At 37.6% G+C, this 120,649-nt stretch overlaps 4 protein-coding genes across 4 annotated transcripts; 3 read left to right on the top strand and 1 right to left on the bottom strand.

The window, feature by feature from the left end:
• The first annotated feature begins 3,879 nt into the window (after positions 1-3,879).
• LOC129453488 (uncharacterized) lies at positions 3,880-7,952 on the top strand. The gene is made up of 4 exons (XM_055217751.2): positions 3,880-4,648; positions 5,072-5,204; positions 5,497-5,631; positions 6,508-7,952. The coding sequence occupies exons 1-4, from the start codon at positions 4,081-4,083 to the stop codon at positions 7,175-7,177; spliced, it is 1,506 nt and encodes a 501-aa protein (XP_055073726.2). The 5' UTR covers positions 3,880-4,080; the 3' UTR covers positions 7,178-7,952.
• Positions 7,953-13,203: 5,251 nt separating this feature from the next.
• LOC129453399 (probable E3 ubiquitin-protein ligase HECTD4) lies at positions 13,204-86,330 on the top strand. The gene is made up of 76 exons (XM_073859600.1): positions 13,204-13,392; positions 23,882-24,471; positions 27,102-27,191; positions 27,463-27,590; positions 31,608-31,716; positions 32,434-32,572; positions 32,688-32,858; positions 34,937-35,129; positions 36,001-36,162; positions 36,333-36,446; positions 36,548-36,688; positions 36,868-37,097; positions 37,488-37,630; positions 39,631-39,701; positions 39,787-39,892; positions 40,040-40,160; positions 40,978-41,106; positions 43,740-43,864; positions 43,952-44,105; positions 44,224-44,312; positions 44,441-44,645; positions 44,739-44,858; positions 46,817-46,921; positions 47,440-47,603; positions 47,809-48,054; positions 48,148-48,340; positions 48,432-48,536; positions 48,680-48,768; positions 50,008-50,174; positions 50,256-50,391; positions 50,560-50,704; positions 50,808-50,974; positions 51,065-51,211; positions 52,928-53,112; positions 53,203-53,356; positions 53,433-53,713; positions 53,918-54,107; positions 54,197-54,278; positions 56,172-56,385; positions 56,477-56,607; positions 58,165-58,347; positions 58,457-58,621; positions 58,879-59,048; positions 59,301-59,416; positions 60,356-60,459; positions 60,970-61,131; positions 61,273-61,421; positions 61,513-61,592; positions 61,702-61,865; positions 63,893-64,130; positions 64,338-64,474; positions 64,743-64,869; positions 64,951-65,088; positions 66,281-66,414; positions 66,614-66,774; positions 66,910-67,091; positions 68,780-68,985; positions 69,197-69,327; positions 70,765-70,970; positions 71,058-71,237; positions 71,344-72,644; positions 72,789-72,996; positions 76,145-76,368; positions 76,638-76,783; positions 77,752-77,855; positions 77,942-78,065; positions 78,496-78,686; positions 78,769-78,915; positions 79,203-79,322; positions 81,751-81,906; positions 81,986-82,089; positions 82,312-82,533; positions 84,852-85,018; positions 85,123-85,318; positions 85,400-85,622; positions 85,716-86,330. The coding sequence occupies exons 1-76, from the start codon at positions 13,246-13,248 to the stop codon at positions 85,850-85,852; spliced, it is 13,281 nt and encodes a 4,426-aa protein (XP_073715701.1). The 5' UTR covers positions 13,204-13,245; the 3' UTR covers positions 85,853-86,330.
• A 2,966-nt stretch (positions 86,331-89,296) lies between these two features.
• On the top strand, positions 89,297-93,388 carry mrpl21 (mitochondrial ribosomal protein L21). The gene is made up of 7 exons (XM_055217805.2): positions 89,297-89,489; positions 89,890-89,950; positions 90,153-90,238; positions 90,466-90,629; positions 92,644-92,696; positions 92,955-93,058; positions 93,153-93,388. The coding sequence occupies exons 1-7, from the start codon at positions 89,396-89,398 to the stop codon at positions 93,215-93,217; spliced, it is 627 nt and encodes a 208-aa protein (XP_055073780.1). The 5' UTR covers positions 89,297-89,395; the 3' UTR covers positions 93,218-93,388.
• A 1,549-nt stretch (positions 93,389-94,937) lies between these two features.
• Positions 94,938-112,756, bottom strand: mapk8ip1b (mitogen-activated protein kinase 8 interacting protein 1b). The gene is made up of 12 exons (XM_055217691.2): positions 112,277-112,756; positions 111,588-111,699; positions 108,648-108,854; positions 108,139-108,220; positions 104,095-104,922; positions 101,159-101,234; positions 99,331-99,506; positions 99,016-99,119; positions 98,510-98,617; positions 96,043-96,113; positions 95,876-95,974; positions 94,938-95,786 (listed from the first exon to the last, which is right to left on the bottom strand). The coding sequence occupies exons 1-12, from the start codon at positions 112,330-112,332 to the stop codon at positions 95,714-95,716; spliced, it is 1,992 nt and encodes a 663-aa protein (XP_055073666.2). The 5' UTR covers positions 112,333-112,756; the 3' UTR covers positions 94,938-95,713.
• Positions 112,757-120,649: the final 7,893 nt, after the last annotated feature.

Here is a 120,649-nt window from a genome sequence, read left to right as displayed (position 1 = left end):
ATGAGAGTCAGATGAAATGACCATTTAAATTCACTATCAAGATCCTCTGTAGGGCCTTAAGGAGTGCTGGAGGGGGGCTATCCTAAATTCATAGCCCTGTAAAAACATGAAAAATGGGTTTTGGAATCAGCAGCATTTGGGTAAAGTCACAGGACACAGTCACACATAATAAAATCACTATAATAAAATATAAATGTATTAGGTCTAGATGTAATTATTTATATCAAATCAGCTCAGAATCATATTTGGGTTTTTTTTTTAAGAATGATGTCATTTTACTCTTACCTCCTTAGAATTAGCCGAAAGTTTGTTTTTAGTTTCATTATTAAAGTTTCATACTCATAGACCTACTGGGCCATTCCACCGAACCGTTGCCATTTCCCAGGACATTATCCCCCGGATATCCCCCTAGACAAGGCTTAAGGCTAGTCCTAGACTAAAACACATTTGGCAATCTCAACAGAAACTAACTTGTACTGGCAGATCTTAAAAAAAGGCATGCAGTACCATTGATTTGTCTCAGCTAGATAATCCTTGTCTGTGAAACCAGGCCTACATGTATAAAAATGCAAGAAAACTCTAAAATATATTTTATTATTAAGCAAAGTGTCCTGCATGTTAATCTAACACCAAATTGAAACTATATCATTTAAAACATTAATACAAACTACACAGAACACTCTCAGAAATAAAGGTACAAAAGTTGTCACTGGGACAGTACCCTTTCAAAAAGGTATACTTTGGTACCCAAAGAGTGCATATTAGAACGTCAAATATACATATTGGTAGTTCAAAGATACAGAATGGTACATATTGGGTACTGTCCCAGTGACAGCTTTGTACCTTTATTTTTGACAGTGAACACTGAAAACAGCATCTCTATACCTGTACTTTACCTTTAAATATAAAGCATACAATTCTTCAAATATCTTTATTCTTATTTATTTGTTTATTTATTTCATTTTTGTGTGGGTCTATGTCCCAACTTTGGTTTAAATATTTTTTACCATTGAAAAAGTCATATTATTTTAGATAAAATGCACATTTTCAAGAGAAAGCAACATCATTTTCTTTTCTGTATATTTTATGATATTCATGCTATGACTGTGATTGTCAATGTTTAGTCCTATTATCTATGCTATATTATTTCTTTGATGTTATCTGTTGTTTTCGTTATTTAAAGGTAAATCACTACAATTTACTCAGTATCTTCATGCTATAGCACATATTTAATGCAGCTATTTCATGTATATCCTCCAATAAAAAACACGTTTTACTAACTAGTTACTTGAGATTGACCAATACTCATTTTGAAAAGTAAAATATGTGTAGATTAAGTGTTTAAAAAAATGCACTTTAATTTTGATGAGTTACAACATGCAAATGGCACCGATTCAGTGGAATGGCCCTATTTATATGTTTTCGTAGCACTTGTGATCAGTCGGGGGCGCTGTGCCCTCATCTCTTCTTCTGCTTAGTTCAAGTTTCAAATTAAGATGCATTGTTAACTTTTAATAAGACCTAACAGCAGACATGTATGTAAGTATAATTATAATATAGTTGAGGTATTGTGAGTTTTTCAAATAGGTTTTAGGTCCAAACACCAAAGTTGATAATTTTTCCTCAGAAATCATAAATTGTTAAAATGAGAAGGGACTTTAAAACACTAATATAGTCCTATAACTAATTACATGGAGAAACTACTATGACAAGAAAAACCTTTACATGCTATTACACCATGGAATGGTTTCCCGGACAGGGTTTAGATTAAGCCAGGACTAGGTCTTAATTATTTTAAGATAATTAAGTGGTTTTTACAAACATACCTTAAAAAATACATTGCTGCTGTTCATCTTGTAACAAAACATTGGCACTGATATATTTAAAAATAGGTCAGTACAAGCTGTTTTTAGTTGAGACCGCTCAAACATGCATTTTAGTCTTAAGTCTGGGAAACTGAACCTATAAAAAGTGAAAGTTGGATTAACTTAAAAAAATACTGGTAACACCTTAAAAAAATGTCTTACTTTGAATGAAAAAAATGTGTTACATTTCTTTTTTTTTATTGGTGCTACCAATCAACATGATCTCATGAGAATGCGTGTGTATTTTGTGTGTGTATAGTTTCACGTGCGCACGCGATAGTTTCACTAAAAAAGTTTAGTTTTGCGTGTGCACGTGAAACTATCGCGTGCGCAGGCAAAACTAAACTTTTCTTTAAAATTCTGCATATGAAAGTTTTACCTGAGCATGCGAAAGTTTCACGTGAGCACATGAAATTAAACTTAGTTTTACCTGAACCATTTTCGCTTCGGTTTAGGGTTAGATTTGGTGTTTGCATTATTATGTCACTTTAAGTATTGGTTTATACTATTTTTTCTGATTTATTCTTTTATATTTTCTAAACTTTAAACAATTGTCGCCTGGCGTTGGGGTTAGAGTTGGGTTTGGGTAGGGATGTCATTTCATGTAAATCTAACCCTAAACCGAAGTGAAAATGGTAAGAAAATAGGACAAAACAGTTGAGTAACCAATCCGTGAGAATGCCACGGAAAAAGACAGTCCGTAGCAGGGCCACGGAAAAATGCGGAGATCCGTGAGAATGCCACGGAAAAATGAGCACAAAATTCCGTGACTATGCCTATGTCACCTTAGGGGCTCGGTACTTTTCGGTCATATTTTCTGACTTATTTATTTAAAACCTTAAGATGAATAACCTTTCTGTAATCATTTAACCATAACACACCAAATGTTTTTCTCTTATGCAACAATAATTACACCAAAACACAACATAAATTTACAAAGATGTTAACTTTATTCATTTGTTAAAATTCACATCTTTAAAATTCATTAGATTGCGAGGAACAGATTCAAATTTAGCCCTTTTCTTGATCCCAGGTCTCATCAGCAACCGCAAACATCAAATTTTGCCATGGAGATTCAAATATTGCACCTTAAGAAGTTTTACTGCAGTGATATCAAACGCTCATTGGCTCTTGCGTACTACATCACAGATTTGTGACATTGCCGTCTTTCAGTTGGTGTATTGAAATTTGTGACTTGACAGAGAGAAGCCTGTATGCTATATTCTTACTATCGTTACAAAAGATTTCCTACACATTTCTGTTCATTATGTTGCATAATATAAAAAGATTAAATTACGGGTTTTTTTATAGGTTTGGGTTCAGGATGAATTTTTACTTAGTGAAAAAATGTAATTTGAAAAAAAAACTTTTAAATGTGTTGCCAATTAATGTAATTTTTCAAAAGTAGATTAAACTTTCACTTTTTACAGTGTATGATGCTCATAGATGAGTTTTAAGTGATCAACTGCGGGACTTTAAAAGAAATCTGGCAGCAGCTTTTAGATGAAGGAGAGCAATTTGAGTTTTGGAGATCCCACAATGTATAATCAATTGTATTAAGATGAGAGGTAATAGAGCATGAAATGTTTGATTTTTGATAAACAGTGACATTTTTTTAATATCTTTAAAGGGGCCATGGCACAAGACTTTTTAAAGATGTCAAATTTTTGGTGTGCCCAGGGCACATACGTGAAGTTTTAGCTCAAAATACCATATAAATAATTTATTATAGCATGTTAAAATTGCCACTTTGTAGGTGTGTTCAAAAACTGATCACAATGATGGTGGTTTGATGTAATTTTTTACATTTTCTAGGTTGATAGAAGCACTAGGGACTCAATTATAGCACTTAAACATGGAAAAAGTCATGCCATGGCCCCTTTAAAGACTTCATGGGCATATATGCATTTTGGCAGACGCTTATCCAAAGCGAATCACGTGACTCGTGTCGTTGAAACTCAATCAGTTACAAGTTTTAACATGTTACCCAATAGTCGGTGACATCAGTGAAAGAGCAGATTCATATGGAGTACCACTGCTAGTGCTACGCAATAGTATGGACACGCGTAACGGTAGACTATTATGGATGAGATGTTGGGCAACGCAATTGATTCATCGATCATGACCCTTTAGTTTATATAGCCTGAACTGAAACAGATGGATGCTTTTTGCAAATAATGCTTTTTATTTCCATCGACCCATATGACAGCTTTTAATGTTTCCAAACGCCTCGAACAGCGCAACAATGTCACCACATCTCCAACATATGAGAATCTGGACTTTATTTTATGCTGTCGAGATTTTAACAGTCGCGTGCTGTTGCAGTGCCGTAATAACGCGAGACGGCTATGATAAAACGCCATTTTGCCAACTTATACAAGCGGACCGCGGGCGTTTCGAGGTGAGTTTTCTGAGCCATCAGCCGGACTCCTCAGCATCACTGCGCTTTTACTGGAGCAGGTGGACATCGGAGCAAAGCGTTGAGAATTGTTTCACGAGTACTGACGAGACTTTAATCGCGCGTTATTTGTACACGTGCGAACACCGGGAGCGCGCACAGGACGCAGCGGAGAGGTTGCTTCACTTCAACTTAAGCGTGATACTGGAAGATGACAGCTTGTGTGAATTTAAAATCAATCCGCTTAGCAGGTTTCCTTTTGGGCAAGCAAATGTAAATCAAAACCAAAGGAGCATTAAAATACGCCAGAAACGCGCACTTTTTGTTTTACCGGGAACCCTTTGGTGCGGCAGAGGCACGAGCGCCAACAACTATGAGCAGCTGGGTAGGTTTGCATTCAGTAAATCATACAATGGACTTCTGCTTAGTGCACTACTACATTATATAGCCTACACTACATAAAGTTATGGTCACATTCTACACGTTGAAAGTCATCAAACTATTATCCTCACAATTAATTTAAATGAATAATGACTGACAAAGCATGAAAACATTGTTTATAGGAGATCATGTTACAACAAGCATTATTATAAACTTTAGAGACACAGGTGAAAAAGTAGTAGCATACACTTCCACAGTGCTCTTTTTGTGCACTAATTTTGTACTTACTATACTAAATATTTTTTTTTACTTCTTGAGATAATCCTACTACTACTTTTTCATCTGGGCTGCATTGTCAATACGGCCGAATGTTGGTATTTGTTTAACATTACATGATGGTTTATAATTTTCACATGTTTTTATTTAGGAATGTTTGAGCATGCAGACAGATGTTGTAGGGAACATGATCATTGTGAGCACATTATTCGAGCCTTCTCTGTGAACTATGGTGTCTTTAATTCCAAGCTCTTCACCATCTCTCACTGTGACTGCGACCACAGGTAAGCACACAGAAAGCTTGTGGGGTCTTTCACATTCCACCAGCCAGAAATATTTTCACATCCTCAGGCGAGACTCGTAAAAGTCATAACTCAACCTGTATGTTTGCATCTTCTGTGATGTCTATCTTGTCATGGTTTATAGGCAGATGATACTGCATGTTTTAAAAGAAAGTCTAAGTGGAGAAAGTTATAGTCGACATTCCTCGGATAGGCACAAAGCTGATTCAATGTTTGCTAAATTGCTTTGTAAAATAAGAGAATACAATGTTGTTGTTTTTTTTATCTGTTATAGATTTAAACAGTGTCTTCTGGCTGGTAATGACACCATCTCCAACATGGTGGGCTACAGTTTCTTCAACGTTCTTAAAATCCACTGTTTCGAGTTGTCCCAAAGGAAACGATGCACCCAGTTTAACTGGTTTGGAGCGTAAGTGTGAAAATACAAAATCTACATTTATAACATTAACTCTTTTAAAGGTTTTCATAACAAAAACAATATTAAAGTATCATGCAGCATATTTGATTTAGCTGACGCCAAAGTTATCTGTAAAGAAACTAAATTTGGGTTTGTCCCTCTCATCGCATGGCTTTGAATGTCTTGCACGAGGTGAACTGACCACTTTTTCACATGCAGTTCTGGACTTTATCATCTGTTTGCACATTGATTGTAATGATGGTTACATATAACTGAGTTACTCAAAGTCATAAGCAAGTAGGTCTTTATCTGTCATGTCTTCTCAACTTTCAGTTCACCAAATTAAACAAGACAAGTCAAGACTGTGGCTCACCTCAAGCAAATCAAGTCGAGTCCTGCTCGAGAAGTCAAACCACAATACTATAGGCAAATGGCTATTTTGGCATTTTTCTCTATACAATTTACCAACATGATCTCACAAATTTTCATGGGATAGTCACTGAATTTTTAGCTCATTTTTCCGTGGCATTCTCACGGATCTCCGCATTTTTCCATGGCCCTACCACGGACTTTCTTTTCCGTGACATTCTCACTGATTGGTTACTCAACTGCTTTTCCAAACCATAGTTGCTTCGGTTTAGGGTTAGAATTGGTGTTTGCGTTAGTATGTCACTTTAAGTATTGGTTTATACTATTTTTTTCTGATTTATTCTTTTATATTTTCAAAACTTTAAACAAATAAAATTGAGTCTCAAGAGTCCCATAATTTTGCGTTATTTAAATGAATGCACATTAAAAGAGCATGATTTGAAGTCAATGGCAAATTGGTGGTTTGTTTGTCTGTTGGCTCATATCTAAAGCTGTGTTTTTTAATCTTTTTTTCTGCAGATGCACATCGGTTCAGGTAGCACCTGTGGCAGTAATGAAAGACCCCACACCTTACAATTCAACCGATCTTAATAATGAAAGCAGTGACATCACTGACCTGTCATGCAATAAAGAGCCAATCAAATCATTGCATAATGGCAAACGAAGAACCTCTAAATCTAAACAAATGAGGTTGCATAAGGAACATAAAGCCTGCGATTCAGTAAATCATGCAAAGAAAGACGCTTTCCAACATCAAAGGTTTGTGAAAAAATATGGCAAAAAGAAGAAAATTCAGAAGACTTCAACTCGAAAAAGAAAGAAAGCTGTGCTGTCAAACTCGCACATAACCTTGACCCCATCACCCCGAACGCATGCATCTGTGATGAATCAGCGGATATCTCTGAAGAACAAACTGGAAATTGTTCTTCAAAACATTGAGAGAGCATTGAAGGCAAGAGTCACTCCTTCACCATCATCAGTATCTGTAACAAAATCACTCCTGATTCAAAAGACATCAAACGCTCCATCAAAACGAACATTGATAACTAAATCGAGTCTTCAAAGTAAGAAAAACAAGGGAAAATCTGTAAAATACAGAAAGCCAAAGAAGTTTAAACCTTATGCTCCCTTTAATCCATCAAGAGGAGATCATTTCCAGCAAAAACATCCCAGAGGAAAAAATACTTGAGATCTTCATTCAGTCTATCCCTGTGTGGCACATTGTGTTTTATCAGTATCAGCAGAAGAGATTGTGGGCCTTCTTTAAAAAAATCTTGTTATAGTAAAATAACTAAAAGGGTCATTGATATACAGTTAGACTGTTTACCAGAGGCCAAATAATAAAAATATACAATCTGATTCATTTACAAACATTACATTTTAAATGTACCGTCAGCCGGAAATGTGACGCTCCTTACCATGTTTGGAGTATTAGCTCACGATGCAATACTGACAGGAGTTAATATTGTCTTTACTACCTTTTCAATACGAGCCAAATTTGATCCAGAAAATGAGGAAGTAAACTGTTGCCTACAATCTGTGGTTTGCTGTAGTCCAAGAAAAGAGATTTATCTTGTTGAAATTGTTTAACTTAATTTTATAAATAAATGTTGCTTAATATATGCTGATTTGACAAAACAATATTTTTTTACAGTGCAGATACAATCAGATATATATACATAATGTACAAAAAAAATCATATTTTTATCTAAAAACAAATTTTTGGTATTTTCTTATTGTATTTTTCATTCATACAGTATTTATTTTCTTAAAATATTTTTTTCCAGGTAACGTATTATAATCCACATGCTTCTTGCACATTTATGTTGCTTCAGTCGTGGTGTCCAATGGACATGAAAAAAATCTATGAAAAAATCTATGAAATTTTTTTTAATTGGAGGATAATTAAAATGATAAAAAATGCACCCTGGAAAAAATCAGGTCTGCAGTGGTTAAAACATGTAAACTGAGAATGAGTATGTTAGTTACATATCATATAAAAGCAAGAAAACAACAAACTGTGTGTGAGTGACTTTGATGTGTTTAGCTCTTTTCTCTAAAGATCAAGAGCGGAGGTAACAGCCAAGATCCCTGAACCAATTTCCTGCTGCTATTGTGTTTGTCTATATGATCTATCTGACAGAAACTTGGCCCAAGCTAGTTTTTTTGTAAGTATAACGTTTATGTGAAATGAAGGTGTCACTACAGGATTAACACTTACTGTAAGTGCCTTCACTGAGATTTTGCTTTAGGACTTGAATTTCACATCAGACTTTCAAAGGCAACATAGCACACAAAGTGGCGGTTTCTCGGACAGGGATTAGACTAGTCCTATACTAAAATAAATGTAAGAGCTGTCCAAACTGAAAACAACTTGCACTGGATACATCAGTGCCCTTATTTTACCTCAGAATGCACACAAGTCATGTTTTTAGTAAGGCATGTTTGTTAAAAATAGTTATATTTTCTAATTAAACTAAGGCCTACGGCTTAAGCTAATCCCTGTCCGGGAAACCACCCCAGAATGTTTATGCTTGCTCTATTTTAACCTAAATTAAATTTCAGATTGACTTTTACTTAGGGCAGTTTTGTATATGGTTTTTCGAAGATGTAATATTTACATCTAGTTTTGGCTATACATCTACAGAGTTTGCACCAAAATACCATCAAGTTCTGTTGAATGCATGACTTTCCTACTGTGCATGACAATATGGTTCGCTTAATGTTATGATTATTTAGTTTTATTTTCTGTTATTAAGCCTATAACATCAGACCTGTAGCCCAACAGTCAAGAATCATCATCATGGCTGAAGCAGTCCTCATACTGACATCTGTGAGCGTACCTGTCATATTTCTGCTACTTTGCATCTTGAAGCACTGTCTGACTTCAGGCAAGTAATGCAAGGAATGCCAGAAGATTTAGGTCATAGAAAGTTCTTGATTGTTGTCTGTACATGCTCCAACTAGAGGATATTAATATTGGAAACTAGTGGGATTGACTGTCATTTATGTTCTGACACAAGACCTAATGCAAAAGTTCAGCAGTGTGTTATAAAGTCTGAATGAAAAGAATTTGACAAAACAGTATCAATTATTAGATGAAAGTTGACTTATGCTATATCCTGTATATTTTTAGGTGGTTGTGTTGTTTGCTAGAGATGGGCTCAGTGTGAGATCTGTATTTTGCCCATTATTTAACTTAAAATTACTTAAAATCATACTTATTTATCAGACTGTTACTATATTAACTCTTTAAAGCAACACTATGTAGTTTTTTTTACCTTTAAATAATGTCTCTAAAAATTATTTCAGTGATAGAACAACTTTTAACTGGACATATTGTACTGTCGTTGCAACCTGAGCAGCCTCCTAGCTGCTACAAGCACACTCTGAAAGTGGCGGTGGAGGGTAGAAAACACAGCCCCGCCCCTCCCCCTGCCTGCAGAACAGTGTCTGATACCAGGCACTGTTGCGCTTTTCAACCACATGGGGGAGCTGTAAGTCATTTTTACATGGAAACTACATAGTGTTGCTTTAATGTTGATAAATTGTGATATACAGTCTATTGACATGTATGCTTTTGACATGTATCCTAGTCCTAATGTCGTAATGAGTCAATAGCATGATGTTTTAGTAATATAATGGACTGAAGCAGTTGAAGAAAGGTTTTATGGTTTAATGGTTAAGTTTAATATCATAATGATCCACCAGATGTCAGTGTGTTGTTATATCAGATAAAGATAAGCTCTGGTTAATTTTATTTTATAAATTATTTGAATCATTTTGCCGGATCTTGATATCCGTTACACTCGATAAAATTAGGCAGTTTAGTTCAAAAACAGCGATATTTTGTGAAAATATTGTCGTAAACCTTTAATGAACATTACCACCAGTATAGACAGTTTCAGCAGTAACAACATAAACAAATGGCTTTCGTGGAACAAACTTAACTTTCGGTAAACTTTCGTAAAGAATCAATAAAAACTGATTCTGTTTGGAGTAGTTTATTTCTGATAACAAGCTAGATAAACAACACGTATATTACGTTAGTTCAAAGCTAAACGTTTCAAAAACCACACTTAGGTAACATTACTGTGTAAAATGTGAACTATATAATGTTAACTACAGATCGACTGCCAAACCTTCCTTACATAGTGCTGATCCATGATCACCGTCGCCCCTCATCTTTAGGAAATCATACTTTTTTTTGACAAGGTATTTGCTCCAGAGTTCAATTTAGCCACCAGTCAGACCATTAAACAAACAGAGACCAGAAGTAAAGTTCAGTCCAGATGCGTAACCACGACAACGCAAGTGCGTCCAATGAAATCGTCTATAAATCATCAACATTAGCAGTAGCCTACCAAAAATCATTTACTATGAACCCCATACGGCAAAAAAATATATTTTCAAATATAATTTTAATTGTATTTCACAATATATTTTAAGCCAATTTTAAATGTTAAAAAAATGCAAAAATATATTTTAAAGCATTTATATTCACGTCGCATTGGAAAAAAACTTGAGAGTTACAAACTAAAATGTTATACATTTTTACTGCAAAAATATATTTATAATTTTATATTTTTACATACAGTTGTATACTTACACTTTTTCATATTTTGGCCAGGATATATTTTTTGCTGTATGGGTTGCAGTGGCGGCCGGTGACTTCTTCGAGGACATGTATTTAGCCATCTAAAGGGTATAAAAGGTTTATGATAAAAGAGATGCTCAGGTTTGCCAGATACTCTCTTAATCTCATGTGTAATCCGAGTTTTGTGAATGTCTTTTTTTATCATAAACTCTCTTGACGCGTTTGCAGCAGGCACTAGGGCTGTCAAAAGATTAATCGCGATTAATCGCATACAAAATAAACGTTTGTTTTTGCATAATATATGTATGTGCGCTGTGTGTAATTATTTTGTATTTATAAATACACACAAATGCATGTATGTATTTAAGAAACTTTTAATGTGTGTGTGTGTGTGTGTGTGTGTGTGTGTGTATATATATATATTTGTACAACAGTTCTTTCTGGTTCTCGAGTCTGGTTGGCTAAGAGCTATACGATATTGTACTGATAACGGCACTGTAACCGCTTCACCTTTCGTATTATTCCTCCACCTAGTGAATGGAGGTCCTAAGCAGGCTCATCTCTGAATGGAAAAACACAGACGCGCTGTGTGAATCACTCTCCGTGTGTGTGTCTCATTAGTTTACTAGCTCATAAATCAGTCTGTGAATCCCCAATCAGAAGTATTATTCCGTCAAAGATCAGCGATCTTGGATGTTACGTTAAAGTTAATGGGAGAAATGTCTTGTCACATCGTGTGGACGATTAACACTTGGAAAGAGGAATATAAACACTCGTTTTTTTCTGGAGCTATATCTTTTATCAGAATGCGAAAACACCGTGAAACTGCAGGTAAGCACCGCAGCTTTTAAATGTGGACATTGATCATTTACTTTATCGTGACCTGACTATTAAAACATGTTATGAGATATCGCCACTGATATATTTATAAGCAGCATGCAAAAACATATCTCTGACACTTATAAAACACCGTTTTGTATAGTACTGACAAGAACAAAGTTTAATAATAATAATAATCGAGTGCTCGTATCGCGTTAAGAATAAATGAGAAAGCAACAGTAACGTTTCACAAGTATAGTTTTATTAACTTTTACCTCGCGCCAAAACAATAACAAACACAAAAGACACTAAATATGAATAAAAAAACAAGTACAAGTTTGATCATGACACCAAATACTGCTGATTTGATCTCATTTTGACGATCATAAACAAACAAGGCCAACAGGAGAGCCAGGGAATACCTTTCAGAAATGTAGCCCAGAGAGGGCGGTGGTCAGCGGGGCGAGTGAACACTGATGTCCGCTCATGCTTTGGTTCTCATTTGTACCGAATCTCACTAAGCAAACGTTCAAACAGGCGCTATCTTTACTAATCGACTGCAGATTTAAATATAATACAGATACAATCTCGACTGAACTAATCTTAAAACTACACTTTGTGACCAAGAAACGGTAATATAAAGAAACGGCTTTTCCGTCCATTGAGTTGTTATGAGCTTCAAAGCAGCCGAAAGTTTTACCTGTCATTCTGGCCGCCCTCAAATCCGTGGCGGAAGAAGTAGTTCTCAAACAAAGAGGCTTTTAAAATAACTCCGTTGTTGTTTTCTAGTTTTCGTTTTTCAAACGTGTGCCGTCGAACTGTTGTATAAAAGCAATATCGCTCTCGGAGTCGTGCGATATAGCTCTATATCATCACGGCTGTGATTGCCTCCGGCACTCGGCCTGCGGCCTCGTGCCTCTGGCCTAATCACAGCCGTGATGATATAGAGCTATATCACACTCCTACTCGAGCGATATTGCTTAAATATTTGATATTTTATATTATATATAGATAAAAAATATATACATAAAAAAATATATATACATACATACATTACATGTATCATCATGTATGTATGTATTTATATTTACAAAATAATTACACACAGTGCGCACACACATATATTATGCAAAAACGAACTTTTTTGTATGCGATTAATCTTTTGACAGCCCTTATTTTGACGTGACGCATGATGCACATGGTTCACATGACTCAACGAACACATATTTTGCCATGATGAGCAACACACGACACTCCAAACACATATTTTAAATTTGCGCCCCTCGGAGAAGTCACCAGCCGTCACTGATGGGTTGTAAAATTAGAAATGTATTTGTTGCCACTGAAATACATTTTGAAAAAAAAATGTTTATTTATGAAGGTTAAAACTAAATATACAAAGTCAAAAATATATTTAATTAAGCTTTACTTTCTACAGAATGTATTTAGCATGTATTAGCCAGAGAAATGTTTGTTGTAGGTACAGTAGTACATAAATAATTAACCATGAACATTACCAGTGCCAAAAACATTTATTATAAATAATACCAATACTATAAACTATTATTTAATAAAAAATACAACAACGTTAATGTATTATGTTAATATTGAAGCGTTAGCATTAATGCAGAATGAGAGGTGTGATTAGGAGGAGGGGGTCGAGACTCTAAAGGGTTAACGTGGCGCGGCCTCGCATGGGCGTCGTTCATCTGACGCGCACTGATGATGCGTTGTGCTGGCAGCTGAATGTCTGTCGCCGGCTCGGACTCAGATCGGATCGTAACCTACAGTGAATTTGATGTTTGAGGAGTTTGCTGTTGTTGTTGTCGGAGGAGAGAGACATGGGCTCGTGCGCCGTGGATTCCTCTCAGTGGCTGTCAGTGAAGGAGGAGACGATCTTCCTCCACGATGGACTCATTCGGGTCACGGACCTTGCGGAGCTGCCCAGTGAGATTGGAGTGTCTGAGCAAGCAGAATGTGAACAGGAGGTTTGTGTTTATTGTTTATATACCATACTCGTTCATTTAGTGTATTCGTCTGCGTCGTGGTCAGTGACATTAACTATAAACTTCAATTAATCGTCTGTGCTGTCAAGCTAACTGGACTGTGGTACTGAATCATGCTCGGTCAGGAGAGTAACTTAACGTTATTTCAGATTACGGCTCTTTTATTGACATGTTTTAGTTGTAGATCTTTAAATAAAGCAGATGTTAAGTTGTTTTAGCGGTGTTAAATCGTGCAGTGTGCTCGTGACGTTTACGTCAGTTTGTTTACTAGCTCGCGCAGTGTTGTCAAGCCCGTTATCAGATTATTGTCGAGCAGAAAACTGTTAACCGATTTGCCTCGGGGATGTTATTTGTAAAGAGGCTTATTTGCATAACAGGCTGTTATAAACTGTTTTTGAAAGCTTTCAGGTTTGTGTCTCTCTGGATATTTGACGTGTTAGCATAGCAGCTAGCAAGAGAGTTGAAGCAAGGTTCATAGCGTTTGTTTTTACGTGCTTGTGTGCCTTTTACAGATTACATGCTGTTAAAGGTGCAATGTATAATTTTCATAAGGATCTCTTGACCAAAATGCAATATAATATACATAACTATATTTTCAGTTGTGTATAAAGACCTTAAATAATGAACTATATTGTTTTTATTTACCTTAGAATAAGTCGTTTCATCCACATACACCGCAGGTCCCCTTACATGGAAGTAGCCATTTTGTGCCACCATGTTTTTAAAGTAGCCCTAAATGGATAAAGTACTCCACAGAGTCAGTTTTGTCACTACATTAGGTGTTTTCGGCTTCATGCGGCGCCGTGCAGACCGTTTGGCGAGGTTTGCCGCTTGCAGTCGATGGATGAGTTAAAGACGGAGCCGTCGAGTCGCACACCTGCTGCTTGCCGTAGTGACGTGTGCGTTAGTGTTGGGTGATATGCCCCATTTTGAGATCGTTCTATCGTCAGCCTGTGAGATCAACAATAGACCTTTTACGCACTTCCGCATTTTTCGACTGGAAATACGTCATCAAAGTGTATGACAACTTCCTGTTATCGTAGCGGCAGATACGAAAAATAGCAGAGTCAAAGAGTCGCCGTTTCTGTAGTGTTCAAGGCTGTTCGTCTTCCAACCAGAAACAGGCCTACCTTTATAATAGTTTATAATAGTATATAATAGTAACAGTAAGTGAAGAAAGGGCCGCAGCAAGAAGAGTGAACACGCAAGAACGGGAAATTTTTGCCAACCGCCATTCTGTCTATATTAAAACCTCCAGTTTGTGAGGCTCCTCGTTCTCTCTCATTGACCTGAACCATCTACTTCTCAGTACTACCTGTACCTGTAGTATATTTGTTACTTAAACCGCATGTAACAAGGAAACATTGCATGTTATCTCATATAGAAATACACAACTTTGCAGCAGACTGCTAGTAACATTTACCTAGCACAGCAGCTACACCAAATGACTGGTTGTTATGTTAACCTCATGTCATCTCACTTAAACATAACTTACACACGACATATTCACTGCGATGTGTTAAATCTTATATTACAAATTCACAACCCCTAGATTTACAATTAACGTAAACGGAGTTATAGCCGGTTTTGTAGCTAAAGCTTACCTTGATAATTGTGGATAAACTCCGCGCGGAAGAATTTATATCCCTTATCCAGTTTGTTCCCTTTAGTGGACGAATGTATACCCACACTCTTCACCACATCGGTGCTGGTGAACTTCGGTAGACAAGTTAGGAAAGTCGGAAACACTCTAGCTGCCATTTCTCCACCAACAACAAAGCTTATACCGGAATTGCGTTTACACGTTGTTGACGTATTTCCGGTTTTTGCGTAAATGGTCTATACACTGTAGTATCGGGGGGCAGTCCCGGCGCCATGGGCGGGCTTTAGGGGGCCGGGCCCGCCCTGTGAGTCACTAGTGCCCGCCCTGGACGAACCTGCGGTCTCCCTTCACCTGTTCACCAGGGGCCGGTTGCACCAGCTGTGCGTAAGTTACCACGTAGCTTAGTTACGACGTAAATGGGCACTAAGTTACAACTTACGCATTAGTAAATGTTTTTGCGTTGCACCATAAAACTTAGTTTAAACGTAACAATACGTTGTAACTAAATATTTACGGAAGCCTCTGTCCATGAATAACGCTTGGAATAAGATGTCAGAGAGATTATATTACATCGATGAGCTCGTATAAATTATAAAGAGCCGCAAGTTCGTCAACGAGTTTTCAAGAACTGTTTAATTTTCTGTGTATCCATCAATTAAAATAAGATTTAAAATTTCTTCCTGTTTATTTTCTCCTCCATGTGTGGGATAGATATTTTAATTAAAAGTGTAATGTTTTGAATTCGATAACGTTTGCTTTAACGTCTTTTTTAACTTTCATTTTAGGCGAGACAAAAATGAGTTTGAAATTACGTACTGTTCAGACTATTTTTCTGTTTACCCATTATAAGGCTTGTGATTGGGTTAAGAAAAATAGACGTCATTCTATGCGACAACGCAATACTTTACGGAGAGCTTACGACCTACTAGCTACGTTCTGCCTTAAGAACAAATGGTGCAACCGAATTAAGTAAAGAGTTAGTTATAAACTAGCTAGTAGTTACTAAGCCTCTAGTTTGGACTTTACGTCCCAGTTTAAGTAAGAACTTACGAACGACTGGTGCAACCCTACCCAGCTCCATGTTTTTATCAATAGGCCACTGTTATTAATTAAAAGTTATTGTTTTGTACACATATAACTCATGAATAAAAATAAAAATGTGTTTGGTCTGATTTAAAAAATATATATTTTAAACGAATTTGATTGGTTTGTCAGTAGTGAACGCGGAAATGTTTGGTTGTTTGCTAAGCGCGCCACGGCTTAATGTTAAGACATGATGGAGTGCTGCCTGCAGTGAGACTGACACGTTATGGTTCTGCTGTTATCTTTCACTATTTTCGCTGCTGAAACAACAAAAACAGTCAACATTGCGTCTAAAATGTAAGTGGCTTAATATTAATTACTTGTAGTGAACTGTCATTAAATCTGTCACATTTTCAACCGTGATATGATGCTGCTTAACTGTATCATGTTGTTATTAAAAAATCCACATTTTTACCGCAGTATGTTTAACCCACTTTGTTAACACACTTTGTGTTTGCTGTGGTTATTTGTTTAACTTTGCGTTTTTACATTATGCACTTTCGGTCGCCATTGATTAAAGGATGCAGAATCATTATCCTGTTTTGGTGATTGTTATTGGCGTTTTTAATCATACTAGGCTACTTGTTCGGTCGAGCAAGTAAAATTCTCTTTCACTTGGCCTTTTAAAAAATACACTTGTATCTGATATTAACCGGACAAGCGTTGATGTCGAGCCCTGCGACGTGTTTTATTTGCATTTAGATTGCTTCAGTAAGCTAGGTCCAATCTTTACGACTTCTCCGTATTGCGTTAATGAAGAGGTATGTTAGTTCTTCCTCGCTTTTTTGTCCACTTAATGCATAACTAATGATATTATGCATTGCAGTGACGTTGCTCTCATTTGTGCCCCCCCCCTAAAAAATGAAATGCCCGTCCGTGAATTTGTGTCTGGCGCCGGGTCTGTCGGGGGGCGGGGCAGTAGTTTACTCATTTATTTATTTGTTTATTTTTTATTTATTTATGACAAGTCATTTGACTAGTGGACAAAAAAAGCAAGGGCAACACTGTCATGACCGCAACCTTATTAAAACTGATGCCATTAATCCAAGTGCATCATTAAAGCACAGGCGCTTAGACATTTCCTGCGTGCCTGGGAGTGGGAACAACAAACTCGCTGATTTTAACCCCCCTGCGCTCCTAACAACCTCTTTAGTGCAAGGAAATGTTAGAGCCGCATAGGGATGGGCGATATGGCCTAAAATCCATATTGCGTTATACATTGCAGCCTCTTGCGATAGCGATATGTATTGCGATATAATAATTTAAATAGACTCGTTTCAGAACAGGTTATATAGACCGTTACAAAAGCCAAACTGCTAAAAAAAGTAAGTAAAAGAAAACCGTTATGGCCAGATTAGTCTTGTTACTTCTCTTAGCTGGAACTTTTGCCTGACACACTCTACAGCAGGGGTGTCCAGACTTTTTTGTCTGGTGATCTACTTTTAAAATGATAAAGCCGACATGATCTATCTGCTAAAAAACACAGTTAATTATTTTTAGAACACTAAACACTTTAAATGCTTGTGGGGACTATACTGCATATATATACAATTACTAGACCATAATGCCAATTTCGCGCGTGGAGCAGCAGTTAACTTATGTAACTTATGGCTTAAATCCAAAAAATAGATGTTGCATCTGTCTTTTTCACGAGTTCCTCTGTTTCGCTGACGCTTTCATCCATGTTTATTTGGCTGCAACTTGTGGCTCTAAAGTTCGCGGGTAGATTGTGTCATCAACACGCATTATCGCGATAGTGCAATAGATTTAAAATCTCTATCGTATGCCAATTTTCTATCGTTTATATTGCATATAGTTTATATTGCCCATCCCTAGAGCCGCACATGAGCTTGTAATGAAGAGTCAGAATCATGCGCATTACATGTTCAGGTGCTAGAAGGAGTCCATGGCGCGCATAAGTCCAGATGTGTGCGAGAAGGAATCCGTACACCTTAGGTTTGTTTTAGGGATGCACCGATAGGATTTTTTTGGGCCGATACTGATTTAAACAGACAACTTCTGGACGATACCAATGCCGATACCGATATTAAACACTTGTATACAACAGTTGGTCTATTAGCTAGTATATTTCTGCATCAAATTATTTTTACTGAACATGGATTGGATCTAATTAACATTCAACTGACCAACATAATAAAATAAGCTAAAACAAATATAAGACAGCATGACAACCTTCAAAGGTGGTTTTTGCTATTTAGCATTTATTTTATTAACAACATCAACTCATTTTTTACATATAATGGATTTCTTGATGCAGTTAATTAATAAACAATCGGTATCGGCCTTTCTTGTGCTATTGCCGATATGCCGATGGTTTCAAATTCATCAAAAATCGGCAGATAAATATCAGTGGCCGATACATTGGTGGCCGATACATCAGTGCATCACTAGTTTGTTTATACTCATGCTTTGGTCCTCAACAAACGTCCCACAAGTAGGGCCCTATAATTTCCGCGATCACGGAATCGCGGACGGAATCACGGAATTGGCTAATTAACACGGAATCTAGTATTAACGCGGAATTTTGCGGAATTTTAAATTTTTTGAATAAAATTATGTATTTTTGTGGGAGACGAACGTATATCTGGGGGAAATGCAGACCGCAGGAAGTAAATCTGGGCGACACGCCCCCTCCCGTCGTTTAAGACCCCCTCCAAAACACTGAAACCATGGCGAAGCGGCTCTCCACGACTCTGCTTTCGTCAGCAAAAAAATTAAGAAATTCGACGCTAAGCACTTAGTTCCGAGCAGGTCTCACATGACTTTTATGTGACCGGAGAACTGTTATTTTGGAAGTTTTGTCAACACTCTGTTCACGGTGAGCGCAAAGATACATGCACTCTCTCATCCACGTCTGTCTCACTGTACCTCTCTCACATGCACGCGCTCACGGATCTGTCCGAAGTGCGAACACAAATCCTCATGTATTTGTTCAGTTTTATGCATTTCAAGCGAGCTGAGGCAAACTAACTATCCCTCGCATCGCATTTAAAATATAATCATCTGCATCATGGCGCCGCTCTCTGTCTCTCTTTCGCTCGCACGTGCACGAGCTGCGTGCTCATGCTGTCCGAAGTCAGATCACTATTCTGTGTATGTTTGTAAAGTTATATGCAGCATTTCAAGCGATTGTGTATAAAATATGGATCGCGTTCCGCTGGATTGATGTGTTTAAGGCACTTCTGAAGGCACCACTGCTTTGACACTTGTTGTAGCCTCCTGCAACAACACTAAACAATGCATTGAATTGAGTTGTGTGTGCACGCGCGCGCGTGTATGTGCGTAAATGCATCTTTAAGCCTAGTTTATAGTCGCCGCGTCCGCAAGAGCGCGTTGGTGCGCGCGGCAAAAATGACGTCAACGCGGAGTGGGCGGTCGCGCGCGTTGGGTGCGCGAGACCCCATTTCGCGTGGCGCTGTGCACGGCATTTTTTGTAACTTTCCGCGCGGCTCCGCATCCGAAAATGACCGAACTCGAGGCGATTCTGTCCGAGCAGGCAAGCCTGTGACGTATCTCTTTGATAAATCCAAGCAAAACAATGTATATATTTATCTGACACTCTGGAAGTAAAGTATGGAAACTTTGCAGTTTAAAACACGAATTATTTTACATGAATCAGAATGTTTGGCTTATATTTGTATTGAATGAACCACTGGATGAGGAATAAAATATAAACCTTAAGATGTCTGTACTGTTTGTTTAGTAACGTTAATGAAATGATAATGTTTAATAAAGACATATTTAAAAGATTGTTGTTTTATTCATGTTCTCATATTTATATATATCAAACTCTAATGTTAAAAGCACTAGGGTTGTTCCAGCGGACGACTTCTTCTATCCTCTTCTTTGTGTTTGTTTTTGACTTTATTGCTCGCGTCGCCGCCTGGTGGTTAAAAAAATAGTGCAACGGCGAGCGCGTTAACTATAAACGCCTCGTCCGTTTGGTGAGACGCGCGCGCGATCCGCGGAGGCTTGCGTTGCGGACCAAAGCGCGAGTATAACCAGCCCTTTAGTCATAGTCATCATTAAGTAATCCTGTTATCCAGTTTTTCCCCAAATCATTTACATTTTAATCATTAACATTAAAGGCACACTCTTTTTATGACTAAAATAACAGTAAAGGGTAAAAAATATAATTGCCAAAAATTAAAATGGAATTTGCAAAAATTAAAACGGAGAAAACGGAATTTGGGAAAAAATAAAACGGATTTTATAGGGCCCTACACAAGCCCACAAACCCTCTCATGCGAGGAAAAGCACGCAATGCGCATGTTAATGTGAAACTATGATGCTTATAATAATAACCATAGGCAATTATCATTTATCAAACACAACCCTGGTGTGTCGTGTTTTTTTTAGCAAGCATGAAGTCAATTAGATGGTGAATTTGTTAAAAACAAACCTCAAAAAAGTTGCAATCTAACTTTTTAATTGCTGCTATACTGTATGCCTGAAAACAACAGGAAACATAAGCCTATATTATTAAAATACCGATAGAGTTTGGTCTTTCACTTAACCTGTTATAAAAACATGATTTTATAATGTTTATTAGTGTAACATGAAGCACACGTGATTGTTGTCATCAGTGAGGTGACCAATCACAAAGAGCTGTATCCTCATCAGAACTCTGGTTTTGAAGGACAATTTATTGAGGTTAAACTGAACACACATCTGAACAGGTTTGTAGTAGAGTACACTGGTGCATGATCCCTCAGAAGTATGCAATTTCTGACATGTTTGCTCATGAGTACTTTGTTCTGCAGCCTTCCTTCACTTGAGCCATAAATGTCATCTAACCAATCACTGTAGCCACAGGAAGAAATACTGATATCACTGAATAGACTACAACCTATAAAACACACCTATAATAATGCAGTATCTATCACCGTAACATAATGATCTACAGTGTTATTATAATTATTATTATTGCATTTCTCTAAGGTTTCTTTGCATTCATTTGTATATAGATATTTCCCGAAAGCCCCTCTCCATAGAAAGCTGTTGTTGTAGTCACTTTTGTGTTATTGCCTGACAGATGTGTGTTTATCAGTAGCAGGTGTTTTTCACTACAGAGAAGTCCACACTCTTCCCCTGAACGTGTGAGATTTTCATTGGGTTTGTTATAGGGCTGGGCGATTTTCCAGATTTTTTCAATTAATTACAATTTACGTTTTGACACAATTTTAATTTTATTTAAGTAGAGAAATCAAGATTTTGAATTTATGTTTGTTACAGTCCAAGTTAAACAGTGCAGACATCATCTGATTACAGCAGGTAATTCTGTTATATTTGCCACCCAGGCAAAATTTCGGAACTCCAAAACCAATTAGGCTATATTTTTTATGCGCTTTTGTTCTGTGTACGCTGTGGGAGTAATAGAGACCACGTCTCTAAAAAAGAAATAATAGTTGAATTATTTTGTTTAACGTGAGGTGAGATTATGTCTGTGAACTTAAACTACAATCAAATACAACAAAACATTATAAAAATGCCTGAACATGCAGTATCTGTAGGTTTTAGATCTAGTTTTAACATTTAGGCTACCATTATATTTCGAAACAATGCCTAATTTCTGCAGATATTTTAAAAAAGTAAATTTATTTTATATTTATGCCATGTTGATATTTAGTGCACTTGAATAAGAACTTTAGTTTCTTTAACCAGATGTTCTTGCATTTATATAAAGAATGTTACCGGAAAGAGAAATGTTACTGCAGTATTGTTGTAGTTGTGTTTTAAGTTGACTAGTAAAAAAAGCGAAAATCGAATCTTGAATCGGTCAAATGTTCTAAAAAAATCTAGATTAAAGTTTTTGCCAAATCGCCCAGCCCTAGTTTTATTTGCTCTGTATTGAAAGAATTCTCACTTACTTACAAATAAGAGATTTACACATTTGATCCATCTTGGTCATGCAGATACTATATTTTGTTATTTTTAAAGCTCACCAGACAACACATTTCATTCATACTGATGTAAAAAGCAAAGCATCTGATAATACACATTTTACATGTCAGATATCAATGAAAACACGGCCAATGGAAATTTACGTGTTTGCATTGGTCGTTTTTTAATTCGTAATGTCAATTTGCGCAATTTGAATGGTAATGGAAATGCAGCTAGTGTTACAGTAAAGAGTGTGCATACTTATACTGAAAGATTTCTATTTTAAGCTCTGGGATGTCTATTTGAGATGAAATGATTGCAATTTTCTTGTCCGATTCCGATTTCTCTGTAGGTGTGAACAGCCGATACCAATTTTCGCCAATTCCTATTTTCTTTCTAAAAAAAACTATAATTGACAGCATAAAAAAAAATCCACTTTTCTTTAATAAAAAACTTTATTTTCATCATAAAATAAATTATTAAACATTGCACTTTCACCTAAACTGCATTAAATTACAGGATCTTCTTTCATTTAAACAGATCTCAAAATAAAGGGCTCTCAGACTCAGTCAGGGACGGAAATAAATTAAAGGGGACATATCATGAAAATCTGACTTTTTCCATGTTTAAGTGCTATAATTGGGTCCCCAGTGCTTCTATCAAACTAGAAAATATGAAAAAGATCAAGCCAAGTAACTTAGTTTTGGTAAACCATTCTCTGCAAGCATGTAAAGAAATTGCTCATTGAGATTTGGTTCCCCTTGTGATGTCAGAAGGGGTTTGTATTATAATACTACCGCCCCTTAATCTGCACTATCCAACCACGGTCCTTTTTTGCAACAGTAGTTCTGCCCAAAATGTACACTGAGGTCAGACGTAAGATGTCCAACCAGCTTACATGTTGTGCAGTTGTATATTTTCAAACAGGGAGGAATTTTCTTTAAATTTCTTAGAATTTTGAGTTATTAATAAAGGTGATCATGATGTCTCACATGAGACTTTGACTTGAATGTAAACATTTCTTCCGCTTTGTAGAAAATACAAAGATATTTAGCATATACCGACATTCATCCCAAAATTATGTGAATTGTGAGATGTGAATTTGGGTCAATATCGAAATATTGCTCAGTTGGTAGCTCATTGTGCCAGCAGCTTAAATTTCATTGGTTTGATTTTTCAGTGCGCAGTTTAAATGCACTGTAGGCCGCTTTGTATAAAAGCGTCTGCAAATCTAGATAAATGTGAAAGTAATGTTATACAGTAGTTTGCCAGTCATTGACCGTGTGATGGCTTCACTGGAGTATAGGTGAACTGTAGTTTGATCGCAGCTTGCAGGCTGCAGCATTTGCAATCTGAGCTTCTTGGATGCGGTTTGTAACCCAATCAGAACTCTGTTTTATCGCTATATAAACCAGTAGTGATATATGGATGCCTAAAGAAAACAACAACAAATACAGGCACTTGTATAGACCCTACTTACAGTTAGGCCTACTAGTTTAACAGGTTTATATTTTATAAGTGACATACAAAGCAGGAATGCTATATAGATGCATAAATTAATAATGCCAAATACACAAAGACTCAGCAGCTCAGTAAATATCACGAATTAGAAATAAAGTCAGACAATAATCATAAAAACTTTCCTTAAATCAAGTTGTGAGCACCGTTAAGGTTATGGGTTCAATATCCAGATAATGCTCATAATCTTGATCGTCCTGTGAGTAGTTCTGATCGATGCTAATGCAGTTTGTAGTTTTGCAGAAATGAGCTTTTTTTTGTCATATCTTGCCTGTTTTGGTATGTTCGCTTTTATGGTATGTTTAAAATGGTAATGGAATGTTATTTAAATCATGTTACTCACTCCTACAATGTGTTACTCAGATCTTGACCTTCGAGACGAAGAATCCAGCAGAGCTGTCCGAGCGCCTGCGAGCGATCTGCGGAAACCAAAGCAATGCCTACGCGAGACTGTTGGAGTACCGCCTCAATGCGCTGCGAGGACTCTGGGGCGCACAGCGACAGCTCGCCTTGGAGGAACAACAGGAGCACGAGGGGGCATCAGGAAGTCACGGAGGAGCCGATGACGAGACTGTGAACCTCCTGAAGAGACAGGGCTTCTTACAGCATCACCACCATCCTCACCACTCGTCTATACCCAGCGGCAGCGATCAGGCGCCCTTCACCTCGCGAGTCGGCCTCCTTTTGGTCTTTCCGCTACTGCAGTCGCAAACCCGACACGACCCGTCGCTCTGCGGCGTCACGGCGGAGGTCCTGCTCGCTTGCCTGCGCGACTGCCAGCCGCTCAGCCTCGGCAAGGAGCCTGTGGACTGTCTGAACGGTCTGGAGAGGTTACTGTGCTCCTGGCTGGAGGGGGGGAACGATCTGGAGGGTTCGATACAGGGACGCCCACTGCTCACCCAGCAGCAGAGACAGAACGCGGCCGCTGCGCTGGTGGCTTTAGCATGTGCCCGGTGAGTACGGCAGACCGTTATAGTATTTAATTGATGAAACAAGCTGGTGAATGACATATTTGTTACTTCGGACACATTTGCATTACAACTGTTGTAATAAAAATTGAAAAGTTTTTTATTTGTAAAAACATTTACGTACACCAATGTTGTCAAAACACATGAATTATGTATGCCAATCTAGTAGTTGTTGATGTTACTTATAATATACACATTATTTGACGGCGTGATAAATACAAACACAATCAAGATTGAGCAGTTTTGTTTGGACAAACAATAAGGTAGGTTTATCTTTACAAGTGACCCAATCTTGAGTAGTAGTTGTCTGATAAAACATGAGCGAGGAGGTTAAGTCATCCTGCAGCCAGCCCCCGCCGGCTGCTCAGTGGCTGCAGCCAGCCGCCGCCAGCTGCTCATTGGCTGCAGCCAGCCGCCGCCGGCTGCTCATTGGCTGCAGCATCTTGCTTTTATACTGTAGGCTCTCATTTTGCTGGCAGCAGTTAAAACCTCCGCGAAATATGCTGACGTTGTATTGTTTCTATTAATTTATCTAATTCATCTATATGCACAAAGACAATAGGACCTTTTTGTTTTATAGAGTTGACTAAGAGAGCGAAAGTTACAGCAGCCGCGAGGACAGTTGAAAGTGCAGGCAGTGACAGTCAGTCGCATGAAGGAGTCAGATTGGTCGAGGGCACGCAAAGCACTTTGTTAAAAAAAATACTTCTATACGTATTATATAAATTTATACGCATATGTACTTATATTAATAAAAGTATGATTAGTTCAGTAACTTCAGTTTGAAATTCCTTATTTTTATTATTAAGTAAAATAAAGAAAACTATTATTGTATGAACTATTATTGTATAAAGTATAAAATACTATACGTATTATATCAATTTATTTATAAGCATATGTACTTATATTAATATGATTGATTCAGTTTGAAATTCATTGTCTTTTATTATTAAATAAAATTAATAAATAAAACTATTATTGGATGAACCCCCCCCCCCCCCCCGTCCCGAATTTCAGCCAATATCATCTGGTCACCCTAGGTGTAACGATTAATCGTGCAAATGCGTGTTTTCTCAATGAATGAATTTTAATGAACATCCAAAAGCCAGGGGGCGCTCTCGTGCAGAAACTTTCTTTGTGCCACAGAATAAGTAGCATTACAAACGCTATTCCAGGAAATGTCTACAGGAATATTTATATTGCTGTGCTTCAAATAGTTTCAGGTATTTTCATGATAATAAAGAATATTTTGAATGATTTTGTTTTACGAGTGTTGCTTTTTTAAATGCAGCCTTGCGATTCAGAATTGATTTCAGACAGGCATTTTTAATGGGACACACGATTAATCGTTACAGCCCTATTCAGTAGCATAATACAACAGCACGTCACACGCGGTTTATGATCAAATCAGTAAAACCTGTATGCGCCTGGTTTCACGAGAGAGAAATTGTGATTACAAGCAAACTTTATGCATACAAAATCCACGAAGTGCACGATTACAAAAACAATACACATTGTTTTACGTCACTGTGGGATGTGTGTAAACGCCTGCACAGATTAAGGAAAATCTTAAATTAACCCAAAATTAAATGATCTTCAGAAAATTCCTGGACAAATTTTCTGTATATTTACTGTAATCTGTCTGTGAAAAGGGCTTTGGAAAAGCGTTAAAGGTCCCGTTTCTCCTGATCCCTTTTTCAAACTTTAGTTAGTGTGAAATGTTGCTGTTAGAGCATAAATAATAACTCATAATAATAATTATAATAAAAAAAGTTTAATAAATAATAAAGCTTGTTACGTATTTATGAACACTGCTTTTTTACACACCAAACATAAGCACATATTATATTTCACATCATAAACACAATCATAGCATCAAAAACAGGAAAAAGGGGACCTATAATAAACTCTGTAGTATCAGCACAAATATGGTCCTGTAGGCTGACGTTGTTATGGTTGTGAAACGAACGATAAATCATTTCATTTTTAGTGAATAATAGTATGTATGAAAAGTTCCAATCACACTTTGGTGTCACACTTTGAAACCTGTTTTCGACAGTCTGCATTTTCAGGACCCCAAACATCATCGTTGTGTTAAATGAACAGCCAAAACGCATACAAGTTTCCTGGTTTTGGTTGAAAATGTCATGTAAATGGCCCTTTAAAGGAAAACACCACCGTTTTTCAATATTTTACTATGTTCTTACCTCAACTTAGACAAATTAATACATGCCTATCTTTATTCAATGCATGCACTTAATCTTTGTACAGCACATTTGTGAATGTGTTAGCATTTAGCCTAGCGTCATTCATTCCTATGGCTCCAAACAAGGATGAATTTAGAAGCCACCAAACACATTCATAACGCGCTGTACAAAGATTAAGTGCACGCATTGAATAAAGATAGGTATGTATTAATTAGTCCCAGTTGAGGTAAGAACATTGTAAAATATATTGAAAAACTGCGGTGTTTTTTTCTAAACTGAGTGATGAGATAAACTAGCAGGTTTATCCTAATCAATGAAAAGGCTGTGATAATATGGGTGTGCAGTGTGTTTCCAGGCAGTGTAGTGTTTATGGCGTATTGTAAAGGTTTTGATTGTGTCTGATTTTAGGGGATCTCTCAAAACGTTCATCCATACGGTCCACCTGCTGCAAAAACAGACAGACCTCGGTCAACTTCCTGTAGCTGATGTTCTCTATAGGTGAGATGTAATGACTATAACCTTTCATGTTTATAGGGTGTAAAGAAGATTATTAATTTGTATTAATGATTCATATAAAATGTAACCCCTGTATCAGCACTAGTATCAAACATTTGTCTTATGCTTCAAAAAGATTTGTCATTTTGGACAAGTGACAGATGATGTTGTGTTATTTTTTTAAGAACAAAGAGTGGTCAATATATGTATGATATAAATATATACTGTAATGAAGTTTCAGGCATAAATTACAGTTTGAGTTGTGTCCTTACAGACTGTTGCTGCTTGAGGGAGGTCCAGGCTCACCCTCCTGTTTATTAGGAGGTAAACACAGTGTGTCATGGGGTTTTGAGGACATGTTGCCCACCCCAGAGAGCAGTCCTGCAGGAGCCGACAGCAAAGGTAAGGCAGAGATGATGCGGAGGTCATTGAGGTGATTCGGGAAGAGGATTGTGAGTCTGTACAATAACAATGTGGCTGTATCAGTTTTCGTGTTAAAGTAATTACTAGGACTTTATACCGCAGTAAACCGTATTATCACTGTGTATTGGTTTAACTCTTTATTGTTGTTCCTAATTGTTATAAAATAATAAAAAACTAAATGAACATTTAATGTAATTTATAATTAAATGTTAATTTACTTTATAAACAGCTAAATTTTCAGCCTATAGGCAAGGGTTGTGTTCTTAATCTTGACTTATTGATGGAAATTAAGCTACTAAGATTTTAGAGGAATGAAAACAATTATGCTAATAATAATAATAATAATAATAGTAATATTGTGCTAATTAACTAATCATCATGAAGAATCTGGCACAACTCTACTGTACAGTAGTGATGCTCCGATCGATCGGCCGCCGATCGTAATCGGCCGATAACGGCATTAAATGACGCGATCGGCACTCGCTAAATTTGCCGATCTGATGAGCCGATTTTTCTGTTTACTTTTGTCATTATAGTGTTCCTGATGCGGCTGCAATTAGAGACCATTTTACACAGTGCGAGCATTTTGTAACCCATTGCTCATGTGTGACGTGATTTCCCTCTCTGCCTTTACAGAGATATGCGTATTTTCTATGAGGACACGCAACACACACATCTCTGCTACAAATGAACATCGTATACAACACATATCTATCGCGGACAATTGCATCCTCGTGCCGAAAGTTTATTACTTGCATTCGTTTTAAAGTTTTGAAGGTTTAAACTTCCATTTTCTTCACAGCTGCTCTTGCGGACACCCGCCGCACGCATACAAAGCAGCCAGTCATCAGTGCATGTGAAGAGAACGATCTCTCCCACGTCTTAAAGCTGCAGTATCCTAATTCATCTCTCAATAAAATTACTCTCTGCTCATCATTGAAGAATGTTGTACTTCATACGAATGCGTGTATATTTAATTCATACAGTAAAGACTGTGAAGTGTTTTATTTTAATGACTTTTAACAGACATAAACCTTTTTAAAGGCATATTACATTTCTCTTTGCAAGAAGAAATATTTGTTGTGCTTATTTTTTTGATTCTCTATTAAAACAACAATAATATACCTTATTTATATAGTTAGTTTCATTTCTACAAATGGTGCAAACACTGCTAAATTATAGATAAAAGATTCCCATTCCACTGCCATTCTGTGATCGGCACTGATCGGCGATCGGCAGATCATGATCTTGGTGATCGGTAATCGGTGATCGGCCCCAAAAATGCTGATCGGAGCATCTCTAGTGTTAAAGGAATAGTCTACTCATTTTCAATATTAAAATATGTTATTACCTTAACAAAGAACTGTTGAATCATCCCTCTATCATCTGTGTGTGTGCACGTAAGCGCTGGAGCGCGCTGCGACGCTACGATAGCATTTAGCTTAGCCCCATTCATTCAATGGTACCATTTAGAGATAAAGTTAGAAGTGACCAAACACATCAACGTTTTTCCTATTTAAGACGAGTAGTTATACGAGCAAGTTTGGTGGTAGAAAATAAAACGTAGCGGATTTAAAAGAGGAACTATATTTTATGGCGTAATAACACTTTTGGGAGTACTTCGACTCTGCGCAGTAACACCCTCCCTCTCCCATTATGAGAGTGAGAAGGGGAGCGGACTTTTCAGGCGAGTCGAAGTACTCCCAAAAGTGCTATTACGCCATAAAATATAGTTACTTTTTTAAATCCGCTTAGAAAAGCACTACGTTTTATTTTGTACCACCAAACTTGCTCGTATAACTACTCGTCTTAAATAGGAAAAACGTTGATGTGTTTGGTCACTTCTAACTTTATCTCTAAATGGTACCATTGAATGAATGGGGCTAAGCTAAATGCTATCGTAGCGTCGCAGCGCGCTCCAGCGCTTACGTGCACACACGTATTTTTTGCGTCGACGTCGTCGATTACGTCGACGCGTTGTCCCAGCCCATGTATGTATGTATGTATGTATGTATGTATGTATGTATGTATGTATGTATGTATGTATGTATGTATGTATGTATGTATGTATGTATGTATGTATGTATGTATGTATGTATGTATGTATGTATGTATGTATGTATAGGCCGATAAATATTCATATATTTTCACAATGAAAAACTCCCAGACCGCGGACATCTTTTCTTTGCGCTAGACTAGCATACTCTTCTTAAGCCCGCAACACGTGTCATCTTCGTGCTATGTCACAGAAAGCACCAATCAAAACTCCACATGGCCAGCAATGAGCAAGTGAAGTGGTTCAACAAACCAAAATAATCCATCATTTATCGCTTTCATTTATCGGCTTAATTTTGCTATCAGACCGATAACTGATAATATTAAAAATAAGCAGTTATCGGCCGATAACGATATGTCGGCCGATATATCGTGCATCCCTAATTATAACGATAACTTGTTAGAAAATCGTTTTATATTAAAAACAATATAACTATAACAATGAAGATACAATGAACGATATCGTTGTGATTACTTTCTAAACGATCGTTTTTTTTTTCAATAAACCATTGACAGCCAATTAAATCTATTTGAACTTCAAGTGCACGTGTAGTTGAAATGACAGTAGAGAAGCTCATTGCTGAGGTCTGACTGTAACATAAAATGACCTCAGGTATTTAGCGCTAATGGAGTTGCTGTAAAATTTACTTCATAATGTTTTTTTCCTACTACATTGACTACGCAAAAAGTTAAGATATTAGATTACACAAACTACTTGATTTACTGTTTAGAGTTACACAAAACGCGTACATCTGCTGGTTACCCGCTGTGCTACCAAAACAACATATTTACATATTCAGTGATATGTAAACATTGCAAAAGTTTTTATTACAAGATATATCCAATATGAGTTCATGCTATTATAGGCAAGTGCTTTGCGTGAGTGAGCGAATGAGCATAAAGTTAACGTTATGACGTGGACACTAATATAGTTATAGTTCAGGGTTTCCCGCAGAACTTTTCAGTTCAGGGCGGCCCGCCTAAGCTGGGAAAACCCTACCGCCTTAACTAGGTCGTTCAAAAAAATAAAAATAATAATAATAATAATTTGCTGCAAAAAAGTGCAACTCGGAAAATAGCGCGGACGCTCTTCACACAGCGAGCGTGCGTGCACGCGCGCCACACCGCCGAAATGAGATAAAGATGTGGTCCGCCATGTCTGGAGGATAGCCAGTTGGTAAAATGCGTGTTCGTGAGAACTGTAAGTGGACTTATGTTTTAGGGTTATTTAAGCCTGTTATTGTATAAGTCTATAGTTCTTGCAAATTTAAAGTAAGTTAGCTGGTGATTTTGTTGTTTGAGCAACCTGCTAGCCAGGTTTCACGTGCCTGTTGATTAGATATAATGATTGAGCGCTCTTGCTCATGTTATTTATGTCCATTATTTACATGCTACAGTTACACTCCTTTAAGATAATGTCAGTTTTTACCATTTTTGCGCCATCTATCATCGTTCGCCAGACGTTTTACAACATCTGCTTCAGTTTGTGTTTATTAACCCTTTAATTTCACTTCATCACGCAGCTATTCCCATTATAGGTAAAACATTTAATTAATTAATAATCTAGTATGTGTTCATTTTCTGTCATAGTTTCTTCAAAATTAAGTTATTTTTGAGTGTTTTAAATAAAAATATTTTAATTTTCATCATTGATTGCCACGCCGCCCTGCCCTGCCCATCCGCCCAACCCTACCACCTTAACTAACAAAATTTCTGCGGGAAACCCTGTAGTTATTGTTATCGTTATAATGTGAACGGTCCTTTAGTCTTACTTAATAATGTTTGTTGATAAATAACATTACATTAACATCAGTTAGTGCATGATCAATCTGTCAATCTCTGCTTTTTTACTCTTGACTAATAATATTTTTCCTTTCTCAGTTCAGCTGTCTTGGTTAATTTTGAACCCCTGTTTGTCTTTTCTCTCATTGGCTGTCTCAGATGCAGACCTGGGCCGCAGTCTGGCTACAGATGGTTTCTATCTGTACACAACAAACTCTTTTGGGAAGGGTTTAAGCAAGCTGGGCTCTGGGCTGCATGGGACATTGAGGTAACAATGGAGTGATGTACATAACCCGACTGATCTTACTATACTGACTGCATCTCTCAGGTCTCTTACATTTATACTCTTTGATTGATTATCTATCATCACTATCAGTTACACTATCAGTCATCCCTCTATGTTTGTTTCATTCTTTATTCATGAACAAATGATATTTTGTTGAAGTCTGTATGGTGCTTCCCTGTACTTGCTTCATTAAATGATGCCTACATTTGTTATTGTGTTTTCTTTTAAAGGTGCAGTGTGTAATTTTTAGAAGGATCTCTTGAAAGAAATGCAAAATAATATACAAAACTATATTATCAGTGGTGTATAAAAACCTTTTAAAATTAACCGTTATGTTTTTATAACCTTAGAATGAGACGTTTTTATCTACATACACGGAGGGTCCCCTTACATGTAAGTCGCCATTTTGTGCCGCCATGTTTCTACAGAAGCCCTTAACGGACAAACTTTTTTACTAAGGTGTCTCCGATGATGAAATGTTTGTCCGGTGGTGGCTATCGTAGCTTCTTTATGCATTTCAAAAGCGAGGGTTGGGCAGTGGACTGAGCCGTTGGTTGCAATTCGCAACCTCACCACTAGATGCCGTTAAGATTTACACACTGCACCTTTAAGTGTGTACTTATATATATACACACAGTACAGAGTATTGTACACTGAAACAACAGCACATTCATCTGATTTTTATCCTCATTCTCACAGGGGTTTCGTGTACTGTCGGAATGAGGAGTTGGAGGCCGGCTGGGTCGCGTACAGCAGTGGTTATTTACTCCATCGTCCTGCATCCTTTGACACTAAACCTCATCAGCTGTGTCAGATCATCGACCCCTTCACACTGCAGGTACATTCAGCTCTATACCCATAATACCACTGAAGAAGAAGAAACTGAACAAAATCTCAGTCTTTGTGTTAATATCTTAAGGTCTATATGTGAAGGTTTATTGTTTCTGTTGTAGGTTTCACAGATAGTAGCGATGCCCCCTCATCACTTCCCAGCGGGCAGCAGTCTTACCACACTGCGTCTGTGTTCAGATGGCACGTATCTCTACTGGGTGTGGTCACCTGTCAGTCTTAATGAGAAGACTCAGAAAGGGCACTCGGTTTTTATGGACGTCTTCCTGCTGGTGGTATGAACCAGGCTTGAATGCACTTATGTGTTTATCTGTATGCTTATATGTGTTCATTTATTATATTACAATGAATCAGCAGGTCCGGTGGACTCATTTGTGCACTGCTTATATGTCGAACTGACTGTATGATGTACATGATGAAAAACAGTGACCCTGGTTGATTTAAAATATAAACCAGAGTCATCTTTAAAGAGCCAGTAAGATGCAAATTTTAAGCGTCCCATCACTGTTTATAAGTCCCGGACAACAGGTTTAAATGCATGCAAGGTCAAGAAAACACTGTAATTTTCTCAAAATATACATTTAAAATTACCCCATCTCTCAGAGATCCCTAAACGATTCGTGTGAAGCCGTTCGACGACTCAGTCTGCCATTTTACACTAATTTAAGCATTTATGTAAGCTAACCGGACCCTAGCAAAACCGTACGTGCACATGCGTTGGCCGCTTGCTAACGTTACTCCCTGACAGTATATTAAGAGTTTAAACACCGACATCAATACACATCATTCATCATTAATCCAAGCAATAAAAACGATGACAGAAACTAACGTTTTTACACTCATTTAAGCATTATGTAAGCTAACCGGACCATATCAAAACCATAAGTGCATATGCGTTAGCCACCTGCTAACGTGACTCCCTCAGTATACTAAGAGTTTAAACACCGACATTATTTATCATTAATCCAATTAATAAACACGACGAGAGACATTAACATTTTTATACTCATTTTAGCAAGTATGTAGCTAACCAGGCCATAGCCAAAATGTAAACACAAGTGCACATGCGTTAGCCACTTGCTAACGTGACTCTCTGACAGTATATTAAGAGTTTAAACACCAACATCAATACACATCATTCATCATTAGTCCAAGTTATAAAAACGACGACAGACATTAACATTTTTACACTTATTTAAGCAAGTGTAACTTAAGCTGATCGGGACACAGTTTACCTGCAGCATGCGTTGCTAGCGCAGCTTACTGATAAAACATTGCAGTAAACTATTCATTTTAGAACACTCGGGGGAAAATAATCACATAATGTAATAATCATACTTACAGGTTGTGGTTAGGAGATACATGTTGTTCCAAATAAAGTCCCTCCTTGAAAAAGTAATTTTAACCACTGATTCTTCATATATCTTCATCCTTTGGTAGAGAAAATAACACAAACTGAAAGCACAGTGTGATATGATGTTTACACACTAATTAGCTGTGGGCAGGTCATAGTTTTTGTTTCTCCCGCGGGCAAGGCTGTAGGCGGAGATTATTATGCAAAGTGTTCGTATTACGTGTATAAAGTCAGGCAGGAGATTCAATCCATACGACGACTTGTTTCAGCGATTCAGAGTCGGCTCCCTACTTTAACTTTACTTTATTAATCGTGCACTTTTTGGTTCAACTACTTTACACGTTGTTTACATTGATGGACAGCTACATGACACACTGCAATACAGGTCGTTTTCGATTTTGGATCTGTGTGGCTCTTTAACTCTTTCTTGTACAGTTACTATTAATAGTATCTGGTATCTATAACTCCATTAAAGGCGGAGTCCACGATGTTTGAAAAACGCTGTGGAAAAGGAGATGGGCCGACTACCAAAACACACTTATAGCCAATCAGCAGTAAGGAGCGTGTCTACTAACCGACATCCTTGCCGGGTTGCGTATGTGTGGGGCGGGTCTATCAACCGAAGGTCCAGATTCTATTGGGGTAGGGGTGTGTTTGTTTAGGTGATTTCAAATATCAACATTGGCTTTCAAACATCGTGGACTCCGCCTTTAACACAGCATGTTGATCCCAGAACAGTCCCATAAAATTACCAGTGTGCTGTCTCTGTGAAGGCAAACATGTCCCTTAATTGATCCTGGGATTGCATTGCCGTAACATTTCCGGAGTGCATCCTGGAAGACGACAAAAAGTTATGGTTCAGTTCTCTGAAACGGAAGCTTTTCACTATCCGCGCTGAAGCTGAAATTGTTGGCCAACATTTAACAGCACGTCATGAGCTAATTTATGATTCAATCTGAACAATAAAGTTAGTATTAACTTCAGCTTGTTTTTTTTCAGACTGAGGCTGCTGTGTGTGTGGCCAGTCCGATACAAGATCGAGTGATTCTGTCACGGAAGGAAGGCGAATCATCAAAGTGTTTGAATGAATTACTTTTGAGTCGCATGTCTCGCTTTCGAGCATCTCACTCGTCTACACTGGCAGCGCTCACCGGCTCGGCCATCACAAACCCTGTCAAAGAGGAGCAGTCTGGTAATGATGCTGGATGTTGTTTGTGCCCAAGCTGAATTTAATATTGTTTTATTTATTTTTTACAGTAGTTTAATGTTTGTGCTTATTTTTCCTGTTATCGTTATAATTTTTTTGAAGTAGGGCTGCATAACAACTGATCGCAACTAATCGTTTGCAGAATAAAGGTTTTTGTTTACATCATGTAAATGTGTGTATTGTGTATAATAATTATGTATATATAAATACACACAAATGCAAGTATATAATGAGAAAATATTTATGTTTGTATATACATTTTTATATTTATATATAATTTGTATAACCTAATTCTGTGTAACTGGGACCTGTTGTACACAAACGTGAACAATAACACTACTTCGTGTTCAAGGAAAAATATTTGGTTATTATATTTATTGATTCTTCCAAACCCCAAATAGCTGGAAGAAATCTGAAATCCAAGCCAAACTAAAGTTCGGGTCTTAGGAGGTTAATATAAACATAAATTTTTTTTCTAAAAATAATACATGTATGTGTGTGTGTTATTATTATACACAATACACACACGTATATGATATAAACAAAAACTTTTATTCTGCAAATAATTAGTTGCGATTAGTTGTTATGCAACCCTACTTCAGTTTGTTTACTTACGTGCCGTTTTTAAAGAGCATTCGAGCCAATACATGTTAAAGATTGGACTAATAAAATAATGGAACTTTAAATTGTGTTGCTGAATAAATGACAATTTTTAAAGAAAAATCAGAATTGCGTGACCCAAGAACTCAGAGAAAATTAGTTTTATTTTGTGCTCATGGGTTCAAAAGTTAGAACTGGAGAAAATGACAAATTAAAGTAAATCTTTAGGCAGTTAAAAGTGTTATCTTTACTTCAGTGGTGAACACCAGCTGTGGTCTGCCTATAAAAACGCTGAGGAAAAGTCCGATGTATGTGTGTGGAAGTTACCTGGTGATCCTAGCACCGGCTCCGGGTGTAGCTGGTGGTTCTGCCACCCGTTCGCTGTTCGGGGGCTCCAGTGGTCTTTCATCTTTGAAGAGTAAGTTATGTCAGACCTTCAGACTCATTAAGTAGTGTGTTTATGCCAGACAATTTCACATTCAGTTTGTTGACCTCTTCGATGGATCAAGTGAAGGATTTATTGTGTAGCTGTACACCTCACTACTAATCTAATCAGTTTTTAACCTCTCCCTCTCTGTGTTTCACTAGTCTTGGCATCTAGTTTAGTCTTTAACCTTGCTGATGGTCAGTTCAGCAATCGTGCAGACCTGATCGATGCTCCAGGAAGTTCTTTGGGCCGTGGGGCTCAGGTGGCAGGACTGGGTAAGAACCTTAAACAGTGTGACCGTATTTCACTTGTAACCAATCTAGAATTATTTATTGTGATGTTTAATAATTTGTCTTATACATCACGGTTGCTTTAGGAGCGTGTTACGATGCTCTTAACAATTTAATCTGGACTTGCTCTGGTGACTACATGGACCAGTGGTGTAATCCTGGCAATCAGGCCTTCCATCACGTGTGCCAGCGACTCGGTGTCAGTCACGTCATCAGACAGCCTAAAGGTTTGATATGAGCGAGTGTTAATGTTTCTCTACACCATTGATAGTCTTGTGCATATGCATGTGTATTTAAGTAGTTATGTATGCAATAAGTGGGATAATGTATTCATTTTATCATCATCATATCTAGCTAATTTTACATGTGTGGTCCTAATGTGTTTTTAAAACCTCATGTGTGACAGAGGAAATGATTGACACGTCTGAAGTGATAAACCAGCTCCTTCATCACGTCGGTGCGATGTGCATCCATCAGCTGAACGCGCTGGCGGCCAGCAGCGCTTTACACCTCAACACCTTTATAGGAAAACAGCCCATGGAGGCGTGTCACTTCAGCGCTATCTGCGACATCATGGAAAGGGCCATGGTGAAGGGAGACACCGGCATCATACGCTGCATTCTGGTCGTCTTCCAGGTAAAGCATCTGAAAGCATCTAATGTTTCTTTATCATTAACACGTTGCATTAGCAGGGCAAAGGTCATGGCGCGTTCGATCCACAGGGCACACACACACTGATAAAATGTACCTTGAATATATTGTTTTGAAAAAGTTGTTTTAGAAGAAAGTGTCCGCCAAAATTAGTGCAGGAACATTCATTTATGTGTCAAGTCAAGTGCTATAATACTTTCTTATTTACAGATGTGGCTAAGGCAGAGGATAATCCTCAAATTTCTGAATTGCTTTACATGTAATGATGATGATAAATAAATTGTGTGTTTATATGTCTTTGTCATGTGTTTATGAGCCGTGTTGGGTCATGAACATGATCATATTGGTCAACACCTGGTGATTTTTTTCCTGCAGGTGGTGTTTCAGTTCTTCAATCCAAACTGTGAACAGAATCGTGAGAGCATCAGACGTTCGGGACTCTTGCTTTGGCAATTACTGATGGCACCTCTGGATCAGATCAAATCAGAAATCCAGAGAGAAGTGTGTCTCGCTATCAGGTTAGGCTTTTTAGTTCACATTTTACTATTTACAATGTCTATTTTACAAATTGTTAATGAGATCTTACCAAAAGTGCAAATTAAGAGTTTAACTGAAGCATATCATAAATCATATGTTTGAGTGTTTTGTACCTCACTAGCTACGTTTACATGGACACATTTTGCCTCCATCGGATTAAAATTCTTCCGATTAATAAATCCTATCATAGCATTTACATGAACACTTAATAATGTGATCGGATTGATGTGCGTGTTTATGACACAAGATTTACATCAGATTTGATCATTTGACATGCTCACAATGCACAAATATAGTTTAACGCTGTTTCAAGATTTGCTTTGTGCCTCACTGATTATAAAGGAGCAGCAAAAACACCCATTCACGTGTGCTCAAAAAGCGCATTTTACTTCACACGGTGCTGCAGGGACCGTTCGCGAGAGCGAGTCCAAACACACGCGTTTGTGGATCAGAGAATAAATCATGGACTGACCGGACAACGCTGTCTTGTATCACTTTATGGGGAATTGGAAGGATAATAGGAACAAGATTAACAAGACAATCATTCTTGTGACTTCCTTCAACAAAACAAACTCAAGTTATTTGCGTCACATGTCATTACGGCAATTCTACGTCATTGCACGTGTGCATATGCTCCACACTCCCGTCCTGTAGGTGGCGGAAATGCACCTTTCAGTGGGTTTGCCAACCGCCATTAAAAAAAGAAAAGATGGCACATGCGCAGAGCATCCCAGTTTCGGTTATCCATCCGATCAAGTGTATACATTTCATTTTGAGCGGATTACAAACGGTATAAACCACCCCTAACAAGCGGATTAGATTTTTAATCAGATTGGCACTTTTTAGTCCGATTGAGGTGTTTATATGGAGCATTTTTATTCAGATTGATCATTTAAACGGATTACAAATGTCCATGTAAACGCAGCTACTGTTTCTAGTACTGATGCTGTAGTGATGTTAGTTTTAAAAATCACTACAACTATAACGATTAAGATACGAGCACCAATATAGCTTTTTGTACCAACCAATGACTGATACAACATTGATAGCCAATCAAATTGTTGATGTGTAATATCTCATGTCATTTTAAATGCTTTTACCCACTTAGGTCTATTTTTATTACAAAAAAAAAACCCTGATTACTTAATCATCATCAATTACCAAAATAATTGTTAGTGAAAACCCTAGATTGGTTAAAACTACATCTTGTTTTTTGTTATGAAAGATAAAGGTCTTAAACACATGGACGCATGCGCACTTTACTACAAAACTGGATTTCATTGTTGTGATATAGGTCTTCAATTTCATTCATAAAGCTCCCCTAGAGTTAAACATTAGATTTTTTACCGTTTTGGAATCCATTCAGCTGATCTCCGGGGTCTGGCAGTACCACTTTTAGCATAGCTTAGCATTATCCATTGAATCTGATTAGACCATTAGTATTGCGCTCAAAAATAACCAAGAGTTGTGATTTTTTTTCTATTTAAAACTTGACTCTTCTTTTGTTACTGACAGAAAAATAAAAGTTGTGATTTTCGGGCACTGCGTAATATCATTGCGCCTGCTGCTGCCATGTTACGGCAGCAAAGTCCTGATAATTACGCCGATTATTATTATTATTATGTCTAATCAGATTAAATGGATTATGCTAAACTATGCTAAAAGTGGTAGCGCCAGACCCGGAGATCGGCTGAATGGATTCCAAAATGGTAAAAATCAAATGTTTTACTCTAGGGGAGCTAGAAAATTAGCCTAATTTCAAAAAAAGTGGAGTGTCCCTTTAAATTTGACAGGTGAAACACTGGATAACAGACAATTGCGCTTTTCAGCCACACAAGGTGCTGTGATCTTACATAGTGGCTTTAAGTAGTGGGGTACACTAACATAAGAATGTAGTGTGTATGAGGTGTCAACATGCTCTTTAAACACTTGTCTTGAATAACTTTAAACTTAATGTGAGTTTTCTCATGTTTCTTATTAGCTCGGGTTTGAGTACCTTGTACCAGAGTGAGACAGAACTGAACAATTTGCTGAAATTAGTTTTCACTGAAGGTAAGATTTTCAAATACTCTCATACAGAACAGAACAGATAGTAAAAGGCGGTGCAGGTAGTAACCAGCCATTATTTACTTCACAGGTGAACGTAACACAGGTTTGTCTCAGTTACGTGATGTTATATTAAACAACCTCGCTAACCAGCTACAGAAGAACCGCTTTGGTAGTGAAGATGAAGATCACTACAGGTAATGTGTTCAGGTGTCTGGATCGGATTAAACTATGCTTTAGTATCCTCAAATCAGCACAAACATCTACTGTAAGCAGCGTGTGCTCTGTGTTATTCGTCTCTGATGGTTTGTCATGTAAAACGCTTTCCTTCGTCTCTTCTGTAGGCTGAAAGATGAACTGTTGCAGTGTATACTGAAGACTGTAGTACGCGAGTCATGTCTCCTCATCACCAAATGTCAAACTGTTTCTAAAGAAGACCTCCAGACGCTTCTATCAACAGTGCCTGTATGTCACTTCCACATGAGAGCATTTAAAGGAATAACTGCCCTAAAAATAAGTGTAGGCATGGGCCGGTATGAGATTTTGCTGGTATGATAACCTTAAGCAAAAATACCATGTTTCACGGTGTTGCGGTATTAACATTGCAAAACTAAAATGTTTTATTTTCATGTCTGCGTATACAAACAACAACTGAACATAGTAAAAAATTTTAAACAATGCCAGGTAAAAATAAAGCATTATATATAAAAACATTTTCCTGCCAATGACACTTTTCTGACGAGTTTTTAAAAACTGAAGCAAAATCTAATTTAATTAGTTTTAAACTCTGTGTATGTTTTGATCATCGTTCTGAATCTGATCTCTAACAAAATTCCTTTCCAAGAATGCAATAGTCTTTATGCCCAGCTGCACTACTTCCTAAACTTCAGCCAGCTCCTTATTTGCTGTCTGCCATTATTGGACAAACTGATTAATCCAGGTGTGTCTGATTATTGTTGTTGTGACTACTGAGGTCAGGCACACCTGGATTAATCAGTGTTTTTGCTTAAAGTTTTGTATTTTTGAAGAAACCTACTCATATTTTAGAGGTTATAAAAAAGAGAACAAATAAGGATAGAATGAAGTTTTTTTTCTTGTTTTGTTTGTTTGAAAGCAGAGGGTCTGTTCTTTCATTTAATATATTTGTATGTTTATTTATAGAAGAAATTTTTCTTTTTTACTTTGGTAAAATTTTATCTTGGAACCGGTAACCGGCCCATGCCTAAATAAGTGCTTTTCAAATAATGATAAGATGATATTTATTGTGTTCCTCACTAAACAGGTGGCGTCTCCGAGCTTACGTTATTTAATGGCTGTTCAGAATCATTTACTCAGTAACACCGTCCTGCTCCACCCTGATGATGGTGATGACAGTGACAGTTCTTTACAGGGTGAAACAATGAAGGTACAGGTAAACATGCCCTTTAAAACAACTCCTGTCCTCCCGTCCACTCAGATACTGAAGAGTCTTTTACATTAAAGCTCATGGTGATGTGTCTGCTCTCTCCGGCATCCAGCGACAAAAGTGTGTCTCAACTTTTTATATTGCTACATAGGTTTTTGTTTAAAACATGTTTTTACACATTTGTCTATTGTAATACATTGTAAGGGGCCATTTACACGACAACGGTTTAAAAAATTAATGGGAACGTTTTTATGTGGTTCAGTTGTTTGTTTATGCGATGATGGCGTTTTGGGTCCTGAAAAATGCTAACTTTTGATATCCTGTTTTTAAATTTTTTGAAGATAACGTTTTATTTGTAAACCATGTAAACACAAATGGTTGATTCTCACGAAATTAGACTTATGAGGTGTCATGAAACATTTTGATAAAAAAGTAAATGCAAAGTAAGAGTATCAAAATACTCTTAGCATACAGTTACAAACATCTCTTCACGTACTATTTTGCACATGATTTCAAATGACATCATACAAACCAAATTTGTTGTTTTTTCCACATTTAAGGAAAAATTTCATTACTGCAATGTGTCCATGACTGGATTTGGGTTTTTTGACATGGAAATATTTATAATTAAAAAAATCTAAAAAATAAAGAGCTTCAGTGCATGTTATACACTATAAACATGTACAGTAAAGAAACATGTGGTGTTTGGTGATCATTGGTAAATGTAGAGACAATAATAAGGAATATAAATGTGTCCAAGACCAATTTTCTCATCCTCCACAACAATTTTAAATATTGTTTAAGCCCTCAAGGAACTAAAATTTTTTTTAAAAATTGTTGGAAAGGACATAATTGACTGTGACACTCAAGATGGCTACCAGGTAAGCAGTTCTTATTTTTTCTCTCCAGATAAAAGTTAAAATTTTGTTTGTCATAGTACCTAGACAACTTTTTAGTTTACTGAAACATGAGTTGTAAATGCATATATTTAATGTAATATCATGTTGCAGTAATGATAATTTTTATATTCATAATCTAAAAAAGTAAATAATTTTATAGGAAATATGTTTTAAATCCTCTAAAAATAATGGTGATAGTAAGTTCAGACCTTAATCTTACATGTGCAAAAAAATGGCTTCAGTTTTTTTTTATTCTGATGCTGGACACGTATTTCGTGAGAATCACCTGAATGTGTGATAACGGTGACTTCAAATGCATGTATTAAATCAGTCTATAGGCATGCGCTAGTGTGTTTATTAATGCTTCAACAAAGTTTGCAAAATTTTGGCGCTTAATAGCCCAGGGTCACTTTTAGTAATAAACCAACCTCACTGTCCATCTTAACTAAACTGCTCTATGCTTTCGCCGTCTTGATTGTTTGTATTTATCGCTCTGTAAAAGAATGCATATGTGCGTAGGCGTCTAGTGTTTCTTTACAAGGTAAGATCACCATCTACTGGCCTGGCACACATAATACAACGGATTTAGTTGTCTTCGCAGATCCATGAAAGCGTGTTTTTTTTAGCGTTGCTGTGTGCACGAGAATTTTTTTCTTATGTGCAAAGGAAAAACGTATGTGTTTCACTACATCGTTGTCATGTAAACATAGCCTAATAGTCCTTAAATAATTCAGTCGTGTACAGTGGCTTTAAACCAGGTTTCAACATTTAAAGATCCATGAACAGAATCTGTATCACAAAAGAAAGTTATAATGTATCTATGTTTATATTTGTCATTTTTATTTATAAATGGACCTATTTTGACATCAATCAGAACTAGGGTTGCAAAGGGACGGAAACTTTCCATGGGAACTTAATCTGGAGAATTTTGGAAATATTTTAAATTGGAAACTTTGGGAATGGGAATTTACGTTAATTATTAAAAAATTTAGTGAACTATATCATATACAATCATAAATACACATTTGTCTTAAGAAACATGCATGCAAGGTAATACATTTTTTTAAGGGTGGCTCATCAAGCCTTGATTTTTGAATAAATAAATGCAAGTGTTCAAACTTTTGGATGGTACAGTATTCTGTATGATAACAGAAAACTGGCTAGCAGAATGTCGAAGAAGAAACATGATAGCGTGCCTCATACATTTTCAATGAAATAGTGCTAGCTTACATTAAGATATGAAGAGTTTTGTTGCATTTTAACATTTTTGTCAAAACATGTTTATTATTATGTTATCATGTTATTATTTTGTTTTATGGTGCTACTTGGAGCTGTATTTTTTAAGTTATGAAGGTTTAAATCAAAACAAACCAACTGCAGTTGAATTTATATTAATTGGAAAGTTAACTTGTTTTGCAACGAAACTCTTTATATCTGATTTACTGGCTAGCTAGCTACTGTATAAACACATTTTGATATTTGCTAGTTAAACTATAATACCATAGATAAAATATTTATCATCAAACTTTCTTGCCTTGACGTAGTCCGTGGGGTTAAATGCAGCAAGAGTGTTTTTTTTCAGTTTCCCAGTTTATTCCCATATATTCCCGGTAATTCCCATGGAAAGTTTCCAGCCTTAAAAGTTCCTGGAATTTTGCAACCCTATTCAGAATTGAGAGAATCATCTGTGATCTGCTGTAGCAGCATCACATTGTGCGTTGAATGTGTTTGTTTTGTCAGGACCTGCAGACGAGTATCCTCTCTCTGGCTTCAAAAGTTCTGGTTGGATGCGATGAGGTCCTGGAGACTCTTCAGCAGGTCACAAACGCGCTGATCAACAGCACCGTCAGCGATCGTGAGGCCAGGTGTGCATCAGTATCACTTAAACATGTTTGCTATGGCTTCGCTTGTGTGCTTTTTTCCTCATGTACATCTTCTCATTGTGTGTTCAGACTGAGAGGACTTGAGCAGGTGACAAAGGCCACGATGTTGGGCCACCTGCTGCCGGTTCTGTTGACCTCACTGATGCATCCAAACCTTCAGACGCTCACGCTGGCCGACGCGCTGATGCCTCAGCTGGTTCAGCTGGTTCTCTACACCAGTCAGGTGTCACTGATATTTTTATTTATTTATAAAAATATAAAACTATTTGTAATAAACAGCACTATTGACTTTCATATATGATGATAGTTACTCGTGTAAAAGCTGTAATTTAATCCCACAGACGGCTTTACTGTTGAAGACACATTCACCAGTGTTTGTGGATGATTCGCCCGTTAACCAGAGCTCCAAACTACCACCGTCACATGACAGGTACAGTCCTATAAAAGTGAAAATGAGATATTATGCATCATTTACAGACAAAACAGTTTGTCTATTCACAATTTTTTTCTTGGAAAACATTAAAACATAAATCAAATCAGGTCGTGTTTTAAATTCAGTTACCAGATCCTGGATGAAAGGGAGGAGCCAGGCTTTCTTACCGGTCTCAAGATTCCTGCCCCATGGGCTGCTGGGAAAACGGTGGAAACTCTTCATCCAGTGAGAGATAACTACAAATTTAAAGACACGGTGCACATCCCTGGAGCTCGCTGTCTATATCTGCGCTTTGACCCACGCTGCTCCTCTCAATACGACTATGACAAGGTTTCAAAATCACATTAAAAGTCAAATACACAAAACTTCTGCTGACATCATGCAATGAGATGTTATATTGAATAATTCACTCGGTTTATTCAGCTGGTGATTTACGCCGGACCCAACACAAACAGTCGTAAAGTTAGCGAGTACGGAGGGAACACTATGGGTTATGGAAGCCGCAGTGTTTTGGGAACTGGTTGGCCTAAAGATCTTGTGAAGGTGAGAAACATCATGATAGTCAACAGATATATGCATGCCCATCTATTAAGCATTGTATTTGTGTTGGTGTTTAATAACGTTATGACCAGGGCCAAACGGAATCCGTGCCCGCAGATTTTCGCAGAGAACTAATGCCCATGATTGACAAGCACACATACCCCGCACTTGAGCGTTTTTGGGACCAGTAACCGTCATTGACAACAAGCACACATACATAGCCTTGCGCGTTTGTGAGCGGCATTGACAAGTACATAATCCCTGCGCATGCTGTTTGCTGTGATTGTTTTTAATGATAGAGAGAATATACCATTTGATATTTGAGATGAAATAAAACTTACCGCTGAGTTAAGCAGATCTCACTTGTCTCTGTCGTCTATGTGACGCGACAGTCATCACTCAGCACATCATCATTTCAAATCTGTTTACAAGACGAATGCTCTTGTTATGTTTAATATAAAGTTTACATTGAGTTGTTAAATTGTAATTTAAAATGTAAAAAGTAATTATTTTAGATGCAATTTTGTAATATTTATAGCTTAAATTCTCTAATATCTTCTAAAAACATTTAAAATCATTCCACAGATTTTTCCAAAATATTTCCACAGAAAAAGCAAAAAAAAAAAATCCACAGATTCCGTCTGGCCCTGGTTATGACTTAGTTACAGAAGTAATTTTAGACTTAACAAATGAAAAATATGTATGTAACAAAAATAATCGTAATTAAAAAATTAATAATTAACATTTTGTTTAATGGTAATGTGATGCACTATTATAATTAATAATAATATCTAAATATACATTGCTTTAGATATATTAAATATTTTTATATATGGGTGATTCTCACGAAAACTTGGTTTTAAAAATGTCAAGCATGAAAATGTAAAAATTGCTTAAATTTACTTTTTTTCCCACCAGACATTGAAAAACAAAGTAAATGGGAACATTAATTTAAAAACTTTTACTTATCATTTAACACTTTTTGTAACATAATTTAAAAAATTAGTCCTAAAAAACCTCATTACCGCAACAGTCAGAAAACATCAACACTGACATATTTTCAAAATGACATGACAAACCTGAAAGAACATAATTTGGAGATTCTGCACATGCATTTAAAATCAAAGTATTATGCTTCTATTAATTAAATTAACATTTAATAAGCATCTGTTGCGGTAATGATAATCAAAATGTCGTGTAAGCATTCTGACAAGATAATATTTCAAATTAACTGTAAAAAAATGATCTTACCTGGTAGCCATCTTGAAGTAACTGGTCCATGTGCTTGGTCACTCAAAATCAAACTTTATTAAAATTCTGTATGTGTGCTTAAACTGTTCTCAAAAAGTGTTGCGGAGGATGAGAACATCAGGCATGGACACATCATTTTCCTAATTTTTCTTCATTATTATTATACATGAATATTCAGTAAATATTTTTCTGTAATCTAAAGTAGTCTAGCAAAACATCCATTTATTTTTTTCTTAATATTTTTGTGTTAATTTGATTAAATTACAACATAACGCATGTTCAAACACAGCCGGACACATTGCGGTAATGAGAATTTCAGCAGAAAATGAGATAAAATTTACAATTATAAATTCTTATGTTGAAATCACACATTGTGCAAGGTAGAACACAGTATTGTGTTAATTCTGATGCTTTTTAATGTTACTATATTACACATTTTAAAGCTAAAATCACTTGTGCCGTGGTGTTTCAATGGTTTCGTGAGAATCACCCATATAAGTAATATTTATTAGTTAATATTAGGTCTTTTATATTATATTAAAAGTCTGTGTTTGCATAATATATTTTTGTGTGTATTGTGTGTAATTATTATGTATAAATATATTACGCAAAAAAAAACTTTTATTTTGTATGCGATTAATCTTTTGACAGCCCTAGTGTGTATATCAGTAAAAGCTACTTTAATTTTGTTATATGTGATGATGCTTCAGGTTGAAGGAGATACTGTGACGTTTTCTTTCGAGATGAGAAGCGGCCGTGAACACAATACTCCAGATAAAGCTATGTGGGGTTTCTCCTGTACGGTACGAGCACAGGTACGTCTCTTCAAACCTCTGTGTATTACTGCTGGTAATTACTGTTGGTTTCACATCAAATTACCATATAATTACCGGAATAACTTTACCAGTAAATACAAAAATGTGCTGTTCACACAGTAAGATATCAGTAAAATATTTTTTTGTAACTCATCAGTTTAAATTCTATTAAGCCTTAAAGTTCTGCCTAATTAAGGGCGTGGTCGCTTGAGTGACAGGTGAACTGCCACAGATGTTGCTGACGTCATTTATGCTCATACCCGCAATCCTTTTCTCTGTTCACACTTTTACTGTTAACCTTACAACTTCTGTTACTGGTAAATTGGCAGGATTGATTGATGATCTCTTAAGTGTAATTTACCAGTAAAGACTGTATGTGTGGAAGCTATTATGATGAACTCTGATGCATGTACAGCTTGTGGAAAAGTGTGATTTTTAGAGTTTACTGTTATATTATTTGACTTTTCTCCACTGAACATGCTGTCTATTGTAATGGCTGCATTATAAATGTGTTGTAGGAGTCATCAGAAGATGTTTCTGGCGGTCTTCCATTCCTGGCTGACCTCGCTCTGGGTTTATCCGTGCTGGCCTGTGCCATGTTGCGTATCCTCTACAACGGTCCTGAGATCACAAGAGAGGAGGAGGCCTGTCATGATCTACTGTGCTCGAAACTTCTGCAGAGGTCATTTCCATCATATCCTCAATTCACTTTGTCTTGTGCTGCTGAATGAAATCTGTCTCTCTTAACTGGATATTTATGGTCCAATCTGGATCTGAAGAACTATAAGCCAGTTTTCTCTCTTGATTTTAAAATGTTATCAGACCGCATATTAGTCTCATTAGTATTCACGTACAGTAAAATCTGATTGTGCTCTTTGATCTTTTAGGTGTCAGTGGCAGGTTGAAGCAAATGGTGCCATATCTCCTGCCCTCACGCCCTCCCCGTCTCCACTCCCCTTAACCATCGACGAGGAGAGAGAGTTCACCTATCCATCAGACATCCTCGTACCTCCGCCCGGCCTCGCGCCAGGGACCAGCTGTGAACTGCCCCGCATACACTTGCCGCCGGGCATTATGGGTCGTCTCAGGGAGCTATCCGGCAGGGCCCGTCCTCAGTTCCGGCCCAGCATCAAGTAAGCACAAGACAGATTCTACACATTAATGATAAGCCAACAAAGGTTTTGTGTATGAGTGTAAAGTTGTGTGTCTGTATCTGTTGCTATCAGGGAAGTGATCCGTCCTGATGTCATGGAGGAAGTCATCGTGTCATGTGTCATCAAGCATTTGGGTCTGGTAGATGCCCTCCAGTCGCTGATGAACTTCCAGTACAGAGAAATGCACAGAGAGGAGCACAACCTGCTATGCAAGATCATGGCCGAGACCTTCAAGAAGATCAATGCCATGGAGAGACAGTTACAGGTATGATTTGTGTGTGTGTGTGTGTGTGTGTGTTTATCAATGTGTGTGTATTAGTGTTCATCACACATGTGTGTATTTATGTGTGTATCAGACTGTTGCTGAGCTGGAGCAGAAGTGGCAGAATGAGGTGGATGAAGCTCATCAGGGGAAACTTGAGAACAACGCGCCTTTCTTTCATGACTACCACTTCTATGAGGCAAGAACTGATCAATATCTAATAAAAGCTTTTGCTGTGATTGTTGGTAATGTCATGCTCTGGATTTGGTTTTAAAAGACTCGCTTGTTGCCGTAGATTGTTTCTTGTGTAAATAATTGATTTTGTGTGTTTTTTTACAACAGAACAAAATAAAGGAGCTGGAGCTTCTGTGTTCTCTGAAGGAGGTGCCGCTGGACTGCACAGACCCGGAGAACGGCGTGACGGCTTTGAGGTTTGTTGTGAATCCGTAAACTACACTCACCTAAAGGATTATTAGGAACAGTTGTTCAATTTCTCATTAATGCAATTATCTAATCAACCAATCACATGGCAGTTGCTTCAATGCATTTAGGGGTGTGGTCCTGGTCAAGACAATCTCCTGAACTCCAAACTGAATGTCAGAATGGGAAAGAAAGATAATTTAAGCAATTTTGGGCGTGGCATGGTTGTTGGTTTGAGTATTTTACAATCTGCTCAGTTACTGGGATTTTCACGCACAACCATTTCAAGGGTTTACAAAGAATAGTGTGTGAAAAGGGAAAAACATCCAGTATGTGGCAGTCCTGTGAGCGAAAATGCCTTGTTGATGCTAGAGGTCAGAGGAGAATGAGCCGACTGATTCAAGCTAATAGAAGAGCAACTTTGACTGAAATAACCACTCGTTACAACCGAGGTATGCAGCAAAGCATTTGTGAAGCCACAACACGCACAACCTTGAGGCGGATGGGCTACAACAGCAGAAGACCCCACCGGGTATCACTCATCTCCACTACAAATAGGAAAAAAAGGCTACAATTTGCACGAGCTCACCAAAATTGGACAGTTGAAGACTGGAAAAATGTTGCCTGGTCTGATGAGTATCGATTTCTGTTGAGACATTCAGATGGTAGAGTCAGAATTTGGCGTAAACAGAATGAGAACATGGATCCATCATGCCTTGTTAGCACTGTGGAGGCTGCTGCTGGTGGCGTAATGGTGTGGGGGATGTTTTCTTGGCCCCTTAGTGCCAACTGGGCATTGTTTAAATGCCACGGCCTACCTGAGCATTGTTTCTGACCATGTCCATCCCTTTATGACCACCATGTACTAATCCTCACAAAGCTCGAATCATTTCAAACTGGTTTCTTGAACATGACAATGAGTTCACTGTACTAAAATGGTCCCCACAGTCACCAGATCTCAACCCAATAGAGCATCTTTGGGATGTGGTGGAACGGGAGCTTCATGCCCTGGATGTGCATCCCACAAATCTCCATCAACTGCAAGATGTTATCCTATCAATATTAGCCAACATTTCTAAAGAATGCTTTCAGCACCTTGTTGAATCAATGCCATGTATAATTAAGGCAGTTCTGAAGGTGAAAGGGGGTCAAACACAGTATTAGTATGGTGTTCCTAATAATCCTTTAGGTGAGTGTAAATGGTTAAAGCTGTGTTGAACGGAAACTGAAGTCATGTTTCATTTGTACAGAGAGAAGTTCTTCCACGAGGCGAACACCACACAACAGAAAACATCCGTTCCGCTGGCTAAAACTAAAGCGCTTATAAAAAGCTTGAACAACCGATCGGAGCTGCTGTTACATGTGACCATAGCACCACAGTGCAAAAGTCTGTCTTCCACACCAACATGTGCTCCAGGTGACTCACCTGCACGTTTACACCTGCACACACCTGCGCAGACGTACACTTGTGATTAATGCCATGTGCTTTCCCTTACAGCCTCCAAATCTGTATCAGACGCTAAATCGATACTTCCTGTGACGAAGCAGCCTGTGTTCCTGCGCAGCATGTCTGCACCCTCAGATCTGGAGATGATCGCTAACAGTGACGTGGAGTTCACACACGGAGCTCAGAGGTGAACACTCAGTGTTATCAAGTAACAATAGTTTGGAAGTCTACATTTTAATAGGATGATTCATTTGTTAAGCTGATATAAAAGAATCATGTGACAGCACATCAGATACGGTATCACTTGTACATGCAGCTTTGTACATCGGCTCTGTTGTTTTTTTCTTTTTGTAAGGAGGCGTCTTCATCCCTCCAGCCACAGGAGTAGTTCCTTCACACTTCTTCAGAGTCTGGCCATTGAAGATGGCAAAGATAAGACCACATACAGCGTTCTGTTGGGTCAACTCTTCGCTTTCATCGGGACTTCTCCAGATCAGGCCGTGAGATCCCTGCATGCAATTTTGTTGTGTCATATTATCTGAATTACCGACTGATCTTTCTGTACTGTGCACGTGTGTTAATGTTGAGCATCACTGATCGCAGGTGTCCAGCAGCAGCTTCCTGTCGGCCGCTCAGACGCGCTGGCGCAGGGGTCGCACACGCAAACAGGCTCTGGTTCACATGAGAGAGCTCCTCACTGCTGCCGTCCGTGTGGGAGGAGTCACACACCTGGTTGGGCCTGTTACCATGGTGCTGCAGGGCGGGCCCAGGTACATTAAAATCAGAGCATTACACCTCATTACTATAGTTACACTAAAGATGCATAAATACACAAAGTTTAAATGTTTGTGTGTTTGTAGAATCGAGGAATTGACCTGCGGGGGTATGATGGAGCAGGTTCAAGAGGCTTTTGGAGAAACCATGACATCAGTTGTGTCTCTGTGTGCCCGCTATCCCATCGCCTGTGCCAACAGCATCGGCTTGCTCTGCACCATCCCATATACCAGGCAAGTGCTTTACTTCAGATCTCACAGCATGTAATCAAAATAGATGTATAGTGGCTTTTACATCAGGTCTGTTAGCTTTACGCTTATGTTCTCCTTAAAGGCAATCATATACATTTTTAGAAAATGTATAGATAATTATTTTTCTTTTGTAAAAAAATCTTTAAACAAGATTACAAAACGTGCATGTGTGCAAACAACGCAAACAGCTTTTACATGAGTAACAATAAAAAAAAAAACGCAAAGCTCAATGGTGGAGAATGTAATAAGTGTACAGATGTGCAAGACTTTAAAGGCGGAGCAAGTTTTTGTTGAAGGTTTTGAAACATTTGTGTTTATGGTAAACTGTAAATCAGAGGGTATTATTAAATTAATCCCTTTAATAATAATAAATTATGAAATTTGTCAACAAATTTAATTATTGATTACATGCTCCCGCACCACCGTCGATAATTAAGTGATTAATTGGGCGATTGTTTTTTTTCCTGATTAATTGACTATGACAATTTATACTAGTTGGAGCCCTACCTGTCAGACCACATAACGATGTAATTTTTGACAGTAAAACTAATTAAAGATGCATGCATATAATTAAAGTCAGGTGTTTCTTTATAGAGTTGCATGTTTATTAGGCGCTTCTTTTTCTCACCGCACGAGGCAAGGCATTGTTGCCAGGTCCGCGCCCTTTTAGTGGAGTTCTCAATTAGGTTACTGTCAAACTGTTTCTGCGGGTTAGAGATGGCAGGATTTGGTTCATTAGTTGTTGGTATTTTGGCTGTGAATAGTCATTGGAATGCTTTTGGATTCATTTTGAATGGCCATTGGGCTGGTTTTGTTACGCGGATCTGGCAACCCTGACAGGACAATGACGGAAGCAAAAGCACAAATGAACCCTGGTAAATAAAGGTTTCATTTCATCCTTTAATATACGTGAGTTTGTATTTGTTTAATTGTTTTTGGGTTTTCATAAAACAGTAGTGAATCACAAACTAAGCATCTGTTTTAAAGTAAGGGAGAAATCCAGGTTTTTATTACTGTAACAACGCATGTATATCATTTTCATATCATATGGATTTTTTTATTAATGTTAATTCTAAATTAAAATTAAATTTGAAGGCGGAGTGCACAATTTCTGAAAAACGCTTTGGAAAAGGGAGTCGGGCCAACTACCAAAACACACTTGTAGCCAATCAGCAGTAAGGGGCGTGTCTTCTAACCGACATCGTTGCCTGTGTTGCACATGTGTGGAGGGGGGGGTATCAAAAGAAGGTCCATATTCTATTGGGGTAGGGGCGTGATTGTTTAGGAGATTTCAAATGTCAACACTGGCTTTCAAACATTTGAAATTTGCTTTGTGCACTCCGCCTTTAAGGCTTAAAATATCAAAAGTACACGTGCGTACACGTAAATAACCTAATTTAGTGCCTCATTTAGCTATAATAAGTGAAAAACTCTAATTATATAGTAAATATTTCAGTTTTTCTTCGATTAGTCGATTAATCGAAAAACAATCGATTTTGAAATAATAATCTTTAGTTGGAGCCCAACTTGTCAGACCACATAACGCTGATTTTTTTTTTTGACAATAAAACAAATGAAAGATATACTAAACATAAATGCATTTAAATAATATTTTAATAACAATTGTCTGATGAAGAACTGATAATGCTACCTCAGATGATGAGTGGAGTGTTTAAATGAGAGTGGTTTTGTCTGCAGGAGTGAGGAGCAGTGTCTCGTCCGCAGCGGTTTGGTTCAGCTGATGGACAGATTGTGTAGTCTGAGCAGTCAAAGAGACTGCAGCTCCAATGAAAAACAAACCAAAAAACAGAAAGTAGCTGCTATGGCTTGGGCCGCATTTCAGGTGCTCGCCAACCGCTGCATTGAGTGGGAGAAAGTGGAAGGTGAGGAAAATTGCATACTTGACAAGCTTGTCACTTTCAAATGTTTGTTTATGCTTACTGCAATAAAAGTCTTATGGTGCTGTTAAACAGGAGGCTCAACAGACGCAGTGCATTCTGGACTGGCACGTCAGGTGTCTAGCTTATTAACAAATCACCTGGCTCGAGCGACGGACTGCTGTGGGAACCAGGCGGCGGGAAATGACGCCCTGCAGGATGTCCTTAGTTTACTCAACGATCTGTCCAGGTAATGCTGCTATTACGCAGTGAACATCTAAATGTATTTTATTAACTTCATCGCTTTAATATCTTCTTCTTCCAAGGAGTCACATCGGCAAGACTATTCTAAGTCAACCTGCCTGCGTGTCCAAGCTTCTCTCACTGCTCCTGGATCAGCGGCCGTCGCCCAAGCTGGTTCTGATAATCCTGCAGCTGTGTCGCGCCGCCCTGCCGCTCATGAGTGTGGAGGATTGTGGGAATGTTGCACTTCCCTCCTGGAGCTACTCCACAAATGCCCTGGATGCCGAACAGCAAGATGCCAGCGATCCAGCTTTCCGCATCGCCTCTCTGCTGCTGGCCAAACTGGCAGACTACGTGGTGCCTGGTAAAAGCAAAAGTGGATTTTTAAGATCACTTAAGAGTCTCTTTTGGGTGCATTAAACTGAGTTATTGACCTTGACTCGTAAAAAAATCACATCATCATGCAAACAAGATACTGATGATTTGGTGTTTTCTGGACAGACATTTGTAAAGGCAGTATTATCTGTATTCAAATAAAACCCAATGCAATATTCGTGTCCACATTTAGGCTGTCAGACACTGTTGTCCCCCAGTGCCTCTGAGCCAGACACCAGTCTTACCCGTTCCTGCCCCAAGAGCAGCGCCAAGACCGACAGAGATGCTGGTGAAGAGGGCGAGGCGGTAGATGGCAAACTTTCCATTTTCATCCATAAGAGAGAAGACCAGTCATCCCATGAGGTGCTTCAACCCTTACTGAGGTAAAAACACAGATTCACAGCTTCTGCACAGATTCATTTTTTTGGAAAAGGTCTGATTGTAACCTCAATGTTTGCTTGACACCTCGCAGCAGTTCGGAGGGACGGCCGTTCCGTCTGGGTACTGGGGCAAACATGGAGAAGGTGGTGAAGATGGATCGAGACATGACGAAGGTCAGCGCCGACCTGTAGCTCTTAGCTGTCTGTTCAGAGTCTTGTGTCCTTCATTCATGTCTATAATCAACCAATCATGATACTGAACTCACACCACACAAAACACCATAAACAACAGAGATTTAAAGGGGTCATATTATAAGATTTTTTTACTATGTGAAATAAGTCGTTGGTGTTCCCAGAGGACGTATGTGACGTTTTAGCTCAAAATACCCCACAGATAATTTATTATGGCATGTTAAAATTGCCACTTTGTAGGTGTAAGCAAAAATGTGCCGTTTATGGGTGTGTCTTTTTAAAGCAACACCAAAGAGGTTTTTTTACCTTAAAATAACGTTTCCAAAAAAGTTTCAGTGGTTCATCCACTCAAAACAGGGTGAATGGCACTTTCACATTCTCTTTGCAGCCCTCTATCGACCAAAACCGCACTAAAGAAGTTTCCGCACCTGTAGTTCGAGTGAAAACTACAAAAACTTGCTTTACGGCAGACCTACAATCCAATCAGAGCCAGCTATGCTGCAGTATTTACGACAGTGGCAATGAACAATTACGCTTCTAACCTGTAGGGGGAGCAAAGAGCAATAAGTCTTTAGTGTTGCTTTAAAGGTGCAGTTTGTAAGTTTTAGAAGAATCCCTTGACAGAAATGCAATATAGTATGCACAACTATATTATCAGTGGTGTATAAAGACCTTTCATTATTAACTGTATTGTTTTTATTAACTTAGATTGAGACGTTTTTATCTACATACACCGAGGGTCCCCCTACATGGAAGTCGCCATTTTGTGCCGACATGTTTCTACAGAAGCCCTTAACGGACAAACTTAAAGTTGTCTCTGCCGATGATGTGTTGTCCTATGGTGGCTACCGTAGCTTCTCTATGCGTTTCAAAAGTGAGGGAAGAGCCGTGGACTGAGCTGTTGGTTGCAATTTGAAACCTCACCACTAGATGCCGCTAAAATTTACACACTGCACCTTTAAATGCAAATAAACTGATGAAATGCAAACATTGATCGCCATAATGGTGGTTTATTAAAATTGAAACTCAGTTGTACTGTCCAATATTTTCTCTCTATCTCATTCTGCACTAAATGGCAGTGCTGTGGTTAGATTAAGGGCCAGTATTATTTTAAAAAGACTTGCTACCTACGTCACAAAACAGGCAAAATCTGAATGACCAAATTTTTCACGTGCTTGCAGAAAATGGTTTGTCTAAACAAAGTTACTGTTTCTTTTCTTGCACTGGGGACCCAATTATAGCACTTAAACATGGGAAAAAGTCAGATTTTCACGCTATGACCCCTTTAAGCTAGGACCACAATCAGGAAATCTTGGGATGTCCCATTGTCTTGTGCTTCTGAGCAGATTCAGTTGCCTTTTAACACACCACATACAACAAGAAAATCAGATAAGATAATCAATACAGTCACAAAGACGATCTGTATTTTACCTAGGATTGTCATAAGAGGGGAAATGATCTTTTACATTCACACGGTGCGAAAGCATTAACACTTCTCAGCCTTTTAATGGGTGACATCATGCGTTGCCGAACTGAATAGTGGATCCGACCGTCAACATCGCGTCACTGCTGTTGCTCGTGGCAGAAGTTGAACATTTCTGTAAGCGTCAGCCAATCAGATTGCCTTATGCAAATAACCCTAGTGCGAACCAGCCAGTTATGTTTATGCAAGATCGTAGCATGTGTTGCGGCCACTGTGATTGGCTGTTGGTCATGCTTCAGACAAGCCTTTTGTCAAGCGTTAACGCTTAGGCCCCATGTGAATGTACCGTTAGTGTGTGCTATCCTTAACAAATCCATGCATACACTGTCCTAAACCGTGATTGTCATGTAAAATATCCTAAAACTCTGGTGTCCCGCTGCTAATGGTTTCAGAGCGGCTGCTGTGAGGTCATCACAGAGGAAGCCTCTTCTGCTCTCCGTAAAGCTAATAAGTGGGCTCAGTCTGGACTAATAGTGAGTGTGGGACCTCCGGTGGAGAGCAGCACTCAAGAGAACACTGGAGGATCAACCACAGGAGACAAGAAGAAAACGGCCCAGTCTACAGTGTGCAGAGAAAGAAACGCTGAACTGGCTCGATCAGACAAGTGTTGAGTTTAGGATCATCCTGGATCTCACGTCCATTCAGACATTACATTTCTGCTAAAATTTCTAATCAATCGCTCTCACACACAGATCAGATCCGGTACGGCCCTTCATCAGCGGTCACGTGGCTAACAGCATGGCAGCTGAGGTCATCGCTCTTCTGCACAGTCTCCTGACGGCACCCGAGTCCAACACGGCTCAGATATGGACCAGCACTGCAGAGAAAGTGAGTAATGATGTCATGTTTGATACTATGTTGAAACTAAATTAAACCAGTTTTAGTGTAGTATTTTAATTGGTTTAGAGCAGGGATCTTTAAACTTTTTGTGAGCAAGGGCTATACTACTTTTTTGATATAGTCTACTCCAAACCTTTTAGTTTTAATTCACTTGTCGATATGTTTTATCATTATTTAACCTCTTGACTGGTGCAGCTCTTTTGGGTTGGGGGTAAAAAGATGATGTACACCTTCCAATAAATATAACTTTGGCATTTTTTTTGTCTTGAAGCCTAATCTTGGTCCTGTTTTAAATAAGACACTTTGATGTTTTTATGGAAGTAGCTGGAGGTGAAAAATATTAAATAAAAAAATAGTTATAGCAGTTTACATTTAAGTGGTTTTACCAACAACGGCCACTAGGTGTCAACGGTTTGCTGCACATTAATAAATTACTGCCACTGCATTATTATTACTGCTAAAATGTTTTAAAACATGAATAAAAGAAGCCAGGCTAATTTAAAAATGTGTAATAAATAAATATTAAAATTGAGGCTAAACTTGGTTTTAAAAATGTCAAGCATGAAAATGTAAAAATTGCTTAAATTTACTTTTTTTTCCCACCAGACATTGAAAAACAAAGTCTGGAGTAAATGGAGTAATTTAAAAACTTTTACTTATCATTTAACACTTTTTGTAACATAATTTTAAAAATTAGTCCTAAAAAATCTCATTACCACAACAGTCAGAAAACATCAACACTGACATATTTTCAAAATGACATGACAAACCTGAAAGAACATAATTTGGAGATTCTGCACATGCATTTAAAATCAAAGTATTATGTTTCTATTAATTAAATTAACATTTAATAAGCATTTGTTGCGGTAATGATAATCAAAATGTCGTGTAAGCATTCTGACAAGACAATATTTCAAATTAACTGTAAAAAAATGATCTTACCTGGTAGCCATCTTGAAGTAACTTTATTAAAACTTTATTAAAATTCTGTATGTGTGCTTAAACTGTTCTCAAAAAGTGTTGCGGAGGATGAGAACATCAGGCGTGGACACATCATTTTCCTAATTTTTCTTCATTATTATTATACATGAATATTCAGTAAATATTTTTTCTGTCATCTAAAGTAGTCTAGCAAAACATCCATTTATTTTTTTCTTAATATTTTTGTGTTAATTTGTTTAAATTACAACATAACGCATGTTCAAACACAGCCGGACACATTGCGGTAATGAGAATTTCAGCAGAAAATGAGATAAAATTTACAATTATAAATTCTTATGTTGAAATCACACATTGTGCAAGGTAGAACACAGTATTGTGTTAATTCTGATGCTTTTTAATGTTACTATATTACACATTTTAAAGCTAAAATCATTAGTGCCGTGGTGTTTCAATGGTTTCGTGAGAATCACCCATTAATGGAATGTGGTTTGGTGGGCAACTCACAGAATCCGTGCAGGCACCATGTTGGAGACCACTGGTTTAAAGTCTATAAAGACCTGTAAAGTCTTTGTGTTCACACCATACTATCTCTCTCTCTTTTAGGTATTGTCCAGGGCTCTGATGTTTATTCCTCAGTTGGGAAAGTATGCAGAGAGTATTCTGGAGAATGGCAACAGCAGTGGGAGGAAGTTGGCTAAGCTGCAGGCGATTGGCCGACAGGCTGTGGCGGCTCTCTGTGCCTTGGGTGGATTCAAGGAAACCATAAAGATCGGTTCAGAAGTCCAGGTAACATTATGATTTCATTCAATATTGCTTTGTGTTTGTAAGTCACACAGTTATTATGCATTTCTTTATGTTGTCATTGTGTCCTGTACATCTCTGGTCTGTGTGGCAGGTGGTTGGTACAGGTGTGTTGGACAGTGTTGGCGTGGTCATATCCATCAATGAACAGGAAGGCATCGCCACAGTCAAGTTTCCATCCTGCGAGTATCGGCGCTCAAGCCAAGCATCTGATGTGCTGACTGTACCGATCTCTCGACTTTGTACTCCCCGCTCGGAGGTAAGCACATCTCCAGTGCTTATATTAACTCTTTCTCCGCCAGCGTGTTTTTTTTAAGTTGCCAACCAGCGCCAGCATTTTATTTTATGATTTTCACAAAAGTTTAACTCTTAATTGACGAGTTAATTCGTCAATGTCGCGCAAAGAGTTAACATTTCATGTTATTTAATTTATACATATCTATGAGATTGAGAATTTGAGTGTTTTTTCACTGTTAGACCCGTTTAAAAATGAAACGCTACCTCTATTGTTTGAAGGCTCTGCCGCTACACAAGCTGTCCATCACAGAGAAGGTGGTTCAGGCCGTTCAGTCCATGCTGCTGCCACAGGAGGGCAGTCTGTCCATACACACATCCCTACCTGCGTCTGGAGACGGGTCTAGTCCAGTCATGGCTGTGGTTCGTCTTCTGGCCGAGATCAGAACCAGGTCAGATTCACAATGCGTTTTATAGCAGCACTCTCACTTCATTTTACACAAACTTTAATACACAGTCGGAAACTTAATCTCGTGATCAGTGAAAGGAGGAGCTCAACACTGATAAACTATTTTTGTAATAATTACCTGTCTGTCGTTTTTGAAAAGAGTCTAAGTAATGTTTCCTCAGGTGTGTACAGATATAATATCACTTTATATGTCACATTATAGTGATGCTGTGGTTGTGTATTGACTTATATTCAGGGCGTGTCTGGTGATGGCACAGTTACTGGAGGACAGCTCATTCTGTGAGGAGTTTATTCAACAATGTCCTGCAGCCGTGGAGGTTCTTAATCTGATAGCTCAAGAGTGCAGCCCAGGTAATCACTCACCTGTATAACACATCATTGAGACCTGTTCATCCATCAGCTACACATTAGAGGAAGACAAAATAATTGTCTTTTTGCAGATTAATCGGTGTTGCAGATTAATCGGTGTTGCAGATTAATCGGTGTTGCAGATTAATCGGTGTTGCAGATTAATCGGCGTTGCAGATTAATCGGCGTTGCAGATTAATCGGCGTTGCAGATTAATCGGCGTTGCAGATTAATCGGCGTTGCAGATTAATCGGCGTTGCAGATTAATCGGCGTTGCAGATTAATCGGCGTTGCAGATGAATCGGTGTTGCAGATTAATCGGTGTTGCAGATTAATCGGCACTGATAGTTTGTTGCTTCGTATCATTAGAAAGTAATGAATTTGCTGACTAGATGAGGGACTGGCAGTTTGTGGTCAAGGCTGACAGCACATTAATATTAGTAGTACCTCAAACAAAAATATTGGTTTAATGTCATGATTATTTTATGATCTATTTACGTTAGTTTATCCAGCTGGCTACTTTTATCCATGATTTAGCCAGCTAAGCTGCATATTTAAAGAGAGAAAGCGAACTATATGCAGCTGTCAGCTACATTAACATCCCCAACAAATACAAATCTGATTTCAGTTCTTTTTCATCATCACTTACTGCAATACATCTTTGTTAAAACAGAAGCAAATAAGTACAAGACTACACATATACATTCATGTAATTTCAATGTTACCCGTGGGAGTATTTACACATTTGTTTCATTTAGCGCATTTTCATGGTTCAGTACTTTTGTTATACATTTCGTTACTGTTTTACTTTGAGTGTTATGGTTGTTTTATCCAGTATCGGTCGATTAATCGGTTATCGGCAAGTACGCACCAACGTAGTTATCGGTAAAATCCACTGTCGGTCGACCTCTACTACACATGTAATGGTTTGTTTGCGTGTAGGAGAGCGCCTGTGCGTGGTCGAGGCTCAATGTGAGAGGGTTCGAATGCTGTATCGAGACTGCGCTCGTCCTCCACCACCTCCCCTACAGACGGATCAACGTCAGGTCAGTTAAACGTCAGAGCACAGCAGCCAACAAGCAACAAAAAATAAAATAAATAAAACTATTACATTCCTTTTAATACTCTTTTGAACACATTCCAGTATTCTGCTTTCTTCCACAATCCAAAGACACAATTGCAGATGTGAAATTGTCCTTTCCCAACATGACTTGCGTGTACTCTATATCAGTGGTTCTCAACTCCAGTCCTCGGGCCCCCCTCCCAGAACATTTTAGATGTCTCCATATATAAAACACTTGATTCAGTTCATCAGCTTGTTAGTGTGTTAATTAAGGAAACGTTTCAAACATTTTTCAATCAACATTCAGGTGATATCTAAAACATTCTGGGAGGGGGGGCCCGAGGACTGGAGTTGAGAACCACTGCTCTATATTAACCAGTTTTTGCCATAAACATAGCAATAGATGCTGGAAGGGTGTTAAGAATAAACTAACATAAACAGACCAGTTATATTATTACTAATACTCTCGCCCCGTTTCTCTCTTTCTCTCCAGCCGAAGGAGATCACATGGTGTCCATCACGCGTCTTCCCGCCAGTACGTGCCTGTATGTTCTCATCACACTTGACCTCTGTTACCTTCCTGGCCGATCCTAGCGCAGGTGGAGGACTTCCCAGAGGAACGTTCATCTACGCCACCTCACCTGTGCCAGTTCAGGTGACTAGAAATAAGACTTCATTTATGATTATTAAGATGAGACATAGACTTTTCATTTAACCAGTATTTTGTCATCTTTAAAATAATGTAGCAAAAAATCATGTCTGAAGCCTGTATGTTCTGTCTGTGTATGGTTTCCAGGCTCCTTCGTTTTACTGGGAGATTGAGATAATTTCTTACGGAGATTCTGAGGATGATAGCGGTCCTATAGTTTCATTTGGATTCTCCCCAGAGGCAGAGAAGAGAGACGGGGCTTGGACCAATCCTGTGGGCACCTGTCTCTTCCACAAGTACTACATTCATCCTTTAATTTTTTCACTGTGTTGTCTTTTCCTCTCCTGTCCTAACTCAATATCTCTCATATCTCTCTTTCTCTCTCAGTAATGGTAGAGCTGTACACTATAATGGTTCCAGTTTGCTACAGTGGAAGAGTGTAAGGCTGGATGTAGCTTTACTTCCTGGTAAGATCGGATATTGATTATCATTTTGATTGTCAGGATTCTGTGTTGACGTTCAAAGGTTCAAAGACCATATCTTTTGTATAAACAGCTTCTTCTGTTTTTTGCACAGGTGATGTTGCGGGTATAGGTTGGGAACGTTTGGAAGGAACGCCGCCCCCTCCTGGACAGCCACCTAAGGGGAGGGTGTATTTTACTTACTGCGGTCAGCGTCTCACACCTTACCTGGAGGATGTAGCTGGAGGCATGTGGCCTGTCGTCCACATTCAGAAAAAGGTTAGTTGATGAACAAAGAGAAACTTTCAAGGTTTGTATATCTTAGGAAATTCACAAACTGTATTCACTTTTTATAAGGGGACAATGGGTCTCATTCACTAATAATTCATATTTATACTAGTGCTGCAACGACGCGTCGAGGTCATCGATTACGTCGACTACGAAAATACATTGACATGCGTAAAATGCGTCGACGCGTCACGATGTTTACATTCATCTCGCTTAATGGCGGCTTCTGCTCCTGACAGTGTTTTCCAAACATTGATTTGTTTGTGTGCGCCACAAAATCAACAATGGCCGCAAAATGTACATTTTTATTTTCATTTAAACGGCGTCATTTATTGTTGTGAGCACTCGGTGGTGCCTCTCTTGTGCGCGCGCGCTCTCTCTCTCTTTGTGTGAAGCCCCTCGACAGCGCCTCTCACACTTGACACTGAGTCAAGAATTATAAGTTGGCTGTGTTTTCCATGCGGATTCCTCTGTGTACTTGCATTTTCACGTAAACGTCAGATGTTACTGGCAGAGAAGACGACTGATTCGAGTTTATCATGAAAGGTTAGCAGTGTTTTCCCACACACACTGGTTCTCTATGTGCTTGTGCGCGAGCTCTCTCTCTCCTGTGCCCGCGCATGCCTTCTGTAGTAACTCCGTGTAATGTCAATTTTTTAATTTGCGCCGAATTGTCTGCGATGTCTCGTTTATAAATCGAGATTTTAGTAATTTAGTAGTTAAAGTAACAGCTGGTTGGATTAAACACAAGGTTATTGGGTCATGTTTAGTCACTATTTTAATAGTCTTTGGGGTGGTTTCCTGGACAGATATTAGCTTAAGCCAGGACTAAACCTTAGTTTAATTAGGAAATATAATTAGTTTAACAAACATGCCTTACTAAAAACATTACTTGTGTGCGTTTTGAGGCCAAACTAAAGGCACTGATGTATTTAAAGATATGTCAGTGAAAGATGTTTTCAGTTTGGACAGCTCTTATATTTATTTTAGTCTAGGACTAGTCTAATCCCTGTCTGGGAAACCGCCCCTATATGTTTGATAATATGTGAAAATAGCATTCAGTTGTGTTAAAATACAATAAAACAAACAATGACTGTCAGATCAGACAGAGAGTAGAAAAACAGATTATCCAACAGATTAAATAGCTAATAAAAAAAAAGAACACTATATTAATAATAAAAAATAGTCGTTAGAGTAGTCGACTAATCGGAAAAATAATCGCTAGATTAGTCGACAGAAGAAATAGTTGTTAGTTGCAGCTCTAATTTATACGCACGCTTGAACTTCTCACGAAAACTTTCTACTTTGTTTACAACACGTGTGTACGCACATGAGTTTCTTCTTATAATTGTTCTTACGTTAGTGAATTTGGAGTGTCTTAGATGAGCGACCGCGTGCACGAGGTTGGCAATTTGCATAAACCACGCCCAAACCAGCTCCATATAAAGGCTTTCCGCAGTGCAGTGCTGGTCCACAGAACATTTTAGAGCAGTTTGTCACCAAAGCAAAAGATCTAGAAAAGAAATCCATGATCATGTTTATTACCTGTAATATTCTGTTTTTGATTTAGGAGGTTTAGCTGTTGCTGAAGGAAGCCAGTGCTTTTAATTAATATGACAGAGACGCTCTGATGTTTGGGCTTTTTATTACATTTACATAACGTTTACGTTATGCAATAAGCAGACACTTTTAAAAAGTGAGGAAGGAAAGCGTGAAGATTTGTCATTACGCACATCTTCTTTATATGTGTAGAATATAAAATATGTAGGTATATAATAATGTATAATATTCTCTATATAATAATAATATAGATCATGTATATAATAATATATAATATAGAAAATATTATAATATAAAAATGTAAATGTTTTATAGCCTATTATTTGATTAAAGCTTATGTGATTATTGTGTATGTGTGGTATTTGTTGTTCTTAATTTTTTTCATAAATGTAAAAGAAAATTTGATACAATGCTAAATTTGATGCTTTTTTTAAACATTGTCGTATCATATTTTTCAGAATACGAAGATTCATGCCAACTTTGGCTGCCGTTTGTTTGCGTACGCGGAGGGGCAGGCACACCGCAATGCCGCCGATCTCTGCATGGACCTTTCAGAAGAAATCAGTGCCAATTTTGAGGCTTTACCCTTTGCCATGGCATCAGACAGCGACAATGATGCTGGGACCAGCGTGGCATCTGACACAGGCTCTCACGGGCCTCCGTGTCGAATCGCTTCGGTTGTCACAGCACAACAGCGTGAGTCTCAACTTTTCTTAAAAGACGACATGTATGATTTTTTTCTGTAGTCCAAAAACACAGATTTCAAGTAAGCACCAAAGACACAGTACTTGCATTTCAACTTTCTGTAGCTGTTGAAAGAGTTCTGTGAGGAACATGGAAGTGTGTTTTTCCACATTTATTTATTACATCAATCAAGAGATGTATTTTTTGTTATGTTTTCAGAGTACAACACGGATGCATCTTGCCACTATAAGGTAGAGCTGAGCTATGAGAATCTGGTGGTGTCAGGACCGAATACTCATCCTCCACCCGCTGCTGATGATGACAGTGACGATGAAGATGATGAAGATGTTCCCAGGGTATCCAGAACTCTATTTACATAAATAATAGACTCATGATAATAAATCAAACGTGTATACAAGAGCAAATAAAGTCTAATCACATAGTCCTTAAACACTGTAATATTAATTTTTGCTAAATAATTGTGAATGTATACTAATTAACTAATTATGAATGAATGTGAATTAATAAATTGCACAGGCCACAATACCTAAATAGTCATTTATCCGTTATCTTTCTGTGTATGTCTCTGTCTCGTGTGTTCATTGTCTCTTTCCCTTTATAAAGGAGGATCATTATGCCTTGTTAGTGAAAGCCTGGGAAACCAAAGTTTTCCCAACCATTCGGCGTCGTTTCAGGAATGAGGCGGAGAGGAAGTCCGGTCTGGATCAGATCAAAGGAGCTCTGCAGCTGGGTTAGTGTTTCACCACGGAGGGCTTTTCTCTGTTATTTCCTAACTAGTCGGGTGTCTGAAATCATTTTGATTTATGTGCAGGTATGGTTGACATTGCACGTCAGACTGTGGAGTTCTTATACGAGGAGAACGGTGGAGTTCCTCGTGATCTTTACCTTCCAACAATCGAGGACATCAAAGATGAGGCCAATAAGTTCACCATCGACAAAGTCCGCAAAGGTCTGTGTGACGGCACACGAAAACATTACGTTGTGTCTGGACTTTTCTGTTTGTTCTAAATCTTAAAAAGTTTTGAAAGGACACCTGTGTGAAATTGAGAAGAATACTGCCACTAAAAATAACTAGAGATGCACCGATATATCGGCCAATAATCTGTATAGACCGTTTCAGCAGTAACAACATAAACAAGCGGCTGTCGCGGCCTGCATGAACTTCCAGTAAACTCCACTAAGAATAAATAACAACAAAGTTCTTTAAACGTAGTTTATTTATATAACAAGCAAAAGAAACCAAAACATCTGTTATTTTCGACGAGGCATTTGTTCAAGAGATCAGTTTAGTAATTAGTCAGACCATTAAAAAAACGAAACCGGAAGTGAAGTTCGGATCCAGACGTGCATCACGTGTGTTCGATGAAACCGTCTATTGATCGATTAAAAAAGAAATCACATTATCGGCTATCGGCCAATAGGTTAAAAACAGTCAATAGTCATGGCCGATATATCCTGTCAATCAAAAGAGAACAGGAAAATGCAATGAATTTGTGCTCTGTGTTTAGAGAATGTAAAGAAACATGTTCAATATTATTGTTTAATATATGAATCTTCAAAATGTAGTTAATTTAAGTTAATATAATCAAACTATCGGTATCGGCTGTATCAGTCTAAATAATTGCGATTGGTATCAGTGGATTTTGATTTTATTTATCGGTATGCTGCTATGCGCTGATATCAGTCTGAATAATCACGGTCAGTATAGGTTGAAAAAAATTTAATATTGGCGCATCGGTATTGGCCGATATCAGTCTGAATAATCGCGATTGGTATCGGTTAAAAACAAATTCTGTGCATCGTTATCGGCCAATATCAGTCTGATTGATTGCGGTCGGTATCAGTTTACCAAAAAACATATATATGCATCGGTATTATCTGATATCAGTCTGAATAATCGCAGTCAGTATCAGTTGAAAACAAATAATATCTGTGCATTGGTATCATTCGATATCAGTCTTAATAATCTCTAAAAATAACCAATTGACTTAAAGTCATTGTAAAATTAAGAGACAAACCAAAAAGCCTCAGCATCATTTGTCTGTAGATGACATATGCTTTGATACTTTCTAATTTAATGCTAAGCTAACAGTAAAATGAAACATTTAAGGATAGTCACAGTTGTCACGTTGCATCATTAGGTCTCACGGTGGGCATCCGGTGTCCAGAGGGTAACAACACCTGCAGCACAGGTGGCACAGCCTTGCCCAAGTTTGCCATCCGGGGCATGATGAAGACCTTCAGTTTGCATGGAGTCGTGCTGGATGTCGACTCTGTGAGTTTTCTGCCTCATCTCTATTTAACAACATTGTTTAGATCAGAGAGATGCATTATGGGAGACACAAGAAAATGACCCTCAGTTTTTACAATATTTGCATTGTGCTGTTATTTCTATAACCTTAAGTCTTACTGCCATAGTGTATTTGGACGTTTTGAGTTTGTTATTTGAAATAACCTGATCTGTGTGTATTCAGTCAAATGAACTGGTCCAGGTGGAGACATACCTGCGAAGTGAGGGTGTGTTAGTCCGGTACTGGTACCCCATTGAGATGCTGGAGAGACCACCGGCAGGTTCACGCAGAGCTGCGGCAAATGGCCTGGTGTCTCTAGACAGCAGCAACATACAGATCCACAGGTAACACGCATATATAAATGTTTCTCTGTACAGTCTGTAATAAATCAAATCATGTCCAAGGACATAAGAGTGCTTATCACACACACTTATGAGTCACAAGTCAACAACAAATGTTTATTTCCTATGTGTGTTTAGGGAACTGCTGCGATGTGAAAGCGCTCTTGCGCGTCTCTACTGTCGCATGGCTTTGCTCAACATCTTTGCCCCAAAGAGTCCTCACACATTCACACGACTCTTCCACATCCCTGCTGTACGTGACATCACCCTTGAGCACCTGCAACTATTGTCCAATCAGCTGCTGGCTCCGCCTCTACCAGGTGAAGTCATACAAATATTCTAGTGAACACTAGAGCTGCGATTAGTTGTGACATGCATGGATATATTTAAGAAATATTTGTATGTGTATGTACATTTTTATATTTACATATAATTTATATCATATATAAACATAAATATTTATTATATTTTTCTTAAAATTTTGCATGCATGTTTGTGCATTTTTCTATACATAATTATTATACACAGTACACACATTTAATATGAAAACAAAAACTTTTATTCTTTTAGCTCTAGAACTTGCATAAATTAAAATGTGATCATTTGTTGTCTTTGTGTTTGTACAAGCTTAATTTAAGCAACATCGCTGATGCTTAAACGGGGGTTTGAAAGCATTATTCCACTTTTATTTAAGGGGTCCCGATGATTTGCTCGCCCCCATGTCATCCAGGATTTTTGTCTTTGTTTGTTCAGTCGAGAAGAAATAAATTTTTTTGAGTTAAACATCTCAGGATTCTTCTCAATATATTGGACTTTAGTGGACCTCAACAGTTTACAGTTTCAATGCATCTTCAAAAATGATCCCAACCGAGGCATAAGGGTCTTATTTAGCGACACACTTTTGGCCAAAAAAACATGCACTTTCAAACTACAATTTCTCGTCTTGCACTAGCCGTATGAGGCGCCAGCGCGACCTTACGTATTGCGTAGTCACGTGGAAAGTCACGCATTACATATGTGAAACACACACTTGCGGACCATTTTAAACAATAAACTGACACAAAGACATTAATTATTATCATTCCACATACAACAACACCTCTTTCTCCACACTTGTAAACACTGAAGTACGGTAGGTAGTCATGCGTGACCTTTCCACGTGATTATGTAATATGTAAGGTCACGCTAGCGCATCAAAGGCTAGTGCAAGATGAGAAGTTGTGGTTTAAAAGTACTTTTTTTTGTGAAAATGATGATGGTTTGGCTGGATAGAACCCTTATGCCTCTGTTGGGATCGTTTGGAGCCCTTTGAAGGACTTTATTTCTTTTCAACTGAACAAAGAAAGACATGAACATCTTGGATGACATGGGGGTAACTAAATAATCAGGATTTCTTTATTAAAGTGGAATAATCCTAGCCTGGGTGCTAGCCGAATTTAGCCCCGCCCACAACATTGTAGGCTTGGGGAAATTCGGTCTGCAGTTGCTCCATTGTGGTGCTACTATACTGGAACAAAAACTGCCGGACCAATCAAATTGTCAGGGAGGGCTTTATACGATGATGGAAAGATGATCAACATAACATGATCACAGTCAGTGCAGACTGGCCGGTCGACCCATTTTATCTCAATTCCGTGAATGTGAGCATTACTAGAGCATACTAGAGCTAGAGTTGGTCATCTGGACAATGCATCAGGAAAGTCAAACATACTTATTTGCGTGTTAGGGGCTTTCATGTATAAGGTGCATATTGCTGCAATTGTGACGCATATCAGTCTAATATGAATTCTGATATGATTGTTCGCATTGCAAAACATCTGACCTGTATCTGATTCAGAAGCACATATGGATGTGGCTCAATCAAGAATGGAAAAGATCAGATTCCATACAAAGAGATAGAGATAGGTCACATATAAGCAGAAAATCAGATTTTGATGTCAGTGTGAACGTAGTCTTAGATGCTGTGAGACATTGTGTGAGTCTCTCTCTGTCTTGTGTCTGTATACAGATGGAAGTATCAGCTGTAATTCAATCCTCCTCGCTCAGTCTGTTCTTCGTGAGCTACAGGGTCAGAGCTGTTCGCCCACCGACCTCTTCTATCAGGGTCACGCTCAGAGTATCCGTGAATGGCTGACTGTGGCCATCAGTCGAGCCCTTCATCAAGGCGAGGACAGTCTTCTGGAGCTCACCAAACAAATCTGCTGCTTTCTGCAGGTACAGACTGACATGTGCCTGATATTTGTCTCAGATAAGGTCTGATCCCAATGAAATAGCATGGTGTGCTGTTTGCGTTTTACTCCACCTGGACTAAATATTATTTTCATTCCAGTTTGGTTCAATTCTAGAAGTTTATCTGATCACAGATCAGACCGTGTAAGTGTTTTCTGCAATGAGATGATTTTGTGTTTGCTTACTGAATGTTCAGAGCGCTCCTGAGCAGTTCACACTGGAAGAGTTTCCCATCAGCGAATCAAAGGTCAGCATGGACATCAACTTCCCTGGTGCGGCTTTCGTGGTCGTCTCGTGTAAAGAGAGTCAGCTCGGCTCCCGCAAAGAGTGAGTCGATATCTGTTAAACTCCATTGAGACTACAAGATGAATAGCTGCATTACATTCTGATTTACAAAACTGTCTGGGCTGCTTAAAGGGGCCATATCATGAAAATCAGACTTTTTCCATGTTTAAGTGCTATAATTGGGTCCCCAGTGCTTCTATCAAACTAGAAAATGTGAAAAAGGATCAACCCAGTAACTCAGTTTTGGTAAACGATTCTCTGCAAGCATGTGAAAAAATAGCTCATCGAAATTTGGCTCCCCTTGTGATGTCAGAAGGGGATCTTATTATAATAATGCTGCCCCTTAATCTGAACTATCCAACCACAGCACTGCCATTACGTGCAGAGATAGAGAGTGAGAGAGGAAATATTGACAGTACAATTGAGTTTTAATTTTAACAAACCAATATTATGGTGATCAGTGTTTACATTATCAGCTCATTTGCATTTTAAAGGACACACCCCAAACTGCATATTTTTGATCACACCTACAAAGTGGCAATTTTAACATGTTATAATAATTTATCTATATCAGGGATTGGCAGCTTTGGTCCTGGGGGGCCGGTGTCCTGCAGAGTTTGGCTCCAACTTGCCTTAGCACACCTGCCTAAAAGTTTCTAGTGTGCCTAGTAAGACCTTAATTGGCTTCTTCAGGTGTGTTTAATTATGGTTGGAGCTAAACTATGCAGGACACCCGCCCATCCCTGATCTATATGGTACTTTGAGCTAGAAATTCACATACGTACTCATGGGGACACCAAAGATTTATTTGACATCTTATACCACGGGTCTGTTGAATGCTGCATTCTGATTGGCTGAGAAATGTTCTATGGGTGTTGATTATTTTTCTGTAAACCGCACACCTAACTTGTCAAATGTCTTAAAAATAGGCACCAGAGCAATGTTTGTGGTAACCGTGGTATAAGCGGAATAATTGACTCCGATCCTTGAATTATTTGAAAATAATGCACACCTGCGGTGTAACAGCACTCCACTTCACGTCGTGCCGCATAACCACCTTGGTGTGCATTATTTTCTTATAATTCAATGGCCCGTCATCCATTATTCCTTACTTAAAGGAACAGTATGTAAGAAATTTATATAAATTAATCATAAAATGGCCCTGATATGTCACTAGACATTAAGAAATCATTTTCATTTCAAATACTTATATTACTGACAACAGTGGTATGGCCAGGATATTGCCATTTAAAAAGTAGAGTTGCAGCCCTCAACTGATGTTTATGTTGTCATTTTGTGTACTGGCCACCAGTTGTGTGATTGCAGTACCAGTTTTAGCCACAAGTTTTGTGATTGCAATACCAGTTTTGGCCACAATCCTACATACTGTTCCTTTAAGAAGTCTTGTTAATGTCCCCTTAAAATATGTACTTTCATATGTATATGTTTATTCTCATAAAACTGATTTCCCCTGGACAGTTCCTCTCTGTATAAGGCTCCTTGGGCTCGTGTCATGGTTTATGGGCTCGGGCATAAGGTGCGTCGAAATGGCCAGCTGAATCTAATGGAAGCAGTGTGTTACCCACTGGATGCCTCTCCATCCAACACAGGACTTACACCTCCTCCCACAGCCAACCAGTATCCCAGCATCATCATCCCCACCGACAAAGTGCACGTCAAACTTGGTACATCAAGAAAACATCTTACTTTCTTAACATGAGGTAAATTGCGTTTATTTTAAGGTGAACCGTGTCTTTAAAAATGCTCTACAGGTGTGTCTCCCCCTCCTGGTGCGGTGCTGGTATTACATTCTCTGCCACTTGACTTTCCATTGGCTATGGCTTTTGCTGAGCAGCTCCTGACCTACAGTATAGGAGAAGCTAGCGAGCGCTCTGAGGATGAGCTGGACACCGTACCCACCTCTGTGCTGCTTCAAGTCGTTGAGTTGTTTGGTGAGAACCACTTTCCCATCTTCACCTTGATGTTCTGATATTGTTTGTTCAGATCACCCAACTGTTAATCTCTTTGCATTAATCAACTTACTTTTTTCTTCATAAGGTGGGCTTCTGTGGACCACTGATCTTGCTCCTTGTATCAAGGAGTTGATCTTCCACTTGCTTGCAGAGCTTCTTCGCAAGATCCACTCTTTTGAAAGACTTAAAAGCCCCTCAGCGCTGTCCAGCCCCATTACGCTGTTTCTGAACCCCTGCTTGACAGTGCTCGTAGTTCTCCAGACAGAACTACGAAAGCTTTACGATCACGAGACTCAAAGCTGGGGGCTAAGCGGTTCCTGCACGTCTTCCTCAGGTGGTGGCGGGGCGGTGGCCCTGGTTGGCGAGCGGAGCCGCTTTTCGACCTACTTTCATGCGCTGATGGAGGTGTGCCTGGCGGTAGCTGAGGTGACTTTGAGCGCAGGGCCGGGTGCGTCAGGAATGGGAGCCCCGTCGACAGGCACCGCCAACTTTAGCGACTCTTCATCCTCTTCCTCATCCTCCCCAGGACAGACACCGCAGAGTCCAAGCTTGCTGTCAAAACGCAAAAAAGTAAAGCTGAAGCGCGATCGGGTCTCAGGGAAGCAAGGGTCCGGCGGTGGCACAAGACCGTCCGACAGCGACAACGCCTTGCTAAACATAACCGGAGGGAAGCCGGAGGACATGCTGTGGTTCCACCGTGGCTTGACTTTACTTTTGATTCTACGGCATCTAACTAACAAAGACCCGCAGGGCTTGGGTGTCACCGGGGACGCTGTTACAGATGCCTGCCAAGCTCTGGTAGGATCCACCGCTCACAGTCGCTTGCTGGTGCTCTCGGGCATCCCGACTCACCTGGAGGAAGCCGTGGTACGGAACGCCATCCGAAGGGCCTGTAACGCGCATGGTGGTCTCTTCAAGGACGAGATGTTTATTCCAGTTCAGGAAGAGGAACCTAAAAAGCCCAAAGCTGAAACTCTGGCTGTTACCCAAGACGCAAAGAGAGATCTTTCCACCACAGGAAGCCCGAACAGCAACAACGTGGCCCCAGTGATGAGCATGAGCTCCTCTGCTTCCACCAGTCAGATTTCCAGCTCTCTTCACGATGCATCCATGCCAATTGACCAGGAGCCGCTTTTAGCTCCGGTAACTCCCCAAAGTGGTCTTTTACAACCTCAAGGACCTCCAGATCCTCACACAGTATCCAGTCAGGAGAGTCTGGATGTTTCCCTCTGTAGCACAGGAAGTCAAGGGAGCCTCGGCAGTCTTGGCGAGCAGCTGGATAGCGGTGCCACGTCCATCTCAGATGGAGGTTCTGTATATACCGTTGCCTCTCCGGACGTCAGTGCCAGTGTGACGCGACCCATTAAAGGCTACGCTGTCATAGAGGTGACACGGCATGCATAACAGTGATTTTATCATGGTTAAACATGATGCTTTTATAAATAAAAACAGTAGCAATGTCATTTTATTAAAATATTAGATTCATTAGATTTTAAAAATGGAAGTTTCTTCTTGTTTATGTCTTTGTAGGTAAGAGCCCGGGCTCAAGTGGAGAAGATCCGTGCCAGTCTTTTTAATAGCAGTGATCTCATTGGCCTTTCCAATTTGGAGAGGGAGGAGGAGCTAATGGAGATGACCAATGAAGAGATCCTCACCGCCTCAAGTGTCAATCAAAGTCTGTTTGACACACAAGGCAGTTCTGCCCTGGAGGAATATTTCCTTGATAAGTCTATCAAAGGTTTGTTTCTCCACAACACATCAATTTAAACTCTTATGCTGCGTTTTCACCAACCGTGTTTCATGCATCAAAATCGTGTCTACCGCGACTAGTTTTCCGCTTGAACAGTTTGAATGCATTCGCGCATGTAGAGCGAAGTAGATGCGCGGAAAAAGCAAGCATTTGATGCGCGTCAGAGGCAAAATCTGCTGCTTGTGGGAGGGGCAAGTGCTATGCGGTTGTCTGTTTGCAGGGTGGCTGATGTTGATTGTGCATTTATCAAGAGAGTTACCGGTTTGTATTTGATCACCTTACTATAGGGGGAAATTAAACGACGCGGGTTGATAAACGTCATGTGACTCAAAAGTGAAATGTGTATTACAACTTACCAGGTTGCCCAATGTCCTCACTGACACTCTTTCAAGCGAGGTCCTTTTTATTCCTGTCTTTATAGAAATAAGAACTTGTGTCGTATAGCTCCGGGTGACTGCTCACGGACAGTATCAAGCGTTCTTGATGTTGAATGAGTGACTCCGGGCTGGCCGCCACCACAGCAGTAAGCAGGCTCCTGATTGGTTAACACGGCGCGAAAATCCGCCAAAGTTACAATTTTTCAACTAAGGCATCAGCCGCAAACACGCGTCAAACGCAAAATGCACCAAAAGCACCATTCACGCGTACCGTGCCATACGCTCAATGTGCGCGAACTAGACGCACGAATGAGGCGGAAATGTGTCTTCCGCGCCGTGCTAAATGCCTCATCCGTGCTGCGGGACCTCCAGACATGCGTCAACGCGTCTTCACATTGACTTAACCCTCTGGGGTCTAAGGGGTTTTTAGGGCCATGGAGAAGTTTTGACATGCACTGACATTTGTGCTTTTTTCAGTTGCTTGAAAACATAATAATGGCAAATGTCTTATAACACTGTGTTCAGGACAAACTGGGCTTCTATATTATATGATCAACATGTATGTACATGTTTGTATTTTTGAGAGAAAAATGTTTATGCGTGGTTTTTGAAAAAGCTAAATTTTTAAGTGACTGATATAAGTAAAAAAAACTCATACTAAACATGTTTTCCCAAGACTTTTCAAAACAGGATCTAGTAGTCTAGAGTTTTTTCTTTAAAATGATGTGAAAATCATTCTGCTTACTCATTTACATTAGACAATATATTGATTTACAATTTCAAAGTCACTTTTTGGTTAGGAAGGCAATATGCAAAGAGGCTGGAAGCTCTTGAATAATCTGTGATTGACAGCTGAAGAACAAAACACTTGCATAATGAGCTGCATAATGCCTTTAGGCAGTAAGACGACGCCTTGTTACGTGTTTGTTTGTGAAAGCAACACGAAAGAAATGCCTTCCCATGCGTGATCCTGCGTTAAATAAACTTAATGTGCAGAGATATACGCGAACAAACAGGGTTTTAGATGTGTTTAGATGCGTCTTAATACAAAAGTGCGTCAAATATGAGGCATTGTGTGTTTGTGTGTGCGTTTGGCTGTCGACCGCGTCTGACGGAAGCACAAAGAAATAAGCGCCTGGAGATAACTTGTATTTACAGGCGAGAGAGCATACTTTATAATTTTACCACAAAGCGCGTCAAATATGAGGCATCTTGTGTTCTTGTGTGCGTTTGGACCTCGATCCCGTCACACTGACGAAGCACACACTCGCGTCTTTTTGGTGATAACTTTATGCGCGAGTAAACAAGTAGATGTGATGTTTGCAATGGCACCTTTTATAAGAATACCACAAAGCGCGTCAAATATGAGGCATCGTGTGTTTGTGTTTGTGTGTGCATTTGGACATCGCGTCTGTTTGGAGATAACTTTAGGCGCGAGTAAACAAGTAGATGTGATGTTTACAATCGCATATCTTATAATGATACAACAAAGCGCATCAAATATGTGGTATTTGTGTGTGCGTTTAGACGTCGATCGCGTCTGTTTGATGAAGCACACACACTCGCGTCTGGAGATAACTTAAGTTACAGTCTGAGTAAACAAGTAGATGTCATGTCACCAGCACTTGGATTAAAACTCAACACAGCACTGCCACTGACTGAATGGCTACAGAGACGGAGTCTCCATTGACTGGGGTTGACTAATGAATATGGATGATCTCTGCTCTTCTCTTCAATGGAGCGGGGCGTGGCTCATTATAGATAATGCAGTAACACGAGAAAGACGGTACATCTCCCTCTTCTAACACAGTTAACAACGAATTACAATATTTGTTTTCGAATTTCACTTACATCTTCCAAAAGCAGACATTCCAAGCATTATGTAGACATGTATCTTTTGTTTATATGACAAGTATTCCTTAAGTTACAGTTAATTTTTCTGAAGTGTTTCTGAAAAGACTTCACTGAGGGAGAGGACAAAACACGCATCATGTTTATTTTCTTAATTTTGCGAAAAGCTCAACATTCTGTTTTTATTGGGAGTGGACAGAAAAAAACTAGACACTTTAACGTTTTAATTGATGTATAAATCATATCTGTATGTCCAAAATCAGCAGAGTTATCTAACTCTCTTTGCGGAGTGATTGAAAAATAAATAGATTGCGGCGCCCGCGCCGCCGTCGACCCCAGAGTGTTTACATTGAAATCACTCGCGCTCGCCGCCTCTACTGCGTCTGGTGTAAACACAGCATTATGGCCATCTTCAGTCATCAAACACTTTAACTTTGTCTAAATCTTGTGTATTTTGCCTTTTGTTATGAATGTTTGCTTTTACTTAAAGGTGCATTGTGTAACTTTAAAACTTTCCTCACCATTTATGACAATCCATAATTATTTTATTAGCAATGGTGTATAAAGACCTTACATAATGAACTGTATTGTTTTTATTACCTCAGAATGAGACATTTTTATCTACATATACAGCGGGTAGAAGTACATGGAAGTTGCCATTTTGCACTTCCATGTTTCTACGGTAGCCCTAAACGGACAAACTGCTCCACAATTTGTCAACACAAATTTGTTACTACTTTTTTATGCATTTTAAAAGGGAGCGGTGCAACGATCACGTTGGTTGCACGATCACAATTCACAATCTTACCGATAGATGCCGCTAAAAATCTACACAGTGCACCTTTAATGTTAGTTTCGCTTGACCTTTCATTGTCTGGTTTTGAGATGTTTTTCTGCTGTTTTTGTAGGTGATAAACTGGTTCCCAGAGCACGTGACGTCCTCACAGATATTTTCAAGACCTGCGTATACGCAGAGCAAATGCAGAGCCTCGTGCCAACTAAACCAGGGAAAGTTTCGGACATTTATCTGAGCAAAGAGCAAATCAACTCTGCGGCACCCGGTAACCTGCTGCACGTATTCTTTACACACGTACGGCCGCCCAAGAAAGTGCTGGAAGATCAACTCACGCAGGTCTTTATTCTTAAGTCTGTCTCATTATATTATGTGTTGTTTTATGTATTCATTTAAATGGATGAATTGAAGTCAGTGCATGTATTATATGAATTATGAGAAGTGTGTTGTGATGATAGATTCCCCTGTGCTTGTGCTTCCATGCATTTTACTCATGCAATTCAATACTGTCATGGTGAAAATGCTATGTACTATAGTAAAGAGAGCATATGCTGATAAACATGATGTATTTGACTAAAGCAGATCTCTCTTTGTCTCTGTGCATTTAGATTTTACGTAAATATGGCACAGTGAAGCCTAGCAAGAACAAACACAGTAAAGCAGGTAAAGAACAGCACCAGGGTAAAGTGGTCAGTACTAAGAGACCCATCACTAAACCGTCAACCAAAGAGAAATCCATGTTGAACAGCGTTCGGTGAGTATCACCATAAACATCCACTAACATAAACCTGTCAACTTACTGACTTTAAAGGGCTCATAGTATGCAAAGTCTGGTAACACTTTATTATAATGTTCATTAATTAACATTAGTTAACTACATTAGTTAACATGAACTAATGATGAACTGCACTTGTGCAGTATTTATTAATCTTTATTAATGTTAATTTCAACAATTACTAATACTTTATTAAAATTTGGTTAACGTTAGTTAATGCACCGTGAACTAACATGAACAAACAATGAACAGCTTTATTTCTATTAACTAACATTAACAAAGATGAATAAATACTGTAACAAATGTATTGCTCATAGTTTGTTCATGTTAGTTAATACATTAACTAATGTTAAATCATGAACATTATAATAAAGTGTTACCCAAAGTCTTTTACAAGGTGTTTAAACATAAATGTGTTTTGGCAGTGTACGAACACAACCACCCTACAATGAAAAATATCCACACACTCAGGTCTCATTATAGATATGCTGTTTTGATTCTCTTGTTAATGTGACATCACACTGATCAAGCCCCGCTCACAGCCACTGACGGACTCGTTTATTTTACCCAAATGTGTTTCTAAATGTGCTTGTTAGCATGTTGTAGTGCTAATCAGAGCTATTTTAAACCAAAAGCACTTACTGTCTGTTGTAAGGCAGTGAGGAGCTGTAGCTCATTTGCATTTTTAAAGGTACAGACATTAAAACAGCGCTCTACCCAAATAGGGTCAGTTTGGACATGCTATAATAAATGATCTTTGGGGTATTTTGTGCTGAAACTTCACAGACACATTCTGGCACACCTGAGACTTATATTACATCTTGTAAAAAGGGACATAATAGAGGCCCTTTAATATAATATCCTTACTGTCCTGTACAATTGATGTAAATAAACATCTATTTGTAGAGATATTTCTTTCCTCATAACATGTTTAAATGTTTCTCCAGAACTGTATTAAGTGAAAAGAAAACCGTCCTGAAGCCCAAGTCTCCTGAGAAAACCAAACCTGAGGAAAAAGATCCAGAAAAATCTCCTGCCAAAAAACTAGAAGGTTATCTGAATGAGTTTATCTTCAGTTTGGTTGGTTTTTTGGTGGTACATTTATTCTAATACCTCATCTTTTCTCTGATCCAACAGTGCCAGAAGAGAAGTTCCTGACACTGGAGGGTTTCCACAAGTTTACTTTAGATCGAGCCAAACAGGACATTCGCAGTGTCTGGCGGGCCATCCTGGCCTGCGGTTATGACCTGCACTTTGAAAGGTTTGTACCTCCATGTATCCTCCCCCTGAAAATGACCAGAGCTGAACTTTTTTTCTCATGATTATAAACGGAATGATGGGTGCACATGTCGGATATTTCAAAGAAAATGTCTTCCTGTAACTCAGTTGGTTAGAGTATTGCGCTAGCTGTCCAAAAGGTTGTGGGTTCGATTCTAGGGTACGCATTAGAAGTCTTCACAGGTCAACGTATGTGCATTGAGTCCTTTTCCCCTATAATAATTTATACCATTTCTCAATCAGAATAAAGCATTCAACAGCTCCATGGTATGATGTAATGTATTTAATGTTTAATTAATCTTGAAATAATGCTGTTTTCACTAAGCCAAATCTGATGTACTGTATCTTCTGAATAAACACATGATGATGATGGGATTTGGCCTGTAATATGAACTTCTATATTGTTGTTTCAGATGTACATGTATCGACTCACGTCACGCTCAGAAAGCCAGCAGAAAATGGACCTTTGAGATGGACGTCGCACTTGTCCAGTTTGTGAACCGCCTCTGCCGACAGCTGGCCATTACACCCGCTCGCCTGCATTCTCATGAAGTTTACCTGGACGTCAAGGATGCTCCTGATCCTCAGGTCGCGTGCTTATTAGGTGAGTCCATGTGAATGCAGGCTTCTGTTATTAGATGTTTCTGAAACAGATTGACCTGATGAAAGCGTCTTTACTCTCACAGGTGTCCCGGTGGAGAGCTTACGACTGAGATTTGCTCTGCTGCAGTCGCTCAACAGCACGCTGGAAAGCTTCTTCCTGCCTCTCATAGAGCTCAGACAAACACCAAACTATCAAAACAGCATCGCGACACTTCTGTGTGAGACCAAAGGTCAGACACCAAACACAGATTTGTTTTCTACTTTTTAAAACGAAAAAGAGCAAGGATGTCTGAATCACTCAGTTCTAGCACCGTGGTAATACCATGATATTCTGTAAAGTACCTCAGATAATACTGTAAATACAATAGGTTGAGAATATAGTAAGACCAGAGTACATAGTATTTCAATCTGATGCCACTACATCAGTGTTTGGTATTTTAATGTCTAGCTCTATTGCATGTGTGTGATCTAGATTTTTAAAACAGGAATTTATTTTATGTCCTTTCCTGTCTTGCAGGTCTTATTTTTTACGACACCAAAGTGACGGTAATGAATCGCGTTCTGAATGCGACCGTGCAGCGAACCGCAGACCACGCTGCTCCTGAAATCACCCTGGACCCGCTGGAGATAGTGGGAGGTAAACGGCTGAAGCGTAATGCTGCGTACACACCAAACACGAAGCATCATATTCCTCGGTCTAGATCAATCACAGGATTTAAATTCATGACATGCGAATTTTCAGCTTGAGATGAGTATGTTACATTTGCTTGTAGACGTGTTTGATGTGAATCTAGCATGCTTTTGTGGCAATCATGCCACCCAATTCATTACATTCGCATCACCCCATGTCTTATTCTCGCGTTTTATTCTCGCGTCTGATTTGCGTCTTTTTTGCGTCTTATTCGTGTCTTATTCGCGTCTTATTCACATCTTATTCTCGTCTTTTTCGTGTTTGATTTTCGCGTCTTATTTTTGCATCTTATTTGTGTCTTATTTTTGTCTTATTCGCATCTTATTCTCGGCTTATTCGCGTCTTTTCGTGTTTGATTTGCGCGTCTTATTTTTGCTTCTTGTGTCTTATTTTTGTCTTGTTCGCGTGTTATTCACATCTTATTCATACCTTATTTTTGTCTTATGCGCATCTTATTCACGCCTTATTTGCACCTTATTTACATCTTATTCACATCTGATTCGTATTTTATTCGTGTCTTATTCACATTTAGTCGTATCTTATTCACGCCTTATTTGCGTCTTATTCTCGTGTCTTATTTTCGCGTCTTATTCTCGCGTCTTATTCGCGTCTTATTCACATCTTATTCTCGTCTTTTTCGTTTTTGATTTTCGCGTCTTATTTGTGTCTTATTTTCATCTTATTCGCATCTTATTCTCGGCTTATTCACGTCTTTTCGTGTTTGATTTTCGCGTCTTATTTTTGTGTCTTATTTGTGTCTTATTTTCGTCTTATTCGCGTCTTATTCACATCTTATTCATATCTTATTTTTGTCTTATTCGCATCTATTCGCGCCTTATTCATGTCTTATTTGCATCTTATTTTTGTCTTATTCGCATCTTATTCGCGCCTTATTTGCACCTTATTTACGTCTTATTCACATCTTATTCGTATTTTATTTGTGTCTTATTCACATTTAGTTGTATCTTATTCACGTCTTATTCGCGCCTTATTTGCACCTTATTCATGTCTTATTCGCGTCTTATTCGCGTCTTATTCACATCTTATTCTTGTCTTTTTCGTGTTTGATTTTCGCATCTTATTTTTGCATCTTATTTGTGTCTTATTTTCGTCTTATTCGCATCTTATTCACATCTTATTCGCATCTTTTTCGTGTTTGATTTTTGCGTCTTATTTTGGGTCATATTTTCGTCTTATTCGCATCTATTCACGCCTTATTTGCACCTTATTCATGTCTTATTCACATCTTATTCGTATTTTATTCGTGTCTTATTCACATTTAGTCGTATCTTATTCACGTCTTATTCGCATCTTATTCACATCTTATTCTTGTCTTTTTGTGTTTGATTTTTGCGTCTTATTTTTGCATCTTATTTGTGTCTTATTTTCGTCTTATTCGCATCTTATTCTAGTCTTATTTGCGTCTTTTTCGTGTTTGATTTCGCGTCTTAGTTTTGCATCTTATTTGTGTCTTATTTTTGTCTTATTCGCATCTTATTCTAGTCTTATTTGCGTCTTTTTCGTGTTTGATTTCGCGTCTTAGTTTTGCATCTTATTTGTGTCTTATTTTCGTCTTATTTGCGTCTTATTCACATCTTATTTATATCTTATTTTCGTCTTATTCGCATCTATTCGCGCCTTATTTGCACCTTATTCATGTCTTATTTGCATCTTATTTTTGTCTTATTCGCATCTTATTCGCGCCTTATTTGCGTCTTATTCGTGTCTTATTCGCATCTTATTCGCATCTTATTCTTGTCTTTTTTGTGTTTGATTTTCGCGTTTTATTTTTGCATCTTATTTATATCTTATTTTCGTCTTATTCGCATCTATTCGTGCCTTATTTGCACCTTATTTACATCTTATTCACATCTTATTCGTATTTTATTTGTGTCTTGTTCACATTTAGTCATATCTTATTCACGTCTTATTCGCGCCTTATTTGTGCATTATTTGCATCTTATTCTCGCGTCTTATTCTCGCGTCTTATTCTCGCGTCTTATTCTCGCGTCTTATTCTCGCATCTTATTCTCGCGTCTTATTTTCGCGTCTTATTTTTGCGTCTTATTTTCTCGTCTTAATCTCGTTTTATTCGCATCTTATTCTCGCGTCATATTTTTCAAATTTTTTTCAAGCTTATTTTCACGTCTTTGCATCTGATTCGCGTCTTATTTGCGCCTTATTTGTATCCATTCGCGTCTTATTCAGGTCTATTCGCGCATTATTTGCGTCTACTTGCGTCTTTGCATTGACTTTGTATGTAATCTACTTGCCCAAATCATTGAATTCACATTTGGTGTGTACGCCAAGTCATGCAGAAATACCATCTCTGTGCTGTAAGTTCCTCATGTTTCTACTATGTGCATCTGTGCAGGTGAGACGCGTGCTGCTGAAAACACATACTTCTGTCAGGCAGCGAGGCAGCTGTCCAGCGTCCCCTCATCTCAACTGTGCGTAAGGATTGCCAGCGGTGGAGACCCAACCTACGCCTTCAACATCCGCTTCACTGGAGAGGAAGTGCACGGCACCAGTCAGTGTCACACAGCATCTGAATTTCTCTTGTGCATCATTACATGTGTGTTATATCTGCTGTATTTGTCCTCATGCAGGTGGCTCATTCAGGCACTTCTTATGGCAGGTGTGTAAAGAGCTTCAGAGTTCGGCCCTGTCTCTGCTCCTGCCCTGCCCCAGTGCCGCAGCTAACCGCAACAAGGTAAGAAAGCTCCACCGTCTTTAAGATCTGTACGTCGCTTCGATCTCTTCAGGAAGAACACTACAGATTGTATATCCATGTTATGAGTAGCATAATTTTGTTTTGCAAAATTTCTTAAACTTCTGAGCTGCACTCTCATCACCTGATCTGTGCCGGTTTGCAGCTCTGAGTCACTTTATACAGTTCTGTGTGTTTTAGATGTTGTTATTTGATGTTGTTTAGGGAAAGTTTATCCTGACCCCCTGTCCCATCACTTACGCTGAGGAGCAGCTTCTTCATTTCTTCGGCCAGCTGCTGGGCATCGCCATCCGGGCAGATGTTCCTCTACCTCTGGATCTGCTCGGATCCTTCTGGAAGGGTCTGGTCGGTGAAGCACTGGACCCAGAATCGGACTTTCAGGAAGCCGACTTGCTCACATACAACTACATCAAAAAGTTTGAGAACGTAAGATAAACGTGTTTACCTATTTCTGTTGTCAAATACATACACATTCACGGCAGGTAAATATCATGAAGCAGGTCACAAACACGTACGGGTCACATTACACCTTAAAATTAAACCGAAGAAATTATATTCTGCTGAAATAAAATTAATATAAAAAATATATACACATATATATTACAATAAATCCTAATGTACGCAGAAAAAAATAATTTTGACTCTTTTTTTATTTAGTATTTATGTATCATGGGGATATTTGTTTTTCTGCTATTCAGTCCCTCCAGAAAAACGTGATTTAACGCAAAATCAGCCAAAGTCTGCATATTTATGCGACGTGCGTGAAGTTGGCCCCCACCCAACGCAAAACGTCAGCAAAATATGCTCAATCGTTTGTGCTGGTTTCTGCCGCAAAAAATTTCGTTTGTGCTGCTTTGGTTTTTTAGATATTAAAAGAACATTTATAGGTCATACTGAGGTCACGTAGCCCCCCAACATGCTCCAAATTTACCCAAAATAGTCTTAAACGTTTGTGCTTTGTTTGTGCTGGTTTGTGCAGGTAAAATTTTCGTTTGTGCTGCTTCGGTTTTTATAATATTTGACATTGAAATAAGGCGATGACGTCACTCAGCCCCCCCCACATGCTTCAAGTTCACCCAAAGTATTCTTATTTGATTGTGCTTCGTTTGTGCTGGTTTGTGCAGGTAAAAATTTTGTTTGTGCAGTTTTCGTTTTTTAGATATTAAAAGAACATTTATAGGTCATACAGAGGTCACTCAGCCCCCCACATGCTCAAAATTTACCCAAAATAGTCTTAAACGTTTGTGCTTCGTTTGTGCAGGTAAAATTTTCGTTTGTGCTGCTTCGGTTTTTATAATATTTGACATTGAATTATGGTGATGACGTCACTCAGCCCCTCTCATGCTTTAAGTTCACCCAAAAACTATTCTTGTTCGATTGTGCTTCGTTTGTGTTGGTTTGTGCAGGTAAAATTTTCGTTTGTGCTGCTTCGGTTTTTATAATATTTGACATTGAATTATGGTGATGACGTCACTCAGCCTCCCGCATGCTTAAAGTTCACCCAAAACTATATTTGTTTGATGTGCTTTGTTTGTGCTGGTTTATGCAGGTAAAAGTTTCGTTTGTGCTGCTTTGGTTTTTATAATCTTTGACATTGAATTATGGTATTGTAAATTTCAATAAAAACATATTGGAGTCTGATGTTATTTCTTTTTTTTTTTTTGCTTAACATGTTCACACAAGTATAAAGATGGACAGAGTAAGACTTTAACCTTTTCTGAAGGCTAAAAATACTATTTATCTGATTTCTGGTTATCGCCTATAATTTAATTTCTAATATTTTAATATTGTAAAGAGCAGCACAAACGAAAATTTTACCTGCACAAACGAAGCACAAACGTTTAAGACTATTTCGGGTTAATTTTGGGCATGTGGGGGGGCTGAGTGACCTCTGTATGACCTATAAATGTTCTTTTAATATCTAAAAAACGAAAACTGCACAAACTAAACTTTTACCTGCACAAACCAGCACAAACGTAGCACAAACGTTTAAGACTATTTTGGGTACATTTGGAGCATGTTGGGGGGCTACGTGACCTCAGTATGACCTATAAATGTTCTTTTAATATCTAAAAAACCAAAGCAGCACAAACGAAATTTTTTGCGGCACAAACGATTGAGCATATTTTGCCGACGTTTTGCGTTGGGTGGGGGGCCAACTTCACGCACGTATTTAGGCGGGGGATGCATTTTTTCAAAAACGCCGCACTTTTGCAGCATAAATTGGAAATTTTAGTGCACAAAATATGTGGGGCTTACATGATTTCATAAACCCTGCATTTTCGTAGCAAAAATCACATATATCTTAGCCGAAAGTTTAAAAATGTTGCACTTACCTCACACAAGCGCAGCCATGTCACTTTGAAGTGACATGATTATGTGACATGAACATCATTGAAAAGCTGCAAACAATTTTTGCAAGTTCCCGCAATTTTATCACATAAAATTGCATAAATATCACGCATATCTAATCGCATTTTTAAAGAAAACGTGCCGCAAGATCAAGGATTTTTGCCCGCAACAATCACCAAAACAACTGTGTATTTCTGGAAGGACTGGCTATTAGTTTATGCTGATTTAAATAAACATAAAACCAGGCAAAACTTTTTTATTTCTAATAATTTAATCTCTTAATTTTCTTGACATTTGTTCTGATGATTTTTAAATAAAGTGTGTGACCTAAAGAAGTTTTTATGTTAAATTGATTCTTTAACCTCATGCCTCATGTATAATAATGTGTGCAGGTGGTGGATGAGGCGGAGCTGGAGGCGTTGTGTGCTGAGGTGTCATCACAGGGTCACGTGAGCGAGAGCCCCGAATCACCGGGTCGCCCCTGCTGCATCTTCACCTACATCACCATGACGGGAGAGGAGGTGGAGCTCTGCCAGGGCGGCCATGACATCGCCGTGAGGTATGAGCCAATCACCTGCTTGGTCCTGTGCATGACGCATACGATTGAGTTTACGTTTGCCTCAAACAAAAAACATGAATGTATTTATCTGTGTGTGTGTTCAGCTGGGAGAATAAAGATATGTACGTGCAAGCGGTCCGTGACTTACGCCTGCGAGAGCTTCAGAACGTGGAGTGCATGTCTGCTGTACGAGCCGGTCTGGGCTCCATCATACCACTGCAACTTCTTACATTACTGAGTCCTGCAGAGATGGAGCTGCGCACCTGCGGCCTACCCGAAATCAACCTGGAGTTTCTCAAGGTTAAAAATTCACTCGAATCAACAGCCCCACACACGTTTGCTTCAAGGTTGTTTTAACGTCTTCTCATTGTTATCATCTAGGCTCACACCATGTATCAGGTTGGGCTGATGGAGACGGACCAACACATTGAGTTCTTCTGGGCGGCTCTTGAAATGTTCACTCAGGAAGAGCTCAGCAAGTTTATTAAGTTCGCTTGTAACCAAGAGAGGATTCCCTTCACCTGTCCCTGCAAAGATGGAGGTCCAGACACTGCTCACGTTCCTCCGTACCCCATGAAGATCGCCCCTCCCGATGGGGCAGTAGGTACGTGAATTTTAAGTGCTGTTCTCATTTTAATTTACACTAGAAAATGAGGCAATGTTAATAAATGACTTGCGTGTTTGTGGTCTGTTGCAGGTTCACCAGACTTGCGCTACATCCGCGTGGAGACCTGCATGTTTATGGTAAAGCTGCCGCAGTACTCCACCCTGGAAGTGATGCTGGAGAAGTTACGCTACGCCATTCATTACCGTGAAGATCCTCTCAGCGGTTAAACTGAGAATCACCACACAACCTTAAGCCATTACACACCAGGTGTCAGTCTGTTTTTAATGAAGAGAGGTTGAGAACAGCCAAACCAACTTGCCTTCACGCAGAGGAACGGCAGCGAGTTTGACTGCAGCTTGTGGTGGATGAAAGGCTTTTATATAATAATGTACATATGCTGTTCAAACAGAGGAAAGATGTAAAGAGCTTCACCTGATTCTCTCGGCTGTTTAATTCTCTCTGTGCGTCTCGGTCACTGTTATCTTCTCCATATTACTGACAGTGATTGTTGACGCACCTTCATTCAGGTAGAAGCTCATTTTAGCTTTATCAAAGAAATGAACTTTGGGTTGAAAAGTTACCTGCGGGTTTTGATATATATTTGAGTGAATCTCAACAAAAACCTGCGAGGAACACGTTTGGGTCATATTTCATCCCGAATCATCAGAGAATAAAATCATACACTGCAAAAAATAGAAAATTGTCTTGTTTTCGGTAAAAATATCTAAAAATTATTCAATTAAGATTAAGACCAAAAATATCAAACTTAAGTGATTTTGTGCATAAGACAAGCAAAGAAATTTGCCAATGGCGGAAGCAAATTGTTCTTGAATTGTTCTTGAATTTAGTGTTTAGGAAGAATTTTCAAGATTTTTTGCTTGCCTCATTGGCAGATTTTTTTGCTTGTTTATGCACAAATGGTCTAAAAACTAGACTTATTTTCTTGGGTCGTTTTGCTCATCAAGAAAAAGCATCTTAATTTAAGAATTTTTTTGTATTTTTACTGAAAACAAGACAAAAATCCAATAAATAAATATTTTTTGAAAATCATTTTTTTGCATTGCACTGCAAAAAATGATTTTATTACTTAGTATTCTTGTCTTGTTTTAGTACAAATATCTAAAAAGTCTTGAATCAAAGCTTGATAAGCAAAATTACCCAGGAAAATAAGACTAGGTTTTAGACAAATAAAATACAACTTTTAAGTGCATTTGTGCTTAAAACAAGCTAATAAATCTGCTAATGGGGTAAGAAACCCCATTGGCAGATTTTTTTTGTTTGTTTGTTTTTTTGCTTGTTTTAAGCACAAAATTACTTACTTTTTTATTTATTTATTTATTTTGTCTAAATACTAGATTTATTTTCCTAGGTCACTTATCAAGCAATATATATATTGATTTAAGAATTTTTAGACAATTGTACTGAAAACAAGACAAAAATACTAAATAAGAAAGTCATTTTTTGCAGTGTTATTTACAAGGAAATTTCATTGAATGATAATTAAGCACATTCACAGCAAAAAATGACTTTCTTAGTATTTTTGTCATTTGACATAAGAAAATAAATCTAGTATTTAGACAAAAAGCATAATATTTAAGCGCATTTGTGCTTAAAATGAGCAAAATATCTGCCAATGGTGTAAGAAAAAAAAATCTTGAAATAAGTTTACTTTTTTCCTTAAACAATTAATTCAAGAATTGTTTTACCCAATTAGCAGATTTTTAATGTTTGTTTTAAGAACAAATTCACTTAAATGTTTTATTTTTTGCTCATCAAAAAATGCATCTTAATTTAAGAATTTTTTTATATTTGTACTGACACAAGACAAAAATACTAAGTAAGAAAGTCCTTTTTGCAGTGTTATTACTGATGTGTCTGGGTGATGTTATTCTCAGTAATGTTTTTTATTAGTTCAACAGTGTTTTTTGTCAGTTTGTTTATGATATTTTATTTCATTACAGCTGATAAGAATGAGGAAGTTGCTTGACGTGACAAGTCTTTGCTCAGTTTGCTCCAGACTTGTTCGAAACACGTTTGTGAGATTCACTCATCTTGAAATAGTTTTTCCTTTCTATAAAAGCAGCCGCTGATGCTATGAACTCAATCCAGGAGCTATAACGACGCATGTGGTCCAGCATACATAGCAAGATTGCTAAGACACAAATATCTGCTTATATTGTTAAAGGTGCATATACTGTTTAAGTCCGATACAGGCTATAGAAATATAAAACACATTCAAGTGATTTCGGATGAGATGTTTGCAGTGTGCCGTTTGTCATCTTTTTTATTTTTTTGCTGTTAAGTTTGTGGATCTCAGTTGCCAAACTAACATTCAAACCCTTAAATCGTTTTTTAGGTTGCCAACTATATTACACCATATATCCTGTACTGCAGTCTGTTTGGTTTTATTGCTTACATGGAATGATTTTTGCCATCATAGTTTCATAAAGCATGAAAATCTCAATTTTACTAATGCATTTGTTTCTTTGAAACGTCTGCATTTCATCTGCCTAAAAAGGAGAAAAAGGTTTAAAAAATATTTCAATTTAGTTTGAGTTTTTTAAACTTTATTTTTTGTGTTAGCCTCTAAAGTTTCTACTGTTTTAAATTTGGATGTTCTTTATAGGATTTACACAAATCAGTCGTATTATTCATTATTTCTGGTGAATGAGTTGAGTAATGTGTAGACATCATTACAAACACATCTGATGCTATTATAGATCCACTGCAGTGCATTGAACAACATCACTAGGTGCGCGTGTGTGAGTGAATGAGTGAGTGCGCGTGCGCGTGTTCTCTATGGTTAACTGCTGCTAGTCTCATACATTTCTCGCTGTATCTCGGGTGAAGAGTTGGACATGTCGATGTAAAAAAAACATCCGCACAAGAAGCCGAATGCAGTGAAATACATGTTGTATATTTAATTGATGATATTTATTACAGTTATTTATGATTGAGTCTTACCTCTGTGCATCTGCTGTCTGAATGAATATACAGAGGTGACGATCAACTCAGTTCTTCTGTCATCATAATAAATTATTGATGTATTACACAACTTTATCATGTACTGTGTTTTTATTTTAGTTTTTATCGAAAGAATGTACAATATGATTTCCATTATAAAATTATACCTAAATTAATTACATCAAACGATACTTTGATATGTATTACTATTATTAGTTAGTTTTGTTGAAGATTGTCTACATGTTTCGCAGTTAAAGCGTAAAGATACTGTTGATAACGCAAGATTACTAATAGACTTGTCAACCGACAGGTGGATGACGTCAAAGTTTCGCGAGAGCGATTTGAAAGTAGGCTCCTCCGTATGATTTCTCCAATCGCTCTCGCGGTACTTTGACGTCATCCTCTTATCAGTTAGGGCAGCGCCTCATGAAATCGAACAAGACTATTTTTTCATAATAGAAAAAGGAAAACTATTAAATATTTAATAAATTGTATCATATAATACATAAAAGTATTGCTTTTAATATGTACTTTAGTTATTCATACTGTAAAAATTGACTTACCATTAAAGAACAATAAAGATACAATTTACGTACATGCACACATATACGTCTCAGTAGCCAAGCCATTAAAACGTTTAATATATTTAAATAATAAACGTAACGTGAAGAAAACGCTAAAAAACACTACACTGAAGGGAAACATAGAGGGAACAGACTTCGACAGAACACCGGAACCTTTGTGTTCAGCTCGTGTTTCCGGAGGACAGAACTATCAGCGGATCAGCGTGTTTCCGCCTGGTTCTCATGATGGCGATGACTTTGATCAGAGGGAATTTTACAGGAATATTAAGAGTTTTTCATACAACAGGATCTCATTTCTCTCCGTCTACAGCTACACGTCTGTATCTCATTTATTTCATTGATATCGTTGATGATTGTATTACTGTTATTACCTCACGTGACTTATTTATTCATTTCTGCATAGGATCATACTGCATTATCATAAAAAAGAGACGCAATTATTTTAAAACCATGCATGTTCAGTTTAAAGCATGCTGTTTAGTTAAATGAAATGAAACAATTGTTGTTAATATAAAACAATATACATTTATATGGACAGTTTAAATGATAATGTGGTAGTAATAAGTGTAATATTTTACTGTACGTAACTGATTTTTATGTTTAGTTTTATTGTTTTAATTCCCCACGTGTTTGCATTTGTTATGTGCATATTAGCTCGGTTCATTCATTCATAACGTAATGTGTCGAGCTGATGACGTCACTGTTATATTTCACAGGCTGTTTGGTTCCTACATTGACATGTTATCAAAACTCTTCAAGCGTCACAAACCCTGCAAGGTAAACATTCATCATGGTGTCCGTGTGTGTTTTAATCTCTGTATTGTTTTTATTTCTCATGTACTGTTCAACATCTCATCTTCAGATATGATTGATTTAAGGCCATGTATGAATTAATTTGCATGTTGATGTTGTTTAATGCTCCTGTGACATGAGCGGGCGGATGTTATTAAAGTTCTAATGTATTTTAATTTCTTCTCAGTTTTGTTCCACACACATCATTATCTAAACCACCATGGCCAGAACTACCAGCATTTGATCCTGAAGATGAAGAGAGAAAACATGGAGGTAAGATAGAAACTAAAGAGCTGGAGATGACTGAAGTTCATGTTTATAATTCGGGTACTCACAATAAAGCATTATAATCAGACACAGCACTGTATATGTTATGATCTTCTCTATGACATTACTATAAAACACACGCAGCAGCAGAGAATAGGAGAGTTTGGATTGAAATGACTTAAACTGATTAATTTTTTTGGGATATTTCCTGTGTGAATGTTTTATATTCCCAGTGCTTGTTCAGAAGGTAAACGGCCTCATTCAGAAAGGAGAATACGGACGATTGTTTGCTGTCGTTCACTTTGCTGGCCGTCAGTGGAAAGTCACAAATGAAGATTTAATCCTTATTGAAAACCACATTGATGCCGAGTGTGGTGACCAAATCAGAATGGAAAAGGTTTGTCATCAATCCCAGAATCCTTGGCTTCTTTTATCTGCTGTATTCAGATAATCATTATTAAACACAGATGTGTATAAACGATATTATACTGTAGAGATGGTTTTAGTTGGTTGAGATTTAGCTGTGTGCAGTGTGCTAAATTGAGTGAGGGGGCTAGGGTGATCTCGGACCTCCTATACACATTATACGGGATAAAGCACAAAAATATAAATTAGGGTGGTCTTATGGTTTTATTAAAATACTACATGAATTAAAATTTGTCGTGCTGCGCTATCACAAAGCAACACTGTCCATTATTTTTCCCAATTTTGCAATAAACGGATCCAAAAGATTTCTGTCTGAAACTAATGTAAACTCTCAAGTGCGCCTCACGCTGTTTTCTGGAGGAATTGACAGATTGAGAGATATAGATTTAGGGAGTTTAAAATTCTTCTCAAGCTATTATACAAAAAATTGATCCAGGATCACATCTTACTTGGCTAGGGGACCCCCATAACCTTTGACATAGTTCGAACACTGTCTGTGTGTAGCCGGGTCATGAACAGCTTTAGTGTTTCTGTGTGTTAAAATACTGCAGACTGACAGTAGAGCTCAAAGATCTATTGAAATTATTGAAACATTGCCAATAGGGGTGGGCGATATGACCGAACTCTTTTATCACGATAGGATTAATTTTATATCATGATAACGATATGTATCACGGTAGAGTTTTTTATGTTTTAATAAGGTTTAAATCTTTAATACCATAGAAATGTTCATAATTCTCACAAAAAACATATACAAGCATAGAAAGAAGATAAAAACAATCAAAACTCAAGCTCTCTGAAGATAAACAGTCAATGACATAAGAATGATAATAAATAATTATGCATGTATGTATAAGCCTATATTTTTTTTATTTAAGATTTTCTCTCAATGCTGTTTGCTTAACACGAGTGACAGACAGGAGCAAAATTAGGTAACTTCCCCTTTAAGACCAAAGTCCAGATCCAATACACTGTTACAAATATGCGCTTTCTCTTTTAGCTGTTTTCTTTCTCTTAAGACCCAACTGGTCGTGTTCATGAGGATGCTTGCAAAGACGGGAATTTTTACGCATATGTGTATTTAAGGCAAATAAAGCGGAAAAATGCTCACGAGCTTAATGAGCAGCGGTCGCGCGGCTTGCGCGCACCTCACAGACAGAAAGAGCAGCGGTTGCGCAACTTGTCCGCTCCTGACACACAGAAAGAACGCTTGCATACAGATCTGTTGTCTGTGTTTCAATGGCTTAAAATAACTTGTTTTAAAACTGCAGTGCTTAAATACGTGTACAAACGTAACGTTTTTGCGACCACGCGCACAGGAGCTTGACGTGGGCGCGTAACCTCGATAGAAACGATAGTCCAAAATCTCTACCGGTTGACAAATTTCTACCGGTTAATTATGTCTACCGGTTTATCACCCACCCGTAATTGCCGATGTTAATATGCAAATCACAATGGTATTTTAATACTTCAAAAAGTTATGAATAGTCAAAGTTTTAAGTGGATTCAGTTAGCAGAGAAACTGGTGACACAGAGAGATTGATGCTTTCTTTTTCCTCAATGTGTATGTTGGTTATATAATTGTACAATTATAAAAAAAGACATACTTAAAGGAACAGTATGTAGGATTGTGGGCAAAACTGGTATTGCAATCACAAAACTTGTGGCTAAAACTGGTACTGCAATCACACAACTGGTGGCCAATACACAAAATGACAACATAAACATCAGTTGAGGGCTGCAACTCCACTTTTTTAAATGACAATATCCTGACCGGACCACTGTTGTCAGTGATATAAGTATTTGAAATTAAAATGATTTCTTAATTCTAGTGACATATCAGGGCCATTTTATGATTCATTGATATACATTTCTTACATGCTGTTCCTTTAAAGCATTATTGTTGCATACAGTATGTCATATTTGACTTCAATATCATGCAGCCCTAACAGACGGTGGGATTAAATAGGCGTTTTTGTTTGCAGGTGCTGTTGGTCGGAGGAAATGATTTCACTCTTATTGGAAAACCACTTCTAGGGTAAGATGCATGTTTCTAGTTTTACATATAAACTAGATGTCTAAATGATTTGGTTAATAAAGAAACAGAAAACTCTTAATATGTTTAAGCACAAACTCATGCAGGAACGTTTAAATCCACAGGAGCATCTTTAAATGTTTAAACTTAAACAGAAACCTTTCATCTTTATTAATCCAGGAGATGATTTGTTATATGGAGATGATGTTGTGTCTATAATAACACTATATGATCTATACTGTCTGTTCTTCTGTCACGCAGCGGTGATCTGGTGAGAGTTCAGGCCACAGTTATTGAGAAAACTGAATCCTGGCCAATGGTTCACATGAGATTCTGGAAGAGACATCGATACCAAAAAAAGAGAAGTAGGTTTGGTTTTAAATCCAGTGATAGTGTTGATGTGCATTAGTTGTGTTATTTTAGTGCTTTAATGTAATGCATTTTGTTTTGTTTTTGCAGTCATTATTCAGCCTCAGACTGTGTTGAGGATAAACACCATTGACATCTTGCCAAGACTGCTTTAATTTGTTATTTATCTGCCGTTTCTGTGTAACATCAGGCCTGATTTTTAAGGTTTGTGGTCATGTAAATAAAGTTTTCAAATTAATATCTTTATAGTTCTATTAAGTGAAATAACATATGTACACAGACGAATGTTGCCTGTTGTATATATCTAAATAAAATGTTTTTCTTTATATGGTTTGTAACATTTCTGTGTAGTATGACTTTAACAACCTTTTGAAGGAACACGCCCAGATTTTGGGAGTTTGGCTTGTTCACCGTGTCCCCCAGAGTTGGATGGGTCCATATACCTTTCTCGTCTCCGTGAGTGCTGTAACCCTGTCTGCCAAAGCCCCTGCTAGCTTAGCTTAGCACAAAGACTGGAAGTGAATGGCTCCAGCCAGCATACTGCTCCCAATAAGCGACAAAACAACGCGAACATCTCTCTATTTATGTGTTGTGATTTGTATAGTCACAGCGTGTACAAAAAACAAGGTCACATGAGACACAGCCATCTTTTAACAGTATACATACTGGGAACTATATTCTCAGAAGGCGAAGCACTGCTACCTGGGCGGAGTGATTTGCACAATTCTGACCGAACTCTCTGCTCCTCACCAGGAGGCTTCTCGGGTGCTGTAAGCAAATCACTCCGCCAAAGTAGCAGTGTTTCGTCTTCAGAGAATATAGTTCCAGTATGTATTCTGTTAAAAGATGGCTGTGTCTCATATCACCTTGTTATTTGTACACGCTGTAACTATACAAATCACAACACATAAATAGAAAAATGTTCGCGTTATTTTGTCACTTATTGGGAGCAGTATGCTAGCTGGAGCCATTCACTCCCAGTCTTTGTGCTAAGCTAAGCTAGCGGGGACTGCGTCAGACAGAGTTACAGCACCCACGGAGATGAGAGAGGTATGCATGGACTTATCTAACTCTGGGGAATACGGTGAATAAGCTAAATTCCCAGAATGTGGGCGTGTTCCTTTAAATATTTTTAACTTTAAAAGCTTTAAAAAACTGATGGGTCACGTGCCTCCTCCGATTTTTGAGTTCATGCAACCTCAAAATCAATGACGCATCTTTTCATCTCTTACTTTGTTTTATTGCAAATATGAGCAGTTCATCAATTTTCTGATATTTTCGCTGATTTAGTCACATGCTTTCTTCTGGACGCAATGAATTATTAACGAATAACCCAGACGCAACAGCTACCATAGTGTTCGATTTACCCTATAACTGTGTACGGAGATGATGGTTTGAAGTCCATATTTTAATGTTTATATCTAAATTCATCCTTAGGGGGCACATGTGCTCAAACTCAGAGGTCAAATATGATGCAAAAATGCCGCCTTCTAATAATTTTATATAGATACGTTTTATAGGCTAGTTTTTAAAAACTTTTATGCTCTTAATGCAATTAAAATATGTGAAATAAAATTATTAAATAAAATTTAAAAAAAAACATTACTTTCAGATCTGTTTAGATTGCATCCCTGAAATCTTTAATGGATGTTTGGTTCAATTGATCAATTATAGTTTTTCCAATAGGTAAGAAACCATAACCTTAAAACCAACATGCCTGCAGTGAAATATTTTTTAGGTCCAAGATATCAAAAAATGTGTGGAGCAGTAAATATTTACTGTAATAAGTTTGATACATGCTAACATTTAGATCCTGATTTCCCCAATATAATGTCACCAAATCTTTATTTTATTAGACAGAATAAATCAAACAGGTTTTGGGAAAGAGTGTATTTATTTTCAGGAACTCATGGTTTTAAAGGGCACACATAACTTGTGCTTTATTCATGGATGATGCTCAAAAATGCTGAATACTTTAATAAAAAGAAAAAAAACGACTTCAAAAGTTTATTAAGACAAAAGTCGAGTGAAACTGAAGTTTAGCTTTCAGGACGTCCACAAGGTTTCTGTTTCCATTGAATTCATCTGTGTGAAGGTTATGTTAAAAACAACTCATATTCTCATTAACTTTATGAATTATTGCCTGGAATTGTAATTTTAAAGGTTATAAGCAAGTTAGATTAAAAGAAACAATTGTACCCTTTATTTGCTTTTTTAGTGTTGTAATATACACTCAGATTTATTACTGTATATATTATTTTCTGTTTCAAGACATATATTTATTTTGGTGATCTATAATGATTTGAACAGAATAATAATCATGAATCTGAGAGATGTGTTGATGTCATGACGCACATTAACATCAATGAGTTTTAGATCTTATGTAGATTTTACAGACGGTGGATGTATTTTTGTGCTATGAAAAATAGAAGCAGATCTGTTAAGTGAACGCAGAACCAAAACACAGCAGCGACATCAAAGATCTGATCAAAAATAATCTCAGCATCCAGGAAAATAATTTCTTTTCTCTTCTGTGAGTTTTCTAGTTTACGTGCATTTTTTTAATGCTTCATTTCATTATCCAGCCAGCAGTCCATCTGTTTGGTCCTTATGTTTGGTCAGTCTTGTTAGTCTTATACAGGAGATCAACGTTACTCCAGATAGATGTCTTCTGTTGGACAAGAGACCTCCACAAACTCTTTGTAGTAGAAGTGAAATGCTTTCCTGTCAAACACCACAGATATTAATAAAAAAAAACAATTCAAGAAGTGACTAGAAGTCGTCGTCATTCTATATAATCTGAATAAACAGACCTGATGGATTGTGCCAGAGGTTTAGTGGAGTTTTCAGACACAAAGACATGGCAGGCGAATCTTTCATCAGCCGGGTGTTTTGTAATGAAGCCAAAATATCTGTGAATATATCCAGATGTTAAACTTCAGACTTCAGACAAATACTGTAGTGTAAAATAATCACTTACTTTCTGTTTTTGGGATGATAACCGCAGAATGAAACGTTTTTCAAATGGAAAAAGTGACTGTACTGTCCGCTCTGTAGAAACACAAGACACGCATCATAAAGATCTTCATTTAGGATGTACACGATGAAAGTTTACTCATGTGTCTCTATTACTGTATTCATTTATAGTTTGTAAAAAGTGAAAGTTAGATTAACTCAAAAAGTTACTTCAATTTGTAACACCTAAAAAAAATTTCTTTCAACTTCAATTTTCTTACTAAGTGAAAAATTTAAAGGGGACATTTCACAAGACTTTTTTAAAGATGTCAAATAAATCTTGGTGTCCCAATGTGACGTATGTCAAGTTTTAGCTCAAAATCTCATAAGGATACTTTATTATAAAATGTTAAATTGCCACTTTGTAGATATGAGCAAAAATGTGCCGTTTTGTGTCCTTTAAAATGCAAATGAGTTGATAAAATGCAAACACTGATTACCAAAATGAAACTCAATTGTGGTATCAATTACTTTTTGTCTCTCTGCACTAAATGGCGTGGTGTGGTGGTTGGATAGTGCAGCTTAAGGGTTGGTATTATTATAATAAGATCCCCTTATGACATCACAAGAGGAGCCAAATATCAATGAGCTATTTTTTCACATGTTTGCAAAGAATGGTTTACCAAAACTAAGTTACTGGGTTGATCTTTATCACATTTTCTAGGTTGATAGAAGCACTGGGGACCCAATTGACCTATGGCTAAGTCACGCCCCCCAAACACGATGAGCCAATCACAGTGCGCATAGCTAACCCAATACAATCGGTACATGCAACTCCAACACTAGTTATCCCGAGAGGCTGGGCGACGTGTATTTTTTTTCCCTTTCCCAAGCCACATTTCAACCGAGATAAGTTAAGTGTTGGCTCTGGATTAAGTTATGTGGTAAACCACAACACCAACTAAATGTGGATAAATTAAACAAGGATGTCTACATCTGTTCTAAGCTAAGTCAACAACGTATATGAACGTTATCTTAAACATCTCTAACGTAACGTTAGCCTAACATTAGAAAACGTTAACGTTAGCTTCTAGCTGCGTTGTACATCATATCACTTAGCTTCATTAACGTATCTGTAAATAACCCACACTCAAAAAAATAAACTTGGTTGGAGTCAGTTTTACTAAATAATTTCTTGTTCACTTTACTTAACAAATACAAGTAACGGCATATGATTAATTTAACTTAGTTATTTCAACAAAAGACTGTGTCTTGTCAGCTTTACTTCAAAATTATTTGTTCAGCCAATATAACATTGTTGCGTAAAAGTAACAGATTAATAAAACCAATACAGACTTGCATCTCATTGGCTGATGATGCTGCAGTGTATTATGGGTAAATTGTTGTACCCTCTTGCAAAAGTGTAGCACAATTAGATAGTGGCCAAGTATAAGTTAAGTAACTTGTTCTGATATATTTTAGAACAAAACAAACCAACAAATGGTTTGAAATGTAACATTGCATTTCAAATATGTTTGTAATATGTTTGATAAACTGTAATTAAATAAAGGTTGTATTGAGCATCTGCATTCTGATTGATTGATTCGTTGTTATAGAGTTATTAAATCATTATTTTTAATTTTGTTTTCATCAATTAAATGTTTCATAATAGTGACTTTACTATTCCTTTAGTCCATGCAACATTTAAATTGTCAATTTTACACAACTTTTTTAGTAAATACAACTTACATTTTATTTGTTGACATTACCTAACAAAGCTATGTGGAACCCACTTGACGAAGTTTTTTTTAAGTAAATCCAACTTTTTTTTTGAGTGCAGATAACAAATGTTATTTGTAATAGCATGTTGTGCTGAATTATTCATGTAAATACTGTAGCACCAAACTAATGGAGATGTAACTTGGTAAAGATGGTAAAAAGGCTTGTCCTGGAAACGTATGCAACATACACCTGTAAATATTTAATTTGATCATGATGGCAACAAGATGCATTTTATCGCGTTTATACGGTGACCTGTAAATTTTTGCGTGGAGCTGAAGCTTTTCATCGACATTCTCAACAATAAAATTATTTATATAAACCTCCAATGCATAGTTAAGGCCCTTTTGGTGACTTTGAGATGATATATAGTCTCTGTCTCCAAAAATCATCGATTGCCTCCTGTAAAATATCAATGCCTATCACAATCATCAATATTGATTGTTTGTCGGAGTGAGTGGAGGGGGCGTGGCTTAGCCATAGGTCAATTATAGCACTTAAACATGGAAAACAATTTTTGATATCTCCCCTTTAATATGGAAAAGGTGTAACATTTTTAAAGCAATACTAAAGCCAAATATCTATTGTGTGTGTGTGTGTGTGTGTGTGTGTGTGTGTGTGTGTGTGTGTGTGTGTGTGTGTGTGTGTGTCTGTGTGTGTGTGTCTGTGTGTGTGTCTGTGTGTGTGTCTGTGTGTGTGTCTGTGTGTCTTACACTTTTAAAGTCCTCATGTACTGTAAGCTTGAGTCCTTTCACGCTGACCTCCAGACTGCAGGTTGATGGTGGATTATAATGAAGTGTCAGTCTTCTGTTCACTGCGATCTGAAATCAATCAATCATACAGCAGAAGTCAATCTGAGATCCTCACTTCTGCACATCTTTGTTTCTGTTTCTTTTTTGTGTAAATTCAGTAAAAAAGCCATAAAAACCATAACAGTAATTCTGAACAATGTTTTTATCTGGTTATTATTATTTGATGTCATATCTTTAGCAAGTGTTATTATAAATTGAACTTGTGGTGTACTGTATTGTATTACAGTGTCCTCATCTAATAATCTAGATTTGACTTTATTTTGATTGATCTTTTACTTCAGTATATTACATAAAGCTCAGCATTACGAACATAACCCATCAACAGTATCTGATTCACGCTATATTATCAGATTACCAGCTGAAGATGATGTTGAACTGACAGCATTTATTGTGATGATGATACAAACCTTCTGCATAGCTGCACACAGCACATCATTGCCTTTGTGATGAAAAACCTGAACAGAACCCAGAAACTTCAGTCTGAACTCATCCATCCATTCATAACTCACTCCTGTTAGGAATATCAAAGAAATCAATCGCATTATATATAAAAAAAAAAAATTAATCATTAAAAACACAGAGAGCGACGAATGAATAAAGGTAAAATGTTAAATGACCCCTCATAAATGCAAATCTTGTTGAAGAGATGCTTGTTGCCATGGTAACAAATGAAAAGCCTGAGGCATTAACATCAGTTCAGAAGTGTTATTAATCTCTCGTACTTTTTAAAGTGAATTCAGGCTCTTTAAAGACCTCGGTGGCGTAATAAGCAGGAAAGATTCCTCGAGCTCCTGTCCTCATGTTATATCCTTCATACCAGTAATCTTCATCCTCAACCTCCACTAACAGAGGATCATTAACATCAAGCTCCAGTTCATCTTCATGACGGGGAACAAACCTGAACGACACAAGATCATACAGTATCAGATCAGTCTGTTTGTCAATAAACATAATCAACGTGATCTCATGAGAATATGTGTGTATAAAGTGCGGTTGTACCACATGTACATTTACTTATGTTTTAATACACACTTAAACGTAGATTATCAACGTGTTGACAGGACTAATACGTATTAACTGCTTTACAGACGTACAGATTTGTACTTATTTCTATTCATAAATATTCAAATATAGCAGGTCTTGACAATGACAATGTTTTCGTATTTTCTGACTTATTTAATAAGACGGTTTACTCATTTACCTAATGAAATGTTCATGACTTTCAGAGAATTACACAATATTAAACAGGACTACACTTTAAAACCTTAAAATGAATAAAATTTCTCTAATCAATTAACCATTTTGTAATATTTAGTTTGTTTGCAATGACGCACATAAACACGTTTTCTCCTATAACAATAATTACACCAAAACACCACATAAATACAAAAAAGATCTTAATTTTATTCATTCGCTGTAATCCACATCTTTAAAATTCATACGATTGCGAGGAACAAATGGAAATGTATCCAAGAATCGTAAACATCAAATCTCGTGTTCGTTATGAATTCAAGTATTGCGCCTCAAGAAGCTGTATGATACATCGCTTTACGGCAGTGATATAAAACACTCATTGGCTCTTGCTTCCCTGCACTCTAAAAAATTTGCTGTAATTTTGCAGCTGGTTGCCAGTAACTTACTGTAGAAGATAAAGTCAAAAAATGTTTCATGTTCATTTAACTTTGAACAAACTGTTGCCAGTAAATAACATAAATGTAAAATCTACAGTAAGTTACTAGCAGCTAGTTGCCAGTAATACCAATTAATACTGTAATTTCTACAGACATTTTTTACAGTGTGCTAAAAAAACAATAAAACTATTACAGGAAATTCTAATGGTTTCCATTAAAATACCAATAGGAACCATTAACTTTTACCATTAAAACCACTACACTGTAGTGTGTTTTGGGCCATATTCAATTAGAACCAATAAAATTCCCAATAAAACCAATAGAATTTTCTGTAATGGTTTTATTGTTTTTTATGTGCAGGGATGCTACATCACAGAATTGCGACATTGCCGTCTTTTACTCGATGTACTTTTGAAATTTGAAATGCGCGCCTTGACAGAGAGAAGCCGGATTAACATTCTCGTTAAAAGAAATTAGAAAAACAAAACAAAAAACGTTTCCAATCTTTCAGATGAAGCCAATACAGAAGTGATTTAAACTGCAATTCATTGACTGACCACTTGAGGCTCCAAAAAGGAGTCAATTTCCACAGACCCCCGTGTTAAAATGCCCAACTTCACAGCAGAAAATATGTGTATAGCTTGGTACAAAAATTGCAAGCAGCCACCTCAGCTTCACCCACGTCCCGCCTCTTTACCGATTTTCAGTTATCCGTGAGTGATGGGCGGTGGCACGATGCCAAGATGGCAAAGGCAGGCACCGCCTATTGGCTTCAAAAAGCTCTTCACAAACCTATGGGTGACGTCACGGACACTACGTCCATATTTTTTAAAATCTATGGCAAAACTCATTTCAACCTGGACAGAATCTCAAATATAAGTGAAACCTCTTGTAGGTCATTGAACGTGTTGGTGTTTACCTGTAAACAGCTCGGTGTGTTTGTTCTCGTTCTTCACCGTTAATAATGCAGGAAAACAAACCAAACGATTCTGAACCTACAGCAGACAAACACGTCACAGCAAATATTATAAGAGTTTCATTTGATTCAATCTTAACCTGATTCAAAACATTTCAGTTATTCATATGGGTCTCTGGTGCTGTTTTATTTCTAGTTAAACCACCAGGAACCCAAATGAAACCATAAATTTGAAATGTTTATTTGATAGATAAATTGTGGTGTATCACAGTCCTGGTGTGTGGTGAGATTCGTCAGGTACATAGATCTTGAGTTCATGATGGGAAAATCCATGCAAACCTTAACATGAAATGTCAAGTTTTTTACCATACTTATATCTCAGATATCAATATTTGGTGGATTAAATCTCTATGCAAAGCCTCTGGTAAAGTTTTTAAAGTATTTTTTAAAGACTGCTTTGGTTTAATGGGTATTAAAAAGGGAGGTTTGGGTGGATTTTTGTTAATGTGGGATGTTTGTGTTTACACACAGCCAACACACATTTAAGTCCAAACATCGTGTCAAACTGGATTTTGCATAATATGGGCCCTTTAAATATTGAAGCGTAATCTTAAACTTAAAAATGAGATTTAATTGAAACCTTCTTGACTACTGTGACGTTGCTATAATTTATACACTGCAAAAAATGATTTTCAAGAAAAAAAATCGTAGTATTTTTTGGTCTTGTTTTCATTAAAATATCGAAACATTCTTAAATTAAGATGCTTTTTCTTGATGAGCAAAACGACCAAAGAAAATAAGTCTAGTTTTAGACCAAAAATATCAAATTTAAGTGATTTTGTGCATAAAACAAGCAAAAAAATCTGCCAATGGGGTAAGCAAAAAATCTTGAAAATTTTTCTTAAACACAAAATTCAAGAAAAATTAGCGTACCCCATTGGCAGATTATTATTTATTTATTTGCTTATTTTTTGCACAAAATCACTTAAATATGATATGTTTTGTCTAAAAACTAGACTTATTTCTTAGGTCATTTTGCTCATCAAGAAAATACATCTTGATTTAAGAATTTTTTGATATTTTTACTGAAAACAAGACAAAAATACTAAGAATTTTGATTCTTTTAAATAATTTTTCGCAGTGTACAAATGAAGTTGAATTAGCTTAAGTTATTTCAATTTTAGTTATTTATAGCAACTATAAAAAAGTTTAAATGTCATTTTTAAGTTGATGAAATTTATTACAATATATGCTCGAACAGAAAAGACCTCAAGAAACTCATAGGCGGCCACTGACTTCTTTTTTCGAGGGCGCTCGATGCGAAGTTTGTCACAACATGTATGTAGCCCGTCATGTGTGTGGTTTGTCATTTCAAAATGTGTTTTGCGCGTCGAGTGAACCTATGTGGGTGATTCTCACGAAACCATTGAAACAGCACGGCACTAATGATTTTAGCTTTAAAATGTGTAATATAGTAACATTAACAAGCATCAGAATTAACACAATACTGTGTTCTACCTTGCACAATGTGTGATTTCAACATAAGAATTTATAATTGTACATTTTATCTCATTTTCTGCTGAAATTCTCATTACCGCAATGTGTCCGGCTGTGTTTGAACATGCTTTATGTTGTAATTAAATCAAATTAACACAAAAATATTAAGAAAAAAAATAAATGGATGTTTTGCTAGACTACTTTAGATGACAGAAAAAATATTTACTGAATATTCATGTATAATAATAATGAAGAAAAATTAGGAAAATGATGTGTCCATGCCTGATGTTCTCATCCTCCGCAACACTTTTTGAGAACAGTTTAAGCACACATACAGAATTTTAATAAAGTTTGATTTTGAGTGACCAAGCACATGGACCAGTTACTTCAAGATGGCTACTAGGTAAGATCATTTTTTTACAGTTAATTTGAAATATTGTCTTGTCAGAATGCTTACACGACATTTTGATTATCATTACCGCAACAGATGCTTATTAAATGTTAATTTAATTAATAGAAGCATAATACTTTGATTTTAAATGCATGTGCAGAATCTCCAAATTATGTTCTTTCAGGTTTGTCATGTCATTTTGAAAATATGTCAGTGTTGATGTTTTCTGACTGTTGCGGTAATGAGATTTTTTAGGACTAATTTTTTAAAATATGTTACAAAAAGTGTTAAATGATAAGTAAAAGTTTTTAAATTAATGTTCCTATTTACTCCAGACTTTGTTTTTCAATGTGTGGTGGGAAAAAAGTAAATGTAAGCAATTTTTACATTTTCATGCTTGACATTTTTAAAGGCAGAGTCCACGATGTTTGAAAAACGCTTTGGAAAAAGAGACGGGCCGACTACCAAAACACACTTATAGCCAATCAGCAGTAAGGAGCGTGTCTACTAACCGACAACCTTGCCGGGTTGCGTATGTGTGGGGCGGGTCTATCAACAGAAGGTCCAAAATCTATTAGGTTAGGGGCGTGTTTGTTTAGGTGATTTCGAATATCAACATTGGCTTTCAAACATCATGGACTCCGCCTTTAAAACCAAGTTTTTGTGAGAATCACCCATGTGCATCACATGTCTTGTCAAAATAAGTGCCTGCTGCAGATGCGTCTTAAGGGTTTATGATAAGAGACGCTTGTATGTCTCATGCGTAAGCAGAGTTTACTGTTAAGGGAGTGTCTTGCGTGTATTTCGTTAACGTGAGCGTCTCTTTTATCATAAACGGTTTTGACGTGTGCAGCAGGCACTTATTTTGACAAAACACGTGATGCACATGGTTCACATGACGCATCAAACACATATTTTGAATCACGAGCCGCCACTGCTCAAACTGGTGAAGTAAGATAAGTTCACGTATACTTTAGATGTACAGATTTCCCTGAAACCAAAAAAGGTCGATTACAAGTAGTTCCTGAATACGAACTATTATAACACTTACTAGTGGAGCGTGAGCGGCCGTTCATGAAAACATTGACAAACTTTCGAGAAAGCGGTCCGTCAGGGGTGGAGCTCTCTGATGGACAGCCTGAAGCTTCATCTTTCATTCCACCTCGACTTCTTCCTTCATCATCTTCATCCTCCAGCACTGACTCGTATGGAGATGACACGCAGTTATCGTAGACTGTGGCCGCGTCGCTGTCATCGCTGTAACCGTGGTAACACTCCTTCAGACTGACCAGTTCCAGCTGATCGTGTTCATCGAACACCAGAGTGTATTTGGCCGAATCGTAGGAGAGTCCGTTCGTGTCCGAGTTCCTCGTGGATGTCTCGTGAGGAGCCTCACCGGCACCACAGTCTCTATAACACAAATCTTCTGATCCCATGAGATCTTCTCCAATGCTGTCAGGCTCCTGAGCAAGTAAAGAAGAGTAAGGAGGTGGCTGGAGTTCATCCTCCTGCTCTCTGAACGAGTTGATCATCTGTTCGTGTATTGGTGACTGGTAGGGTGGAGGAGCTTCGCTGTCTGCGCTGAGGGCCGCAAGGGCCCGAGTGAATGCTGAAGATCTCTCCGGCTCCAGGGCTTCAGTGCAGCGCTGTACCGGGGTCAGATAGATCTCTTCCGTTGGCTCGAGACGCACGTCTGTTTGGTAACGGATGCGTTCACAGGTGTCTGTGGATCTACAGGTCTGGACAGAGGTTTTGGAGGAGCAGCTGATGGTCAGCACTTCTGTGGAGGTGCCACAATCTTTCAGTCGACTCCGAGCACCAGCGCTGCTCTTCTCTTCATCACTGAGACAAAAGTGCTCATGAGAGGGCATCAGTTCACCTGAATGACACAAAACCACACAGATGAGACTTCACAACTATCAAAAAACAGAAGTTAAAGTCTGTATGTCTCATCATTGCAGTGAATGAAAAGTTAAAGGTGCAGTGTGTAAATTTAAGCGGTATCCAGTGGTGAGGTTGTGGATTGCAACCAATGGCTCAGTTCACTGATCACCCCTCGCTTTGAAACGCATAAAGAAGCTACGGTAGCCATCGTCAGAGACAACTTAGTAAAAAAAGTTTTTCCGTTAAGGGATCTGTAGAAACATGGTGGCACAAAATGGCAACTTTTATGTAAGGGGACCCTCGTATGTAGATAAAAATGTCTCATTCTAATGTAATAAAAACATAACAGTCTTTATACACCCCTGATCATATAGTTTTGTATATTATTTTGCATTTCTGTCAAGAGATCCTTCTAAAAATTACACACTGCACCTTTAAGATTCATTCACATTTGTGTAAATGTTTGTGTTGTTGGCATTGAAAAAAGTTTTGCAAATGATGATGACTGACTTAGGATCTGACCTTAGATCAGATTTGTGCTCTGCTCTGTAAAAACCATCAGCAGTTCAAAGTTGTATTCATCACAGTTCAAGAATTATAAGCAGAGTTGTCATTGTTTTATAGTCTGGCTGTATAATGCCAGGTTTTATTATGACAATAACTTAATGAGGACATATCATGAAAATCTGACTTTTTCCATGTTTAAGTGCTATAATTGGGTCCCCAGTGCTTCTATCAACCTAGAAAATGTGAAAAAGATCAACCCAGTAACTTAAATTTGGTAAACCATTCGCTGCAAGCATGTGGAAAAATAGATAATTCAGATTTGGTTCCCCTTGTGATGTCAGAAGGGGATCTTATTATGCCCTTATTCTGCACTATCCAACCACGGCACTGCCATTTAGTGACGAGATCAACTCATTTGCATTTTAAAGGACACCCAAAACGGCACATTTTTGCTCACACCTACAAAGTGACAATTTTAACATGTAATAATAAATTATCTGTGAGGTATTTTGAGCTAAAACTTCACATATTTACTCTGGGGACACTAAAGATATATTTGACATCTTAAGAGTCTTATTACATGTCTCCTTTAAAAGAGCAACTGAGCAGTTTAACAGCACCACCTGCTGGCCATAAACATCAATATAACATTAATAATATTCTACTGCAAGTAGTCGCGATTCTCCCTGGTGGTTACCAGAGGAATTGCAGGGGGTTCGTGAGTGGGTGAAAAACAATAAATTACAATAAATCAAATTATACAAAAACAAATAATATATTTGACTTGTTTAGTCATGTCATGTGACCATTACACTTCAATATATAAGAAAACTGAGAACTTGTACAAAATGGTTTTATGTACCAATAAAAAGCAAATTACCTGTAATTACAATAACAGGTAATAACGACAATAACTATGTAAAATACTACTGATAAAAACTTTAAAATGGATGAAAAATGAATGTTTTTGAAGTTAAACACAAATTAAATTATTTATATATTTACGAATGCCCAGAGCCGTTTATTGGGTGCTACATAGACAATCGTTTCAATTATACCGTATATGACGTATGTAGGGCGACATAAATTCAAACGTAAACGACCTTTATCAGTACGTGTGCAAACAGCTGAAAGCTATGCAACTAAACCGGTAGCTGTATATTGATATTGAAAAGCAACACAATTTATGACAACCACATGATATTAATAAATACCACTTACCATTTATAAGTTAATTGTACTTCGTCGATGACGATGTCTAGCAGGTTGGTCCTATAAAACTCTGTGGCTATCATGTCTTGCCATATACAAACATCTTTCTTGGATATGAAATAGTTAAACACTAAAAGTTGCTCTTTTTTAAATAAACTTGCGTTCAAAACTACTTAGAACACTATCTAAGACTGCATGGAAAAGTAACTTTGCGTCTGTTGCCGTGTTATAACAAAACTGCTTCGGTGTGTCGCATAGACTTGGTCATCGTCTTGCTGCCCCCTCCCCATTCTGTGATTGCTTTTCTATTTCAGGGGAAAAAAAGGGTTCATACTTTCCATGCTAGACTTGAAACCCAGGCTATACGGCGTATCTTTTCGTGTCATTTTATGCATTGGTTTCTCTTTTTTTCTCAATTTTACCGTTGTTGCTTTGGGTAAGGGTTAGATTTGAGGTTTGGATTAGGATGTCATTTAAAGGTGCAGTGTGTAGATTTTAGTGGCATCTAGTGGTGAGGTTGCAAATTGCAACCAACAACTCAGTTTGCAGCTCACCCCTCGCTTTTGAAATGCATGGAGAAGCTACAGTAGCCGCCACAGGACAAACATATCACCATTGAAGATAACTTAGTAAAAAGTTTGCCTGTTAAGAGCTTCTGTAAAAAACATGGCAGCACAAAATGGCGACTTCCATGTAAGGGGACCCTCTGTGTATGTAGATAAAAATGTCTCATTCTAAGGTAATAAAAACATAACGTTCATTATTAAAAAAAAATTTTTTCACCCCTGATAATATAGGTTTGTATATTATTTTGCATTTCTGTCCTTCTAAAAATTACACACTGCACCTTTAATGCATAGGATTCTCCGTTTTTTGTCTATTTTTAAACCTTGGAGTTGGGGTTAAAATTAGGGTTTGGATGTCATTTTATGTAAGTTGTTCTAACCCCAAACCCAAGCAATAAAAAACAATAGTAAAAAAAACAAATTTGAGAAACCACTACATAAAATGACATGAAAAGATGCATGGTATAGGACTGACGAATCATATGCACGCAATGTATTATTGGTCAAATATACTGACTTGCTGTTACATTTATTACTTTTGCAGATGCTTTTATACAAAGTGACGTCATCACAAACAACCAAACAGCAGGCCAAAAGATAAACATTTCTCTTCTTTTGTTATCGAAACAGACACGGAAATGTCAGTAATTTTGTAATGATGTTGCTGTAATCAGCGTTTTATAAATGATACACATGACTGAAGTTGGCAGCACAGCTCGACTCTTTTGTCTCTGACACAACAATGACAGACTCTCTCTCTCTCTCTCTCTCTCTCTGTGTGTGTGTGTGTCTCTCTCTCTCTCTCTCTCTCTCTCTCTCTCTCTCTCTGTGTGTGTGTGTGTGTTTCTCTCTCTCACACACACACACACATTTGTAGTTTGTGTTGTTGAAAAATCACATCATCATATCATCAATATAATACTGACCTGTTTTGAGCGGTGATGAGGTCTGAGAGATTTTCTCCTGCCAGCTGAACTTCTTCGCCAATGAGTTGTTATTTAGAGAGTCCTGTGAATGAGACACAACACACAGTCTCAATCTGATCTCAATCTGATCTCAGTCTGATCTCAGTCTAATGTGATATTCAAACTTATGAAGAGCACTTGGGCACAGAGCTGAAACACACAGGAGTGTTTGTCTGCATCAGTGTGTGTGTGTGTGTGTGTGTGTGTGTGTGTGTGTGTGTGTGTGTGTGTGTGTGTGTGTGTGTGTGTGTGTGTGTGTGTGTGTGTGTGTGTGCGTGTGTGTGTGTGTGGCATTTAAAGTGATCCCCAAACTCTTTCCAAACTCTCCCCCCATCTGTCCCCCCCTCTCTCTGTCTCTCGCTTTCTTTCCCACAGGCATTTAAACACAGCATCACGGTGAGAAATTTGTCAGATTTGACATAAGAAGATTTGACGCAGAATAGAAAGTATGTAGGTTCAGTGTTTCTTACCTGTGTGCGTGGTAACTGTGGGAACAGGTTGAGAGTGGTTGGTCTTTTTGGACGATAGGTATCCATGGCGACAGGAAGAGCAGAATCCACAGCAGGTGTTTTCCTGTCATATGTACTCCTATCAGTTGGAGTTGTTGTCTGTTCTCGACTCGATGCGCCTCCCTCCACTTTATCCAAACCGCTACTGGATGCCTGCATCACATGATCCTGCAGGGATAGGAAAGATCGACTGTCAGTCAAACGAGAGAGAGGCCATAGAGACGCAGTGACATCAGACCGGGCCTTTATCTCAAATACAAAGACTATTCATGTGGGGCCGGTTTACATTACAATCACACACACAAACCTGAACACCATCCAAAAAACAGCAGAAATGTGATTTTAGGCCAACTCTTCATATGATATGAGCATATGTCACTCTTTATTTTGGAAGGTAGTTAAGTGTTCATGTAACTCAACTGGTAGATCACTGTGTTAGCAACGCAAAGGTCACAGGTTTGAACCCCAGTGAACACAAATACTGATACACATATAGCTGAAAGACACCGTAAGTCACTTTGGATAATAATATCTACTGAATGAATAAAATGTGTGACAGGTGGTCCAGACCATATGTGACCCGTGCTGGCAAAATGAGTTGGAATGAGCAATTAAAAAAAAAAGATTTATGTGTGACTTGTTTGAATGGGACAAAATGACAGAGCTACACGTGTTTGAAGTTGATGGAGTCAGCAATGTTAACTCTGGGAGAAATCCAGTTAAAGGTTTTTGAAGGTTCCATTACTTAAAATCACCAATAGATTTAAAACACAAAGTCAAAAACAATTTATAGGAAAAATATATCTTCAACTTTTTTCTTTCTTTTATTGTTTGATAGACATTGAGACAGACCGCTTTAAAGGGGACATATCATGAAAATCTTTAAGTGCTATAATTGGGTCCCCAGTGCTTCAATCAATCTAGAAAAGTTGAAAAAGATCAAATCAGTAACTTGTTTTGGTAAATCATTCTCTGCAATCATGTGAAAAAATAGCGCATTGAAATTTGTCTCCCCTTGTGATGTCAGAAGGGGATAATACCACCCCTTAATCTGCACTGTCCAACCACATCACAGCTCATTTGCCTTTTTAAGGACACACATAAAAAACTGCACATTTACAAAGTGGCAATTTTAACATGTTATAATAAATTATCTATATTGAGCCTTGTGAAATGCCCCCTTTAAGATCTACTGTAATGCAAGGATGTAATCTTACACATCAGATATTTTCCCTCAACAGTTAACCAAACATTCACTTGAAACATAACAGATTATATCTGCATGAATTCTTGTCGAAACAGATATAACTTTAATTCTGTCTGTGTGCATGCTTCAGATCTGTCAGTCAGCAAGCAACTCTTGCACTTTATTTTCTAATTCCTGCATGTTTTAAAACCCAAACCAAAATGTCAGATTCACATGTGGATAAAGACGCGTCTTTGTATTATATTAAGCGTTTAGAATGGTACACCTCTCAGAAAACATACAAATAAAAATCATTTTAGATGTTTAATGAATATTTAGAGCACTGGAATCACTAGACGAAGGCTTAAAGGTGCAGTGTGTAATTTTTTGGAAGAATTTCTCGACAGAAGTGCTAAATAATATACAAAACTATATTATCAGTGGCGTAGAAAGACCTTTCATAATGAACCATTATGTTTTTTTACCTTGGAATGAGACGTTTTTATCTACATACAGAGGGTCCCCTTACATGGAAGTCGCCATTTTGTGCCGCCAGATCCCTTAACGGAAAACTTTTTTACTATGTTGTCTCCGACGATGACATGTTTGTCCTTTGCCGGCTACCGTAGCTTCTTTATGCGTTTCAGAAAAGCGAGGGGTGATCAGTGAACTGAGCCATTGGTTGCAATTCACAACCTCACCACTAGATGCTCCTAAAATTTACACACTGCACCTTTAATGTACTTAATTTTATGAAAACCTCAATTTCAACCAAAATCGACATTTATACTTTCTTTTGCCTCTATTGTGACTTATTTCATGTATGTGTCTGAAATGTGTAAAGTTTATTATGTGATCTTTAAAAACACCAAAACATCAAGTAAACTATTAAAAAGCTTAATGCTACATTTGCACTATTTACAGAAGAGATCAACATCTGATATTTGAATCAATCTTTAATATCACCTGCTTGTTATGGGATGACTTTAGGACTTTTAACTGTGAGCAAACTCATAGGGGCCAATTCTAGACAGGGTTTAGATTAATCCAGGACTAGGCCTAAATTATATTATCTTATTTTTACAAACCAACCTTACACAAATCAATACTGGTGTGCATCTTGAGACAAAACAATGTCACTAATATGTTTAGATATTTCACTGCAAGATGTTTTTAAATTACGGCAGATCAAACATGCATTTTATTCTGGGACAATAGGATAAACCCTGTCCGGGAAACTGCCCCATGATGGCAGTGTTGTGCAGCTTTCAGTCAGGTCAGGGAAACAACACTGTCATGCATTTACAATAAATGAACACTTCTGTTTAGTATCGTTAGAGATAAAGAAATGAGTTGATGTCTTACATATCCAGAAGTACATTATTGAAATGTTTGCAAATTTTCAATGGCACTAATAGCCTGGTGTAGATCACTAGAACTGTAAATGTCATGTGACACGTCTTAAGAATACCTTCAATATAACAGCAGACAGGGAAAATATTCATGCATTTCACACTTTAATCAAACATGCATGAGATATTTGTTCATGCATGACCCCAATGTGGTTCAAATGTTGTTAGAGAAAAATGCTGCATGTGTGAAAGTCCAAACTAACATGAAGCAGAAGATGACAGAGAAGAAGAGGTGAGAGAAATTAATTGAAAAGGTTTGGAGCTGAGCAGGTGATGTAGAAATATTGTGCATCATTTTTTCACCTTGATTTCAGAGGCATTGCAGCTCGACCTGAGCCCAAATTCATCCCTGATCTCTGTGATTTCAGACAGATCTGGATCTTCAAATTCTTCCAGGCCAATGTCATGCGTCAGCCTGTCAACACAAACACATTCATCGGGTAAATAATGACATTCAATACAGATAGCACAGCATGCATTCCTTATTTAAAATAAAGTCAATTAAATGATAACATGTAACCTACACAGTATTTATTAATCTGGCTGCCACATTGACAACAGGGTTGTTTACAAATGAAACTGTATGGATGAGATTTAATCAAATCTTTAATCAATCTCAGCTTAATTTGACTTTGATTTGAAGACAAAACATCGGCTAAATGCAGGCTAAACACATAAACTTTATGAAACTGTGATGCAACTTGATTTGAATAAATGATATGATCATGCTAATGTTGTTCTTCATGTCTTAGGCCTTTAAACTGTGTCAACAACCTGAACATGAATAAACAAAAACAAACAAACAAACACCTCCTTATTTTACAAGCTGGGGTGTGAATGTGATTCACTCGTGCATTTAAATGCATTTTATAGTCAAAACTTTGCTGTGTGTTTGTGATCTCTCTGACTATACGTCACACGTGTACATGATCACTTCGTCACACACAGACACATGAAAACATCCATATAATAAAAGCAGGATCATGTCATACCATTTCTCCCACTGTTCCTCTGACCATTCCTCTTTTCCATCACTGTTGGAGTCCATTCTGTAAGCAATGCAGCGTGAGATTGTGATGACAGCTGCTCAAAACATTCATATTCAGATATCTTCATCTGTCACATGAAGCTGCACAGATCACATGAGATGACACCAGCGCATGCAGCACATTCATATTTTCCATTTACTCTTATATCCAGTATTGTGACGTAGATTGTTGTCCTCCAAACGCTGGATCTCGGTCTCCTTCATCCACCTTCATGCTTTCATCTACATCGCTGCAGGATTTCAGAAAAGAGTCCAAGAAATAAAACAGTGAGAGAGAGAGAGATGATTTGAAGATTTGAAGAGTCACAGTGCAGAGAGATGATGCTGAGACACAATTCAGTTTATTCATAATTCAGCATCCAATTCATCCAATAGCAGTCGTGTTTTCAACATCACCCATCCCCCAGCATCTCTCTCTCTCTCTCTCTCTCTCTCTCTCTCTCTCTCTCTGAGCTCTCGAGGGTGTCGTGGTGGATTGTATTGTATTGTATTATATGTGTGTGTGGATACAGGTCTATTAATTTTTCCTCTCTCCTCCTTCAAGGACGCAGTAAAGGCAAAGCAGCCAAAGTAAATGGAAAGATTATATCATATACACAGAATATGGAGGGTGTGTTTTAAAGGGGCCATGTCACAAGACTTTTTTAAAGATGTCAAATAAAATCTTTGGGGTCCCCAGACTACATATGTGAAGTTTTAGCTCAAAATACCACACAGATAATTTATTAGAACATGTTTAAATTGACACTTTGTAGGTGTGACCAAAATGTGCCATTTTAGGGTGTGTCCTTTAAAATGCAAATGAACGGATGAAGTGCAAACACTGATCACAATGATGGTGGTTTGTTGTAATTGAAAGTCAATTGTGCTGTTTCTTGCTGCACTACATGGCAGTGCTGTGGTTGCATAGTGCAGAATAAGGGGCGGTATTATCCCCTTCTGACATCACAAGGAAATTTACACTGCTTCATGTTCAAAGAAAAATATTTGGTTATTATATTTATATATATACCCTAAAAATAGCTGGAATAAATCAAAAAAGACAAAGCAAAGCTAGGGTCTTACCACACAACATCAATAATAATCCAAACAAACACTGAAACTGTGACAGAAGTTTCATCTCTCATACACTTAAAAATAGAGGTACACTGTAAAAAAATGCAGCATTTTTGTCAAATCAACATATATTTTTATGTAACTTTAAAGTTAAACAATTTCAACTTGTTTTTATAAGTTATGTCAACTATTCACAGGTCAAAATTTAATATAGTATGTTCAATTGACTTGCAAAACCAAGTTGTTTAAACTATTTTTGCCATTGTAATGATCCGGTTTTGTGTTTTCCCTTATCAGGTCTCTTATTTTGAAGTCTTGTATTCAGTGGTCCATGTTTGTAGTTCTGTGTAGTTCTTTTGTTCATTGGTCGTTGTGCTGATTGTTTTCCATGTGTGTCTTGTTATCTGCTGTGTATATATGGTCCCAGTGTTTCAGTCGTCCTTTGTCAGTTGTTGTCTATATGTGTCCCAGATTATTGTGGTTCTGTGTTATTTGTTTTATGTTTTTATTTAGAAAAACCCTGTGTATGGATCCAGCCATAGAAGAACCATTATTGGTCTCTCAAAAAATCTTCTTTCATAGCTTTTAATAATGTAGAGAACAGTTTTACACTAGACACAGGACAAAAGTCCTTTAATGAAACAGAAATGTATTGGCAAGGGTTTTCAAACAGGAGTCTGGGGGCCTCGAGGAGGATTTAAGGGTCCCCGGAAAATTTCAGAGAAAAAAGACAGAAAGTTAATTTATTAGATATTTATCTATTTCTTGCTACATACATTCCAGAATAATTTATGTTTATAAAAACGTCTTATTAGATTTGTAAGGGATAATTTCTTGTAAAGCTGCATGCAGTACAAATACATTTGTATAAACCGCAGAAAAATTGAAGAGACCACTCCAGTTGACTTGAATCACCATTTCTAGATGACCGTTTCTGTTCAGTGTGTGTTAAATTTAGACAAAAGCAAACCTCAGGTGTGACATAAAGTCACCCAACAGTAAATGTAAAAAGCTGCATGACAAGATGTGATTAAAAATCTGGGTTTTTAATAAATTAATAAAAATAAAATACATGTAAAACATGAGTATTTTGTTGTTAAAAAAAATTAATTTCAACTTGTTTTTCTCTGCGGTACTGAAGATCGGGAAACACTGCACCTTTTTTTTGTTGTTATTTTGACCATGTTTGCCTTATTTCAATTTTCAGTGCATAAATGCAAATAAAAATATCATTTTTATTAAGAATTTATCAGTAATCTAGAAAAACTGAAAGAGACCATTCGAATATGTATTTGTTATAAATATTTAAATTGTTATTTACATTTTAGGAAGTGGGTCCCTCACAAAAGGTTCATCATATTTGGGGGTCCTTTGCATCATAAAGTTAGCAAAAATTATTCTTCTATGCCATGTTGAAGTACCTGAAATGACAATAAAGACGGTCTGACTATGTGCTTTTCTTTATAAACAAAAACAATTTCTCCCAATTTGACCCGTATGATACATATGAATGTTTGTGCTAAATAAATAGAAAAACAGCTAAAAAGTTATATGTCAGGCTGTATGGTTTCATTTTTAACACTTTTTTGATATAGCCTACTCAAAAGGTTTTTCTTTTACCTGTTAATTTTATTGTTTTATCATTGTTTAAAAGTTAAACATACATAAAAGAAGCAAAGCTAATATGAAAAACATGTAATAAATAAATATTAAAATTAAGGCTATTAATAGAATTTGCATTGGCGGGCAACTCACAGACTCAACCTGGCAACCTGGTGCCCGGAGACCACTGATCTACAGAATATCTACATCTTTTTAGGAGGTCATGGTTTTAATTCATATGATTGAATTTACCGTAAGACACTTTGGATATGTGTCTGCAAAATGCATAAATGTAGCCTAAATGTATATTCTGTAGACTAGCAGTGTCTAATCAAAACCAGTAGAGGCCAGTAAAGTTCATTTAATGATCTCTCTCTCCCTCTCTTATAACAAATATCCTATCTTTATACTGATCAAATGTAAACATTAAAAGAAATGAAATTCAAATGAAATGTTTAGCTCGTCCAACATTTACAATTTTTTGTAATCATACACTCTTAATTCGGCTAGATTATTTTTAACTCAATGCTGCATGAATATTGGACAGATCACATGTTGGTTGGGTTATAAATAAACCTATGGTGGGTTGTTGCTAACCCAGCCATGAGTTTAAAAACCCAGCATTGCATTGAAACAACCCAGCATAGGTCTATTTATTAACCCAGCATGTGTTCTGTCCAATATTTACCCAGCGTTGGGTTAAAAATAGCCCAGTGTATTGAACAACAACAACAACAAATAAAAGTGCTTGCAGGCATTCACAATAGCTAACTTTTAGCGGTTAGCTAACTGTTTCATTACATTAAATAATGTGTTTTCTTAAAAAAATTGTAAATGTTGAATTTACTGAATGAATTTCTTTAAAACAATTAAAGGTCCTATAAGAATATTTTGCCTTGATAGAGAAACAGATGGTGTTTGAAGAGTTTTCATCCTGTGGATGTTATTCACATCTTTACAAAGCAGTGTTGTGTCCTTGATGAAAACAGATGGCCTCTGAATGTGAGATTCATTCTTACAGTCATCACACAACAGATTGTGTTCAACTTTCACAGAGTAAAACTTTGGCTGATTTGATACAAGAGTCATTTATACTCAGTAGTGTTCTGGTTATTAAAGAAAGGGTTTTGCATATGCAGACACAGACATTAAGCATTTGCAAAGTGAATATTGAGATTAGGTGCATGATTTTGATGAATGGTTCTTGTAGGTCAGGTGGGAGTTCATTGCATTAGCAGCACAAAAGGTCATGGGTTTGATCCCACACACATACTGAACATGCATGCGTATAAAGCACTGTTGCTATTTTATCTTTTATTTAATACCTCTGCTAAATCAGGAATGTTGTGCTAGATATTACTTTACTGGATCTCTGGACTAGATATTTCAATACAATTTTTTTCTCACAAATTTACAGTAATAGAGTAGTGATCATAATTTAAATAATAAAATCATGAGCTATTAGTTAAATGTAACCGACTGACCTGTTAGTATCCCATCATAATGACCTATGAAATCTGCAGATACATTTTGTTCAGTGTCTGTTCATGATTGTCTGTGGGAATAAAAGAGAAATTCCTGGTAAAGAAGGAGTCTGTTCCACTGAGAGTCATATCTCAGAAGTGTCTGCATGGCAGGATGTCAATTCAATGTCAAAGTCATTTAATGCAGCGATGAGCAGACATTTTCTGAGGAGAGAAAGAGAACTTAATTCTTCTGTAAACCAAGAGAAATCAGAATTTGAGTATCCTTTTGCAATTCAAAGTAAAACAGACATGCTGAAAGATTTCAGTCCCTAGAGGACAACTGAGGATTGATGTCATAAAAAATCTTAATTTAAGTATCTAAATGCATTGATCAGATTTGGTATATTTGTAATCCTGTATGTGATAATTCTGTGTAAAGGCTCGTATTCTAATGATGAGATTTGGATAATCACAGTTTAATTTCACGATGATTTCAATGATCTTACTCAATATTAAATATATTATTTACAGAATGTTCTTTATGTAGTGTTTTTAGAAAACAGAAATCATAAATAAAAACAACTTAAGGTAGGTTTTTAATATTTCACTGCACTTTTTTACAATTCTTGCAAAGCAGCTTTAAATAACAAAAGAAAACACAGAAAACAGGAAAATGATTAAATATATATAACACTTAGAGGCGGTTTTCTAGTCCCAGACTAAAGTGCATGTCTGAGGTGCTTTTATTTAAAAACACATTGCACTGACAAAGCTTAATATATATCATTGTTTTGTCTTAAAATGCACATGTTTTCTTTTTAAAGTCTTTTTGTAAAAACAACAAAAAAATGATTCATGTTCATTTAACTTTGAACAAACTGTTGCCAGAAAATAACATAAATGTAAAATCTACAGTAAGTTACTGGCAGCTGCCAGTAATACCCAGTAATACTGTAATTTCTACAGAAATTTTTACAGTACTGGCAACAGTTTGATCAAAGTTAAATAAACATTAAACATTAACAAGTCTTTATCTTTACAGAATAAATCTAAAATAACAGCCTCATGCAAAGCATTCTGGGAACCTAAATTTGAAGCAAAAAAATGTAAAAGGTTGATGAGGATTTCTGGTTCCCAGAATGCTTTGCATGAGGCTGTTATTTTATAGTTTTACTCTGTAAACAGACTTGTTAAGGTTTAATGTTCATTTCACTTTAAACAAACTGTTGCCAGTAAATAACATTAATTTACATCTACAGTAAGTTACTGCATAACTACAGCAAATATTTTTACAGGGCATTTTACTGTCCTCATAAAATGACTGTAATTTATTAAAACGGTATACACTTTTACTGAGACTATAGGACATTTAGTAAATCAATATGATAGATGACATTTATCATATTACTTGCCTTTCCGTCTTATATTAAAATGTCTCTTTTAAAGAAGAAAAAAGTTCTTATATAGTATAAGACAAGTAGTACAATCATTTTAAAGTTTGCCTGTTAGTTTATGCTGTTCAGTAGATGCTGTAACCATTGACAAAAGTCATTTCTCTTCTGTTGACAGACTTTTAAAAGTAGCTCTCATAATACTTCAAAAGGTTTTCAAATAGATTCATATTTTCCTCTGATGTTTCCTCTGATACTTGATACTGTCACTAATGATGGTTCACACATTTCTGTGAATACATCATTCATGACATCACTCGCCTGTTTTGATTGGTCACATTGCAGCTGATGTGATTGGCTGATAAAGGCTGTATACTTGAATCAAATCATGTGTCAGTAAAGACACTTTCTCTTGAGATGAATGAGAATGCAAACAAAACTGGTTTTCTCCTATAGTCCTGTATGAAGGAAACTTACTCCACAATTGGTTAAAAATAATTTGAAGAACGTGAAAATCTTCAGCCTTGTTTCTGAATTGATATATCGTTTATTAAAACCATGACATATAGGCTTCCCTTAAAAGTGCTTGAATTTATTTTGGACAAATTCCATATTCCCTCTGGTCCTCTAATTTGTTTTTGCCAATTCACGAGATTTCAGCGACTTGCGTGACACTGACGAGATATCAGACTTCATTCACCCCAGTGGAAAGTATTTGCACCGTCTGGATTGTTTATCCCCTATGAGTCCTCGAACGTGACATCGACAATCAATCCCAAAAATGATGATGATTTGTTTATTTATTTATTGTGGTTGTTATGATGGCATAAAGTAAAGACTGAGGGTGCGTTTGACTTCGTGTTGTGCTACGCAGACCGATCGGTATATGACATCACAGTACCAGTTATTAAAAGCACACAGAGAAGTCCGCTCCTAAAGCAATCCAGCATCACCCTTGCCGCTCCATTGTGAAGCTGAACACACCTCGCATCAAAAGGACGCAGTGATTTTCACCTTCATTTTGATACGATGAAAATACAGTCAGTCAGGTGCAAGTTCAATGAATTATCATCTCATAATCAAACATCAAATGTCAAGAGATACCAGAGAGCCATACGAACATAACATCTTGACTGAGAAGAGGTGAGAGGACGACACAACACAGCTAATCACTAAAATCAAGAATAAAGCACATTAAGTCTTTGAATTTGATGGTATTGGACCTGGAAAGTCCTTGAAATGTCCTTGAATTTCAAAGTTAACCAAGATGTGGGAACCCTGTTTTTTGAAACGCATGTTAAAGGTTCTTCATGGAAACATTCAACCAAAAATGACTCTCCAAAATGGCATCATGAAGCACCTTTATTTATATAGGTATATCCGATATTAACCTCCTAATACCCAAGCTTTGGTTTGTCTTTTTTGTCTTATTTTGGGGTTAGGAAGAACCAATAGATATAATAACCAAATATTTTGATGAAGCTCCACGTTTGTGTCCACAGAGTTAAGTATTATGGTGCAAACAACTTAAAATGTGACGTCCGTTTGTGGACACACCAGGTCTTAGGAGGTTAAGATGTTTTGGGGATCTGCTGTACTGTATGTCTAAAGAAAGTTTTTCTTCTCTTTACTTTCTAAACTCTTTATTCCTTTTGGCCTTGCTGTCCTTTTTACTGTGAAACTTCCTCTTTCCCAGCAGGAGGTTTTGACATTATATTCATGTTCATCTGTCGCTGGTCATCCAGCAGCTGTGAAACAGCATTAAATAAAGACTGTCACCATTTGTCCTCCTGTGTGTCAAGGACAAAGAGAGAGAGAGAGAGAGAGAGAGAGAGAGAGAGAGAGTCCCTACATGCTGCTTTATAGGAGAGATACAGGACAAAAGTTGATTGTTGGTAACTCTTGGATGAACCTCTTGTTATAGCACAACTAACATGCAGTGTGTGTGCGTGTGTGTTTGTGCATGTGTGTGTGCATGCATGTGTGTGTGTGTGTGTGCATGCATGTGTGCGTGCGTGCATGTGTGTGTGCGTGCATGTGTGTGTGTAGGGGAGTTATTTTGATGATAAAGTGGAAAGAAGGGAGGCAACTTTGTTGAATTTTTCTCTCATTACCACAAGTATTTCTTTTAGGTTTCAGACAGATTTCAGGTCAGTCTGCTGGAACTGTGGAGGTATGGGACTGTATTAGACAGCAAGCAGAAAATAATGAGGCGAGCTGCTCTCTTGACGCTCTCCCCTGTTTTCTGCTGTCTGTAAGGAACGTTTGGGATTTTGCCGACATGTAACAGCCAATTAAAAGGCGCCCTGAGGCTGGATATTGAAACCGTGCGGCTGAACAGATTTTGATGCCATGCAGTGTGGATTTGAAGGTGGACAGTTAGTGAATAATCCCACTAAAATAACTGCAGTCCTCAGCACTTTGACTTCCAGACTCACTGCATTTAAATTCATTCTTGCTCAAGTTCATTCTGTATAATATTACTTTATCCGGTTTTAGACAAACACAGATTGCACTTTAGCATGGGGATAAAATGTATAGATATAACCGTACAGCTAAACAGTACATCCATGAAATAAACAGTGCTTTGCAATTTTGCGAGGAAATACAATACAATTTAGTTGAGTACAGTCAAAAACATCCCATTATGCACTTCATAAAGTTAGCTGAGAGATTGACCACTGTGACCATTTTGAGGAAAATTTAATCCAAGAGTTTCCATTTCTATATATGTATAATTTCATAGTTTTGATGGTATAAGAATGAGTAGAGGTATTCAAACATTTTATGTAAATTGCTGTT

Source organism: Misgurnus anguillicaudatus, chromosome 21 (genome assembly GCF_027580225.2).
Source record: "Misgurnus anguillicaudatus chromosome 21, ASM2758022v2, whole genome shotgun sequence".
Taxonomy (NCBI): domain Eukaryota; kingdom Metazoa; phylum Chordata; class Actinopteri; order Cypriniformes; family Cobitidae; genus Misgurnus; species Misgurnus anguillicaudatus.
Note: the sequence above shows the minus strand (reverse complement) of the source record. Positions and strands in the feature narration are given on the sequence as shown.

Excerpts from the sequence above, each read along its gene's own strand:
- mapk8ip1b (XM_055217691.2), bottom strand. The coding sequence starts at position 112,332 with ATGGACTCCAACAGTGATGGAAAAGAGGAATGGTCAGAGGAACAGTGG. Across the intron at positions 108,221-108,647 it reads CACAGTTACCACGCACACAG|GACTCTCTAAATAACAACTC; the intron begins GTAAGAAACACT and ends TCTCATTCACAG. Across the intron at positions 99,120-99,330 it reads GCCTGAATTCACTTTAAAAA|GAGTGAGTTATGAATGGATG; the intron begins GTACGAGAGATT and ends TATTCCTAACAG.
- LOC129453488 (XM_055217751.2), top strand. The coding sequence starts at position 4,081 with ATGTTTCCAAACGCCTCGAACAGCGCAACAATGTCACCACATCTCCAA. Across the intron at positions 5,205-5,496 it reads CACTGTGACTGCGACCACAG|ATTTAAACAGTGTCTTCTGG; the intron begins GTAAGCACACAG and ends TATCTGTTATAG. Across the intron at positions 5,632-6,507 it reads CAGTTTAACTGGTTTGGAGC|ATGCACATCGGTTCAGGTAG; the intron begins GTAAGTGTGAAA and ends TTTTTTCTGCAG.
- mrpl21 (XM_055217805.2), top strand. The coding sequence starts at position 89,396 with ATGATGGCGATGACTTTGATCAGAGGGAATTTTACAGGAATATTAAGA. Across the intron at positions 90,630-92,643 it reads ACCAAATCAGAATGGAAAAG|GTGCTGTTGGTCGGAGGAAA; the intron begins GTTTGTCATCAA and ends TTTTGTTTGCAG. Across the intron at positions 93,059-93,152 it reads TCGATACCAAAAAAAGAGAA|TCATTATTCAGCCTCAGACT; the intron begins GTAGGTTTGGTT and ends TTGTTTTTGCAG.
- LOC129453399 (XM_073859600.1), top strand. The coding sequence starts at position 13,246 with ATGGGCTCGTGCGCCGTGGATTCCTCTCAGTGGCTGTCAGTGAAGGAG. Across the intron at positions 27,591-31,607 it reads TGCAGGAGCCGACAGCAAAG|ATGCAGACCTGGGCCGCAGT; the intron begins GTAAGGCAGAGA and ends TGGCTGTCTCAG. Across the intron at positions 61,866-63,892 it reads TCGTCCACATTCAGAAAAAG|AATACGAAGATTCATGCCAA; the intron begins GTTAGTTGATGA and ends CATATTTTTCAG.